Here is a 144,179-nt window from a genome sequence, read left to right on the forward strand (position 1 = left end):
ATAACAGCAAAGGAAAATAAAATACAAATATGTGTCTTAGCATTTGCATGTCAAAGACGTCTGGTGTGCTAAGAACAGAATGCATTTTCATTAAAGAGGAATAATATCAGTGATTGACTTAATTGAACTTGTCACAGATTATGTTTGAGCATATTACCTATATGTAAAACCATGTTTTCCAAACTGCTTTTCCAGCTCAGTAAGTCTGCATTCCCTGCATGCACGATTGTTGTTAGAAGTATAAAAGAATTATGAGAATTAATTTGTTTGGCGGTCCGGCACCCACGCTGGCTAAATTCATGCAATGGATATTTTTCCATCACAATAACACACTATATTTCTTTTAAACAGCTCCAGTTAGCAAATGCTCTCTAATGTAGACCTCAGGCGCCCTGTAGTGAAGATATCTCCAGTGGAACTAGCTGGCTGCTGCCATTCCTGTGACTTGGGGGGGGTTACAAAGGGGAAAAACTAGCAGCTGTGGAGTCGAATCGATTTTTCATCCATTCCCGCAGCCTCCCGTGAAGCGCAAAGAGATGCAGGATCAATGTCCCATCAAAGAACGTTTTTCTGTTATCTATATCCTGAATGCGGAGAGGATACAGATTCGCCCTAATGCGCAGAACTTCATTTGGAATAATAACTTCAAATTAAGGCTGTGAGGCATTTAGGGCTAAAAAAATTCCTACAGTAGAGCGAGAAGGCAGAGTGGTGTTCTGGAGGGAGGAACTGCCGGGGGCGTCTGTTAAACAAGGTACACGGAAACCAGCTATGGCAGGGGGGGACTTTAATTACGCTTATTTCCAGCTATGATTCTCATTATAATTTGCAGTGACATTGTTGCATTCCTAGATGTGTTGAAATGAAATACGTTAATTAAGAAATGTTTCTTTTTGACTGATTTGGGAATTGCTTGTCATCAGTGAGCCACTAACCTGAATAGAAAAACGTTTTTAGCAATATGTTAGCAATTACCGTAGCAAATAAATCGTGACAAAATACCAGACTGCTGCTGCACCCGCCAGGTGATGCTGCGGTGTGGGGCAGGTGTCTTAGGGGGCCCAGGGTCATTAGGTGGGTCCCCCCACACAGAAGGATCTGAGGCAGCATCCTGCCTCAACCTTCCAGGCACGTTAGTATGCTGGGGCAAAGGGAATCAACTGCTGCAACTCCCTACCATCCGGGAAGGGTCTGTGGCGAGCCTCGTAAGGAAGCCATGCCACTTAAGGAGAGGGAATGTTTTTTCAGTGGCTTCACAGGGATGCCCCAGTGGCCTAATGGATAAAGCATTGCCTTCCTAAGCCAGGGATTGTGGCTTTGAGTCCCATCTGGGGTTACTTGTATTTTCTGTCTTGGGTATGACGGTCTTCCAACTTGCAGAGAAACTAATTTTTGGGGGGTTGGTGGTGGGATTGGCACAATTTACAACTTCTCTGTACAAACAAGCAAGATACTCTTCTGCTCTCTGCGGGAGTAGCTATGCTGCAGCCGCCTGCAGGAAGGCTGCACGCACCATCAAGGGGATGGGGGAAAGCCCTCGGCAGCCCCATCCCTGCAGACGAGTTGAATCCGTCGGAGAGCTAATAGGGTCAGGCCTGTTGGGGATCAGGGCTGGTGTGGTGCTGAGGTGTCGCCTGTTGTATGACGGCACTTGGGTCCCAGTCTGAGGCGACCCATCCGGGTAGGTGCGTGGAATGTCTTGTCTCTCCGGCAAGATGACCATCTTCCTCTGCTGTCGGGGAGTTTTGTAAACTCTGCATTTTGGTGGCAGCCCTCTCTGAGGTATGCAGACCAGGGAGTGGTCAGATCTCTGTACCTATACCTACTTTTCGTCTGGTTGGTCTGATGGCTGCCATACTCAGGGAGTAGCTGTTGCTGTAGCGGATCGGCTCCTTGCGATGTTTGGTGTCACTCCTTTCAACAAGCGTATCATGAGACTCAGGCTAAGGCACTCCTTGGGTGTCTTGTCTGTTGTCTCAGTGAGTGATCTGCTAGGATTGGGGCTGGGAAATCTGATCTTGGATCAGCATATGAACTTGTTGGTTTGAAAATGCTTACATTTCCAATCAGCCTCGCGGCCCTTTCAGAACTTGCCGGTTGCAACCCACGGGTTGAGAATCGCTGGTCTATTTGCATCTTCAGCACATCCTGGAAGGCAGACTGAAGTGTCCGGTCAGGTCTACACAGGGCTGAAGGCTCATTAGTTGCCAAACTAACGGCCCCTCGTAGCTGGCAAACAGCTTGATGGCGGTTGAAAAATATTGCGCACAGTGAGTGGTCCATCATGCTTTAGCTGGGAGCTGCGGAAATCTATTTGACTGTGATGTTTGGACAGATATTAAGAGATAGATTTAAACCCAAGGGGTTTGCACAGAGTATGAACCCACTGCTGGGTGGGCACAGTGCCTCCGGGTTTGACCGATTGTGCTGGGATGTGTGATGAAGCCAAACAGCCAAATAACCGAAGCGTGAGATCTGCTCAGTCGTAAACCTCCTCCCCGCCCTCCCCGGTCCCATGTCCAGACTCTGGCAGAGCTGAAAACTGGCCCTTTTCAGGGAGAACTGACAATGCCACATGGGCCTCCTGGTGGGCCTGACTTACCTATTTCAGAGGGCTGTCGCCACAACAACTACAGCCCCTCCGTCACCCTGTGGCCAATGGGACTGTGTCCTGTGCTTTGCCGGCCAACCAATTGGAGCTACCTTATCTTTTTGTCTCCGCCCAGCTGTGTTCCGGCCCTCCTCCATGCTGCCACATGGCAGTGTATCCCAAAAAGAAAGAGGGAGAGTGGAATGAGAAAAGAAAGAAATAAAAGAAAGAGAGAGAGAAAGATGGAAACAGGGAAAATGAAATGTATTTCTTATTTTAATTTGTAGGAATGAGGTTGTTGTCCTTCTGTTGGCTCAAAGGCCACTGTTATCTCATGTCTGTAAATGATAGGCTACAGATGATGTGTCCACTTTATGCTGTATTCTTTCTTAAGTGACAGCAGGTATAGGAAACTGCCTGCTCTGAAACTATGGGGGGAAAATGGAGCCCTTTCATCCATGTGATGAAACTGCAAACCCACTCAGTTGGGTTTGTTTGGAGGGACAGACTTTCTGCACTGATATACTGTCATGATGGCCATTCATATTCATATTTGGTATAACTCTGCATAAGCAGATGTCATGTTTGCAGTACTAAGGAAACTGCAGAAGCCGAACTTGCTCCCAGTGCTGCTTTATTGATCCACATTGTCACGGAATCCATCTCGCGTGTAAGAAGCACTAGTTGCTTTAATTATCCGTTTCAATCCCAAGTGCTTCCCTAAGTGATTGTGTATCTATTTATATCTATCCTTAAGCAAGACTCAGAGAGAGGCACGGCAAAAAGGATTATTATCATCTGCAGGACTTCAGAGGGTCTGTTTGCTGTTGTTTTTCCAATTACAATTTTGCATTTACAAGCTGATTTTGTGAGTTTGTCTTGTTTAAACGGAAATGGGAATTTAATTAACGCTGCTTCATTAAGAAGTGGGGGGGGGGGGGGGGGGGGGCAGCCAACAATGCTTTGGAATGTAGCTGCCGAGACCTGGTTGGTTCCAACAGGCAACCAATTCTCTGTTCACTTCACTTCACTTCACTTCACTTCACTTCGCGGTGGTTCAGTCTACAGTATGCTCACTATCCAAGTTCAAAGTGTGCCGGATGAATGTTTGCTGTGTTTCAGGTTAAGCAGTGACAGATCACTCCAGCAGCTCCAGCTGTCTACTCCAGTCATGGTCCTGGACAAACGAGAAACAATTTGTTGGCTCGTGGAAGGTGGAGTGGTGAAGGCTGTGCTGCCCACTCATCCTCAGCAAATTCGGTTCAAGGGCAATTTTACATGATGTGCATACAGTGTACTGCTGTCCATGTCTTAAATGTCTTTTAAAAACATTCTGATGCTTTAGTGGTGTGACAGTGGCTCAGTGGTCCAAACGGTCGCCTCCCACCTGCAGGGATGTGGTTTTCTGTGGGGGGTTTCCTCTTGCAATCCAAAAACAGATGCAGTTTATGTGAATTTGTGTCTCTAAATTAACCATTGTGTGCATTTTCCCTGCACTGGACAGGCACACTGTAACCCTGTGCTGGAAATCAGCTTATGGAAGTTGGATAGATGATACTTCAGCAAATGAAATAAAGCTTTATTTAACACCAGTGGAGTATAGGTACATCTCAATGTTTCTTCTCATAGATCCCATCTGCCTCTTCTTTGCGACATACACACAGGTCAGAGGAAAGCTGCGGGTCTGAGTGCCAGACCAGTCATTTATTTGACACCACGGGGATTACAGTCCTTTCCTGTGCACCCAAAGGCAGCATATCCGTCTGCCAGCCCTGGGACTTGAACCAGTAACCCTCTCACAGGCACAGATACCTAACCTACTGAGCCACACACCACTCCCAGGAAGAAATAGTTGTGCTGACAGCCAGCTCCAATATTAACCACCGATAACAGTGAAACAGGAAGAGGTTTATCTGATGACTCGGTCCCATTTGTCTCATTTGGTCCACACTTATGCACTCCCACACTTGCTGTGCACGTTCATGCACTCAGTGTTTTTTTTTCAAGGGTGTCCCGTTCCTCAAATAAGCCAAGTGCAGTGCACTTGACGTGCACTTTATCCACACTTTGGCAAATACTGCACAGAAGTGGTCCTTGGCTAAGTATATAGACCACCATGCACCATATCAGTGGCGACTCATTTTTACATGGTACACGAGGAAGTCTGCTGGCATATTTGGAGCCCAACATGCCTTCAAAGAAGTTTCAGAGTAAGTGTGCAAAGTCATATAATGAGTGTTTACATAGACTAGGCTACAGTGAAGAACAACCCCAAACACAACCACCACAAACGACAGCATAGCTGCACCATGTCTGTTGGTTACCTCTTCAGATACCAAGTGTGTCTCATTGCTTTAAAAAAAATCCCTGCACACTTGTGCTCCTTACACATATATGCGCACTTGCGCCATAAGACAAAATTCGTCACCACAGTGTGCAGTGTCAGCGCGCTTGGCCCTCAGTGTGCTGAACAGGACAAGCCTCAGTATCCCTTTTCTCTGCCCTGATTTTGAGAGACTCCACCGTATCGCATCAAGCAGTGGATCCACTGCAGGACAGTGAGCCGTGTGCAGGACCCATATGCATAAATAGAACACAATGACTACAGCTCACAAATCGGCTTGCATTCCCATCTGACACACAAAAGCCGCTGTGCGTGTGTAGTACTTTACCAGCCTGTAAAAGCAGCACTCTCTCCAAAGTCTGCAGACCCTCCTCTCCAGGTTCAAGCCGGCTTTAGTGGCACGTACTGTTTGACTTAAACATGACTAAATTGAATGCAGTGTCTCACGGTAGTAATGAAGCGATAGTTTATTTGTCATTTATACAAATACGGGGACTGAGAAGAATTCCTCTCCACCAATCGGCATCAAAGTGAGAACGTTCATGTGGCCGGCAACCAGCGAGGCCTCGCCCCTCCCATGTCTTTTTGGCAGCCACACCTGACTGTAGTTTGGTTAATGAGGCCTGTGGGGGGAAGTAAGGACTCATTAAGGTGCGCTAATGAGTGGAGGATGGCAGTACCCACACTGAAAGCATGGGCCAAACGTCGCAGGTTTTGCCAGGAATAAATATTTAATTTAAACTTACTTATTGTGAAAGTAAAGATTTAACTTTAAAACAGCTGTGTTCAGATTGCACTTCGCTACTTAGCCATAAATGCATCCAAAGCAACTTGCAGAGTTTTACTGTATATTATCAGAGGCTTTACAGGAGAAATTCAGGGTAAGTATCTTTCTGCAGGGGCTTCCCCAGGGACATGGACCAACAAGCTCCAGATTAAGAGCCCAAATCCTTAACCACTACTCCCCTGTTCTGCCAGACGGCTTAGCCAACACATTAATAACAAATGGAAAGCCATAAAATTACTGTCACAGGCAGAGATGGAGATGGGTCTGGGGAACGATTCAAAGCCCTGAGGGACTGCTTTATTCAGAGTTATGGAAAGGGAAGTCTAGTGAGCAGGGAGAAGGCAGAACAGGCATTAAAATGGAACGAAGAGAGATGAGGAGAGCACTCCTGGGAAGGGCATCACGTCTGGTCTGTATGAAGAGCAGAGATGGTTTCCAGAGAACGGTGTCCTCTTTGTCGGCTGTATATCGTTAATATTCCTTCCGTGGTTCCTCATTGGCGATTAATTAGTGGCTCTGTCCGGCAGCACAGCTCTGAAGTTTCCGGGGTGGTACCACCGTTGAGGCGAGAGTCACGTTACTCATATACATACCGATGTGAAACATACCGCGATTATTTTGTGCTTCAGCCAGATCTGAGGGAGGGCTGTATTGCTCAGAGACCACCCACATAGGGATCCGTCTCAGGTAAAAGCAAAACTGGCAAAGCGAGAGTCACTTACGTGGTTTTGGGCAGTCAAAGTGACACATCAGAGACTTAGGGATGGTGGATAAGAAAGTGTGAAAGTTAAAGCCATGTATTTTACGGATTTTGCGGTCCATTGATTACATATCTATGTATTAATTTATTTATTTTTGCTGCTTGGCTCTCAACATTGTTTTTTTTTTCAAATAAGTGAATCAGAGTGTCGTAATCTCCCGTGTGTGATGACACTTACTGAGTATTTGGAGCTGGCCGGCGGCATTAAGTGACGTTATTCACGCCGAAGGCGCGCAGCGGGGGGCGGGGCAATTACGGCGTGAAAGCTGCTGTCAAGGCGACAAGGTGGCGGCGGCGGGCGGTGTTTTTATTTGTTGTTCGCGATGGGGCGACGATGAAAACCGCGCAAGTATAATGGGGTTTTGGTTCCTGCGCTCGTTTTGGCTCCTAAACGCGCCCCGGGCTCCACAGACTTTGCGCCTGGGAGCCATAGCGGCGGTCGGTGTATCGCTCCACTCGTTGTTTTCTTACCAGCCCCATGCATGATTAGGAAATCACACTCTTTTAGCCACCCGCCTTACGTCGGAAAGTAGATGTGGATGTTCCCTTTGCGATTTCTCCAACTTTAATTAATGCTTTAAATATGACCTTTAAATAAAGTTCAATGAAATGACTGTAGAAATAGAAGATAAATATGGAAACGTTAATAAAGATTACAGAGCAAACTATCATTGCCTTTATTAAACAAAGCAAACGTACTACTTATAGTGGTGCTATATTACTACTCTAAAATAATAATCACGCAATAGAATTATTTATATTAGTATAGAAAGTGTGGATTGTGCCCTGTGCTTCCTGGAATAGGCTGCAGAATCAGTATGAGCCCATAGTGGATATACGTCACTAAAATAGATGATGGGATTGTAGTACTGAAGCGGACTTTTTCAGAATATGCACTTCACCGTAGAATAAGATTTGTCCTTGTAAATTGTTAAATTAATAGATGTCATATTATTAGCTTCTCGGGTCATTTTTATGTAAATAAAAACACTATTATGCATTTTGACCAGAATGTTAGAAGCGGTGAATATACAGAATGTCATCTATAAAAACGGGTCTAAATAGCAGTGCTTTTCGGAGGGTATGAGAAAGCATGTTCAGCTGGCGTTGCTCGCCCGTGAATCATCTTTCAAATGCAGATTTGTAGCGCAAGCCCTTTGACGAGGAACCTCTTAGAGCCCCGTTAGCGATTCATAAGCAGTGATGTCAGTAAGGAAAATAAAGCTTTCTTGGCTGAGGAAACAATTAGTAACATCTGTTAGAAGCATCTCGGACTGCATTGGCTATCAAAGGAGGCCAGCTTTATTTCACAGCTTCGCTGGAATCTGGGCGTATATAGACACCCGCCAGGTCAGCGCAGATATTTAGCAAAATGCTGTAATGTGTTCAAATATGATAAACACTGTATTATATTCTGACCGGGAAAAAAATCCGAATGAAAATGTTGGCTTATATAAAATAGTAGGCCTACTAAGATGGTGTAAATTCAACATGCCAAAACAAATACTCTTAATGCATTTCGTTTCACCCATAATTAGATGTCAATTAAGTCACAAAGTAAAGTTTAATTTATTTCATTCGCCGTCATAGAAGAAGAGGTTTGATATTACGGACCTAATTTAGACACAGTGAGCGCAGACTGAATCACTGAATTACGTCAAATCAATCCGCTGCTCGTACGGCAATCAGCTCCCTGACCCAAAACTTTACATGCTGGTTTCACAGTCCAAAATCTTGTACATTTTTAAAGGTATCATCAAACCACGCTCTTGACCTAGTTGAATTTTTAATACACAGGTGTCCGTTTCATATTTTTCAGCAGCATGTTGTCAATGTACTGTAGTGTACTGTTAACATTTATACGGTACTGTTAATTAGGCCTACATGTTTTCTAAATACCATATATTTACAATCGATGTCGATATATTATCTAATACCTGTCAAAAATAAAATCACACGATGTTTTAAAGGACCGCATTCGTTTTACCAGCAGTCCTAGCTCGGATTTCGGCGATGCAGAATGTTATTTCTGTGATCGCTAGGTGGCGCTCTTTCTTTCACTGTCGACCGGCCTTTCTGCATAGGCGCTAGCCTTGGTGCTGAATTGTCTTTGCATTTTCCTGATATGTTTCACTAGCTTCGTTTACATTATTTTAGGGACATTCTGTGCTTCTTTTATGTGCCAGTGTTCAGTCAATAATTTCGTCCACACAGCTAGTTTCAATCCTTTCATATACTTTGCGAATATATCACTTTTTCTTTACTTCCAGGCTGCCGATTGCCGTTCGGATTAGATATTGACTTTGTTCTGGTCTATCAAACAACAAATGGTTTGAGATAGAAGTCCCAGCAGAAGTTCAACACTATTTTGCTATTACAAACGCTGTCTTCTGCGGGCTCAGTGCTTCGGGCTCCCAGGGTCACCTTTTCAAAATGAGCCTTTGGCCACTTAAAGTTGGGAACGACCTTCCTGTAATTCAAAGTGTGCACATAAAAACCTTTTTCCCGACTGCATTACTCCGTTCTCAGGAACCTGTGGCTTTTCAAAAATGTTTGACATCAATTTTTAATTAATGTACTGATATAAACGCAGTTGTATATTCTATCTTTGCCCCCTAGCCTCAGCTTTTATCCTAATTTGTTTTAAGAGAGTGCCAACGCCGTTATTTTGTTTTATTTAACGATAATGTCCAAGTAAAGTAGTTTAAATTGGAGCTTCAGTGAAAAACGCTGAAATGTAAAATGGGGGGGGGGGGGGGGGGGGATTTTCATACACCCAAATGTATGGGGATCCAGGCGGTAGATGGCGCTGCGCAGATGATTAAAAGACAGTGAAGAAACTGGACAGTAGTCGCAATTTGTACAGCCTCCCGTAAGAGAATAAGCCACATATATTTCAGATAGAGGCTCGAACCCTGTTCAATGAACATCGTCAGGACTGGCGTCTGATGCACGACAATCCGTCAAGGGGAGCGCAAACACACACACCCGCACACACACCCACACATGCAGTCACACACCTCCGCATGCAGTCTGCCGGTGAAGTAAGACAGCGAAAACTAAAGGTTTCGCCTGACAAAGGAAACATGGGTGGCCGTGCATGTGCGACTCTCTTACCTGAATCTGTTGATTTTATGTCGTAGGCAAGACGTTTTTTATCTTGTGCAGTTTACCATCGGAGGAAATGTAGGCTATTTTCACCTGGATATTGTGAAGTTCTGTGATACGCGGGGATCAGTCGGGCTAATGTCTCCGGACCGAGAATAAAGTCAAGTGACTGCTGACCTTCGGGAAGTCTTTAAAGCTGGCAGACAGACAAATATCTACATACGGAGTGACAACGGATGGATATATTTGACTCTGTGTTTTATTATAGGTCATTCAGACGTTGCAAATGCGCAGCCGACTATTAAAATCACTAATTCCGAGCCTAAAATGCCGCTTGGGCTCCAAACCGTGTATAAGGTTCACCGTGTCGGGGGTCCATGGTCTGCCTGATTCTTTTGGAAAATGATTGATCTGAACACCGACGGTAAAATAATGGTGAGAAGATGCCTTGTGACGTTCAAACCGTTCAGGTGAGTGCAACGTATCATTTTATAAATGTTTTCCCAACGTTTCATAGATGCTGTCGTTTGGACTAAGTAACTTTGGCAAGTGCAAATAGCAAAGGAACATTAACATGAGGTCGGGTTGCATTATAGTCCATGTGCACTGTGCCAGTTTGCTTATTAGACGGAGAATGCATCGTACTGATTTTAATACCTCGATTGTTCATTTTCTGCTACCTTCCTCTCTGCACAATGCGATTGCTTTTCGTTATTAGCGAATGTTAAACTAGACTATTTTCATTAGTTATGTCTTGCATCCATTCCATAACTACGCATTGCAAGGAAAATATTGATGTCAATATTGAAAGCGATATACACTTTATAATCATAAATCATAATCATAGTTTGGTGATAAACTCCTGCAATAACTCCGACGGCTTAATGTGTCCAGGGTGGCTGTGCGGTGACAGGCAGGTTCCCGGCTTGTGGACCTCACTGAGATACGTAGCCTTCATGTACATATATATATAGTACAACACAACAGGGAACATCCACAACTTTAGGGATTAAAGAAAGTACCAGCATTTGGTAATTGCCGAAAAGTGAACGAATTATTTCATATAAATGCGCCTGTGATTAAGCGATCAGATTCTTGGGAAGGAAATCTCACAACAGAAGCACTTAGCTGGAAATAGGTCATTCAAATCCTTTTAAAATTTGCCTCACATGTTGTATGATTATGAGTGATCGGGAATGTGTACTAAAGGACTGTGGGCCAATTCGGTTTGAATTAATTCGGAAAATAAAGCAAACCCTTAGTGTATGAGGTAGCCTACAGTACATAAAAAGCACAAAACCCAGCTACAAGTATCGATTGTATTGCAATTAATAACGCGGAAGTATCAACGGGGACATTCTTCTTGCAAACGTAAATGTTCAATTTTTATGTAGGCTTTTGTCTATCGAATATTGACATCTGTCGCATTTAATGCTAAATTAATAACGATTGTTTCTACACAAAACAAAACAAGCGTAATTATAGTCGCGTTTGACGTAAAAGGATTATCGACCTTAGTAAGTGTCAAGTTTAATTCATGTTTATATCTTTCTCTGGAGAAGTGTATTGATGCATTTACATGTTTATAGTAATCTGCAGCTCATTAGTATGCATTGAACAATAATCTAGATTTAATTGGGCTTCTTTATTTCTCGTTTTAACCCAAAATGAAAGGTTTAAATGAATGGTCTGCGATATCCATCAGTTCAAACTTACTTTTCCTACGCCGCTCAACCGACTGCGGTGTAGAATGTAGTTTCACTTTCTAAACTTCTGCACGATCACCGGATTGAATCTGTGTAAAGACGGCTGCTCGCTTTCTGCCACACGTGCTCACACTCCGATCAGTGCAAAGATTCTTGAGCTGTGAAAAGAGCTGATTCCTCCGACGCCGGCTCACAGCTGGATTTACAGCAATGCCTCCGTGACGGATCACTCCTCTGCCATCAAACACAAGCACAGCATCCATCATTCAAATCTTTTTCCATGTAAAAACGTGCCACAAGAGCCTGGCAGGACAAACGCGATGGGGCGGATCAGTCAAACAACCGCTTCAGTACCAGTGAGTCCTCGAGATAAGACCTAATACCCTCTTGATGTAAATGATTCCGCTTGTATCAAATGCCTTTCAGAAGTGTCAAGGCTTCACAGAAACCAGTCACTGAGGTGGAAGAAACCAATGGCTGTTGGGTTACGTGCCTGACACCTGCTGTAAATAGACACAGGCTGTTGAAGAATTCACTGTCAAGGAACTCTGGCGCTTCTGCAGTCAGCCTGGAGCGAAATCTGATAACTGTGCATATTTTATAAACCAATTAGAATGCACCAGTTCTCTCACTCTGATCCAATTACAGAACCGAAGCATCTCCTTCAAGCCTTTTAATTAGAGATGGGATGGGTAGCCGTCTCGATGCAGGCAGTTTCCAGAGTTTTGGAAAACGCCAGGAGGCTGAAAACAGACCATGGGCCTCGTTTGGGCAATCAGGTGTCTCTGTTGCCCGAATGGCCCACGACAGTGACACTCTCTAGGCTTATTTCTATGTATTTCTAAGTATTTCTAGGCTTATGTCCTTGGGCAAATGCTCCACACCAGGATTAATAAAGGGAAGGATCCAGCTCCACAAATCAGTCCCAAAGCATCCTGGTGGAGCTGTGATCACAGACTCGGAGGAGGATGGGATGCCCTGTGTATAATTTTTCTTTTTTCGCAGGAAAACCTACTGCAAAATCATTCGTCCCCATGGTAGGTATAGATAATGGACAAAACACAAAAAAGAGAAATGCATAGTAAAAAGTGCCACACGGAAGCAGAGCAGAATGAACTGGGCTTGGCAGAGAATCAGCGAGAATTAATTAGATGAGTATAGGCAGTGGGGTTCACTGAGTCGTTAAATATCCGAATGAGCATGGGCCCAATGGATTCCTCTTGTTTGTGATCATTCTAATGGCATGATACTCCTAGCTGCCATGCAAGAACTCCAGCTGCCAGCCGTCTGGCAGATTAGCAAACTTCCACGCAGTCCTGGAAGTGCTTACAGCGCTTCTGCTGTACAGCGGGACTCGGGAAGACCTTCCTATACCTCCCTGCCTCGCTGCACCCTGGATTCTGCAGGTTTTCGCGCTGTCAGGGCCAGGCCGGGCAGGACAACGCAGCCGCTTGGCCCATCGTCGGGTTCCATCTGTGGGGGAGGGCGAGGAAGGATGTGCGGTCTGCGAGTGGTGTATCCGCACTGGCTGGCGGTTCGCTGCTGCCGATGCGATGCGATGGCTCCACCTTTGAAGTCCTCTTTAATGGGTCCTGGCAGCACGGGGGGGGGAGGGTTGGATGCATGGATCTGTGGAAACATCTGGTCTCGCCTCGCTGTCCTGTCTAGACCGGAGCCAGTGCCTCTCTCTCGCTTTCCCTCTCTCCCTCTCCGTTCTTCACGTGTCATTGCCCTCCCACGCAGGCATCACTCGCCCCTCGTCCCATCGAGGTGGCTGCTGTTGACACGTTGGCCGTTTTCACAGGTTATGTCTGCGAAACGCCTGCCAAGAGAGCCTCGTAAATTACACCCTTGTTTGAAGACACCGAGGTCTCCCCTCACGGCCTGGATATTTTATTCGAAACGCCGACACGTGTTACAGATGCGTGTCCCGTGAGCCTGACAGCTCCCACTTTGCGGCTCTTAATGCCGATGATGATATTTTTTCATCCTGCTATTTATCAAGGTGACTGTAAAAAAAAAAAACTAGAATTAATTTACAAGTTGGCCTGCTCTTTTTTTATAGAGTACAGATGCTTCTAGTGTGTCTGCTTAGAATCATAGAGAGTCTTCGAGATTCAGCTGATATTTCTTTTTTAAATGATGCCATTTTATGCTCGGTCATTCTTACCGCTGCTGATCTTTAGTTTTGTTGCACTGTAATGTGATCAGAAGCCTGTAATTAGGCCTCCTCTGAAGATCTGCTTCGCACCCTTGGGAAGGCGTTGGAGCTGCTGGGGATCGTCAGATCTGCATGGAGTATAATGGCGCGGGAAGCAGCGGCGGCACACATCGGAGGCCAGAGACGCATGAATTATTCAGTCTATTTTCTGCCTCATTGTGGGCTCCGCTGCTTCGCTTTGGATCGCGAGCACGGAAGCGCGGACGCCGGCTCGCGGCGCAATAAACAAACCGGTACCGCGTGATGAGACGTGCGAGGGATGCCTTTTGGCGTTCTTGCAGCGAAACGCGTGACATGCATGAAGCAGAGTGCCAGGCACACGCTCACTGTCCCACAGCATTCATTGTGTTGATGTACTTGCCTGTGTAGAATCATCATAGATGATGCACTAGGGAATGGTGAAATATCCAGAGTTTGCCGTACTTGCTAACAGGTCAATTGCTAGTTTTAGCTTTACACAAATAGAAAACACACATGCTGAGCCCATGAGATAGAACTGAAGTTTGCTATCAGTAAAAACAAACTTGGGTGTGGAACAGAGATAAAGTGTTTGTTGTGCAGAACTCAAGGGAGTTTCTAAGCCCAGTGCAGCATAAGAAATCGGATCAGTCTCAGCCAATCAGCTCCAAGCCTAGTTCATTAGAAATAACTGCCCCCTACAATTTAATGTGCAGGTTATCATCAGAGGAACCAGGACTGTTTGAAATAATTAAAATAAAGAGAAAATCTGTTTCTTTTTCCTGATGAGGATTTCTGCAAGTAAGGGCTGGCTTTATCTTTCTTGTGGTTTCTGCCTTTTCTGAGATTCTGCCTTTTCTTTCTTTCCCCTCCTCTTGTCCCTCCCCCCCCCCTTTTTTTCTCCTACCAATCGCACACCGCTTCCTTCTTCCAGGATTTTCGTGGTGGGAATCGGCTTCTTCAGCCTGTGTTTTCTAATGACGTCCCTGGGAGGTCAGTTCTCAGCCAAGAGGCCGGGCGACTCCCCCTTCACCATCAGGACCGAAGGTAGCGACAGAGTCACTGTGTCGGGCAGCGGGAGTGTGTCTGTGTGTGTGTGGGAGGGGGGTGGTTGTGTCATCCAGGCACATCTGATGAGAGATGCGATGTGATTCTGACCGGCAGTGAGTTCAGGAGCCAGGATTCCGGGCAGCTGAAGGGCTGCGTGATCATTGACATCATGACACACGGCAGCGGTTCGTGTTTCTGCATCATTGACATCGTGCCTTTTTAGTGGGACATGCAGGGGCTTCTTAATGCACAGGGCGTGTCCTTTATTTACATTTTAGTAATGGTGTAATACTCCAAAGATCCTTTCCCTCATCTTACATATAAAACCCAGTGCAGGACCACGGTGAGCCTAGAGCAGGTTTCCTGCCTGATTTACAGCGAAAGCTGCTTCCACAAAGAAATGCATTTGATGCAAGATTATATCGACCGTGGTGACAGTAAAAGTTGTAAATCCGATGGGGTGGGGGGGTGACGACAGTAAAATTAATCTGATGTCTAAGCTCCTCATCTTTTCAATAGCTAATAACTCCCCAGGCCTTGAGAGAGGGGACTGCCAGACAGAGTCCAAAGGGGGACTCGTGTAAACCTGGGGAGAATAGGGAAATTATAGAAATGTAGAGCTGTGGACGGGAGTCGAACCCACAACTTTGGAGGTGGGAGGCTACAGCAGAACCCACTGAGGTGCCCCTGCTTACGTGGTGCGTGAGGGACACATTAACCCCGGCTACATATTTGACTGACTGGACTCGTTAGGGCGACACGTTTGTGTGTGAGTGTTAGTGTCACGTACCTGGTGTTGGGCATTAGCTGTTATTAGACACACGTATGCATCAGCACCCTGCATCCAGGGTGCAAGGGCTGCGTGTCTGTTCAGCTTCTCGCAGAAAGAAATCTCATTATCGCATCAGTCTCATGGCCATGCCTGCCACAGGGAAGGAGCAGCCTGTCTCATTTCATTCTCTGTGTGGCGCAGACCACAAAAAGCAGCAGTTTGCATTGTTGTCTGTTCCAAAATGGCATGTTCAGCCCTCTAACTGCAGACTAAACTTAACCAAACCGTGTGTAGCCCTCTGAAAGCGCCGCCTACCCTGTGGTTGTGGGGTGTGTGTGTGTGTGTGTGTGTGAGGAGGGGGTGGGGCTTTTGTGGGGAGGGTCTGGAGATGCGTGATTAATTAACCACTCATGCACTGTTTTTTGGGAAGCCATCTAGGCCGAGCTCATTAAGCAGAACTCGGTGCCCGTTCCAGAACTGTCCTGCAGGGGTAAACACTTTGCGTGTGTTTCTGTGTGTGTGTGTGTGTGTGTGTGTGATGCATTGGCAAGGAGCGAGGATTTAATGGAGCGACAGCAAGAAGTGGAACAAGATGGGGACTTCCAGTCCCATCTGCCGACTCCGGCGTCCAATTTCTCGTTTAACGAGGAGGTCTCATTAGCGGCCCTTTGCCTGTACAGCCCCTGCAGCGCTTAACCACACGCGCGTCATGGACACGGCGGTAAAAAGGGTGCGCGGTTTGTACCCCGTAGCTCATGCTTGCTTTTCTGCAGCTCTCTCACTTAGGCTTTAAAACATGGCCGCACTTAAATTGCACTGAATATTGAATCCACTTGGCGCCACATCCTGGGTCGCCCCCTGCCTTGCACCCGTAGCTTTCAGGATAGGCTCCGGACCCCCTCAACCTTGCGTATTATAAACGGGTATGGAAAACGAATGAGTGATTGAATGAATGAATGGTTTCCACTTTGTTTAGTATAAGAATATATATAACATAACTAGATTGCAACAGCGAACATCTTTCTGCCTATTTTTTATGCTGTTGTAAAGTAAAGGACTTTAGGACCAGGCTTAGCTTGGAAAGGGTAATAAACTTTCGTTAAAGTGTTTGCCATCTTCTCGCCAATTGCGAAGGGGGGGAGGGTATAGGCACTAAAGACAATTGCAGGTTTGAAAGGCGGCATCTGCCCCCTGCTGGCTGTTATTGCGGTGATGCCATTTGTTCAAGTTCATTTCCATTGCAGGAAAAGGCAGATTATTGCCTAGAGGATACATTAAGAAACGTCGTGTAACTGAGAGTGTATCGCGCGCATTGTTATCGCACTGCAGATTGGAGGATTCTGGGCCATTCTCAGAGAGGAGTGTGTTTGCGCTGAGCAGAGAAATGGCCGTCTCTCTCACGCTGGGAAGAAAGAAATCAGAGTGCCGATACTAAGTAAGGAAACATGGGGATATTAGTTTTAATCGCATGACTCTGTCTTGTATCTTATTTAGTCTCTATGGATCATTAACTCACTCTTTGCGCTTCGTCTTTCTTGTTAAATGCCTTGGGAGCCCCGGTGTTAAAGGTTAATACATTAAGGGTTTTCCTTAAAGTGAGCCTAACCACACCCTCACAAGGGGGTGAGCGGAGGACATCTTGCAGGACCTCCATGATCAGAGGCACTCCCCGGAGAGCTGTTCTCTCCTGGCAGTTTGTTTTGATAACATGTCTCGCTTTCCCACGAGTGAGGCAGGCCTCTGCATCAGCTGAGGCATATCTGCGGCGTTTAATATCCAGCCAGATGTTGGCTGGATCCCATGTGGTCTGGGTTTAGCCCCCCGAAAGCTGTCTCTGCGCTCTAAGGGTCTCCCGCCTGAAGATTAGAGGAAAGGGCACCATGGATTTCAGGTTTGAAATAACATCTCAACTCATTTGATTGTGCTCGAACGCTCCTGTAAAGGGTAGCGTGTGTCGTGGCTCTTGAGGGGCTCCTTTTTGCCATTGGGCTGTCGATACCCAGGTGTAAAGTGGGAAATAGAGTTTGAGGTGGGGTCTCTGTGAGGTCGCCATAAACAGCTGGTGTATTAATGAAGTGCTCTTTGCTCTCTTGTACTTGATCGATAGGGTAGATCACTCTAAAAGCTTCTGCCGTAAACGGACATGAAGTACACACACTTTTATGAGTGGTCTCCTAGCATAGGGCCTACGTGTAGCATGCCTTTGTGCTGATCTCTTTTTGTGAATTTACAGTTACCATGGTTATTTTAGGCATCCATACCCTTATAATTGTGTTACAAAATTATAAATTACATTTGGACATTAAATATTTGCCACTTTTCAAAGAAGGACCACAAAATATTTCAGAAAACCCAGTGGTTTATAGAGGAACGAAGCTTAATAATCAACGCAGGCAGCAATGCTATGAAATGAGTAATATACACAAATTAGTATTTATGTTAAGTGGGTAATGATACCGGTGTAAGTTTAATGATTGTGTACTTGGACGCCACCCAGCCCTTGATCGCTGGGCACAGACCCCAGAGCCTGAAGGTTGCCCCCCCCGGCCCCCACCTTTGATTTGTCTCCTTGGTGCTGTAACAGCTTTCCTCGAAGAGCATGAATAAATCTTCAGTAATGTTCATTTCATGCTGCTATAGAGGAAATAATACTCCCTTTGGTCACTTAGATCGGAAAACAGTCCTCCTGGCTTTGCTGTTATTCATGAATAAATTACAATAGCAATCTTTCCCCATTTTAAATCGCTCATTGTGGTTAACTTGCTCACTTTTTAAAAATGTTTCCTCTGTAGCACAATATCAAAGTTTTGCATCTGAATGCCTTGGACCATCTTCTGCCTGGGATAGACTCCAGGCCTCCATGATGTTGGACTGGTTAAGTGTTTGGAAGACAGATTGAGAGATATTCCGTTTTATTAACAATGTTGAGAGGAATCATTTTGGCCATAAGCGTTCATCTGGTCGAGGAAAACGCTACAACAATAAAGAGGAACAATGAGAGGAAGCAAGCTTTCTCACAGGCTTCCTTTAATGCCTAAGCAGTCGGTGGTCATTGTGTGGGCTTCTTTATAATGGGCTTGCGATATCAGTGCTGACCAGTGGGGGCTGTGACACGCTAGTTGCCAGGAAACAGGCGTGTTTTTACAGGTTACTGCCAGTGGTTGCAGCTGGGATCTGCCAGAACACAACTTTGCGTGGTCTACTTCACATTCAATGCCAAATTTCATTGATTATCCTGAGATAATACAAAATGTAGTGCAAAAATAGCAGCCATGCAATACTATCAGTAGATAGTAAAATATTTTATGTGTAAAAACGTGGTTCCACAAATGATTTATGGGTCAACAACATTGAGTTTTTGTATATAAATTTATTGGCAGTTAATTGATTTATTACTGAGAAAAATGTGCTCATTGATAATGTAAAAACCGATCATTGTAGATGCCTAAAAACCTACCCATACATTTTCCATAACTGCTTACCAGTACACGGTGAAGGTGAGCCTGGGAAGTCCCAGGAAACACAGGCTGGCACCATGGATGGGATGCCAGTCCATCACGGGGCACACGCTCACACGCTTTGGGCACTTTACAGTACATAAACCCAGACAGACATAGGAAGACGCAAACAGCACTCTTACAGACCCGGGGGCTGGAATCAAGCTCAGAGGCATGGAGGATAAGACCTTCGCATTACCAAGAGAGCCTCCTGTTTGAAGAAAAATGCAATTTGTTGTGAGTTTGCTTTGGCACTAAATTTATTTATGAAATGCATGAATGATGCATTAGTTTCCAACCTAGCTATACTTTACAGTTAATGTTCTGTCTTGAAAAATTAAATGATTTAATTTAGTTGTAAGGTGCCATTGTCTTTCCTGAAAGATGGTACCTGGTCTCAGGGAGGCAGACATATGTGTTCGATCTCAGGACTGGCTCATGGTCAGGATCTAGTGGGAGACACACCACGAGGCTCAGAGTCAGAGCTAGAGGGGACTCCATAGATGTGATCATATTGTGGGCTCTCTCTATGACCCCGACCTGAGGCCCCTCCCCCAGATGTGTAGGCAGAGATGTAGCCTGGCGGTGTGGGGCTGCACCATCAGTTTGCAGTCATTTCCATCCCTTGCGATGAAACTCACAGGCACGGACAGTTAGGGGTAACAATCCTCCTGCTTGCCTTCCAGTTCTTCTTTTCTCTGGTCCCACCAGCCAGCAAACGATGGATGCCAGTTAGAGAACTAAACAGCTTCAAAACCGCAAAACCATCCAGCTCTGAGTAGAGTAAAGCAGGGTGGGTCCGAACCTGCTGGAGACCAAATTGGTGGCGCGGTTGGTGCACATGCTTGATGAGGGGAAGGATAACAAATATTTCAGCTTGACTTTCAGATTTGCTCACATCTCCTGCTCCTGGAGTCTTTGAACTTGGGTGCCGGGGCTCCGTCTCTCAGTCATGCTGCAATGTAATTTCTATGAACTGCACCAGACATTTGATATGTGCAATCTTACAAAGCCAATAGAATACCAAGCCCAATGCCCCCATTTATTATTTGCAGAAACATCGCTTTTTGGGCTAAGCATTTGATTCTTCTTTTTTTTTTAATTAACTAAAAAGCAGTCACTCACATGAAGGTGCTTCAAGGGCAGTGACTGTAGAGATCAGATTATAATCAGAGTAAATAAATGAGCTCTTTTTGGTCATTATGCTGCAACTCAGTCCCAAGTGCCATTTTGACAGAATAATCCATGGTCTGAAGGGCTCCCTGTCAGGCGATGAAATGAGCTTTCGCTTGACGTTTCCTGGTCCCTCAGCGACATGATGCCCTCGAGGAGAAACCTCCGGGAGCTTTCAGATCGCAGGGCCTCTCACAGTCAGGAAGGGGGTGCAGACAGTATTCTTGCTAGGCTGTTTCCAGCTCTTGTGTGGTGTTTGTGTTGCGGACCAAGGCACCTCAGTATCAAGATGTTTCTCTAAGAGCACAGAAGGTGGGGATTTAATTGGATATTTATACCCATAAAATGGTTATGAGGTGTTGAAAATCACGTTGATCAATAATTTTGATTAAGTGCATGTAATTCATTCTTCATCCCTCGCTTTTTGTACTGGCTAGTACCAGCAAGACTTTTTTTTTTTTTTTTTGGAGGTGATTTTACAATCTACAGGAAAAATTGCACAAAGTTCAGCAGCTTTAAAGTTATGGATCCTGATGACATATGTGTCACTTAATGACATATGTGTCATTTAATTCAAATCAAATTCAATTCAGTCAATTTTACAGTAAAACCCTTCATAACACAACTACCCCAAAAGAGCAGCATCCTAGTAATACTTAATATTTAATTAGCACTGTTGCCTCACACCTCTGGGTCCCGGGTTCGAGTCTCTGCCTGGGTCACATGTGTGTGGAGTTTGCATGTTCTCCCCATGTCGTCGTGGGGTTTCCTCCGGGTACTCCGGTTTCCCCCCATGGTCCAAAAACATGCTGAGGCTAATTGGACATGCTAAATTGCCCATAGGTGTGCATGTGTGAGTGAATGGTGTGTGAGTGTGCCCTGCGATGGGCTGGCCCCCTGTCCTGGGTTGTTCCCTGCCTCGTGTCCATTGCTTCCGGGATAGGCTCCAGACCCCCCACGACCCAGTAGGATAAGCAGTTTGGAAAATGGATCGATGGATCCAAAAGCTTAATAAATTCATTTAGAGTTATCATTTTTCAGATGATTTTAAATTCGGGGACATATTTAACAGAAGTGTATTTCAGGTGTGCAAGTACCTGTATGTAAGAGATACTTTCATGTCATTATACCATTTAATGGCTCATAGCAGTGCAGTGTTGAGGGAATTCCCAGTAGGCTTCTGCACAGCATGAGCTCTGTATGTGTCTCCTTCAAGGAGATATATCTCCATCTCTGTACATCAGTGGATTGGATGGACAATCCTCCAGGCCCAGGATGAGTCAGTCAGCAAATATCTATTCCCTGGTTCTGACAGTGGCATTTTCCTAATGCTATGGAACTGTCAGAATGCCTGTTTTAATGAAGTGTTTCCATTATTTCGGTTTCCCGAAGGTACTGTATTGGAGAGAGGACCTGAATTTACATCTTGAGTACAGGGAGCATTCTCTGCATGCTTGGGTATTAACATTAGTCTGTCCTCGGATATCATCTTCAAACTAATGGCCAGGCTGAGAGGTTGCACCTGGAGATTGGACACTTAACTAGATGGATAGGAGCCGGTATCTGTTTTGGGCCAAGTATGCACAGAACTCTCTTTTCGCTCTTCATCACATTTAATACCTTTTCAGTGTTTCCTAGGATACGAGCCCCATCTCTTTCCACGGAAGTTGGGGTTTAGTGACGTCCCAGAATTGACGTGCGGTTTACATCAGCTGGATAATGGATAATTCACCTTTCAGCATGCCATCAGAACACTACTCCTCTAACCTGCATCTGTCTCCTCATCGCCTTATTTGGTCAATGTTAGTATTCCACTTTCTGAATAGGACAAGCTATTTCAGAAAACGGATGGATGGATGAATGGATGGATGGATGAATGGATGGATGAATGGAATACTCCACACACTGCATTTCTTTATTTTTCTGCAGTGTGATCCTTTTACCATTTCATACTGCAGTCTTATTGCACATGTCCATTAGTTATTTGCTCATTCCTATATTGCACTGTTTGTTCTGTATAATCCTATACTGCATAGTCCTGTCCCGCATTGTCCTGTCCTGCAATGTCCTGACCCGCATTGTCCTGTCCTGCATTGTTATGTCCTGCAATGTCCTGTCCCGCATTGTCCTGTCCCGCATTGACCTGTCCCGCATTGTCATGTCCTGCATTGTCCTGTCCCGCATTGTCATGTCCTGCATTGTCCTGTCTCGCATTGACCTGTCCCGCATTGTCATGTCCTGCATTGTCCTGTCTCGCATTGTCTTGTCCTGCATTGCACTACAGTTAGTCCTATCCCCTGATGCCCTACCCTTGAACCCCTAACATAAGAATTTCACTGTGTTCTGCAGAATACATGTGACAGTAGATCTTGAAACCTGATACTGTAAGTATGAGAAAAGGCCCCTGTCCAGCTCCAGAGGGTTAAAGGGACACAGAAAGGACTCACTGGCCACCACTGCCTCCATATCCCCTGGTTCCACTCTGGACAATGGGTTTGACTTTCCACTTGGAGTTCCCAAGTATATACTGTAGGTTCCTGTCAATTCTTTTATCCCTCCTTTGCCTCCATACCCTGTTGGACTGTCGTACTGTGGTGGGTGGATCACGCCACCTGGTGGACAGGGAGGGCTATGGCTCTGAGTAGGAGTCATGGGTACCTGCTCATGACATCTAAACAAAGACCCTTACTGCTTTCACCCAGATCATTCTGCTTCATCCCCCTCCCCCTCACCCAGACGCCCCCCTCCCAGGTGTCCCCCTCTGCAGTCTAGGGCTGCAGCAGCCGCACATGGAGATGGGGTACGAGGGATCCGTCCAATCACGTCCAGTCTGGCCACGCTCTCCCTCACTAGGACTTTACTGCCTGTGACTCCATCAGCCATTTATCTGGCAGTGTTTTGGGACACTTCTCTGTGTGGCCTCGTGTGCTGCCACCTTCCTGGCCATTCGTTTCATGGCTGCCTGATTTTCACGCATGACTTCTGCTTGATCTTTCGGTTCCCCTGCCTTTTTGGGTCTGATCATTCTCCCCGTGTTTCTCATTGCCGAAGCAGCGATTTCGTGCCTGTGTGTTGACTCCGGTTTCCGGGATTACCATGCGGGTTTGCCTTTTTCGTGTTGACCTTCCCTGTGTTTTTGGATTATGATCTCTGCTCTAAGCCTGCTGCTTCCCCAACCCAATCTTCTCTCAACATTACATTACAAATGTAGTTTGCACAAGAAATATTGCTATTTTTCTTAAAGGCAAACATAGCGATAATTGGGGTGGTGCATGGCTTGGTGGGCTAGTATGCTGTGCTTGTGATCAGAAGGTCATCGGTTCAAATCCCTTGCTCAACAGAATGATTTGACTGTTGAGCTCTGTTGAGCAAGGCCCTTAACCCTGAATTCCTCCAGAGATTGTCGGATCTGTTTTCTCAAAAAATAAGGACAATAAACTGTAGTAGTATGTCGTGGTACTATGTAGTAATATGCAGTAGTAATATGTAATAGTATGTAGTAATAAGTAGTGTGCCTCGGCAATGTTGTGTAGGGAAATGTAGAACAGATATATAACAGTGCACTGTGGTGTGTCAAACTCCTATAGATGGCAGGGGATTGTGAATCTTGTGCATTCTAATACATTGGAAGTAGTAATTTTACAGTACATTTACCTAACCTGATGTAGTTGCTTATTTCACTGTTGGCTGGCATTTTCCGTAATCTGGCTGGCTATAGTAGATTTTTGGATTGGAATTTGTCAGGCAGCTTGATCATACTGTACACATTGAGATCTGCAGCATGGAAGCATGCTATTAAGCAAAGGTTGTGAATGAAGAAACTGAACTACTTTTGTATTAAATTGCACTCCAGATTAAGGAATTAACTCAAAATAGTGTGGATGGTTGTAATGTCGCACCTGCAGGGGTGTCGTCCCAGCGTTCACAGTAGCTGTGCGTCTCTGTCTCTTCACGTGTGTATTTTGGTTTCCCCCTGTTGTCTTACAGACATTTGTATATGTGTACCCTGACTTGTACCCTCTACTTCCCATGACAGATTCCAGCTTCACCCTATGTGGATGGGTGGATGGATTGTTTTTAGGTTTATTGTCTTACAGAAATGTGCGTGTTATTTGGGTTATGACCATTTGTGGGGCTGTAGTCAAGTGACCAGTTGCGTTGTATCGACCGAATCCACCTGATTCTTATTTGGTGATACTGTAGATGTTTCTTCTTCCGTCACCTTGTCATTTCATCCTAATGCCGGTGTTCTATCGACCAAATCTACCTATCGAGACGTGCTATCAAACCTTTCTGCACATGTGCAGTTCCACCGTTTTGGGATTAGGATTAGGTTTTAGAGGTTAGGGTTAGGGTTAAGGCTATCAATTAGCACTACGGTAGCCTAACTCGACAAAGTAGCTCAGCTCGTCAGAGCACCGGCACTCGTCCTGCCATTTGCATAGATGAATGCATGCAAAGTGTTTCGCTAATTTGTGGTATAAGTGTTTGTGTCAGGAATCCTTTAATGGCCAGAGAAACTTTAAGAGGACTCTTCAAACCTGTCATTTAGTAAACAGAGTAAAATTCCTGTAACCTTATCAGCAGGTCACTAGACTGAGAGCTGATGGATATTCGCTGGAAATTTCCCCTCGTGGCCTTTTCTGTCTGGTACAGCAAGCTAAAGCCAGACAGCAGTGGGGACACATCCTGTTGGCCTGTGTAATTACCTATTAAGAAATTAAGTGCTGTAATTAGGTGATTGAAACAGAAGCTAATATTGTGTCTGCCTCATTAGAAGGGTTCAGAGCCTTTCAGTGTGTTTTAAATATGTATGACATTCTCCTCCAGTCGTCTAGCAATGGCTTGTTGTGACAGCTGGAGGCATCGTTTGTTTCATGCAGAACACACCTTCTTAGCGAACAAAGGCTGCATTGTGATCATTATCCTCTTCCCACCAGATGCAACCTGAACAAAGCCCTTTTCGGTTCAGGTACGGCTCACATTTTGGTGCAATAAAGCGAAATATAGCAAAACTTAATAAATAAAAAGTCTTTCATCCTTTCTCCTGGCTTCAGGTCGCGAAGCTCAGTCTTTCCTGTCATGGATGTTCTGTACCTCCGGGCCTTAATGAGCGGAAAGCGGTACGAAGAAACGCAATTACACGAGCATGGCTCCTGGAATGTGACTGCATTTCCGGCGACTTAAGCATCAGATAACAACATGGGGTTGTGCCACGTAGAGGGGTTACGCTGCATTTGTTGGGGTTGCACTGCATTGGCGGGGTTGTGTTGCAGTAGTGGGGTAGCGTCACACTGGTGGGGATGCGCTGCATAGCTGGGTTGCGCCGCATTAGAGATGTTGCGTCACAATGATGGGATTGTGTTGCATTGGTAGGGTTGCGCCACATTGATGGGGTTTTGTTGCATTGGTGGGATTGCACCGCATAATGTGGCTGGGTCGCATAGCAGGGTTGTGTTGCATTCTTGGGTCTCTGTCGCATTGGTAGGGGATTGAGACGCATAGAGGGGTTGGGCTGCATAATGAGGTTGCATTGCATTGTTGGGTTTGCATTGCATTGGTGGCGTTGAGCCACATACCGGGGTTAGGCCGCATAGCGGGGTTATGTTGCATTGTTGGGTTTGCATCGCATTGGTGGGGTTGAGCTGCATAATGGGGCTGGGCTGCATAGCAAGGTCGCGCGCTGTGGTTTGTGTGTGTCAGTCACCTACTTCTCACTTCCAGGATAAGCCGTTTACTCTAAGCCTGATGCCACATTCAGCACCTACACTTCCAGCAGACTCCATTAATAACATCTGCAGACTTTAAATCCTGATGGTGCTGTGAAGCCCTGGAAGAGTGGGAGGGAAACCCCATGCCTTGGCGGCCCTGAGATAAGTTCTGAGACAGCAGCACTCTGATTAGTCTCAGAGGCTCCTTTTTGGGTTCCTCTGCCATAGAAACTCAATTTGTCAAGTGGCTGGAGAGGGAATGTGTACTTGTAGCATGCATGGCTAATTTTTTTGGGTGTCATTGTTGAATACATTAACCGCCGAAATGACTGCCAGAGAAACTGCCTGCCTTTTGTCGGAGAGCAAGAGTAATAATTAATGAGTATCCGGAGAATTCATTTCTTTGACTAGCCATGGAAACGAAACAAACCACAAGGTCTGCATCTTCAAAGCTGATGTAGGGGTTCTGGCAGAGTTTCAGCAGCTGGCGTGAGGGAGTTGGAAAGGGACAAGGTCCCCCCCACCCAGGTGGTACAGGAGAGCTTCAGTTATGGCTGCTCCTCGCGTGGGAGAGCAAGGTCTCCTCTTTAATAGTTTCGGAGCCATTTTCCATATGTGCATCTTCTAGCTGTTATAGAGCAAACGTGATAGGAATGCTGTGATAGGACAGTAGGAGTCATGAAAAGCTTGCATGCGGAAAAAGGCGGGAAGTCCTCGTTGAAGGTTCGTGGGAGTGACTCAGGAACTGTCTCTGTGAGCTTGGCTTGTTCTTTTTGGTTTTTAATTCCTGCTGAATTCTTTATATCCTGAGAAAAAGACAGAAAGCCTAAGAGCCGTGGGTGACAGCTGACACCAAAGCGAAGGGAAATTAGCGCTGTATCCCTTGAAGTGGCAGAGGGGAAGTTTTCCGAGGTGTAGACAAAGTGCTTGGAGACAAGGCAGAGAGGAGAGCTCACTTTTGTTTTTGAGGGTGTTGCTATGGTGTTTGAAAGGCCACGGTTAGAAGCTGTCAGGGAAAAAATAAAAGATCGCTGATGTGTCCGTGTGCAGTTGTTACTGCAAACTGCCGGACTTGAGCTGCGCCCATGCTGGTGGTGTGTTGGCACCCTCCCTCAATGTGCCCATCAACCTCTTTGGATCACCCTCACTGGTGCTCTGTATTCATGCACTTCATCCTTTCCCGACGAGGTACCCTTAGAAAGCGGACCGGCGCAACCTAATGCCCGCTAATCATCTCGGCTAATTTCCCCGTGACGGCCGAGGGAACTTCATGGATCATCTGACATTGCCCTCTTTTGTGAAGCAGCTTAATTAGAACAATTAGCTTGGAGGTAAAAAGTGAACAGTCAGCGGCAGGAGAAGAGCAGCTAGTTGACCTCACACCAACCCGACAGAGACACCTGTGTACCTCTGTCCGCCGTGCTCATCTGCCATCAAAGGTAAGGGGCTTTAAAACAGGACTGTCAAGCTGCTAACCAATGTATCAACAAAGGAGAAGATAAATTAAGTAGCAGACAGCGATGGTGTATCGTTATTCATGTCTTTTGTTTAATGGTGCCCGCGGTTGGCATCCCTGAATGCCCACCTTCTCTTTTGGAGAGCTGCCTTACAGTACATGTTCAAAGTCTCAGGCCATCCTGCCTTGCTAGTATCTACGGAAACAGCAGCCCAAAGCTCGAGTTAAGATCAACCTGGCTTATGGTCCTGTTGCAGTCTGTTCTTTTATGAACGAAAGAATGAGACAAACGAAAGACTAACATCATTTCAGTTTGTTTCTTAATGGTCTTTGCACAGGCTATAGTAACGCAGTGTGGGTGAGGAGTCAGATGATGGTGGGAGCTGCAGGGTCACCATGCTGGTACGTGAAGATAAATAAACCCGGTTGACAGAAAGACACCTTCAGAAAAACACTGAGGCTGACTGGCAGATATTTGTTAGCTTCATGTAACTCCTGGGCCATCCTCCCAGCATGTGTGCACATTGGAGGGAACGTTACAGGGACCATCAGAGCATCTGAAGTAGTTTGATGTTGTGAAGTCTTTTGCTTTACATTATAAGGTATAAAGCACAACTCTGTTTTTCCAAAGACACAGTTTACCAATCCCAAGGCTTTCTGGTTAGGTACTGTAGCGGTGTCTCTCACATTCAGTCCAGGGCAGGGGCTTTACTGCAGAGAACGCAGGTACTTCAGTGTTGGGGGTATTTCGTTACCCTCTCTCACTGATTATCAGTGTACAATACTCAAAACATTTCAGAAAATGTCTCCACAAATTGTATATTGATTCATGTCCTTGTATATTTTCCCTGGGCAAAATGGCTACTGATATAGACCTTTTTTTAAAACTTAAAAAGTTTGTTACACTTTAGGGACCAGGGAAAATTTTGAATGCAAGATCAGTGGAAAGCACAGAAGGACAAAAATCATAACGGCAAGAGAAAATAAATTTCAGAATAATTGGTCGTAACTTGGGGAAGAATGAAACCATACAGTTGAATCGACTAAAGCGGTGATGCGTTGGCTTACAGTACTCTGTACACCCGTCCCAGTCCCTGATCCCCCGCCCCCCCCCCCCCCCCGCTACCATGCCAGAAGCTGCAGGCCAAGATTAGTTTTATTTCACTTTCCATCCATAAGTCCTCCAGATGGGAACAGTTTGAAGCAGGCGTCTGGCGGAATGAGGGTTGTATCATTGGGCAGCTTTGGGAGGGGATTAGCATGTCGACTCTGACCCTCAGAAAGTGGAGAGAGAGTGAGTGAGAGGGAGAGAGAGAGAGAGCCATGATAGAGGGCTGTCAGCAGGAGAAGCCACACCCCTCGCTTCTCCTTCCCCCTGGTGGCCAGTCAGTGCTTAGTGATGCTGGCTGTGGGTGGGGTCTCCCGCGTCTTGTCAGGAAACTGGCCACGGCCTCCTTATAAATAGGTTCCGTACTGTGGAAGCAAAGCTATTAATAATTCGAAGTGAAAATAAACTCAGCGGGAAAGATAAATAAATAAGTCGTCGGTTCCATCCCACCGAGGCTAATGTTGTGTCCCTGTTCCTTTATTAGAGCCGCGGAAAGCTCAGGTGCTGAGCGGAGGCGACGAAAAGAGGCAGTCGTGTGGGGGGGGGGGGGGGCGCCTGCTTGTGAGTGTGCTGTTGAGTTCTCTGTGTATGGAAAAACGGGCTGCGGTCGATCTTGTGCCGAGGCCAGCGTCCCCAGACACAGCGTGCCAGTTCAAAGGTTTCCAAAAACATAGAATCGAAGCACTCAAAGGAAATGCTTCAGCCAGAAGGATCTCCCATGATTCAGTGCGAGACTGCCATTTCCTCTTTTAAAATGCTATATCTGCAATCGAGATGAAGATCGCACATAGCCAGCAGTGATTCCATCTCAAAATCATTCACCTCCTGGAACAAATATATTAAGGAAACACAAATAATGTTTGCATCTATCCATTTTCTGAACCCCCCCCCTTAAAGGCTACAGGCAACTGAGAGGCCTCAAAATATCCAGGGCGTCTCAGCCTCAGAAGGGAATACAGGTGGGCAAGGAGATGAAAGTTGAGGTCAACAAGATGGCTACGTCTGGACACGGGATTAAAAGCTCTGCTTTGCATCATCCTCGACGGTCATTTATCCTCCTGAAAAACAACCTGCAGCTCCTTGTCTGAGGTGGCGCTATTTGAGTACCTCTTTCTAGGTCCAGGCGGTTTGCTGGGTTAGTCACACATCTTGCAGCGATAGTTACCGAGGGCACATTCCCTTCACTTCTGGATCTTATCATTTGTAAATTGTTGCAGGCTGCGTCAAAGTGACTTCAGAATTGTAATTCAGTGCTGATTTTGAGGAGGATTGTGAGAGCTTTCAGGTTCCACTAGATAAGCCCACCAGCCTCTTGAAATGATAAGCATAGAAAACTGGCACTGATGGCAGTTAGTATCGTAGGGCCCTTTTTTAACGATCTACAGCACACAGCGCAAGTTCATCTGTTACACATTGCACAATGAAAAATATTGTATCATGAACCTGCCATTACCTGTAATGAGAAAAATTTGTTTAAAAATATCTTAGCCTATTGTGGGTGCTCGCTGGCTTACAGCCTGTGCTGACTTGTCGTGCGGTTTGAAACTTATGAATCATTTTTGGAATTCTTAAAACTTACTGGACCGCAGTAAACCATGGATAGCTGAAACTACAGTTACTGAACCCGCAGATACGAGAGTTCCAATTTGTCATTACTACAATTAGCTAATTCGGATTAATATTATGACTAACCATTATGAGATATATTTCTTAAAATATCTCGATGGACCCATTAATGATCTGTCACATTGTAATCTTTTGCATGGTTGTGCACTGCTGCGAGTCCCTGCATGTGTAACGAGCAGTCTGCACGTACTGTACGCACGCCTATGTACACACATGTTGCTATCTTGATAATGCAGCCTTTAAAATCACAGTGAAACACTGCACCATTGACTTTAGACCAGGTGTTTGTTGCTCAAAAGCACAATCACTTCCTGCCTCCTTAAAATAGCACTGTGCTTACAGTGCACCTTAGACTGTGTCACTGTAAGACAGACACACCCACGGGCTCAGATGGGCACAAATACATTTGCTATACAAATTATGTGTGCACTGGATGGGAGAATGACCACTGCACAAGGCTCAAGGTAGGAAAAACATTTGTGTCACACCTGGGGCTGCTTTGTGGCAGGTGTAAGATAGGCCCCATTGTGTTTACAGGAACTTAAAAGAGGGCAGTCACAGAGGGAGTGCCCTTTTATCATTGGAAGGCATCAGAAGAAGTCAATGTCTACAGCCAATCGGGGGTCGGTGAGCACTTCGACTTCCTGCTTTCTTGGCTTTGGGTCCAGTGAGTCACGTGGACTCTGCAGCCAGCTGGCCTCCTCCGTTAATTTTTTTATTAGCCGTCTTCTACTGGCACATCAGTTGTTACAGAGCAGAGGTTGAATCAGATTGGCAAAGAAATTAGCCTATAGTGTAACAGAGAAGTCTGGATTTTTGGGAGAGATGCTCCCTGACATACGATAGTGCACCTGCTGGAGGGTGAATTACTGAGACTGGCACAGACAGCAGGAAGACGAGGACAGACAACAGTAAATATACGGGAGATGGGGGAGAGTAATATTTGACATGACTGAGGAGCAGACGTGGTAACCTCCTGACCTGGGGTCAGTCGTTTATCTCTGTCTTTCTGTCAGTGTACATATGTGCTCGGTGACCTGAGTTGAGAGATGAAAAGGTCTCCGTCACATCTGATCTCCCACTCTCCTGCCAATTATGGGAGAAAGGCGCCCAGCGGTGACTTGGGGAGACATCTTGTTTCATTTTCTTCTCCAGGGATTGTGGGTAACTCCCTGCTTTCTTGGGACACTGAGTAAAATGCATAGTATTTCACTTCATAACCGGATGATGATGATGATGGTGACAGGGTTGCCAGCTCTCCTACATATGGTGTGACACTCACGCTTTCAGACTCTCACGCTCATGCAAGAAATGTTACGGCAAATCTGTTATTCTATTATAAACCTAAAATTAGTTACATCAAACGCACTGGAGTAGTTTGTAAACCCTACAGACTATTTGCAAGGTAATGAACTCTTACGTACATGTAAATATGTGTGCAGACTTGTCTTATATTGAAAATCTCACCCGAGCTAGCTGACCAAAGTTGGCAACCCTCTGACGATAGAATTATGGGGATGAAGAGAACCTTTCTTTGCTCCAGTAGATCATGCTGGGTCATAAATCACAGCCTCATTTGGATACAGCCATCTGTCCAGGTTGTTCTTTCTTTTTGCATTAGCAGGTATCTTAAGTTGCAGGTTCTTTCTCTCTGATTAGCATGTAGCTTAAGCTGCAGGTTCTTTCTCTCTGATTAGCATGTAGCTTTAGCTGCAGATTCTTCTTTCTCTCTGATTAGCATGTAGCTTAAGCTGCAGGTTCTTTCTCTCTGATTAGCATGTAGCTTAAGATGCAGATTCCTCTTTCTCTCTGATTAGCATGTAGCTTAAGCTGCAGGTTCTTTCTCCCTCATTAGCATGTAGCTTAAGCTGCAAATTCTTCTTTCTCTCTGATTAGCATGTAGCTTAAACTGCAGATTCTTCTTTCTCTCTGCATTAGCATGTAGCTTAAGCTATCCAAATCTGGAAGCCATTTTCAACTGTGCCCTCTGTTTGTGTGTGTTTCTGGTCTCTGTGGTCACGCTCGGCATGGCAGTGCATCTGGGGGTGTGGTGACAGAGTGGAAGTGGACAGAATGGTTCTGCTGGACAGCTCGACAGTTTCTCTATGCTGCTGCCTCACTCTGCCCAGGGGCTCACTGTCCCTGTGAGGGCGCTACCACTAATTACCCTATTTTAACATCTAATTACAATGGGGATTGTGAGGGTCAACACCCTGTGCTCGCTGCCGATTAGGCTGCCTTTGCTAAATTGTGGCTATATAAACACATTGAGAATATCTTGTTTTTGTAATAATACATTCTTTCATGATGTACTACGACACATATTAGTGCATGTGTGCACAGTATATGTGGGTGTGTACAATTATCCAAGTATTCATAATAAAAGGAATTATCCCCCCAACAGAGAGATTTACACATGCATTCTTATTTGCGCTCATAAGAAGGAATTAATTTCCCTCAGTCACTTTAGTATCGACTGTTGTAAATGAGATTTTTCATGACCTAAGATGAAGTGATTTTTCATGACCTAATAAAAAGCGATTTTTCGCGACATGAAAGTGGAACGCTTTCTCATCCTTTGAAGGTACAACACAAAGGGTGGGGGGTGGCTCTGATCCATCCAGAGAATAACGTCACGAGTTAGAAACCATCAGCCTTATTAGGAACGATGGGCCTTGTGGTGCACTGGGTGTAAAAAAAAAAAAAAAAGCTAAAGTTTAAAGTGAAGTGGGAGAAAGTCAGAGGGAGATGGATCACCGAAGATACACTCTTCTTTTTTTTCCATCCTGTCAGGCACTTTGAGAGCAAAATTATGCACAAAGGATAAGTGACAGAAGTTGTCGGTCCTAATAGATTCGACTTTGTCGAATCCCACTGGATTTGTGATGAAATGCGGGAACACAGTTATTCTCCCCATGAATGAGTACTCCGAGATGAAAATGGCCAGGGAGGGTGGTAGTGGGGGGGGGGGGGGTGTCATTTTCTGGTGGATGACAACAGCAGAAAGGGTATCGTGACTAGTGAGGCTGCTCAGTGTGACCATGGATGAGATGTACCTTCACAGGTCCAGGCACACAGTCACACACTACTGGAAATTTCCTAACCCGAAGTACCTGGACAAAGGAATGTATCCCCTCTACTCCCCAACCGGGGTTCTGAGCGGCTACAGTGCCGCCCCCCTGAGCCAGCTGCTTGCAACAAAAATCAATATATGTTTGAATGGCATTTTTACTTAAACAGAGCACTACTTCAAAGCCGCACTTTCTGTCTCCATTCTTTCCATGTTTCCTGAAAGTGGGGTCGCTTTAAAAATTTGAAAAGTGCACACATGCATTCACCACCACACACACACAAACTATAGTCTTACGGTGTGTCGCTGTAGGTTTTTTTAACGCTTTCCTATCTCCTGGCTGTTCGTCTTAATTAGCAGATGCCCTCTGGTGTAATGTGGCGTAATTCCTTTACCCAGCTAATGGCTGCCGCATAGGAACACCTATATGTGCTACGGAAAGCAGGCCTTCGTGACTCGTTATTCCGTAATCAAGCCTGACTGGTGTTGAAGATAGCACACTCACTGTACATACTGAAATTAATTGCCAATACGGATAATTCTATATTTGACAGATACAGATTTGATTACACTCATTACTTTTAATTACAAACTGACAGAGAGGAAAACAGTCTGAGCCAGTGCATGAATACCCTAGTGGATTCTGGGGGCATAGCACTTTGCAGGGAGCCCGAAATATGTAAAATTATACAGCCAATTGGGCAGGGGGACCCAGGTGCCATTTTGTCAAGGAGCCCAGAATTTTTAGCTACAACCCTGCCTCTGAAACAAACTCCAGCGTGTAATTTCGTAAATGGTACCGTGATATGGGATATCGATAACAAACATCAGTTATAGCCTCAGGCATGTAAGTAGATTCACGTCGACTTGGTGAATACGGATTAATGGACGGTTTGCTGTGTAAATGTGTGCCGTGAGGTAGGCTAATCGGGGCCTGACGACGGCCTGTTTGTTCCCCATTGGTGTTGGAGGTGTCCCTGTGATTTGTTAATAATTGCAGACATAAGCCCCTGTGCTGTTTGTTTGTCAAATGACTGCATTAGATTTACACACTGATTCGGCATTAAATTGGGCAGAGGAGGCAGACTGGCCCAGGGATCCAGAAGGCTTGGCTGTAGCACGCATTGCGTAGTTAATGGTGAGCCTGGCACGTTTGTGAGGAACCTCGTGAGCTCAGGGGCGTGACACATATAGACGGCAGTTTGCGAGAACTTCCACCCCACACTGGGGGCACCTCACTTTTAGTTTCCTGCTCCCGTTCCTGGCTTTTGACAGGTGCCTTGTGAAATGACCCCAGACTGTCATCTTATGTCACTCAAGTTAAAAATAAAATCAGAGGAGTATCGCCAGGATGAGCTGTGACCGGGGCAGAGAGTCCTCTGTGAGCGAGCGTGCGCATCTGGAGTGACATCACTGTGCCCCGGAGCTCGTCGCCAGCAGGGCGGCGGTCAAGGACACTCTGCACCCAGACATCCCGGCCCCATCTTCCACTGTCATGAGGAAACTGTTCGCACAGGCATGAATATACAAATGGCTCCCAGCCGATCGTGGCAGGACTGTTCGCCCCGCCCTGCGCCTCCCTCCCAGCAGGCATAAGATGGGAATTCATTTAAAAAAGTGTATGTCCTTCAGTCTCTGGCTACATCACAGACCCACACACACACACACACACAGGCGCGTACCTAATCTAAATGTGGACTGTCCATTCATTTCTATGGGAAAAATCTTAATCCCAGTCACGACACCCTTAACCCCCACCCAGCCCTAACCTTAACCATTAGAAACCAAACAAAATACAAGCCTTTTCACATTTTTAGTTTCTTGTTTAGTCACAGATTTTTATAAAATTGACTTTCCCCTTGTGGGGATTGAAAAAAATGGTCCCCACAACATCAAACTGACAAGGTTTTATCACATTGTGGGGACATTCGGCCCCCACAATGTAATGTATATCTGACCCACACGCACACTATGAAAACTCTTTAGTAAGAAAGCAGCATATATAACACTCTGCCGATTGATGGGTTAATCCTCCACGTAGCCTCTTAGTGGCACTCCAGGCCTAATGGAGGTGCCGGGTGAGGGGGTAACCTCCAGGCTCCTCTCCATCTCCCCAGATCTGAGGCCTCCAACAGGAACTGAGCTAATGATCCATCACCAGGTAACCGAGGTTTTCAGTGCCGTCTGTGTCTTTCTGCCAGGCTGGTTTTATATATCTGTACTGTACATGTATATGAGCAAAGATATCATTCATTCATTATTTGTTTACTTTATTATTCATTTATTACCTACCAAGCAATGGCGTGTTACACACAAGCATAGAGACGACTGTGTCATTTCCACTGGTCAAACTTTTATTGTTTTTTTAAAATGAAACAGGAATCCCATAATGCCTTGCAAGTGTTCCATTGTAATAAGCCCAGATACCAAAATACTCAAAACAGCCAATGAATTACAACATGCCGACTGTGACAAATAATAATCTGTCATTCATGCAGTACGAACCTCATTGTCAGTCTTTATTACCCCTATGTCCCCCCCACCCCCCGCGCATATTTATCCATTCTTATACGTGTCTCTCTGATGGCTCTAGGCAGTAATGAATGTACTTTAAACATGCACCTGCAGCTCAGTAAATGTGCGATTTCCAGCTCCCTAGAGAACAGGACAATGGCCCCAGATGACCGTCACGCGTCTTTCAACTCTTTAACCATGGCAACGGGAGTCCTGTCGGCACGGAGACGCATAAACATCATAAACGTTCCAGAAAAAAACGTGCTTTATGAGTCACTCTTGACCTGCGTTCATGGAATAACAAGGCCAGACGTGGTGAGGGTGGCAGAAAGGAGGTCAGCTGCCAGTGAGATCATCCTGGACTGGAAGCCAGAGCTGCTCGCATACGGCCGGGGGGTCAGTCTGACCGCGTGAGTCTCGGCCTTCTGCACCTGCACCAAATGCCCTCAGTGTGCCTCAGATAATGAGCGACGAGGCGACAGACCACAGCCGTCACCTGAGGCTTCATGGAAATTAGCAGCATCGTCAGCACTGAGCCCTGTGGGCTGGATGCACCCTGTCTGTCTCCTGTCATCGCCATATCCAAAGCCCGCTTTTAAAGCATCGTACTCCGATTAGTGTACTCCATGCACTGCCTGCGGTTTCACTCCCCCCATCCTCTCCAGGAGCCCTCCCCGTCTCGCGCCTGTCTTAAACGCGCCTGCATTTCGCCGCAGCTGATTAAAACCGCGTGACTTCCACGCTGCTCGGGATGCAGAGACGTTCCTTGGCTGCTGCCCGGGCCGCCTCCTTAATCGTTATTATCTGGCATGCGGGACTGATGCTGCCATTCGTTGGCGAAACTTCCTGTGCATTTAGGCCACCGCTGTGCCCTGTTATCTCTGAGGTGTCTCTCTTTATACAAATGTGAACTTTCGGCCTGAATATTTCATCTCTTGTTCTGCGGGTGGCTGGTTCGAGTGCCACTACAGACCCGGGCCGTGAGCAAAGTAACTAGGTGGGGGTTTATAAATGGGTTAAAAGTTCTAAGGTTCCTATAGAAACGGAAGGCTGGGGAAAATGTGAGTGACACAATCACAGGACTGACTGCAGTGCTTTCCTTAGGAACGGCAGGCCGGGGCTGCTCCCTCCCAGCCTGTCTCGGGAGGCGAGGTCGTGCCGGAGAATGCAGCGCTGGCCTCTGTAACAGATTGCCTTTTAATTGGAATTTGTTAATGTCATCTATTTTCCACTGGCGCCCCTGAAATGAAGTCGTTAAAGACATAAGCTTTTCCTAAATGGCCCGTTTATAAAACAACCAATGTGGACTCAATAAGGCATCCATTTAAATACGAAATCGGGAAAAATGTGCCATTAAACTTCTGCCTCTGACTCTTCCCATGGCCAAATAAATGCCTTTCTTGTCATTGAACAGGTTGCAAGCACAACATAATCTAATCTGCGCATATCCTATATGGCTCTCCTACCATATAACACGCACACATATATAGGGATGCAGGCGAGAGCAGAGCTTGGGATAAGAGCACAGGCCTGTCCATTTTTTCTGCATCCTGGGGCAGTTTGGAGATTAAGGCCCTTGCTCAAGGGCCCAGCAGTAATACGATTATTCTGCCAGTTAAAGGATTCCAATGGACAGCCTTCCAGATACAGAGACACACCCCTTACCCTCAGAGTCACGAAGAAAGTAGTGTGGACAATTTGAGGCAGAAAAGCAAACCACTGCACCACTGCCCCAAAGTCACATGGTCTTCAAATAATAATAATCTTTTTATGTATAGCACTTTCCACACATGTAATGTAGCTCACATGTGGAATCAAATTAAGACACAAAGATGGAGAAGCTGGATAAACTGTTTGCACTGTATGCAATGTTCAGGTTGTAAAAAGGTTTCAAGGGGGGTGGTGGGGGTCAAATCTTTGCTCGGGGGGGGGGGAGTGAAGCCGGTCATGATAATGATATGTTTAGAACTGTGGTCTGCCAGTTCAGCACCAATATTAAAGTTGGTAGATGTATCTTTATGGTATGGGGGTGAATTTATGCAGAACATTTTAGTTGGATGGTGAGGGAGGGTGGAATATTTTCAACGGGCATGGTATTTGTCATTTTGTCCCTTGGGGGTGGGGGGGGGGAGTGGCATCCAGGTGCATCCCATGACAGCTGGAGCCCAGACATATGCTGCCTGGGATTGGCTCCAGGCTGCTGATGACCCTGACTGGGAGAAGAGGCTGGAAGATGGATGGATATACGTATATTCAAAAGGGTTCTACAGCAGCACTAATATTACTGCGATGGTATCATCCATCTTTCATCCTGACTATCCATTACAGGATCACAATGTGCAATAATATCCATAATTCTATAAAGTCTTTTTTTATATCCTAAGTTGTAGGTCTGTACGAATCTTATATGGCATAATGTCAGTGACATCTTGCATTACTTTTCTCATCAGGAAGCTCATTTGTCAGGATTTCAGGGTGAAACAGGCCCCAGGTCTATTAATCAGGGTTTGTGTTTAGCCTGTGATGTTTGTGTAAATGTTTTTTATTTTTTTATCTATACGAGTACAAGCTGTTTGACCTTTGTCGCTGTGTCATCACCGTAAAAGTTGGAGGGTGGGGGGCGGTTGAACTTGAGGGGTCTTACGGGCGGCAGCACAGCTGTGATCCGTAGTTGAGTGTGTGTGCTGCCCCCGGCTGCAGGGAGGAGGTAATACATGCTAATATATGGAAATGTATTTTTTTCCTGAAACAGGGTAGATAAGCGATTACCATTTCCCCATCTGATCCCGGCGCTGCTCCCTCATGCAGTACCTGCCAAAGCGGATCCAGGAGCTGCCTGCATCTCCAGCCCCACTCAGCTTCCTGCTCGCTGGCTCTCTTACCGTGTACCCACCCCCTCCCCCCAGGCTGTACGCCCAGACCCCAGAACATCCTGGTACCAGGAGCTTGATCGAAACTTTAAAGTTTTATTTCCCAGAGGTCCAGTTACTGACAGCTGGGCATTCCTTCGTCCGGGATCGCCTGCGGTGTAGCCGCCGGTCGTCAGCAGGGATAACAAAAGAGGTGACACGTGTTCCCTGCCCGCCCCTCCCGTGCGAAGCCGATAAGGGATGTGGAGGAACCCCGGGAGAGATTGCAGAGCTGCTCCCGGTAATCGACTCAGTCTCGGTGGAGAGGTTAATGACAGGAATTTGCAGATGCATTGAGCCGAGCCGGAAACCTGGCTGGCCGACCTCAGTAAATAACAGTGCAGTGAGGAGTTTACTACCACACGTCTCCTTTTAATTTCATTTGGAATCAGCATGGTAATGGATCAATATGGCTGCCCCGGCCAGTGGAGTCGTAAGGAACCATCTCAAAATGACCTTAGCCACAGAAGGCCTGTAGTAGATAATAGTTTCCGGGGGGCCTGGGGATAAGGTTGTACCCCGGGCAGCGACTCAGGGGCTTCATTTAGATCCATTCTGCAAGGGGGCTTGGGGTCAGTCAATCTTTGCATCGCCGGGGAGGGGGGGCTGTCAACTCCCCCTCCCCCTTTTCATAATCTTAGCCTGCCTCATTCTGTTCCCCCTGAAAGGTTAAGAAAGGTCCAGAGATACAAATCTGTGCCGGAGTTTAAAGACACACAAGCAATTCGTGGTCAGCACCCTTCAGGCGGGAGGTTGGGCCTCAGAGAGTGACCTGGTCCGGCTGATACCGCGTGAGGTCTGGGTCAGCTCAGGGGTCAGTGGCCCATAAACAGCTGACAGAAGCTTTTTGTTCCTGCTGGCTGCAGCCCCTCCACAACAATAAATCGCACCCACCACTGCGTGTGATGCCTTCTTCCCTCCGGCTGTTTTTCACCGTCTCCCTGTTCCTCTGTCTTCCCATGCAGTGCTGGGGAACCTGGAGTCCCGTGGGGTTCTGCGCAAGATCAGCGACATGCTGGAGGTCATCATGAAAAGGGTCGACGCCCTATCCAAGCTGGACAACTCCACTGACTCCCGTCGGTTGGACGAGCTCAGCTCCGCGATCAACAGGTTGGGACAGGCACTGGGCCCTTGTTCCTGTAGCTGAACAACTATAGCACTGTGCTAACACAAGAGGTCATGGGTTCGAATCCCAGGGAGCGTACATAAATTATAACACTTGGCAATGGATAGGGGACAGCGGGGGGACATTGCATCCTTACTCCTGTAGCTCAACAAGAAGACGATGTGCTAACACAAGAGGTCATGGGTTCGAATCCCAGGGAGCGTACATAAATTATAACACTTGGCAATGGATAGGGGGCAGCGGGGGGACATTGTGTCCTTGCTCCTGTAGCTCAACAAGGAGACATTGTGCTAACGCAAGAGGTCATGGGTTTGAATCTCAGGGAGAGTACATAAATTGTGACTCTCCTCGTTGCTGTAATTCACCTCAGATAAAGGCATAGGTGAATGTTTATGGAAACCGTATTTCACTTGCTGATGATGTCCAGGCCATTCGAGCTCTTCCCCTTCAGAGTGGGTCTGCAGTTGATGATGATCGATGGCTGGGGTCGGCTTCAGATAACCCTGCGATGCAGCCTGACGGTGGCACGGATCCCCTCCCCTCTAATCATACAACAAGAGTTGGCGATATCATCTCTGAGGACTTCAAGCGGCCCCTTCCTGGGGTGTCCCTCCAAGCCCCTTTCCCTGTCTTTGATGCCGGCCCAGACAGTCCTCGCACCGCGGCCTTGGAGAGCCGTGTCAACACCCGGCTCTGCTTTCCCAGCGTGACTGTAGCCTGCCAACCGGAGATGAACGCTCGTTTTAGGACCTCCGCCACGGTGGGGAGGGTGAACAAGAAATGGGGAAAAAGAAACGATAAAGAAAACGGGAGCAAGGTGCAGACGGATTTGTGGGCTGTTACCGAGCAACGCTCATTTGCAGTCGCTTGGATAATACCCCCCCACCTCCACATCCTGCCCCATGCTGCGGTCTTCGTTGTCCTCCCCGAGATGTGGAGAGAGAGTGAGGTTGGCATGATGCCGGTCAGACCTGTCTGCGTCCTTTTCATACAGCTCAGTGCGGCTCCATCTTTCAGTACAGGCATCTTCTCTGCCCCCCCATGGCTGCCCCCTTCCCTTACAGCTTTGGTGCAACAGCTGAAGATCCCCAAAACCCCCCACTACTGCAGTCTTTTCTCCACCCACTTTGGGATGCGGCTCTTAAATATGCCCCCCGCTGCCAGTCCAGATAGCCTTTTTTGTGTATTCACACACGATAAAATTCATTGAGAGTCTTCTCAGAGTATCTATTGGGTGCATATTACGATATTCCACAACCACAAAGCTGTACTGGTCTGCATCATGCCACCCGTCATTTACATATAATAACTGCCTGTTACACAGAATTGTTCATGCAGTTTCTTTTGTAGCATGAAAATACATCAGCGACCACTGCATGGAAGTAAGTTGATGCTCCTTCTACTCCACAATTGAAGGCCTTTAGGACAACCTCACTCCTGTTACGTGGAGACCGAGAGATGTTCCTCAGAAAACCAGCCACCATTTCCACAGGACCTGTGCTCACTCTTTAGCTGTGTGATGTCCGCAAACTGGAAGGTGATGGAGGAGACGAATGCTTCATCCATCTTCCTGAATTCACACTTTTACAATGGCAAGATCTCCAGCTAACGGTGTCTCACAGACATATGCTGGGGTGGGTACGATGTGATTAATGAGGTTAGTTTCAGGCACGTAGAGAAGAAGAAAATGCAGCGCAGCATGTGATGTTCCTCCATCCTAATACAGTGGAGAAAAGAATGCCTCAGAAATACCGCAGGGGTCAGTGATATTACCGTGGGCGCCCTGGGTGGAGGGGATTATAGCTTTTTAGCTGTAATCGACAAACCGGAGGGTGGGGTCTGTGTGAGAAGTCTGACCCCGGGAATCTGCCGATAGAGACACTTGTTTCATTTTCTCAGGGTCTGGAAGGTGGGCATGGGGCTGTGGGCTTGGGGATTTGGGCCTGGGTTTGGGGCTTGTGTTTGAGGCTTGGCCTTGGGGATTTGGGCCTCGGTTTGGGGCTTGGGTTTCAGCGTGGGGGCCAGACTGTTGCACATCTGGAAGCTTATCCAAGGTGAACTTCAGTAAATCTGGGTGGAGAACCTGTCTGGCATGGCCAGTCCCTACCCTCACCATCAATGACCTCATTCTCTTGATTCAGTTTCTCTCGTTGTGGTCTGTCACTCCTGTTTTCTGGATGAGGAAGTGCATGTGTGATCAGGAGGGCAGAGAGACCTTTGTGTGTTGGATGATTGGTATGGGGGGGGTAGGGGGTTTTGTGCTGACAGAGCCAGGACTCCGCCCGGCGGCAATCATTGTGGCTCGTGGGAGGGAATATGATTTGATGTCTGTAGTCCCCGTCTGTGGGGCCGCCCTGGCACGAGCAGGGTGGGGGTGGGGGGCTGCCACTTACACATTACTGCTTTGTGTAAAATGTCCTCTTAGTAGCACACCCTGGTAAGGGAAGAAATTACAGGCCATAAAATCCCTCCAAAACTTTGTTTATTTTACTGCGAAGGAAGGGGAATGTTACCATCCCAGGCAGGAGCATCGGGTGACCCCAGTCACCTGAACTGAGCTCTTCCACCTCTCCCTCCATCTTGAGTAAGCATCTAAATTAGCATATTCAGTCATCCTCAAGCCCCAGTAATCTAACCAGACTGCCGTCTCCGTATTTTCTTCTTTCCCAGTCATTCCCGCCACGCCTGCTATTCCTTGAGCTTGACCTGAGCATAGCTGGCTTACGATATGTAAGCCTGGCCCTGCCTACCCCCACCCCCCACAGCCTGACCGGGGCCCCCGCAGGAGATTTTTACGCTGCTTAAGGTTTCAGCTCCGTTTCCAAAAAATAAAAACCCAAACCTGGGTAGTCTGTACAAGCTCGTGGTTTTAATCAGACCACTTTCACGTCTCCTAGTGTGGAAATATGTAAATGAGCCTGTAGTAATTATGTAAATATATGTAAATGTTTGTAATGGGGGTATGGAAAAGTGAAATCTAAAAGTAATTATGTATATGTAAATGTTTGAAATAGTGGGTGCAGGAAAGTGAGAAAGAAAGGGGAAATCCTTATTTTTTAAATGTAGGACACCTTATAGCGGCGGGGGCTCTGCCATTTCCTGTGATTTACAGAGAGCAGTTACCAACAGCTGTCACCCCCTTCCATCTGTCTCCATCTATTCTGTCCATTCTCCTTTTCCGTCTTTATGCACCAAACCCCCCCCCATTGATGTCTAGTGGTGACAAGCTGGGGAAGGGAGGTATAGTGAGGTGCTTCCAGGTGTCGGCCGGAGGGATGGGGGTGTCGTCCACGAGCCGAGAGATCAGAGGACACCCCCGGAGAGTGTGTGGGCTGACAGGTGGCATTTAGGAAGGTCGCCCCTGTGACTGGGGGGGGGTGGGTGGGGGGGGGCCCTTAAAGCCTGCTTTAAAAAGCATTAGGGCTGCTTTGTTGGCTGCACCGTGCCGTTACCGGGGGAGGATTTCTCGCCTTGGCAGACTGAATTATATTTCATATCTGGCATGAAAGAGGCACTCGGGGCCGGAGACGCCCCCTGTGGCTGTTTTTGGCACAGACTTGAAGATGAGTCCTCCTGGGGGGGGCGCCTCGCCATACACACACTGGGGATTAAATGTCACTAAAAGTTGGCTTCTTTCTGCCGCTCAGAGCTTAAGCTGCCAGATATCTGTGGGAGACGGGGGGGGGGGAGCTCCCCATTTCTTCTACGCAGCTGGGATACCAGCCTGTTCCAGCTCACAAATGAGGGCCACATGAAAAGCGAAGGCGGGCATCTTTAACTCCCCCATCCTGGTTGCTTGACCCATGTGGGCTGCGTGTCGTTTAACTCTGAAAAAGTGTGTCGGACGTCTGGCCCCTTGACCCCAAAGTGGAGTGTTCCGACATCCTTCTCATGCAAGCAGCCCCTCCTTACTGGCTTGGAGCAGGAACCGGTTTGCGCAGCATCCTGTGGGATCCAGCGATCGGTCCCGAGCTCCGTGTTTCCGCACCGCTGGCCATGTGGCTCCGGGTTTGTTTGCAGAAGACCAGCCTGTGTTTTCTTAACAACCTCCACTGCCCCCCTCTGGCACTTGACACACTGTCGATGATCCAAACCTGCTACCTTCATAACCTGCTGCCTCTGGGGGTGTTTCTGGGCTATATTCTGTCCCTGTGTTTCACGCTCACCCTGTCATCATCACTTCCGAATTAAGCAATTACAAGCCACGGCAGTCTGCTTCTTCACCAGTGCATTGTACCTCTCAGACCCCAGTCCTAGCGCCGCAAGGAACTCTCTGATCCCAGCAAGTGATCCCATTGGTCTGTCAGAAGTTCTGTTTCGAGTTTCAAGTGACTCTCCATTCGAATCTCTCCTGCTTGTTAATGTCATTCCAGTCCCTGAGAACAGAAAGGGGCTTGTTTTCACACGGCAGTCTCATTATTACAGTCGGAGCAGTTTGTTTTCTAAGCGCCAGAAAGTGCCATTTCTAGCTTGGTTTATTTCCCAGACCTCTTTCTTTCAGCAGGTAAGATGGCATAAATGGCTTAGTTTGCATGTGGAGCACGTGGTGCTCTTGTAGAGTGGAGGGGGGGGGCTTGGAGTGGGAATTAACGCCCGGGAGGTAAGCATCTTAGTGCCTCCCTCTGTCTCCCTCTGTTGGCAGGTTTCAGCTAGCGGGCCTGGTGGAGCGGATCCAGGCCATCGCCCAGAACGTGTCCAACGCAGCTGTGCGGATGGAACAGATCCTGCAGCACACTGTGGCCATGGGCAGAGGTACAGCTGGGAGGGTCCAGGAAGGTTGGGGGCGGGGTTATCCAGGGGGGCGGGGTTATCCGGGGGCGGGGTTATCCAGGGGCGGAACCGGCGGGAATCAGGTGGCAGGGCCAGGTAAGGAGCTTCCTCTTAGCTCAGCTTGGGGCTACCGGCAACCATTCAGATAGCTGTCAAATTAGGCTGTACTTAAGTAACTATACACAACTCATTTAGCATCTGATGTAAAGTGTCTCTGTGCCATGTGCTGCCTAGGATAGGCTCCAGGCTGTCCTGAAACACTGAACAGGGCAAGCAGTTAGGAGATGGATGGATGGATGGATGTTGATTCAACCATGTGAATTTGGAACCAAAATATTTTTAGTTTCTGTTTGGTTGTTGGCAGAAGATTTAGCTCTCCTTATGTATTGTAGCAAAACAGGGTCTGTAAATAAATATAAAAATATTAATCCCGTGTTTTCAAAAATGCTAATCTGGAGGGGATCGGCTAGTAAGTTGTGCGAACCGTGAGCCGCGCGGAGATGCGCCGCCCCCCCGGACTCCTAATCTCCCAGGAAAGACGTAATCGATATCAGAGGAGCGCAGTAGGTGCTGAATATAAATGCCCCCGTTTCTGCTCGTGTAACTGCTCTTCCACATCCGCGTCTCCATTAATCCCGGGCGGAGGATCGTTTGATCCTCCCCCAAGCCCATTCACGTTACATTACTCCGACTGCGTTCGTGTGGATGTGGCCAAAGTATCGCTGATGGGGGGAAAACCACTCATCTTTTTGTGAAAAACAGTCTTTTTATGCAGATGATGAGAAGATGTTATGTAAGATCTCCTAATGGCTTATCCTGGCAGGTCAGTCATACGTTCAATAACAGCGCAGAGGCAGCCTCACCACACTGCAACCATCAGCAACCAGCTACAGACTCTGTCAATTAAGCACAACCCACCATGATTAACCAGCTAAATAACCCCTTTAATCGTTCATCGGTCCATCTTCCATAACCGTTTATTTAATGCAGGGTTGCTTTGTAGTTTGGAGCCAATCCAGTAAGCAGAGGGCTCAAGGGACCCTTTGGATGGGATGCCAGTCTATTGCAGGGCACACACACACACACACCCACACATGTAGGGTATACCTATCCTTATGGGGCCCGCTCATTCACTTATATGGGGAAAATGCTAACGCTAACTATGACAACCCTAACCCCCACCCTGCCCTAACCATAACCATAAGTAACCAAGCAAAATAAAAGAGTTTTTGCAGTTTTACTTTTTTCATAGCAGTCACTGATTTTTATAAAACAGAGTTTTCCCTTATGGGGACCATAGTGGATATTTATCACGTTATGGGGACATTGTGTCCCCATAAGAATAGGTATACCCGCTCTCTCACACACACACCCACACACACACACACACACACACACACTCACCCGCGTACCTATCTAATCTAATCATTCATTTCTATGGAGAAAGCTCTAATCCAAACATGATGACCTTAACCTCCACCCAGCCCTAACCAAACTAAATATGAGACTTTTGGCACTTTTAGGTTTTCGATTGCAGTCAGATTTTTATAAAATTGATTTGCCCATGATTCCTGCAGGGGAGATCTGCAGTACCTACGTCACCCCTGCATGAGACCTTCTCTAGGTTCACTGGTTTTCACCTACAGTCCAAAAACTTTAAGTGGTCTGTTGTGACCAAATGTCCCCACAATGTGATAAAACCTTGTTATTTTGACTTTGTGGGGACATTTGGTCAGAACAGTTCACCTTATAGCATGACTGGTGAATCTAGAGGAAACTCATGCAGACGCAGGGGGGGCATGGAAACTGCAGAGCCCCCCAGCAGGAATTGAACCCGCAGCTTTAGAAGCGTGAGGCTACAGTGGCACACTGAGCCATCATGTCACCCACTGATCTTCTATCAGAAATTTCAATCACGCACGACCTCGTCTGGTTATACTTTTACAGTGGAGAATGTTTGGAAACTTGGTACAAAGTCCACAATCCGTTCAAAATAAATCCTTACAAAGCAGACAAGCAGACAGTAGAGTTAATGCTCCTGTTGTGCTGTGCAGTTTCATTCTGCTCTCAGTCATCATGACGGTGCATAGACTGAGAGTAATATATACGGTGTTAGCGAGGAGATTACAGGAACATGGCTGGAGTGAAATGCGGCATCCAGCCTTTTATAGGCAGATCCAGTGACTGTAGGATGGAGGGGTGCGGGGGGTGCGAGGTGTCCTGGACATTATTCCTGGACAGGGAAAATCCATGGGTTTCCTTCATCACACCCATCCCAAGACCCGGCGACTGTGCCCCTGTTTGGCCGCCTTACCTTTTCATACAGCCCGTGTGCCATGTGGCTCTCCATCTTTACATCTGACAGTGAGGGTTCAGCTCAGACTTTATGGCAAAATGTGGAGGAATCACATACACGTGACCTGCGTGTAGGACGATACCCTGGGGCGTCACGTCGGCGCTGCAGAAAGGCGGCAGCCCTGGGTGCCTGTCATGCTGGCCCCCCTCACACGGCCACCGCCATGCAAGAAGTGATTGATTTCCCTGGTGTGCATCCTCTGTTTTCAACAAGTAATAAATATTACATGTGTGCGGGGGGGGGGGGGGGAGACTGGACCCAGCTGACGCCTAGTCATTCACTCTCTGACGTGGAAAAGAATCCAGGGAAACACATTGCAACATACTGCAGTCCCCCCCCCCCCTCGCCACACCACCATCTCTCCAGCCAAGAAATAATAAACGTTGACATGGTAGGGAAATAACGATGATTTGCGGTACAAAAATAATGCATATAAAGTGACAGTCTGTAATGAAACATTCATTGCGGTGGTGTGGATAGACTTCTGAACATGCATCGCTCTCCATGGTGCTGCGTGAAGGTCCAGACAGACGTCCCAAGTGCCCCCCCACCCCCACCCCACTACCAATCCCTACTGCTTATTAATGTAATCAAACTGAATGTGCCGTAATCTGCCAGTGATGTCTCTCCTTTGGGCCGAGCTGCCCCGCTGATATGAACGCCTCCCCGTCCCTTAATTAGGCAAATTTAAGTGGCCAGAAATGACTTCATCAGTGCGTTGTCCTGTCCCCTTAAACGAATACGGCGGGAAGCTGCAGCCCGGCGATGAAGCATTTAGATTCCGCACTGAAGCAATTAATGCGATGATTCACACCTCGAAGAGTTGCCACCTTCCTGGGAAACCCAGGGTCTGAATGCGTCCAAGGATGTAGCGGGAAGCTCTTCCTCTGTGGATTCGGGGGGTATTGGACCAGGAGGCCCCCGATTCTGTTCCAGTGACCCGAAAGAGATTGGATCCGGCACCACTAAGTGAGCCAGCCTCACGTTGGACGGCGATGACTCTTTGGCACCAACGCGGCATTGCACTGCTGCCATGGCTGCTGATGGGGCCAGGATCAGCCCCAGAACAGGAGAGCTGCTGCTTCAACCTTAAACAAGTAACTTATAACATTGCTATACTACTACTATTAGACTTACTTCAGAGAACAAAAATTCAGAACAACGTGCTGTAAGCATGATATGCCGTCGCAGATTGGTGGAGGCACAGTGGCGCACTGATTAGCGCTGTTGCTTCACCAGGGTTTGCGTCTTTGCCTTGGCTCCATGTGTGTGGAGTTTGCACGCTCCCCCCTTGTCATCATGCGGATTCCTCCGGGTACTCCGGTTTCCCCCCACAGTACAAAAACATGCTGAGGTTAATTGGAGTTACTAATTTGCCTGTAGGTGTGCGTGTATGAGTGAAAGATGGGTTGGCACCCCCATCTTGGGTTGTTTCCTGCTTTGTGCCCATAGGCTCTGGATTCCCTGAGTAGGACAGTGGGTACAGTCTGTGGATGGATCCGTGTTGCACATTGTAAAAGTCATGTAGACGCAGCTGACATTTACTGCACCAAACTTTAATGCAATATGTTTATTATTCCGTCTGCGCGCGTGTGTCCCCCCCAGTGGTCAGAGAGGGATCCAGCAGCCAGTGCGAGGTTCCCAAGGACCCCCGATACCCAGACTGCTCCAGTAAAATGGACGTGAGTCCCGCCTCTCCAACTATAATTTGTTTTGCCATTTTCATGTCCTTCCCCTTCAGCCAGAGTAATTGTATAATGTGAAAAAGATGTTTTTGTGTTCAAGCCATTTTCTGTAAAACTGTGTTTTACTGCCACACAGCAAACTGCAGTCAAACTGAAAGAGAAAGATTTTTTTTTTTACAGTGGATGCGGGCCCGCTGGACTTCAGACCCCTGCTATGCCTTCTATGGTGTGGACGGCTCAGACTGCTCCTTCCTTGTCTACCTGAGTGAGGTTGAATGGTTCTGCCCCCCGCTGGCCTGGAGGAATCACAGCAGACCCGAGACTGTGGGCAAGACGCCAGAGAGGAGACAAGTGAGTGCCCAGTTACGGAGACAGGAGACACATGCGCCTAATCAATGAGAGTCATTCTGCTGTCCCTGCACGGGGCTGTGTCCCCTCTCCTAGCAGGCAGGTCACCAGTCACCAGTTACTTCCCGGTTGATCTTGTGAATGGTAGTTAATAGTTTTGTTGTACATGGCTTTGTTAGCTGAAAGAGCAGCACATTCCTTTGAATCAAACCAGAAAGTAACAATATGTGATTTCTGTGGGTAGTGCTGTTGTCTCACACCTCCAGGGTCAAGGGTTCGAACATGATCTCCCAGTGTTGTGTGGGTTTCCTGCAAGTGCTCAGCTTTTCTCTGACAGTCTAATATAATATCAGTCGGGCAGAGTGGCGTCTCTAAACTGCTCATTGGCTCATATATGACCAGCACAAATAAAGCACCGTGTTTTACTCTCTTAATTCCCCGACGAACGTGACAGACCCGCAGCTGACGGCTCCTTTTGCTAGCACTGTACCTGCAATCATTAAACCTGGGCTCTCATTTGCATATTCATTTACAAAAGCTTTCACCATGCATTAGTTTCGCAGGTTGCCGTAGACTGTGAGATATGAAAATTCTGGAGCGTTCGCCTCCATATGCATTTCCGTTGAAAGGTGCGTTTTATTTTGGCCGTCGCACAGCGTCTCACCATCGCGTCACAGCCCATTATTGTTTAATGTCGTCTCCCGCGGCGACTCCGCTAGCCGCTGCTAACGATTTTCCTCACGTGTGGCTTAATTGCTGCAGCTTGCTGCATCCGTCTCTGTATCACTTCTGCTTGACTTCTGCTTCACTTAATCCGATGTATCTTTGCAATGCAACGGGAAGCATCATTAGCTTGTCGTCAGCTCTGTTATCTTTACATTTGGGTTTTGTGGTTGGCCCACAAATGGGGGTTCAATTCGATGGAGGCTCTTTGTCTGTGGAGATTGCATTTTCTCCTCGTGCTGTTGGATGTCCCCCCATAGTCCAAAGTCATACGATTTGGTGAACTGGTGATTCTAGATTGCCCATAGTGTGTGATCTAGATGACCACAAGCATAATTCTAAAAAGGAGGACATCCATGTCCACAATGGAGTACACTTCTGTCCAAAGAGGAGGACCAATGCTCAAAAAGCTGTTCGGGGTGGGGAAGGGGGGCATTCTTGGCTTCTGTAGTATGTGTGTGTAATGTTTCTTGTGTGATCAGAATGAGAGACAGTGGCACTAGATTTTCATGGGGAGACCGGCAGGGGGGAGGGAAAAGGACGAAATCCGGATGGTGGTCATCCTATTTGTGATTTTGTCTAGTCCAGACAGAATGTCCCCTGCCTTGTCCCCTGTGATGGACCGGCATCCTGTCCAGAATGTCCCCTGCTTTGTGTCCTGCGATGGACCGGCATCCTGTCCAGAATGTCCCCTGCCTTGTGACCTGTGATGGACCGGCATCCTGTCCAGAATGTCCCCTGCCTTGTGACCTGTGATGGACCAGCATCCTGTCCAGAATGTCCCCTGCCTTGTGACCTGTGATGGACCAGCATCCTGTCCAGAATGTCCCCTGCCTTGTGCCCTGTGATGGGTGGGCATCCAATCCAGAATGTCCCCTGCCTTGTGCCCTGTGATGGGCGGGCATCCTGTCCAGAATGTCCCCTGCCTTGTGCCCTGTGATGGGCGGGCATCCTGTCCAGAATGTCCCCTGCCTTGTGCCCTGTGATGGGTGGGCATCCAATCCGGAATGTCCCCTGCCTTGTGCCCTGTGATGGGCGGGCATCCTGTCCAGAATGTCCCCTGCTTTGTGCCCTGCGATGGACCGGCATCCTGTCTAGAATGTCTCCTGCCTTGTCCCCTGTGATGGACGGCATCCTGTCCAGAATGTCCCCTGCTTTGTGCCCTGCGATGGACCGGCATCCTGTCCAGAATGTCCCCTGCTTTGTGCCCTGCGATGGACCGGCATCCTGTCCAGAATGTCCCCTGCCTTGTGATGGATCGGCATCCAGTCCAGAATGTCCCCTGCTTTGTGCCCTGCGATGGACCGGCATCCTGTCCAGAATGTCCCCTGCCTTGTCCCCTGTGATGGACCGGCATCCTGTCCAGAATGTCCCCTGCTTTGTGCCCTGCGATGGACCGGCATCCTGTCTAGAATGTCTCCTGCCTTGTCCCCTGTGATGGACCGGCATCCTGTCCAGAATGTCCCCTGCTTTGTGCCCTGCGATGGACCGGCATCCTGTCCAGAATGTCCCCTGCCTTGTCCCCTGTGATGGACCGGCATCCAGTCCAGAATGTCCTCTGCCTTGTGCCCTGTGCTTCCTGGAATAGGCTCCAGGCTAGTCTAATTAATATTTCCTATCCCTTTTGTTATGTATGTTCATTCTCTGGTACCACCTGTAAATGTAAGTTAAAGTCACACTACAGTACATATCAAAGTTTTCTGACTGTATCATAACCTAGTAAATCATGAAGTATGCTTCATCTTTATTGGCTGTTAAAATTTTCTATTAAAGCCAGCGTGCTGTGTATTGGTCCACTACCCCTTCTGACCCCACCCCTGCAGGCGGCCTTCCGCACTGATGTCAGCGCCCTCCTGGAGCAGGTGGGCACGGGCAAGGAGTCTCTGAGCTTCATGAAGAGGAGGATCCGCAGGCTGGCTACACAGTGGGGCATCGCTGCCCATCGGCTGGACAACAAGCTGCACAGACGCTGGAGGGAGCAAAAGAGGGTGAGCGGGGTGGGGGGTGGGGGATCAGCACACACAACGACCGGCATCTATGTGTCATTTTGCAGCGGCAACATTCATTCCTGGGCCACCCCAGATGTTCACGAGTGCCGTCACACATCTGTGCAAAGATGTTCATCATACCTAATTAGGGAAAGGCGCGAGTTGGGGAAACATTTCAAACATCTGCAGAGAGTGTTGACTGTGAGGGGGCGGAGCTGGCAGGGGCCCCGGCAGATTAAGTGACATCTCCCCAGGCGACCTGGATTTAAATGGCAGGAGCTGGGAAGCTCACACACGTGTGATTGGGGGAGGGGGTGGGGTGTCTAGGGGGGGAAATGATCCATGGGCAGATTTATGGCTTATTGTGTTGCTTTTCTTTATCTGGCTGACATTTTACTGCCCGTAGATGGCCGTATTTGTGCAACGGGCTCCATCTTTGTTCATAAATGAGGAACCTATTTTATATGGCGTCGGCCAGCGGAACGTTAAGTACGGACTGGGTGGAGGATCACGATAAATCAGGCAGGAGTAAAATATTGGCCCCAGCGGCCGCACTCAAGAGAATTAATATTCCCTCCGACGAACACGGGAGCTGGAGCAAGGGCCTCGTTCATGCAGCGAGGGGAGGAAACGAATTAATGTGGATTCTCCCGGCTATCTATCCTCATTTGGGACATCACAGCCCCGGAGCATCTCCACCTGTGACACCGCCCTCACATCACCTCCACCACCCACTAGCGGCCTCACGCCGCACGAGTCATTAGCCTCCATCACTGGCTATGCACACATCCTGCATTATTAACAGGCACTGGCTGTAGGGGAGACGGAGCGGCACTGCGGAAACACACGCGAGGGCCTCCGTGGCGATGGTCGCCGCGGTGACAATGCGACCTTATGAATGCGAGGTGCTCCTGACTGCTTTAATTCCACAAACCCTCCGATTTGTCCGGGCATAATGGTTTGGAAAGTTTCCAAATCCCAGCAAATGCACCATAACCTTCATTCCTTATCTGGGTGCTAGTCAACACGCCGTCTCCTCAAAAGTTGAGAGAAAGAGAGAGAGAGCCCTTGTCTAGCAGGCATGCATACGCAAACTGATATTTATCTGTGATTGGAAGCTGCATTGCTCCTGTGGTACGAATTAGGGAATCATTTTCTCATTTGTATATTTGTTTGTGTGTGTCATGCGCCTGGGATTAGAATAATTAAGCAGCGCGTTCCACAGCAGACGGAGAGTCTCAGCTGCCCCCCAGCACTGTTCTTAATCTGTCAGTGGGCAACCCCTGCATCTGGACCGGACTCCCTGGAGAAGGTAGAAAGAGGGGTGTCTGTGTTCCCCTAATAGAGAAATAAATTATTCCGGTTCTCCTTCCTGCAAGTTCCACTCTCACTTCTCAGAGGACGACCCAGAAACCGCACATTATTTTGTTCTGCCTGTGTATTGTTTTTTTGTTTTTTTTTTGATTCACGGAGTGTACAGTGATGGTAGTGAATCATCCGTTCAGTTTCAGGGCCCCTCCTCACCCACTCTACCCTACCCTGGTCACCAGCCACTCTGACCTTGAGAAGGGGATGTTCTGGTTGTTCTCAGGAGCGCCGATCCGATGAAAGCCACTCGTGGCCCTAAATCGGGAAGCGTTACGGTTCAAAGAGCGGCAACAAACGCGAAGTTTGCTGGGTACTGAGGCGGATGCAAAGCGCAGCGGATTGATGGCAAAAAATATTCGGGTGGTAGTTCGGGCTCCAGCATGAATCGCAGGAAAGTACCAGTTTTTAAAATTTTATTATTGTTTTTTCGGAGGTGCGCGGAAACAAACCAAACGCAGCGTGCAATCGCCGGGCCCCACCCTCCTCGGTTCTAACGGAAATGATGGCACCGGCGTGGTGTGAAGCAGATAATCCCCCCCACCGGGTATGCGGTCTGCCAGGCTTATTGCTGATTAGAGCCGCCCGTCATTAATTTTCACCTGCACTCATTTCCCCGCCGATCGCGTCACGCCACGGCGCGCCGAGTCCCTTTGTTACCACTCCTCTGTGTTTCCCGTGCAAAGCCAGCCGCTAAGCCACTTGTAAACAGGTGCAGTCTGACACTTTTCATACTGATGTCTGCTTTGTGAATACGGGGTTACTTTTTGCTGCCGGTTTCTCCATGCTGCATATGTTAGCTGATTACGGAGGCTGTGCGTACGCCCGGGGATTTCTGGGGTAACTGATTATAGAGCAGCGTTGCCAACTCTCACGCATCTGGCGTGACACTCGCGCTATCAAACTCTCATGCTCGCCCAAGTAATCTTACAACAAATCTATATTATTCCATTATGAAGCTAAATTAGCTGCATCAAAGTCTTTACGGTACTTTACAAGCCTACAGACTATTTTCAAGGCAATAAAACTGTTACATACGTGTAAATTCGTGTGCAGACCAAAGCTGGCAAGACTGTAGAGGCTTTGTGTATACTGTACCAGCTTTTTTTGGGGGGGGGGGGGGGGGGACTGATTGTGGAGGCACGTGTTCTGAGGTATTTCTGGCTGGTTGTTTTTCCAAGCTAATTGCTGATGCTAACAATTTACACTGGCTTTACTTAACAACATAAGTAAGCTCCCTCTAGTGGTCATTTTAAAGCGTGAGGCTGGTTTCACCTTGTGACGAGCTGGTGGTACTTTTTGGCTGGGGGAAGGTAGGGTGCTGCTTTCTCTCTGTCTCCTGGACATCTGCGCCCATGAACTCAGAGGGCACATGTGTCATTCAGGAATGACGGATGCCAGCACCTGCTGCCAAACCCCCCCTCGACCGGTGCCCCGTGTGGCAGATAACAAGGCCCCCTCCCATTCGAGGAGCGGCGGGGGTGACAGTAGCCCAGCCTGTCACCGCGACGCTCCCTTCACAGCAGGGTGACCTACCAGCTGTCTTGTGTAACCGCGGCTCACGGTGATAGCGGCCCATTGCTGAAACTGCTATCGATCTATGCCGCTGTGCCAATTCGCAATACAAGTTGGCGTAATCATAATTGCATATGCAAATGCAAATTTAACTGTAAGTGCGATTAATTCAGAGACAGTATCATTTTACTGTACACGTTGCTGCAGCAACATTGAGACAAAAGCCGAGACAATAGAAGCCTTGATCTCATTACAAAGGCTGCAGGTGCCCAGTCAGCCATGGACGAGGCTCATTTTTTAATTTAGGTTTTTTTTCCCTTCATGAGGGACGCAGTGCGCGACGTGCCAGCACGTCCCGTGTTCTCTTACTCCTCCTGCCGTTATCCTGCTTTCTGTTACCGCCTGCAGTAACAGGACCGCCTCAATCAGCTTGTGGTTTCCCCAGGGAGACCCCAGCTCCTGGTGGTCTGACAGCTGTGGGTCTCCTCCGCCCTAGACTCCACCGTCCAGGGGCTGGGGCTCCCGGCCGCAGCTGAGCGCTGATGGTGGTCCACCTCCAGGGCGCGCTCCTTCCTTCCTGTCCGCCCTTTGGCATGCCGAGGAGGGGGGGGCGTGCGAGAAATAGGATCGTCCCGCTCCTTCGGCAGACATCAGCACACCGCCGCTGCCTCACACGGGCAGGAGAGCTGGCTTTCTCTTTAGAGTCCCTTATTTCTGGGTCAGCTTTGTGCTGAGTGGCTCGTGCTGCCGTCACCCTCTTACAGGAGCCTTGTGGGAGAGGAGGAGGCGGAGGAGTATGGGCAGCCTTCATTCCACTTTATCGCGGTATGCGCTGCAGCCCTGCTGCCCTTCCACACAGAAGGGAGATTACCCACAATTCATCTGATCTGAACTTTTAGAGGCAGTGGAGAAAGATTAGAATAATCCATCAGATGCAGGTGTGGTCCATCCTGTATCCTCAGGCCGCTTTGGATCTCCCTCCGAATGCCTTTCGTATGTCATTTCCTGTAAGTGGGACGCTTCTTCACCCAGACAGCCATGCTTCGAGGGTGTCGACTGGGCGGACCTGCCCGCCTGTGTACACTGCAGACGTCATTCTGGTCTGTCTCTCGCCGGCGGGCCACTTTTCTCTCTGACCCCAGATTCCCCACCCACCCCACCACCACACCATCTGCCGGCCATATTTTAACAGCAGTTAAAAATTTGTCCTGTTTATTGACAGAAAGTGGCCAGACTAGGCCTGTTAATTCAGAGCAGTGTTTGCTCCGGATTGGCTACACCATCCCGGCGGGCGGCCACACGCTGTCTCGCGTGGGCTGACTCCCACATGCTCGAGGCGGGCATGTCTGCGCTGGCGAACGGCGGCACTTCGAAAGCAGACAGAATCCGCGGCTGGCCACGTGAGGAGGCAGCGACAGGCTCGCCAACAGAAGAAATAACGTCAACAACAATAAAATGATTCTAATTTCCTCCACAAATATGTCCCTGTCTCTGTCAGTGATTTCTGTTGATGCCCCTTTTCTTTTGAAACGTTTGCAGTGTGCGTTTTCCGCTTGTGCTTTTGCATGTAACTTTTTTCCCCCCATCTGCTCTGAAAGGCAGGTGACAATCCTAAGAATCACGAATGGGAGTGACAGGTGTTTTTTGAGTGTTATTTTTTTCCGGTGGCTGAGGGAGTGAGCTTGTATCGGGTTAGGCGCTGGCTGCACCAGAGGACAGTGAATGGATGCCTTTTTCGCAGTACGAAGAGAGTGTTTGATCATAGTGTGTGTGTGTGTGTGTGTGTGTGGGGGGGGGGGTTCAGCCTTTTGGCAAGCACTTGCAACCGCAGTGGACGTGCAAGGCACACACAGGCACCACAGAGAGAGAGAGAGAGTAATTACATAAGCGGCCAGTCGTGTGCAAAGGCATTTATGTAACGTGCTGAATGACTGCTGCCCACGTGCTGAAGGTCAAACTCGCCAATAAACTCTGTACCGCCATGTTGCAGGCCCACCGGAACCAGGCCAACTGTAAGCCGAGGGGATCGAGTGTTCGGTGCGCACCTGAGGTCTACCCCCACCCTTTTCTCCAGATCCTGGTCCACGTGGGCTTCCTGACAGAGGAGTCTGGTGACGTGTTCAGCCCCAAGGTGCTGAAGGGGGGGCCCCTGGGGGAGATGGTGCAGTGGGCCGACATCCTGACCGCCCTCTACGTCCTAGGGCACAACCTCAAGATCTCCGTTTCTGTGAAGGACCTGCAGGGGTGAGTCCCCTTGCACCTGAGTTGCATGTATTGTACGTCTGCCCTGACAATCAATGACAAGTCCTGTTATAACCAAGGGAACGGCCAGACTTTTTACAGGGTTGGTGGTGTTATGATATCCAGTGTAAACTGTTATATTTCACCCAAATGTTCACCTGATTGGATTCTGCACTCTGTTTTATATATATATAAAACAGATATATATATATATGTGTGTTTTATATATATCTGTTTTAGCAGGCGATCTCTGAAGTAGCATTCTATTGTGAAAATGGTCAGGCAGTCTCTGGAACAATCAGTGTTAAGGATCTTGCTCGATTACCCAGTGGTGAAATTACTCTACCAAATGGGATTTGACCCAGCAACCTTCCAGTCATGAGCACAGAGCCCTAATCCACAGAGTTGTACATCACCCCCGTTTATCAGAAACTGCAGAGGAACAGTTGATTTGTATTTTCCTGTCTTTTCTTGGGGGCGACAGGCCCCCAGTGTCGTCTGACAGCACCGGCAGCAGAGAATCCCGTGCATGCTGTGACTGGGTGTCTCTGCAGCTATAAATGCTATTGCTGGTCTGAAAACTGCCATAGTCTTTGCAAGATGTTCATGCCTTAAATATTCTGGGAAATAACACCCTTTCACTATGAATACGCTCACATGTCGTCAGTGGAGATTGTGGCTCCAGGTTAGTTTCTCAGGACAAAATCAACCGCTAAACAGCACTAAGAATCTTTCATGACGGTTACCTCATGCACACAAAAGAGTATTTCTGGTAAAGACTGTAACTTTATATATCTCAATCAGGGGCTGCCACTCTACAGAGGCTGGGGTTTCACTCCTGCCCCCTGTTTGCGTTGCATGGGGTTTATCGGGGGTGGGGGGGGGGGGGGGGGAGCAAGGTGTTCTAAATTGCTTGTTTGGTGTAAGTGAATATCACTTGCAATGGACTTTCATACCATGCAAGTACCACAGTCTTATCTCCTATAAGTTGCCCCTCCCCCCATGATCCAGACCAGGATAAGCCTAAGAAGACTGGTGAATGGATGGATTATATGTCATTCATGGAGTAGAGTAGTTGTCGCACTGTTACCTTTATCCATTTATTTTGGGGTTAAGGGTCTCGCTGAAGGGCTGAGCGGTGGTACGATTCCCCTGCCAGCCACAGGACTTAGAAAGGACGGCCTTCCTGAACACAGACACCGCCCGGTAATATAGGCACGTCTGTATATAGGTGGAAAACAGGGCTTGTGTTTTTAAATAAACATAACCAGTTTGTTGTGGAAGGGTGTTAGGTGCCAAAATGGCCGTTTTCAGTTATCATAAAGGTAATTACTATGAAGGAATCCCTTTGGGTCCCTGCGATGGGTTGGCACCCCACCCTTGTAGAATAAGCTCCAGACCCCCCTGACTCTGCATAGGAAAAGCAGGTTTGGAAAATGGATGTATGGATGGATGGATTGGAGTCTATTTGAGTTCCCATTATGTATCATAATTGTATTTTTATGCAATAAACCAGTACAAAGGTTTAAACATTTATTGCTGTCAAGTTTTATTTCAGTGGTTATTTGAAAGAATTGAGCGACATATTGATTCGATCTTCTCTTTTTTGTCTTTCTTTGGTGACTCGGCAGGTCGCACTGTGGTATTACTGTGTCTCTCATTCCACCCTTGGGTTCCTGTGGGCTAGGGCAGGGTGGGGGTTAAGGTCGTCATAGTTAGCGTTAGCATTTTTTCCCATAGACGTGAATGAGCATAAGGATAGGTATACCCTACACGTGTGTGTGTGTTGGGGGGGGGTGCGAGTGAATGCTGTCTGAGGTGTGCCCTGTGCTTCCCAGGGTAGGCATGTCAGTAGGAGATGCACAGGTACCTTTCAGAGCATGGAGAGCTTTTGCGAGACGAGCAAAGCCGCTGTTTCCACGGCTACTTCAAAAGCAGGCGACTCCCAGACCGCTAGTTAGTGTGTGAGCCTCTGCCGTGCACGGCTTCGGGACTCTGACCATGACCAACCATGGCCATGCAGATCGCTTTGATTACCTGTGCTTTATTAAAATTGCTGGCACCTGCTGGATTCTCTGCCTCACCACACAACATTAAATTTGACTAATTTTACCTTAAAAATAGCAGCCCCCCATTTAACCACAAAAAACAGCAAAGAAACAGGAAGATGTGAACTTTGAACAGGCATGAAAAATTTCCCATAATTTTCAGGAGGACTGGAATGTGATTTCATGTTCCCAATGTAATACAGAGTATCCATCCAGCCTCCAGCTACTTATACTGGTATGGCTCACTAGGCCAACCGGCCAAACAATGCTGGAGGAGCCTAACTTAATTGTTCATCAACACACTGAAATGTTAGAAGAATTTTATATTAATCCCCCAGACCAGTCAGACTGTGGTAAGAAAATCTGACTTTGTTTCTCACATTTTCTGAAGAATGACACTTTTCTTGAATGCAAGATGAAAACCTGACTGAAGAATGTAAGCAAATAGAAAACATTTTTTTAAATCCTCTTAGCGTTTTTCCTTCAAGACTCTTTAAGGCTCTCGATATGACAATTGCTGAATATAGTATTTTCCTGGGTATTTGACTATAGGGTATAACGGGGTTTTTAACACGACTGTAATACTTATACTTAAAGTGGACTCTGCAAGTAAACCTTTAATCTCCATGCTGGTGATTTGATGAAATGTTACAATTTGAACCAGGCAGCTGTGTGGATGATGTAGGGGCCTTGTGAGCAGAAAAGGATGGTATAGGAAGCTTGGAGGTTAATTGAGGCAGTGAGCGTCCCAAGCTGAGGGGGGGGGGGGTGCATGTGGTCCCTGCAAGTTCTGGGCTCTAGATATCAGCAGAGACATGCTTCCTTCACCAGGCTCACCACCTAAATTGGATACAGTCGCATTTTTCCCTGCAATTCCTGCGCCTTGACCTCTAGCGTGGTATCGCTCTCCATGGTGCTGATTGGCCAGGTCCCTGGAGTACGTCACTTTTCTGTGGGCCTGGCTGTTTAGGTAAAGACTTTGGGGGCCGGGGGAAATGACAAGCACCTTCATATAGCCCAGTACCAGTTTGGGGGGTTGAACCCCACCCTCGCTGCCCTGTGTGTGGAGTTTGCATGTTCTACACGTGTAATGTGTGACTCTGCTTGCAGACCATATACCTACAGTTAAGCTAACTGGTGTCAATAAGGTGCCCGTAGGACATGATTGTGTGCGAGGGTGAGTGTGAATATGTGCCCTCTGATGGACTGCCATGCCGTCCAGGGTGGACCCTGGCCTCGTGTCCTGTGCAGCAAACTCCAGCCCCCCGCCACCCTCCATGACCCCGATAAGCACTTGAAAGGCGGGTGAATGATCGCAGTCACACCAGTGTAAAATGCACATGCCACAGGAGCTGACAGCAAAGAGGATCTCGACCCAGAGGCTTGGTTTAATAAGACAGAACGAAAGGGTAACGACGGATGTACTGCCGGCGAGGCTGATTTACCAAATGTGATTATGCAAATGAGACTGTACGCAAATGGATTAATTAGCATAAGTGTCGATCCGTTATTAGACTCTCTTCGCACTTTGGGATTGCTCCTCTACAGTCTATTAGCCTACTCCAGACAGCAGCACTACGCAGTGTCTCCTCTTCGTCCATTTCGAATTTGCATCCTGCAATGGCGTGTTTCATCTCCCTGCTGTCCGACCTGTGCAGGAATACGGGTTAAATTTTAACAGCAAGCAACACCATCTCCACTCCTTGCAACAGCCATTTCCTGCGGCTGTGTCAGGTTACGGTAGCTAGGCTGCGGTTCCCACCTGCCGTCGTGAGATCTTACGCATTCTGTGCTCTTCCCTGATGAGCCACTCTGGTAAATTTCATGCGGAGAGTCAAGTCGTCGTCCTTAATTACACACTCCGGCACCCACTTACTCTCACACTCCTTCTCACACTTTGCACTTTCCGTCCTGGCAGTATGATATAATGATGAGTTTATTGCCGCTCCCCGTTTTATATATGCTGCCCGAGGTTCTGTCCTTTAGTAAATCAGCTCTGTGTCATTTCACTTTTATTTAAGGAAAGCCGTGACGGAAGGTCTTTTATTGAGGGTTTTGGATCAGATTAACTCAGAGCAGGTATGGACTGGTTGAGCTGTGTTACTCCGAATCTACCGCAGGCTCTTTCTAGTGCTGCGTCGTACCCTTTGGACCTTAGCTGTCAACGACTCGTTTAATTAATTGGCTAGCCTCTGATTTGGTTCGTAACGACAGGATGCTCTGTGGTATGAATAGGCCCGGATGAACTCTTAAGCTGCTTTGTATTTAATGCCAGAAAATGCTGCTTTGTGAGACACAACGGAGTGAAGTTTCTGTCGGTGTTATCTGAAGTAACTTTATAGTAACGGGGCGGGCTGCGGAGGTGAAGTCAGGTGGCTGTTGATTGACACCGCCCGTCCCTCCTTAATGTCTGACAGTCTGTGTAATTTTCGAATCTCTCCTTCTTGTTTTTCACTTGTGAGTAGGAAACGTGCTGGCAATAAAACTACGGTAAATTTTAGAAATGGTAATTAATCCAACTGCCCACCCGCATTTAGACTGTGAGATGAAACCGCATGAACAGGCGAGAGGGAGGTGGTAAGAGTGAACAGTGTCACGCTGATTGTAATTGGTGGGTTTTCTAAGGGGTGGAGACGCCGACTGCTGCGTTTCGGATGGATGAAAAGGTGACCATCGTCCATCATTAGCGTGTGTCTCTGAATTCTATAGATCAGGCATACCAGTCATGCAGACTGACCGAGGATGTTTCTCCTTGTTAAAAATCTGCCCTTATAAGATTGTTTTGTTGATGTTCCGTGTGCCGCTTACCACGAGAGGTAAAATAAAAATGTCTTCCTTTAAAATGCTGTCTGTCCCCTTTAGGACCTTCTCTGGTTTGTAGTGGAGGTTATATTCTCCCTGCACTTTCATCTTGCTTTGAAGCTCTCTTGAGAGGGTAGAGATGACCCTGAGAGGATCCACCCCAGAGATTAACAGAATCCATGTTAAATTGCCCAGGTAACAGCACCCCTACGGGTATCTTAGAGGCAGGCTGGGGCCTTGCTTTCTTTGGGGGGGGGGGGGTGTAGATGTGGTGACATTTTAATTCGTATGAGAGACTGGAGGGAAATGGCCTTTGGTGTGAGAAAGCTGAGGTACGGGATGAAAGGTGCATTTTAAGACATGCGGTGGCAAGGACATAAGCTGACAGGGAGGGCGCCGTGTGTTTTAAAAGATGCAGAATTAAGCAGCTTGACTGACTGCTGACAAACACGGGCCAACCAGCAGATCTTTGGTCTGCTTTCAGGTGATAATTCTTTATTTAATTCTTTATTTCGCACCAGCTAGAGCCAGGAAATTGAAAATTAATTGGGACTTGAACATATTTTAAAAGAAATATGAGCAATATGAGTATTTGGGTAATTATACTGATTAAGCCACCATGCGAAGGTGTTTGTAAAGTGAATGATGATAACTGGCCACATGCTGTGTCTGTGACTTAAACAGGGATCTCACCATTATATAGGTAATATGCATTGACAATGGTGTTAATGTGAAGGAATTGACTCCAAGTTTCTAAAAAAAAAAAGTTTGGAAATGTAAAAAGTGATTTGGAATTCCATATGGACTGGCAACCATTCTGTAATTACTGAGAACTGCCAATAATTACCATAATTAATCTGAATAATCTGCTGGTTCATATTTTAAATGACATGCAGCTGTTGTTTTACATTAAAATGAGCGTCACAACAGTATACACTCCTCTATATTCTGATTACTGACCTGAAAAGGGTAGATTATTCAGCGTTTATACCAATATCAACAGTGTAATTATCCTTAGCAAAGAAATTATTTACAACATATTTACGAGCTAATCCATTGCAAATACTGCATCATGAATTATTCATGCTATAATCTCTTTTGCTTACTTTTTTGTAAAAGATTATTGGTAATTTGAAATATACATTTGAAATATAGGAATATTTACAGATGTTTCCCTGCAGTGGGTGTGATGCAGTCATGACTTGTTGAATGGTCATTTTCTTTTTAATAACTGCTCTATTCAAGGTTGCAGTTGACCTAGTTCTGGGTCAGGAAGGATAAGTCATAAGCCCACACACACTGCAGGGATTCTGCCATATTGGGTCTTAAGGCAAGAGAGCAAATGGGTTTGACTTTGCAGTACAGAGTAGCCCGTGTGTCTGTTCCCTTCACCCTCATTAAGCTTTGAGCTGACTTCTAAGACTACTTTTGTACTTCTGGAGATGCTTACCATGGGCACATACTGCATAAAGTAGTTTCATTTCAATTTGGAGTCAAAATTAGAAAATAATTTCTCCCACTCTGCCTGAATTAGTTCCATCACCATGTCTCCGTTTTTAATCACGGTATCAGTATGTTGCAGTTGAAGGAGAATGACAGGCTTTCAGGCGCAGGAAGATTTCTAAACTGCAGACTGATTCCAGTTTTTCAAAGTGTGCATATCTGCTTGAAGACAAAGGTGTGTCTTTTCGCTGTCTGACATCTCTGGGCTGGGAAGCTCACGGTCCGGTTGTAGACAAAAACCGCGCAGGCTTCGGGAAGACAGAGGGGGACTTAATGTTATGGTGGTATTTATGCTGCCCAGTCCCTGTGCTGATCTTTAACTACACCAAATACCAAATGGCCGACATTTTCCCAGCAGCTAATTGCTGAAAAATACATGACTTTTACCTTGCTTTCCAGGAATCTGGTGAGCAGGAATTACCAGCTTTGGATATTGGTCTCCCTTTACTTTGGGAGGAATGTGAGGATCCTGTGTTGTCATGCTGCAGCTCGGGTGACATACTGTGTCGATCCCACCGGCAGAAGAGACGCTAGGGATGCAGTAGGTTTCCTGTGAGTTATGGATTGTCACTGAAATGCAGTTCACCAAAGTGAACTCCGTCTGCTGGCTGAAGACGAGGCAATTCTTAAAATATATGTTCTCCCTGACAGTGTACTGTGCATGTACCTTCAGGGCACTTCTGCTGCTCCCTACACTGGAAACGCTGGATGCTGGCCTGGATTAACCATGGGCATTTGGGGGTCATGTCCTTTGGGGGCACCAAGTAGGGGAACCTCCCATAAATCCCCCCCCCAACCCTGGTCCCGTTCACGAATGTCACTTTATAAGTGAATGCAATTATAATATATTTTATATTTAATGGGATTGTATATTGTGCAGTCACTGACACACTCATGTAATGGTTTCCCTGCATTTGTGATGCATTTCTGGATTTCTGAGCCACCAATCAGCTTTTTCTTTCTGAACATGACGTCATGTGTGATGTTGCCCAAGGGCATGTAATACTCTTCACCTCTCCCTGGTTGGATAGATGGAGAAACACAAAGGTATACTTTAACTATACTAAAGAGGATTAAGGTAGTATGAAAGCAAGATATCTAAAATGTAGCAGAATCGTCTACTTTTTCACAAGTCTGTATATTTGCACTGAATTAAGCTGACAGCTCCCATTTTCCCCCTTCTGGTGTAATGTAGTGTTTCCTAACCCAGTCCTCGGGGAGCCCCAAGACAGTCCACACTTTTGGTCTCTCCTATCGGACAACACACGGCCAGGAATTTGGTGTTCTTGATTGGCTGGGATCTCGGAGGGAGTGAAAATGTGGACTGTCTGGTGGTCTCTGAGGACTGGGTCGGGGAACGCTGGTGTAATCCGATGTCGGAGGATCCAAATGCGGGGTCACGAGGCCCGTTTCAAAATCCGCAAAACGTAGGCAGTAAATGGCAGGGCAGTAAATGCCAGAAAAATACCAAATGCAGCATCAAGGATCAGAAACCGATAAATCAAGCAAAAGTCGAGCACGAGAACAGAATAGTCAAGTAACGACAAGCTCAGTATGATGTAAATATGCGATACCTTACTAAGGCGACCACACCAATGCAAAGTCAAACCACGCCAGTACAGAGGCGCCTCTGTACTTAACCAGCTAAACCAAGTAAAGTCTATCAGCAGCAGGTGAGCTAACAGACAGGTGGCCAGACTGATTAGTTTAGTTTAGATGCAAACGCAATGCGTAAACGTCAAAGGAACTTTCCCTTTGGGTACAGGACAGTGATTGCCATCTGTGTGACAACGCATGGGTTCCTTCCCAAAGATTGATTTGCTTCAAACACAGTCTGTGTCAGCTCTGACAAGGCACTGAAACATCGGCAAAGGACACCAGCAATTTTAGGAGTAAGATACAATAAAAGGTCTTTTGTGTGAAATATAGTGTGAGAGGTGCCATAATTTTAAAAATGCTTCACATATCTGACTCGTAGTTTTCAAGTCAGTAAGAAGAAAAAAGCGAAATCAATGAATTTATGACGGCCGGCTGTTTGACGAACAAATCTTTTTATTCATTTTTATTTATTTCAAATACAACAGTTTGTTCATTTTGCCAGTGTTTTCCATTTTGTCAGCTTGTGATGCTGAATAAAAAGAGATTTTTCTTCATCTACTTGTCTTGTTAAACTACATGTTAATAGGGCAGCACAGCTCCTCTACCGCTGTGTGTTTCGTATTAATGTTCGATACCAGCTTCATTCCAGTATAATCAAAACAATACCTTCACACTGATGGAGAAATTCCTCCCGTGCAAATCTCTTAATTGGCCTGTCTAGACTTCTTCCTGCTCTCTGGGTCTCAACAGCTGGAACATCACGGATTTGGAGGCGGCTTCGGAGGTTTTATCACTCACTGTGTATATTCCGGAACCTTCCGCGGCTCCCTGTTCACACTTGCTCAGCACGTTCCGGCAGTGTCTCAGAGGTCTCCCCGTCTTGTATCTGTTTATTCTTCCTCAAGCGTAGCGCTGAATTTGAAATGGACGCGGGAAACGCACTTTTATTCAGGAATACTAATGAACCTTGCCTGTACTTTACTGTTTGCTTGCAGTCTGTGGTGCTGTGTTCAGGGGCCATTGTCCTGAAATTATTTTGGAATAAAATTTCTCATGCCTGCCCTGTTTGTTTGTTGATTGATTTTGGCAGGATCTGCTTTTGCCTTCTGCAAGTCAACTGACGCTCTCTCTCTTTTCATCGGCCACAGAAAACATTGTAGCAGCTGCAAAAAATACAATCTTCTCAATTGGCTGTTGTTATAGTCTGTTATAGTTAATCTAAATTCTAGCTCTTTCCACCTGCCCCTATATTCTCCTCAAAAGGCATTTATGTGACACGTAGCAGAGAAGCGTTTAAAATCAGAGAGCTGGAAGGTGGATCTTATTCATGGAGATGTAGCAGGTCCTGATAGGTAGGAGTTATTAATAGTGTCCTCTCGAGTTTTCCGGGAGTCTGTGTGTAGATGTGTGAGATGAATCACGGTCTGGGTGATCCTGGCGGAGCCCGCTGCATGCCCAGGAAGCTGGGGGGGGGGGGGAGTGCCCCCGTCGTTCACGGTTAAGTGGCATGGCCTTCATGTAGTGTTTCACGGATGCAGATGGAAGCCTGATTTGTATTCGTAATCTATCATGTGGCAACATCTGATTCTCCAGAGACTCCGTAGCTTGAGGGGTAATATATCAATATCTTTAAAGATATGAGGCCTGCTGAAGAGAAGCCACTTCCTGGAGTAATCAGAGAATAACAATATGAGATGATAATTTATAGCACATACTGTATATGGGTGCTTATAAATCAGCATGCAAAGGAAAAATAAATGATCGGCTCCTTTCATCACTGGAATCTAAACTGACCTGCTGGTTCTAGCAATATGTGAAATATTGATTGTAAAGATTCCCAGAAGCAGTTTTGTGCACCTGGTCTGTTTCCTTCAGGCATTTTCCGAAGAATAAAAGGCTACCAAAGAATCTGAGTACATGACTTGTCATAATAATGGCTACGGCCCGTGACTCTGGGCAGTACAGGCCGAGCAGTGTGTGAGTGTGCATTCGTGCGTGTGCATTTATTTATGAACAGATACAGTGCGCCCGGACGCCTGGCCCTCTCGCCCAGTGGGCTCTGTGTTTCGCCATCCTGTTCAGACGCCTCTGTCACTCAACACCGAACGTGCCGCTTACTGAACGTGAATCATCTCAGCGGCTGCCCCTCTTTGTCAGCGAATCTGCCAGCGACTCGCTCTCCATTTCAGATGCATTTTTTTTTTTTCTTCCTTGCGGCATGTAGCTGCAGAATCGCTGTCCCCGGGGTGAATCGCTGCACTGTGACACACACTGTAGGGATGTCACTACAGTGCAGAAATGCCACTGTGTGGGTACCAGTTATGCTTGTTGATGATGACAGGCCAGCTTCCCATCCCGGGATGTACAGTATAGATCCATGACTGCTAATGCAAGGAAGACAAACAAATATCCAGTTGGATCCCTTTTATACTTGTTTTGTCCTGAATTTCTCACCTACAGTGGCAACTTCAATCTAGGACTGTCCACCAACTTCCTATTGAGTGACGTCTGCCAGCCGTGTAATGACTCACTGTCCATGTAATACAGTGAGCCCACAGTAGTCCACACGGTATGTAATGCACAATAAGCATATGGCTACACATACAGTCCCTGTACTGTGCTGCTTCATTACATAAAAAGAACCTTACTGTGTGCTGTACAATAAAACATTTTGTTCTTTGTTGGACGTCGATATCTTTTGTTTTCATAGTGAAATTGGTGCTTTATTTTTCATGGAATTTGAGTCTCGCTTCATTATAAAATGTGATTTTATATTTACATTATTATTTGCTGTGGTATGCTGTGTGTATGTTACAGTACTGTACTTAATGTCTTGCCTCTCCGCTATAACTACTGAGATACGCCCGAATTGATTTATTTGCTGCTGGAAGTCCAGATCGCAAATGCAATCGCAAGTCAGCGAATATCTGTATGTGGGTTTTAATTGCAGTTGAATTTTATTTATGAAGAGTTCACAAAAGTGTAGCATTTATGCATTTATACATTCATTTTCAGTATAATTATCCAGACCTGGATGGTGCTGAGGCTGGAGCCCAGAGCTTGAGGTGGGGGATTATGGGATGTCAGTATGTCACCTAGCACCCAATTAAAAATATACATATGATCATGCATTACGGGCAATTTAGGGGCATGAAGTGCAATTTTAATGATTGGGGATATCACTAGGGCTGCGTCTGGGGGTCCAGGGCCCCTTAAGAGGTTCTTTAGCCCCCGAAATGTAGATTAATTGATATAGTGTGATCTCATTCATTTTCATTAAAATCAGACCCCTCTTGTAGAGAGGTTTATACCCCTATTCATAAATCTCTAGCAACATTCCCATTTATGATGAAGTATATTGTAGGAATTGCCTAATTCTGATTCAGTTCATTTGGAGTTGGAGTTGGAGTGTGTATGAATTACATTTTTCCTGCAAGAGTTGTGCCTGAGCCTCACGCTCACTCACGAAATGCGTCACGGTTCAAGGAGCAATTTTGATTGGCGGGAGCCGGCTGGAGTGTCTTCGACTGGGTGGGGTTCGGTCTTGTTGCCCCACACTGTCGCCTGAGTGGCTGTTGGTTGTTGTTGCGAGAAAACCGCCACGGGCCGGAGAGATCGTCCCTTCCGTCTGGAGCCGTGAAGCACCCGCGGATCAACGGCTTTGGTTCCTCCTCCTCCCCTTTCTGCCCTCCAGCGACCGCCGGCATGTAATAAGCCAGTGCTGAGAGCAGCGTGTGCCCTGGGAATGGACGATTTGTGCTCTGTGGAGGGATGTGTTTCTCTGACTTCCATTCTGAGCTCGACTGAATAAGGAAAGAAAAGCGAATTTCATCCCGGACAATTGGCTGATTCCTGCAAAGTACCCTACCTGTCCCTGCTTTGTGATTCCGTTAGTTTAGTCACTGGAGAAGTTTTCCCACAGCAAAAATCTATTCTTTTTTATCCACTCCCACCTGGATCAGCTGCAATTCTTCATCTGAGTATTTTTTAGTGTTCAGGGTCGTGTTAACCTTGCCGTAAGGGGGTGCAGGGAGGGGCAGTGCCTGACTGTAAACAGCAAGCCTTGTGTTATGCTCCTGTCCAGGGGTGATACATGTGGTTAGATGCCTGGTTGGATGATTAGTGAAAGTAAGCGACAGCAAAATATCAGCTGAAGTGTAAAGCAAAGGCATAAGTCTGCACCCTCGAGCTACTTGCCTAATATAGAATATTATTAAGTAAAATGTTTATAGTTGAATTACGTTCCCAGCTATATGTGCTTCAGGATTCTTTGAATAGACGCTCCGCAGGGTAGTGAGTGGCTCAGTGGGTTAAGCCACGCTGGCAGTGTGCAGGACATTAACGTCTTCTGGCCGCCTGACCGCCAGGCTGCTCTCACTTGCATTTGCGTCTGTGGGTCTCATGGAGAGCTGGACATGGTAGGCAATGAGAATTTTAGGCAAATAAAGGATTTTCTGTTATTCAAGCAAGCTTTTTTGCTAGAAGATTGGAATCAGATGCAGGTAATTCTCATCATCTCCCTTTAAGTTGCAATCTGAACTGTTGTTCTTCGCTTAGCAGTATCTATTGATCCGTTTATTGGCTTTTGTCAGTTATTGCCTAACTGGACAAACAAGCGCTACACATACCTAAAGGTAAGACATACCTCGCCCACACTGGTGCATACCGGCGAGACGTACCCATGTTAAGTAAAAACACAGATTGCTTTTGGCAGGCTGACTTCAATAAATGAAAAATACAAGAAATAAAATAATGATCGTGCGAGTTAAGCTGTGAGCGTGTGGCAGCAGGTGCGGAGCTGTTCCTTGGCTGTTTGCATTCGCACCTCACGTTTCCCTCTTCTCATCCATATTCTCTGACAGTGTCAACAAGCTAAATAGGTGGGGGGTCACTGGGGGCAGTGGGGTGGGGTGCCTTTGCACAGCGTGTGCTAGATGTCTGCCCCAGCGCGTTTTCCGGGAGAAATTTGCAGTGATTGTTTAGCTGCCGCTCACAAACCACAGAAATTACTGCCCACTGTTCTCTATCCGCCCTGCATTTTCCTTGCTGTGGTACATTTCTGAAAGGCTCTGTTTTTCTGTCCGTTTTTTGCTTTAAAGTACTCTGACGTAATCTCCAGGACATTTATATTGCCGCGCATGTGTATGCTTGTGTAAATTAATAAAAAAAAGATTGCAATAGAATCACGTCCTACAGTGGCTTAGGAATCTGCCTCTATTACCAACACAGTAATTTCCTTTCTGTATGTTTTAGGGGTGTGGAAAAGTTCTGCCGTGATCCTGTGACATTAACGCGCTGCTGTCGGTACGCTGATGTGACACACGCTTGATAAAAGCATCTTCTTGCCCGTTTGCTTTTGTAAATCCTTCTCCCGCTTATCAAAAGCTAATCTTAAGCATCAAACTTAGGATGTTATTTAATCTGTTGTAATATTCCTATACTTTCACCATGAATTTAACCGCAGTTGCTGGCATGGTGTTAAAAAGTCAACATAACTAACAGAACCCCTGCTGTGGCTGATGGGTATGAAAAAAAAATGTCAGTAAGAGATTTCGCTGGTGTTTTGTTTGGTCGTCTTTGCTCCATATGCTGCCGTTTAATGGGTGTTTTGGTGTCTTTCAGTCGGAAGCCTGTTCATCAGACTTTGTGCTTCAGGATTTGGGCCTTTCTCCATGCCTCCATTAAACTAACAAACTTGCTGGTTTTTAGGTAACTTCGATAAGTAGTGTGTGATGTGTACTTTTCCCTGATTGAGGATGCACGTGATTCTGGTGATTTTGCATATCTGATGACTTCAGGTTTGTTCAGGCATGTTGTGAGATACTTTTATTCTGTTTGCTGCCTGGAACAGGCTTCAGGCCCGTTATGACCCCAGGATAATCAGTAAGAAGATGGATGGATGGATATTTATAGTGAAAGGTTTTTTCCTGCATGCTTGAGCTCTACATAGTTTGAGGTGAATGGAAATCAAACCAAAGGAAGTAGCAAGAATGTTTTTGAAGCTATTTGACCTCAGTGCGTCTTTGTCACTTTTAAGGCCTTGAAGTTCTTGCAAATCAGTTCTTATAGACCAAAGATGTGAAGGCAAAAAAATGTTCCCGTGAAATCACCGTGTATGAAAATGCAGATTTTTTTTATCCATATAGTTGAAAAAGGCTAAATTTCTCCTACTGTGACGCTGGCCAGAGTCAGTGATAATTGGTAATTGACCATCTTCTTGTCCCAGGTTTCACGGATAAGGTTACGGTCGTCACCCTCAGGGCCACGTCTGCTTTCTTTGTAATCCTCTCCGTTGCCATGTCCGTGCACATCGGAGCACGTTCATTTCTGCCCTGATTCTCACTGCTCGACGGACCAAAGTAGGCCTTCCTGTACAATTTATCTGCACTTTGCTTCATCACTTTCCCACTTGGCCATGACTGGCTTCCCAGGCTGTGGTAATGAGAGGCAAGAACACACTGATGGTAACACACTGACAGCAAGGCCGGTGCTGATTGGCCGATTTTGTGCCTGTCTTGCCTCTTCAGTTCAGCTTGCGTGTCCCGTGATTGGAGCTTGGTTTAAATGCCATCTTGTGAATCTGTTGGGCTCAGTGCTGCTTCCTCTCTTGCTACGGCTTTGTGAGGCAGTTAGGGTTTGACCATTTCATGCTTGATTGACGGCAAATGCTAGCTGGTCAGTTGCGTTTCTTTGCCAGCTGCTTACTATTCACACCGTGTCTGTAATGTGTTATACGCATTCCACTTCCTAATGATTAGGAGAAACATTTTAGCTTTTTTTTTAAATAAAATAACCTTTTCCATGTTCTTCGCTGTTCTATAGCTCTACAGTTATTTTGACAGCTCCTTGGTCTTTGTGTGTGAAACTTTCCTTTGAATTTTCTCCCTTAAAAACTGTGTTGCCTGTCAAGGTAAATTTATGGTGTAACTACCAAAAGAGCCTGAATTATTATGCCATTAAGCCATGGCTTGTTTTCCTTAGTTTTGATATTTGGTTTGTTTATGCAAAATATAAATCGATGAGGCTTCCAATGCTAGAGCGCAGACTTTTGTCGATTTAGGGCTTTTTTCTGATTGGCCGAGAAAGTTTGGTTCAATTTAAGTTTCCCTTTTTCTGTCTATGTATATAAATGCACATTATCCAAGGGAATCGTAATGTAACAGTCTCATAAGTACTATCTATGCTGTGTAGCAATAAAGCCGAATGACTTAAACCATTTCACGTCCAAAAGTAAAAAGCACAAAGCACTTGCAGCCCAGTCTTGTTGGATGCAGGCAGTGTTTGGCCCCTATAACTGCTGCCCTGTGCTGTAATTGGCCACCAAGGGCCTGATTAGTGGAGACTTTTGCAAAAGAGGATCACCTCGGCGCTCAGACAGCCGGCCGCAGACCTCTTCGGTGGTCGGATCGTACTTACCGAGCCGACCACTTGTCATCACGCTGAGCCGCATTGCATCCTGGGCCATAAAGCCCCCAAGGGCATTAAAACTATTTATCTCGGTAAATTGCCATGTGATTCAGGCACCGCGGCTGCAGTGTCCCTGAGTACCATGTAGCATCTTCTTGACAACTGAATGCCTGCTTCTCCCCAGAGAGACTTTCAGAATGTCATTGTTACTGGGCCTCTCTGTTTATCGGCAAGCCACTACTTAACCTGTCCTGCCCTATGCCTAACGCGGAGAGGTTAGCATGAATGTCGTTCGCAGGCTAACAAGTTTAACGTGAGTGTCAGACGCAGACCATCCGTTGATGCTTTGCTGTGGTTTGCAGGCTTTCGGGGGCAGAGCCGTTGAAAGTCAGCCGGTGCCAGGCAGTCCCGTGCTAAAGGTGCATTATGAAGCTGCCGTCGACACGTTAATGCTGACCTTTGGCTCTCTTTGCTTCAGTGCTTCGGCGCAGAGAAACACCCTCTGCGCCTTTTAGGAGCGCTGGCTGACGGTCGGGCGTCCCGATCAGTCTCACTGTCCTCTCCCCTCTGTAAAGGTGTGCAGCACATTTCGGACAGTCAGCAGCTACTTGGCTAATTTTACACTTTTCAGCCCCTATTTTCTGACTTTGACCGTGTCCTTGTTACTCAGACTGCCTGTGGCAGTGACAACAACAACAGCAACAGCAGCAGCAGCAAACTGGGGTGATTCTAGGATTTGTTTTTGCAAAAGGGGCCGTAATTCATACAGAGGGGCCGACCTTATCATTAGCCAGTGAGATGCACTCTGAACCAATCAACTTTCACCACCTGGGGCCCGTGCTCCTTCGGTCCCACCCATATACAGTACACACTCCTTTCGATGATGATGTCGACAACAACAGGGTGGTATGGTCCACAGCCGAAAAGCATGCTAAGGTGAATTGGACTTGCCAGATTGTCTATAGCTGTGAATTGTATTTGCCCATTGACAGGCTGGTGCTCTTCCTGGTTATTCCCTGCCTTGCACGCGTGGTTTCCCAGCAGAGGAGGCACTGTCTATAGGGTATAGACAGTGAATGAGATCATAGTACAGTAGTAATACTCTTGATTGTTGCGTCTCTTTGTGCATAGACACCTACTGTTGTCGATGTATGTGATGGATTTACAGAAGTTCGGGGATGTTTTCCCATTGTTCTTTTATTATTTCTTTTTTCATTACGTACCTTTTTCTGTGGCATTCGTGACGCTGGCGATGTGCCACACGAAACCTGGCTAATTATATATAATTTGGCCATCGCTCTTGCCAAGGCGGGTGCTTTCTGGGTGCAAGAGGGTGAACAGACACACAACGCGCGGAGTCAGAAATCGGGGTAAGGTGCCCGTCTGGGTGCTGCGTGGAGACTGCAGATGATGCCTGCTGCCCCATGCGCCGTCAGGGGGAAATGCGACAGGCACGTAGCTGACTGCTGAATAGGCAGAATGCTGTTTGGGGGATAATAGAATAGCATACTGAAAATGAGATGCAATTTAGGGCGAATTATATTTATCGCGCCAGAGAGATACATGAGCAGCTCGGGAAGAAATGAAGAGGCACTCTGTCTGTGATATTTATGACCCCGTCTTTTGAATAGGCCAAAGATAGAGAGGTTTCCGACGCTCGTAAATTCATCGACAGGAGCCATAATGAGCAGAAAGAAAGTCTTTCCCTCACACCCCCTCGGTTCCCATCGTTCTCTGTCTCCTGTCTTCATTCCAAACGGACAGATCGGCATACAGGCGGCTTCTTTATTTTGCAGGGTCCCCCTGGGTGCTGCCTCTCTGAGTCCCATTTCCATGTAAAAGGGGTAGAAATTATTCCAAGAAATAGGGTAGTTTGAGGCCTCTTGCCGATGTCGGCTTTTAGCGTCCCGCTGTAAACCAGCTCCGGGAGCCTGGGGCGCTGGTAGAGTTACTGTTACTGCTGTGTGGGGGTGCGGTAGGGAAAGTCATCTGGAATGTTCTCTCTTCTGATCACTTTCTGAAGTTTAGGATTAGCTAACCCACGTCACTGATTGAATTTTATGGGAGGTTTCATATTGCTACCAGACCCAGTTTAGCAATTTTCCTCCAGTTACCTTTAATCTAAAACCCATGAAGAGTCTCTTGCTCATCACTGATGTGCTACCATAAAAATCCCTTGTGAAATTTGTTGTATTTGGTTACTGTGCACAATGAACAATTGGTAGTCCAGGGTCATTTGTAATCTGAGAAATATTCTGCCTTTGTGTACATGAAGGCTGCTCCAGATGGGGGAACCAATCAGTCTGCTGGCTTCAATCCCAGGATGTGATGTCATAATTGCATCATAATCACTGGTGCTCGGCAATCTGCTATACCTAAATTATGGTTCATCATGAGTGTGAGAATGGCCGGTTCACAGATAGCATCAGCATCCCACTCCCTGGATAAATAAACTCACTGCTGAATGTAGTTTGGGTGCCTGATGGACGTCATCAGAATTCATCGTGTCAGGTCCAGTTCAATGCATGGCAGCTTAATTTTTATAAGATCAGACACCTACGGCACTTTAATGGCTGGTGCATAATAGGTTGTGCTTCTCAGTGTATTGAAATTAGACTGAAGCAGCGTTCGGATATTAAACTGCTATTCAAGTTTATTCAAATTTTTGATTATGTTGAACTTGCTCTGAGCATGATGGGAAACAGAGCTGTGTGGCATGAGGATGGGGAGGAAGGAACCTTGTGACAGGAGATTCAACTTCAACATCGCAAGAAGTCACAAGAAAACAAAACAGGCAACAAGGGCTACAACAGGCTGCGAACTCGGCCATCGAAGTCTGTCCAAACGGAACCCAATCGAATACAATCTATAATTCAGTAATGAGGCCCCGGAGAAGTGCATCAATTTGTGCTCGCAAAGGGGGACAAAATTTTTTTTTTTCGTAGATGAGCCTGGATTGATGTAATGGTTTGGCTCAAGGGGCTTTTTGGTCAGTGAATAATATTCATACCCAACATCAGCTTCAGATGCTTGGTGACGGCCATCGATCAGCGTGCCGGTACCAGCCGCGGGACCACAGGTGACTGCATGCGCTGTCTTGGGCTTTATTTGAGGCCAAATTAAACCCTCCTCTCTTTGAGTGGCTGAGATGGTGGCCATGAAGGGCTGCAAATGGCTCAACTTGGGGGGCGGGGGTGGGTGCTGACTGAAAGGGAGATTTAGTATCCCTGACGTGATATTTGTCAGGAGAGCCACACGTCTTGCGGTAGCAGGGCGCTGGGCCGAGCTCGAGTCAGGCGGCATGGAGACGCTGTCACTTCAGCAAGGTGATATTCTCATTTCCCCGCCAGAGACGGCTAATTAGCAGGCGCCTGCCGACGGCAAAATCGCGATTCGCTGGCCAGGAGATGGGAGAGGAGGCGGGGAGGTTGCTAGGCAATGCCTGCTAGCCTCGGACTGCATGGGACGGTGACTCAGAGGCGCCGTTCGTCCCCATCCAGTCTATGGCTGGAAAAGCGCCCCCTGCAGCTTGCCAAGGCACAGGCAGGAGACGTGTAATTCCTCGAGAGCCTGACACGACTCAGGCCTCCCTCTGTCGTGTGACCTGTGTAGCACGTTGTCTGTCACGCCTCTGCTTCACTGACAGGGACTGATCAGCGCTCACTCAATAATCTCGTTTCATGCTCTGAATGTAAATTACCCCCCTCCCCACCACCACCAGCTTTTCAGTGTGTTTAAATAGCACAAACCAAAGTGGCAAAAACAACCAGCAAACCTCATACTAAAATTAGCAACATATTGGAAGGAGTTTCAAACGAATGCTTTCATCTTAATTCCCACTCAGAGGAGAACTTTGGAAGGTATGCAGTGCACTTCGGACCCCTACTGCCTGTATTGTCAGCAGGGCCAGATCCACCTTTTCAGGAGCCCCAGGCAAAACCTTACTTGGGAGGCCCCCCACCAGGAAAATTAATGATCATTTCACTTCCTCCATTTTAATTTGGGGGCCAATTCCGCCTGTAGCTGCAGTCGGCCCTGACTGTCAGATTCTTTGCCATGTGGATTGGACAGAATCACCTCCCCTCAGGGGTTAAGGTGGTTTTAAACTGCCGCCATGTTCTTTGTTTATTGCACCACTGCTACTTAAGTTACATTGTAGTTAGTAGCTACCAGTTACATCTGGGCCATTTTTTACTAATTTTACACTTATTTTTATGATTGACTTTACACATACTGATGAGGAAGTGTAAAATTTATAACTTAGTGTTACGTCGAAACTATTCCCGTGGTACAAAAAAATCTTTTTTCAGTAGCTCACAAACTTGAACGTAGAGACACTTCACGTTCATCATAGGTTGGGTGCAACCCACTGCAGATTCAAATGTGCAGCAATGTGCGGCGTGTGACATAAAATGCAGCCCTCTTCCCCCACTACTGTCTTCTGTGTCCAGCCAGGTTTTCAGTCCCGGAAGCCTCACATGCCAGGGTTGGCCACATTGTTGGGGGGGGGGGGGGGGGAGCTGATGACTTTTTCCCATCACTTATCATTTTTTATTTTGATTCATTCGTTTTTTGATTTTTATTTGGTCTAATGGAGTGGACACATTTTGTTGTTGGTTACTGGTTACTTGTTACTGGTTAGGTGAGTGAGCCTCAAGGAGGCCCATATTGGCAGAAGGGGGTCCGGGGGAAACATAATAAACTCCCCCCAAACAGGTAAATCTTCCAAAGGAATCTCCCAGCAAAGATTCGGCCCTGAACAGACTCTTCCCCGAACTCTTTGGGGGTTTGGCTGCTGCTGAACTTGGGCCTCTGTGTTTCCCTGGACTTTCCCTCTGTGCTGAGTCCAGGTGCTTCTCTCTTTAGCATGTTTGTCAAGCAGAATTGCTTGGACAAATATAATTAAGCCAGATCGGGACTCAAATATTTATTTTATCTGCTGTTGTTAATGGTGTGGAGAGACCTTCTCGCTTTAGCTCGTTCGTTAAAGCGCCCCGCTTGCTGGATGTGATGCTTTACAGAACGTCGTTTTTGTAGAGTAAATCTGCGCCAGCTGTTCGGATCCTTTTCCTGATCCTGAATAATGATGCTGTTCATTTTCCTTATGGCTGCTGCTGGGGGCCAGGGCTGAGGGTCCCACTCCGCTGGCTGCGGTACCCGGCGTGTTCCATGTGCAGTGGGTGATAGATAGTCCAGGCCGTCCGCTCAGCATGTCCTTAGGAGCCAGGAAAGCGTTCCAGAGTGTGGCTGTCTGTTAAAGTGACAGGATTGGCTTTGAGCCGAACCAGGCAAAGAGAGACTAAGGGTTACCCCTCTGCCAGCAGCATCAGAGTGACCTGGAGGGGGCGCTTTCAACATACTGGGTCTTACCTGCTGCAGGTAATGATGTTCTGCATCCGATAATGCGACATCCCTGCCGGCAGCCCATCGCCTTCCGTAACCTCCACCGCCACCCCTGCGTGGTCTGTCGCCGTGACTCCCGACATGCATATACGTGATCTGCAGCCGAGTGCTGATTTCCCTGAGCCTCAGCCAGCTGGCCCTGTGTCTGTCTCGACATCACAGGAAGGTCGTGGTTATTTTCAGAGATAGCGGAGCGGGTAATTGGAGTGGACTGGGTGGCAGTGTGTGACATGGACACAGATCTGCCAAGGAGAGCGTGCCCGTAGTGCGTGAGCTCCTCCCTGTCCCATAGATCTACATTTATGCATTAATCAGTGAGCTGATTGAGCGTGACGTTTTTCCAGGCAAACAGGCAAGGGCTATGCTTTGATGTGCTAATAGGTACAAATCGCATTTCTCACCCAGTTTTCAGTGTTCGACAAAGTTGCAAAGTCGGAATGAAACTGGATTCTTCTGGCTCAATATGAAGCAAGTGTGAAACAGATTATGCAGTATTCCAAAAGTATATTGATTTTTTTTTTGTTCTTGGTATATTGGTTTGTATATCATGAAGGTGAATCCCAGTGAAGACTTGGGTTGTCTTCTTTATCTCTTGATGATCTTCACCAAAGGAAGATACGTAATCAAAGGACGTAGTAAGCGGACTGGTCTTTGAAGTCTGAGCGTGTCTATCCGTGCTTCTCAGTCTTCATCCCTTCTGCTTGTTTCCTGTCGATCGACGTGTTCCAACATTGTTCGCACACCTCGCCATCACCACCCTCTCCAGGTACTAATGGGAAACACAGGATGAAATTTAAAGCCGGTCCATCTGCTGGCTTTACCCCGAGCAGGACGCCGTCCATCTTCCAAGCTTTCATCCTGGATTGGATTGCGAGGGGAGCTGGAGCCTCTCCCAGAGCGGTGGACACCCTGGACAGGATGCCAGTACCTCACAGGACACAATCACACACGCCATATGCTGGGGGCACGTTACAGACACTAATCAGCCGAGCCGCATGTCCTTGGACTGCAGACGGAAACCTGGGCGACATGCACACTCCACACTAAGAGGGAATGCAAGAAGGATTCAAACCCCCCAAAGCTGGAGGTGTGGGCTGCCCATTGGGCCACCATAGCACCCAAACCGCTATTTATCGACCTAAAAACTACCTTAACACTGTGGAGTGTAAACTGGAGCTTCCAGAACAATGGAAATTTAACCCTACGTATCAGTTCATTAAGCATTTATTTTTCACATTAGTCTGTATTTTCCAACAGAGCATAATACTGTACAATGTATTAATTTATGTAATGCTTATATCCAAAGCAAATTTCTATATATATTCTGGGATTCGAACCCCCAACCTTCTGTAGGGTAATGTTTTACTTGCTGAGCTACAGATCTTTAATTTGTCTGTATATTCCCATCCATAACCTTATCTTCCAAATGGAGGTACCCCACCTCGAGCCTGGCTTACGACTGCGCTGTAGTCTTCTCTAAATTCATCGATGTTAACTACAAAACTTCCAGCAACACTGCATTTGGAATTGAGTATATATATATTTTTTTTTATTTTATTTTTTTGTTTTTTTCGGGTCAGTCACTGAAACCATACAGCAGCCAGGCCAGGACAGTGAGCAAGGCTGATTGGAAGAAGGCGATTAATCACCAGAATTACAGTGCTTACTTTGATGAAGTCGCTCTGAGGAACCAAGAATTAAAAGCTGAGAAATACAAGGTTGATATATCACTGAGTGTCTCCACTTTCTCTCAGCTAAAACGTTTTAATGAGGTAAGTAGAGCTGGAAAAAAGACACAGGAGATATTTCCCTTTGCTCTAAAGCTAAAATACACAGTTTGGACCACTTGGTCTGGCTTCAGAACCTTCAGCTGTTAATGGACTGAAGTGAGAAGTGGCCTGTTTGCAGCGGGACCGTTTGGAGTTTTATGAGAGCTGCTACCTACCAGTGGTAACCATGTTTATTGTTTTTGGATGTTAAGCAGATGTTGTCCCACCTAGGATAACTTCAGACCTTTCGCACTCCATCTGTACACTGTACAGCCACTTTCGTCAGAGATTAAAGGCACCAGTTAGCTGGACATCTGTCTCCTGGTTCAGAATTGGACCCATGACATTCTTATTACGAATGCAAATCCCATCCCCAGTGTCTCAGCACTGTTGACAGACAGGAGACCCTTAAGTGGTAATACAGGGAACAAATTAGCCCTAGGATTCTTATCAGACACAGGTGAATAGATTTCTCCCCCAGCCAATACATATAAGTAGACTGGGCAGATTAAGCAGGACTCTTCTGTTGTGCTGTGGCATCCCGCCAAGTGTCCCCAGATGCCGGATGATCCGAGCTGCTTCCTGACGCATGTCGGGGTCAACCGACCCGCTTTCTGGAGAGCACAGAGCATGAATGAGACCGTTTGGGGCGTACCGCTGCCTGCTCCCGTTGGCCCAAAGCAGGAGAGAACCCGCATTTCCCCCCTGCTGAAGTTTGGGGTGCGGCTGCCTGTGTTTCTTCTCTCTCAGGATCACGGCGGAGCCCGTGAGCTTATCCTGACTTGCTCTCCCCAGAGTTCCCGGACGCGCACGGCTTTTACTGCCGCTCGATTGCCCGTAAACTCGGCCCATTACTGCACTCCCCCGTGCCTTCAGCCTGTCCGTTCCAGGTTACCGAGCGAAACCGACTGTTCCAGCTCGATTTTCGAAGATTTAGAAGGAGCTGGGAAAAGCGCAGCCATGTGCAACGGCGAGGACCTGTCAGCCGCTGCAGCGTCTTTATGGATTTGTCATTTCCCAGGACGTGGCAGCTGTATCTGAAGATGTGGAAGATATGGAGCTGGAGAAGAGAGGCAGAAAACAAGCTTGAAACCCCTGAGCTCCTGCTTTTAGGCAAATCAACTAAACCTGGAAGTCATGAACCAAATAACAAGACCTATAATTGCAGTTTCACTGAGGCTGAGTTTCATAGTCGTCCAGTTGCATTTTGCATATTATCAATTTGCATCTCTAAAATTGCCTGTCACGCTCACGCAGGCGTCGGCCATCGACGAATTCCCCGTGCGATCTTTAAAGAGTATCTGTTGTTAATGCAGTCAAACCAATGTCACTGTGACCTCATAAGGCCAAATTGTACCATTTTGGGGCAGCCAGGCCTGAAATGAAGCCGAGTGGGAGATTCGTTGAATCGTCTCACGGCGTGGACGTTAACTCAGGTGCCGTTACGTGATGATGAATGTATGTGCTCCTGTGTTAAACTTTAATTGTGGCGCGGGCCGGACTTCAGCGTGTTAAGTGCGTTAAGCGCGTTGTATTCATCGAACCGTGACGTGTGAACATGGGTGACCCGTGTGAGTCCCGCAGGTACTGCTGCCCTCATGGCTGAATGAGTGCTGTGCTTATTTAAGTCGAAGTGCTAAAAAACAAGTTCTCTCTGCTCTTAATTTGCATTTAATAGACAAGGGCCTCTGCATGCGGTGCTGCTTAGAAGTTTAAACTCCCCCCCCCACATCTTGACTTGGTTTCATCCGCTTTATGATGTTAGAAAAAAAAAGATGTTAGCGGACTAGTTTAAACCATTACAAAGGTTCTGCAGGGTCCACCCCCCCTCATTTTAATATCCCTGCTTCACTGTGGGGACTTGCAGAATGTACTTTAGGGGGTAGGGGGTCACCTCAAGATATGCAGACATATGCTGATAAACCAATTAAAAAGCTGCTGCCTGGATCTGTAAAGGGAGCACTTGTCCCCCCCCCCCCCCCCCCCCTGCCCAGAGGCACACAGCCACAGCAAAGCGGTTATGATTCGGGTTGTCTGTCCGGGCCGGTCAAGCGACCATCGCCGGCGGTGGGTTTCTGCGTCGCATTGCCGGCGGTGGGTTTCTGCGTCGCATCGCCGGCGGTGGGTTTCTGCGTCGCATCGCCGGCGGTGGGTTTCTGCGTCGCATCGCCGGCGGTGGGTTTCTGCGTCGCATCGCCGGCGGTGGGTTTCTGCGTCGCATCGCCGGCGGTGGGTTTCTGCGTCGCATCGCCGGCGGTGGGTTTCTGCGTCGCATCGCCGGCGGTGGGTTTCTGCGTCGCATCGCCGGCGGACGTTTCTGACTCTGTTCACAAGCGGCGCGTACAAAGCTGAGCTGGTAAATCAATCCTTAGCGGCAGACAGCCCTTTCCAAACAGAACCAAAGAGAAACTGAGAAACTTATTTCAGTCTGGCCGAATCCGAGTGCAGTTTCAGTCGATGTTTGCTGACAGAGGGAGATCGCCATCACCACAGGGAAACAAAGCAGGCCAGATCATTACGAGCACATCTGCAGAGTGGCGGAAGGAGGAGGGAGGGAGAGAGGGATGGAGAGCGGGGCCGGTTCTCTTTAACCATGAGTCAGTGCTCCTGTTAATGGACTGCGCTGAAGAGAAGGAGCAGGAGGAAGACGCCTCTTTGATATGGTGCTGCGTCGGCAGAGATCTGAGACTGGGGGGGGAGACGCCAGCGTTTGCATTCCCATAATTCCCCTGGGACAGACTGTGGCCCTGCAGCTATAACCCCTCTGCCGAATTTCTGTCAAGCGAGGCACTGAAATCCTCTGTGTCCCTCCCTCCTTCTCTCTCTCTCTGTCCCTACGTCAATAACTCAGCCTTTTGCTCCAAAATAATACACCCCATCTTGAGCATAGGTGCCATTCCACAGAGGAGTGGGACAGCTATAGTGAAGGGGGCATTTATTGCAAGCTAGGCCTCTGCAATCAGAAACTACCCCCCCCCACCACTGTCCTGCATGCATTAGCATAACCTGTGTCATTCCCAGCGGGTCTCCTCAGCTCGCCGGCTGGGGGAGTGGCGGCAGAAAGGCTGAGCTTTATCTAGTGCCCGTCCTAGCCGCCACGTCCCTCTAAACGCCGACGCTGGCGGAGACACGTGTGGCCCGTTTTAGCTGCGCGCACACAGACGGACGGTGGCGGGTGACAGCTGACTCCCCACACGCACTCACGGAATCTTCTAGAAGCAGTGACCCCCACCATCCCGCTCCCCCACTACAGCCCTTCCACCAAGGAGCCGCATTTGCATGCGATCAGCAGGGACCCGGCTGGGAGGAGGCTTTAAAAGCAGATTAGGCCAAGGCCGTGGGGAACCTTTCAAAGGTTCCGTTCCCTGAACCCACTGTGCAGATTGAAAAATCTGCTCTGAGAGGGTAATGGCTTTGGACACGCTCTCCTGGCCGGCGGCGAGTGGCGGGCTTTTCCATAAAAGGCAGCAGCCGCTTATTAAATGCCAGGCGGGCGGCATGAAAGGGGGCCGAGCCGCTCCTGCCACTCGCCGCCGATGGTTGTCATGGTTGCCGTATTAACCGTTCCGCTGAGTCGCGGGTTCGAGAGGCGGGCAGTGGCATGAGCAGGCGGTGATGATGTGGAGTAACGCCAGAGTGTTGTGGGTTCTGGCCGAGTCACTTCCCCGTACCCCACTGTGCCATGGGCCCAAGCTACCTGCCAGACAATTATCTGGTCATAACTGTCACCAATCGGCAGATATTAAAAAAAAGCCATAACATTATCTCAGCCCGTTATACAGTAAAGGCATCTCTAAATTGCCCATAATGTGTGATTGTGTGTGTGTGTGCGTGTGCCCATGTGATGGACTTCCATGCCTCCCAGGGTGTTCCCCAGCCTTGTGCCCTATGTTGACCTGACTAGGATAAGCAGTGGGCAGTTAGATTATGCAGTCAACAAATGGTGTGCTTTGATTTTATATAGATGGATAAAATGCTGTGAAAATGGTGTTGAATGAAAGTGGCAGAGATTGTTAGACAGAGCACACCCACGGTTCCATGTCAGCGAGGGGAGTCAGTTAGATTGCAAATAACGCGAGTTCAGAATAGGACAAAAACAATTATCCCGGTAATGACTGGAGTTTTCAAACCTCGGAAATCAAACGGCGGCCTGCAAGCCGCAGGCCTCCGAGAGTTAAGTATTGTAGAAAAGTATGAACTTCTGAGAAGGTCAGAAAGTTTGCTGCCGGTTGCGTGCGCCAAAGGTATGCCAGCCTCCCATCAACATGCAGGCAGAGGGGAAACGAAAAGAAAGGGCTCTATGAACGGGATCTCAGAGGCAGCCGATTCCAAGAGGTGCACAGAGGCTGGGACTCTGAGGGCGGCTAAAGCCAATAATGGAACTGAAACTGTCCCGAGGCTTAAAGGGCCGGGGCATGGCAGTGCGTCAGCCCACCGTAAATGCAGCCTGCAAGCTCATGTCAGGGGATATTATGGGAAATAGCTGAACGGGGCACGAGGACCATGGGGACTCGCCCTTTGCTCAGAGCCCGACTGGGGTGTGCACACAGCAGGAGAGAGGCATACAATACTATATTATGTCGCTTTTCGATGTTCCCTGATATCCTCCTCCAGGGATAGAGCAGAATGAGACCATTACCACTGTCATTCTCTGTTGTACCCGCTTGAAGTGAAGTATGCTACGTGTGTGTATGAGATTATGCAGAGATGCTCAGAAAACTACGCAGAGTTCGATATGGCAACATAAGTAACGGGAGGCAGTTCTTTAAGAAGCGTGTAAGAAATTACCATTGCAAAATATAGGAATATTTCTTTTTTCTTTCATATGATCGGAACGTGTGATGATGTGAAAAGCCGGTGATCACGTCTTCTTTCTCAGAACGAAACAGAAGAGTTACGTAGACTAAAGTGACAGTAAAGTAAAGATTCATATGCATTCTATTTTTAGGTTTATTTTGATCTGTCTCGCCTTTTGAGTTTTCCTCAGGTTGCTGAATTGAAAACTACGTTTTCAGAGTATAACTCGTTGCACCCTGTCTCCGCCTGTATCCCCGTCTCTGTGTGAGTTTAATACTTATTCTCGCTCGCTGTTTTACCGCTGTCCTTTTAAGAGTAGCGCAATAAACAAGTCCGCTCAAAAATGAACTTTTCCCCATGACATCTTCGCCACTGGAGCGCCACTATATTTTATCTATTCAATCTGCGACTTGTTTATGATTTATTATTCATTATGGCCTGCTGATCAATCTTTCGTTTTCTACAGAATAAAAAAAACAGGTAACGTTATTCCACTAATAAGCTGGCAAGTTGTTTCACTGCCAGCACTGGCGATATTAAACTGAACTATATTGGTGACGGATTGAATTTTCCATGTATGTGGAAGGTTTGGACGCGATAGCCAATCCTACTTTCGCTGACGTTAAGGCGCCAAATAGGACCCCGGTCTGTGAAATGTGCAGAACAAGCTCCGATTGGGCAAACAGTCTGGCACTGCATTGGTGGAAATCAGGCATCCGCTGTCTGCTACCAGCTGAACAGTGAGGGGGTGGGGCCAGTGAAGGGCAGCGAGGGGGGGGCGTTGTGGCATTTTAAATGCTAATGACATTAAGGCACCTGCAACTGGGGCTGTCATGCTCTCTGCAAGGGTGAGCTTTGCCCCGTCCCCCTCACTGCCGAGTTACTGAATCTTATCCACAGTTACTCAAGGTAATAAACACACCTTTTAATAAGCAGTGTAATGTAGGGACTAGTTTCTTTCTACCGAACACCACACACCAACCGTATTCCTGAGCAGAAGTTAGCACTGGGGCGTTCATTAGAAAGAAAATAGTTCCTACTTAAAACTGTTCATTACAAGGTCTGTGGATTATCCTGAGCAACCAGATCATGATTTCTGGTGAGAGGCATTACTGTGGAAATTCTCAAATGTATTTTTGCTGCTTTAATCACCACAGAAAGAATGTAATTTAGTCCCATTATCTTTGAGAGAAGTCTGACATTTCTACATCCGATATCTCCAAAACTAGGCAACTCTCATCACAACAATCTAGATGAGCAAATAGTCCTACAGCTTATCTAAGGCATAAGGTTTTTTTTTTTTTATTTTATTTTGAGGTGAACTGCCCCTTCAGATCACAAGATGAACCTGTCCCATCTACCTCCACACCCCCGTCACATGACTATCAGATACACCTGTAGCGCATCTCTGAATTTGAACCCCTGTAGAGTTTATTGCTGTTTGCTGATCTGTGCTGATTATCATGCTTGTGTTTGGTTACCACTGCTTTCTGGGAGCTTCTCTGTCCTCCAGCCCTGCTTGATGTTTGGAATTCGGATCTGACGCACACGTTTCACCGGATTGTTATTGAACTTTCTCCGTTTCTGATCTACAGTTTCCAGATTATGACTTTGTGCCCACAGTTCTGCACTCAGACCCTTTTCATTAAGAAACTTAATAGTCTATTCAGTCTTCTATATATTTCATTCAGTCTTGATAGAGAAAGAGAAAATGGGACATTTTCAAATCTGAAATAGTAGCTTGATTATGATTTTTCTGCCATGAAAACTGCAGTCTAGACACTGTAATTGCTTGAATTCAACTTGAAGTTTTCTGTGCGTCATCTGTCCTCATCACCTAGTGCCGTTTCCAGAGTCTTCAGCATGGACCGAGGAAGTATTGCTATTGTGTGTTAGTCCCAGGGTGAAACTGGGGGAGTGACAGGGTGTGTGTGAAGGGCAGAGCCAGTTCGGGTCGCACTGGGCGCTTGGAGACTGATCGTCTGAACAAGAGGGAGTATATTGACTCGAGAGTGAATTATTTGATGGTGGCGGCCAGCAGGGGCGCCAACGTGCGTTATAGCGCTAACATGAGGACTGGGAGCCAAAACAAGCCGCAAACATTTAATAAAGCTCTGGTCTCAGGGCTGGAAATGGAAATTCTGGCCTTTAAATCGAAAAGGATGGGCAGGAAGTTTTAACTTCTCGCTCCGCTAAGAATGTAAGCAGAGCCAGCTGGAGCCGCACTGGTCCGAGCCGGTCCACTGTGTCCGCCGCCCCTTCAGTGTGAGAAGATAATCTATTAAGTATAACTAGATGACAGAAAGCTGAAGTGATAAGAAAAATCCTTTGACCGAGGAAGAATCAATTCTCTGCTGCAGCTTCCTTCCATTTCTCCCAAAAACCCGGTCAGCTTGGTGTCAGGAAGGCTAAAGCTAATATCTAAATTATTTTATTGGAGAACTTGTCGCAGTGGCAGCCAGTGCGTTGAGGAGGCGGAGCCTGGGAGGAATTTGTCCTCCAATTGGACGATTTGTGCTTCCTCATTAAACATTTTAGTCAGTCAAACTTTGCTGTTCAGACCACAGAGGCATCTAAAGGCTGCACCAAGAGGTAACAAGGAGATCTGTGAGGTAGAGAGGGGGCAGATTAGAGTGCAGAGGGAGACACATTCAGTACTGTGGTTAAAGCTCGACTACGTTATTTAATCAGACTAATGTCCTCGTCCCAGTATACATGCATGGGAGGAGAATTAATTTGACTAAAGTATGTCTAATTTGCTACTATAGGTGACGATATGGCTCCTTTCAGCTTGAGAGTACTGGGCTTTTTCTTGTCGACCCATTACGTTGACCCAGACGTAAAATAATATATAAAATGAATAATGGATGTATAGACAAATGAAGTGGCCCAAGCTTTTATTGCGATCTGATCAATAGGACAGATACAACAACAACATCAGGATAACATAAGAAGAAATAAAGTATTTTGTATAATATAGTATGACAGCACAGTATTGGAAAATTTTCAAGTACTGCAATCTGATTTTGTTGTAATAAAGCACTTATGAAACAATGTAAATTTCTCACAACCCCATCTAGGAGTGACTTAAACAGCATGGATGAAAAAGAAAGATTGTTTCGGAGAATGCATGCAGCTCTCATGCAAAAGCAGAAATTTTAAACTGATTTTTAAAAACATATATTAAATAATCTTGAAAATGAATAATCATTAAAATTGCAAAACTTAAGTTTTTTTATTCCTATGAAATAGTAAAAATGTTTTGGTGAGACTTAAACTCCCTGCACTATGACATTTGTACCAAATTGAAAGTAAGAAAAAGCCTGATCCTAATCTAGCTGACAAGCGATGTAACAATTGCACATGCATAACACACGGTGTTGGCATTAATATCGCATATCATCCAGCCCTATAATATATTACAGCCATATTTCAAATTCAGTACAAAATACCCCACCTCATGCTGTGTCATTCGGCGCTCTCGCCAGTTTTTACGGCAGTAGAAAATCAACACCTTGAAGTACCAAAAGTACGGTACCTAGTGTGGTGGAAAAGTGCCCTTTAGTTGAGCGGTGAATTGGACAGCTTTATAACGCTGTACATTTCATACAGTACCTGCTGTACTGTGCTATGGAGCATCTAGACCAGTTTGAGTCTGATTGAACGTATACGTGAAGGAGTAAATCGACTCCCAATCCCATTATCTGGGTGTCTTAGTCCGAATATTAGATTTAGTATGATTTCAGTTGGACTAGCATCTTTACATGTGTTTTAAAAGTCCAGTTTTCATCAGACTAACACAATAATTAGATTTTTCGAATGTCTTGTAAACGTACTGATTGAGTCACATCTCTGTTGCCTGTTCATAACAGAGCGCAGTTGGGCAATGAGGTCTAATTACTGGCTTCTGGAGTTTATGGCAGAGAGCAGCAGAACTTTGATGCAAGTCTCAAATGAGTCTAAAGTACCCTCAAAAGGCTTATCAACAGTGTGCAAACTTGCCGTTGCTGAAGAGCTGGGGCTGCCATGCTTCCGAGTGGCGCGTTGGCCAATGTGCCGGCCGGCCACTGCCCCGGATGCGACATTCCCCTCCGCCGGCAGGCCAGACAAATGGGTACTTAGCGGCTTGATGTGTAATTAGCCTGAGTGGGAGAGGATGCCGTTGGATGGACTTCTAAGGCTTAGTCTGCCTCTAATGGAGACAGCGCCCTCACCTGGACGATCGTGTCTTAGCGGCTGCTGCCAATACCGGGAGGTCCTGCAGTGACCCTTTACTGATGCCAGTTCCCAAGAATAAGACCACGGTCTGTGAAAATGCATTCTGTTCAGGATGTTGTTATTTCACGTGTGGGAAGAACCGTCTCTTCATGACTGCCGCTCGGAGGTAACTCTCTGTTACATATTCCGGTTGCAGTTTTTTTTAAATCTATATTGCTCCTTCATGTACCATCCGGCTCCTGCATGCTGATGTCATAAACAGGTTAATTGCCAGAGAGAGCTCATAATTAAATGAAACTTCATACATAAGTCACGCTCACAATGATGATGGCTGCCGCTCTCTGCCCCGGCAGGTTCCTCGGGGTGCCGCCTGGAAGGGGAAGCTGTCCGCTGACCGGCCCACTGCCCTTTGACCTCATCTACACGGACTACCACGGCCTGCAGCAGATGAAGCAACACATGGGCCTCTCGCTCAAGAAATACAAGTAGGTGAACCATGAGCTAATGGGAGTTTTGCTTACACAAAAAATGTTCTGAGGGCAGAAGGAAAAAATGATTGGTTCAGGGAGATAACCAATCAGATTGTAGAGGAGACGGGTCCAAGCACCAGCCAATCATCTTGGTCCTACCTCCTATAGTTGCTTGGCTCACCTTCTCTACAATCTGGTTATCTATCTGAACTAATCATTTTTCCTCAGAACATTTTTGTGTAAGTAAAACACCCACAAGCAAACTGTGACACCCCTGCCCCCCACCCCCGATCTTACCCATAATGCCCTTGTAAGCGTACCCTGTATTTACCGCCTGGGTTTACTGGACCATTATGAGCTGGTCGCTAAGTGCATGAACATTGTCAGCCACTGATCAGGCCGTTAATCACTCACTGGAGGGTGGTGCATCCCCATAATGGCTGGCTTGTCTAATGACCGATGGAGTTTGTTTTGAAGGGCCGCTGTACAGGCAAGGGCAGCGGACCGCATCTGCGGGTGCGAGTCCGCGGGTGCGAGTCCGTGTGCTGTGTGGCATCCCTGTCAGCTGATTAATATTGCAGTGGAGTGTCGGGGCTGCAGTGCTGCCAGGGGCATCAATCGGGGAGACTCTTTCGCCGGGGGGGGCAGCATTCCGTCCTCTGGGGGTGGGGTTTAATAAGAAGGAAAAAGCTCATCCGAGAGTGCAGGTTCGGGGTCGGCCACCTTGCAGAGCTGCTAAGTCATGTGGCAGATTAATAACCCAAACCCCAGCTGCCCCGCCCCTCGCCTCCGCCCCACTGGTGGGGCTGCGTCATTAATCAAGATCCCCGTGCTGGAAAACACCGGGTTGTTTAATTACTGCTGCTCCATGCTTTGCCTCGTTAATAATGCCCCCCCCCTCCCTCTAGCTGGCCTGTTTCCGCACCGCCCTGTTAAAAACGTGAACAGCGATAGACGCCGACCCTAAGTCAGATCCACCCAGCGGGTGGCTTCGATTCCTCCCCCATCGCTGAATTATGGCCCCCTTATCTTCCCGCCTGCAAGAATGCTCTGTTTCCAGGCAGGAAGACCGTGCAGGACATGCTGTTCTCCAGCTGCTTCCCAGTAATACATTTATAGCACATCCTTACGCCAAAGAACTACTGTAGAATCATATGCAGGTGGACGGGGAATTCGGCAAGGATGCCTTAGTCGGGGTAACACTCATAGTGCCTGAATCTTACTGGAAGTGATGGAAACGAATGTGCCATCTAAACCTGATCCTTCTAAACGCTCTGGGGATTTCGGATCTCCTTATTAAGAGTCAAAGACAACCAAGGAGAGGAACTCCCCGAAGGAGACTCCTGCCATGAATGTCTTATATTGCCGACCCCTTTGATTAACCGGTTTTTCATGAAAGTGAAGGTCTTCGCTCGGATCTTACCGTCAGCCCGAATATCCCGATCCATCCATGCGGATTTACATCTGCAAGCGCAGTCAGCGTCACCTGCACACACTCTTGTCACCCTGACTTACCGGCCCATACGCATGAGGGAAACCGTATCTGATTTTTTTTTTTTTTTTAGTCAGTCGCTGGTGGTTAAGGGGATTAAAGTAAATTTCACTGTCACTTGAGATTTAAATAGACTCAGCACCAGTGGCTGTGGTGGAAGCGCCGACGTCTCCCAAGTCTCCGAGATCATTGATTTCACTTCACTTTGGCAAGGAACTTCAGCAGTGATGTCAGCAAACTATTAAGCGATCATAGTAAATTAAGTTCCTTGGCAGCGGACCAGGGACGGCGTGGTGATGGCGCGACGAGGCCGGGGAGCGGGACCCGATCGGAGCACATCTGGAGCATTGAGATGAGGAGCCAGTCCCATTAGATTTGAGATTTGACTTAGAACATAAAAAAATAAAATAAAACCATCACAGAGAACCATTCTCTCACTCCGCATGGAGTCAGGGGGGCAGTGTGATGTTTGGCAGAGGGAAAGGTGCCCTTCCAGAGAATTTTGCTCTCAGCATCCGCTGACACCCTCCCTGCATCAAAGAGGATTATGCCAGAAACACTTTGAAGGTCGCTTTCCTCTCCTTCGTGTTTTAATACCTCTTATCTGGGAGAGGCGGCTGCTGCATTCACTTTGGCCCGAGCGACTCGCTGGCGGCCGTGCCATGCCTTGGACTTGCACGTTTCTGGGCACACTGGAGCTTGTACGTGTATCCGTATGTGTGTGTGTGAGAGGTCACATGATCTCTATCTGGGTGCCTGATTATGCGATCACACCGCCGGGCTCCGCTGTGCTGTCATCCTGTTATCATTTGCTTTTAAATAATTTTCTTTGTTGTTCTGTGTTACTTATCACCCACGAGTGTGGTTGAAATACTGTAACTGGAGTTGCCTTGGAAATAAAGACCAGAGCCCAGAACATGGCAGCAGCGAGCCTGCATGAGCATTAAGGGGCATTAGAGGCATGGAACACAGAAGAACACAAAGGGGCACAGAGGAACACAGAGGAACACAGAGGAGCACAGAGGAACACAAAGGGGCACAGAGGAGCACAGAGGGACACAGAGGAGCACAGAGGAACACAGAGGAGCACAGAGGCACACAGAGGAGCACAGAGGAACACAGAGGAACACGGAGGAGCACAGAGGAACACAGAGGAACACAGAGGAACACAGACTTGCCTTGATTCTGGCTGCATTACACTACTGTGACTCTGGTGTTTCTGTCATGATGAGCTGAAAGCTGGCCGCTATCCTCGAGCCCCTGTCGCATTAACCTGGCTCCCTCCCCAGGTGTCACATCCGCGTCATCGACACATTCGGCACGGAGCCAGCCTACAACCACGAGGAGTACGCCACACTGCACGGCTACCGGACCAACTGGGGCTACTGGAACCTCAACACCAGGCAGTTCATGACCATGTTCCGTGAGTGTGATGCCCCGCGCCACCTGCTATTCTGATCACTATGGCTGTGTTTGAAAGGTCCACTCTCCCACTATCTAATTCAGCGGCCATTTTGTAGTGTTGTTGGAATTTGCAACTGTGAATTTCACGCACTATATAGTGCACTATAAAATTGGCGTGAGGCTCAATATAATGTAGTGCACAGAAGCTTTATCCTGCATTGGCCTACTTAGACCAGCATGCATTGCAAACTGTCATGTGAGTGTTCAAATCATATTTACGAAACCTTGCTCAGTCTATACTGTAACCATTAACCACTTACGAAGTACTTGCACTTGAGCTATTACAACAGTAGCAGGGTTACTCTTGCTTTAAAGTTTATCCTAATGTATTTTACTGCTTTACATTGATAATGTTAATTCACAATTAATCCTGGATAATGAAGAGTAATATAAAATACCCAGTTACAGTTGCAGTCCTCCTCATGCATGCAAAGGTGGATACAGTAAAGTATGTTGTAGATAATGTTACGTGCGCTAAAAATCGCAACGCTGGTGTCCAAGTTCTGGCATATTTTTATATGTGTTATAGTTTAGTGCCAGAGGGGATGTTCTGGCGTTTGTTTATATGACAGATAAAACAATTACGAATTTCCGGTGCATAATTATGTAGCAGTGTAACATCCGCCTAGTCTGTATCAACCACCGCCTGCCCTTATCCCTTAGTGACTGTTCTATGTAGTGAACACTATATAGTGAATGAGTGAACAAGGGAACATTTCAAAAACAGCCAATGTCATTTTTATATGTGGGGGTCCTGGACTGTCTTGTGCTCAATTAAAATAACTCCATTCCCGCGGTTACTGTTAATCGCGGCAGCAAGTCCTGCGGCGTCTGATCGCCGTGGCAGGAGAGTCTCTGTAGTGCAGCCGTCTGCCCTGATTTGTCGAAACGGAAAGAAAAACTGAAATCAGAGCAAGAAGGAAAACAAATGGGCCTGTTGGTGTGGCCCTGGGGGGTGGGGGCTGGGGGGGGCAGCATATGACATCCATCAGAGCACAGATGGCAAGGGACCCAGAGTGAGACAGACTCATAACCTGTCAGCAGTGACAGCCGGCCCCCGGCGTGGTGAGGGGGGGCACACCGAGAGAAGACTGGCAGTGGTGGCACGGGGCCTGGCCCCCGGGATGGCTCAGCTGTGTCCAGGGGGGTGGGGGGAGAGGGGAGCGCAGGTTCACCATGTCCTGCGATGACATCAGCGTGTTGCCGGGGCTGCTGGGTGATAGCAAGGAGTCCGCCGCTAAGAATGACCCCCCCCCCCTTTTGTTTCTGGGTGGGCCCCCGTCAGCTCACACGCCAGACAACTCCTTCATGGGCTTCGTGTCGGAGGAGCTGAACGAGACAGAGAAGCTGAACATCCAGAGGGACAAGGTGGACGACATGGCTGTGGTTTACGGCAAGGAGGCCAGTATGTGGAAGGTGAGGCCCCTCACAGAGCAGCGTCCCAGAACACAGCTAAAGAAACCTGAAATACACACTTGCAGGGGGATGAATTAATTATTAAAATAATGACATTTGGAGTGGAAAGGTAACTAGGGAGAATTTTCCCTACATCGCCCCCTACAGCCGTGGAGGAGCAGCGCTCCCCTAACACTGCAAACGTTCATGTACAGTATGAGCAGCAATTCACTGAGTTGCCTAGAAACTATTTCTTAGTGTTTATCAGTAACGTCATTGTAGTGATTATGGGCACGGCACTAATTTGAGCTAAGAAAACATGGCGCTTGGCATGAAGAGAGCACAGGTCACCTCCGCCGTCATTTTTAACACCCGCCAAAAGCTGCCAGCTAGCAGAAGAGAGCCGATTCCTGTATCGCTCACGCCGGAAGGCTTGTAGGCAGGGCACTGCGAGGTCAGTCTTGGCCTAATTCAATTCCCGCTGTGTTTTCTCTCCCACTTTTCTCCCCCGGCTCCACGGACCCCCTTCAGCTCCAGGTATGCACCTCCTTCCCAAACAGACGTGAACACGCCTCACCCCTTGTCTGCCTGCAGGCTCTCATATTTCCTAGTGAGGGGTCAGGATGTACAAGGATGGGGGGTCTTAAATATTTTAAAGGCACTGTGGGTTGTGAGATTTAACGAGGGCAGTGCTGGATGACGGATATAGCATGAAGCTGGCTGTGGGGAGAAGGTCTTAACCGCATGCTCTGCATGTGTGAAACTTTTTTTTTTTTTTGGACCCTGACATAAATACGAATGTTTCTTGGAGAAGAAGACGTGGAATTAACAGGGGCAGCTCCAAGGATTCGCATTAACAGATCGGAGGGGCGTGAAACTTCACGCTTTGAGATAACGCGGGGAGCATCACGTGATCTTTTTCACGAGTGCCCCGGGTCGGGTTTTGCCGCAGGCATCACTGATGATGTGATGGACACACCCCTCCCTCCACCCCCTCCACCAGGGGCATTGCAGTCGCTGTGGCAACCAAGAGAGTGTTTCTAAAGGCCACCTGGGCGAGTTAACGGCAGGGCTGCGGAGACAGGCCGATACGGCACCTGCGTCTGCCAGGAAATGGGGCGGCAGTGAATCCTCTCATAATTCATGTGGAAGATCTCATTCGCTCGGCAAGTCTCTGCTCTCTTTCTCTGTCTCTCGCTCTCTGACTGTCTCCCTCTCCAGTTTGCTCTTTACACTCCGGAGCCAGCTCTTCCACCCAGGGACCCCATACCACATCCAAGAGGGATCTTGCTGCATCTGCCCCCCTTAAGGGGATGCGAAAATGCCCAATGGGAGCACTGTTCCTCTGTGCTAATCACAGCATGTTTTTATTATTGTTATTGTTTTTTTTTGCTGTGCTGCATCTGTGTTTCTACACGGCAGGTGACAGTCTTCACCCTGCGGGAGGTGATGTTTCTCGGTGGGGGGGGGGGGGGGCATTTCCAGCAATGCCACAGGATCCTGCGGTTTGAGTCCCAGGCAGTGAGGAGGCTTCTCTCCTCATTAATCTGCCGCAAGCCGTCGTGGCAGATATGGCAGCGGAGTGACCTCCTGCATCGTCGCGCGTTACAATCCCCCGTGGTCTGCCCGTCACATCCCTAACAGCCTGGCTTTATTTTTAATTAGCTTTTTTTTATTACCATCTTAATTGTCTGACTTCTTTCGCATGGAACGAAGGAACCCTGGGAGTTTAGAGATGAAGACGCAGGAGGTCGCGCCCAATTCCATCACGCAATCGGCTTGATTCAGGCACGTGCCCCACAAGGGCGCCTGACGCAATTCCATCATGATTTGCTGGTGCAGAGGGGGCACTCTTTGCTGTGTGTGTTTTTTTAATGCATACAGTCGCTACGACGCAAAGCCAAGCGCCCACCGCAGGTGAACCTTGGGCCTGGCCTATCTCTTCCTAGCACCGTCTCTCTGCCTTAATTCCCTCTGTCTCCTGCACTTAACGCAGGAGATAGTCTCCTAATTGGGTCTGAAAATCCTCGCAGCGGAAGTTATCGATCCTATAGCTTCGAATTACAGCCGCCGGCCGCACAATGGAGTGAGGATAAGCTGCTTAAAGGGGCCACCGCAGTCGATACCACCCGTATCCACACACCGGGCCTCATTCTCCCCACGTAGGCCACCCATCCCCCCGCGACCTCACAGGCAGCAGTGCATGCACCACCCACACCACTCCCATGCGCCATGTACGGACAGCGCAGCAGTCCGGCTCTCGCGACTTGGCCTAAGATTTCATTTGTTTTCTATGGTCATCATCTGCCTGGTGTCGCCGTGCTGTCCGCATTTTTTGCACATATGCATTCTTGTGCATTTAGCGTTGCATTCTCCTCCACATTTCCATTTCTCCCCTCACAGCTCTCTGGCGGATACAGGCGTTTTTTCAGCAGAACTTGTGTTTAAAATTCAGAAAAGAGGAGTTAAAGGGGACTTCTCAACTGGCAGATCTCAGCTGCATTCCACCAGGGTGGGGGTGTGGGTGGGGGGGGGGGGGTGAGGAGGGTCTAGCATTTCTTCTGCTCTGGGGTCACCCCGTTCTCCGGAGGCACTGAGACATCCCTGGGGCCAGACGTGACTCTGGCCTTGAACTCTAACGATCTCCGAGAAGTTGAAAAGCAGAGCTGCTCACGACTGAATTCAGGAGCTCCAGCAGCTGCAGCCTCCCGCCTGATCTGTTCGTGGGTTCGAGGCGCCGGAGGGCGTCCCGGCCCCCTGACTGTGCCGTGCTCGTGATGATGCCGCTGCCACCAGGTGGTACCAAGCAGCCCCGCCCGCCACAAATCCCCCCAACCCCCATCCTCCTCCTTCTCCTTCTCTGCTCCTCACAGGGCAAAGAGAAGTTCCTGCAGATCCTGCACCGCTACATGGAGATCCACGGTACAGTTTACTACGAGACACAGCGCCCCCCGGAGGTGCCTGCCTTCGTGAAGAATCACGGCCTGCTGCCTCAGCACGAGCTGCAGCAGCTGCTGCGTAAGGCCAAGGTGAGGCGGCTGGGCCCCGTCGGCGGCCACAGTCCCTCGTCCCAAATGCTTCATTTCCTCTATTTTTTATCTGGCCCTTCTTAGCTCTTCATCGGATTTGGTTTCCCCTACGAAGGCCCCGCCCCCTTGGAAGCTATAGCCAATGGGTGCATTTTCCTGCAGCCAAAGTTCAACCCCCCACACAGCTCCCTGAACCATGAGTTCTTCAGAGGGAAACCCACCTCGCGAGAGGTGAGCCAGTCAGCCTGGCCCCATCTGTAAATGGCACCATGTAGCAGGATCTCTGTTTGGGGGGGAGCGTGCTTATGGGCCCCATGTGCTGTGTCCCCCCCCCCCAGGTGTCCTCCCAGCACCCTTACGCGGAGCAGTACATCGGCCGACCCCACGTCCTGACCGTGGACTTCAACGACTCCCAGGAGTTTGACACCGCTGTGCGTGAGATCATGAGGACTAAGGTAGCCCGCGCTGTTATATTTTCCCCTCCCCCAAATATATCTCCCATTTGCACGTTTAATAAGAATCGCCTCATGGCATGTAGCTGCCAGCCAGCCATATTTCAAATATTATGGGAGGGGCCCCGATTGGTCCCCAGGGCCCCAGGATTCTCCAGGAAAACTAAAGGACGGTGAGGGGCCTCACAGCTCCAGCATATGCCTCTGGGAGAGAGACCCGTATCACGCATGGCACTCCACTCCCCCCTGCCCTGGGGAAGAGGGGAGTCGTTAATTAAGCATGCTGGGTTCAATCTGCTGGCCTGATCCCCGGGGCCCAGGGCCCCATGCTGGAGCCTTGCTCACCTGCCAGGTACAAACAGAGCAGTTTCCATCAGCCACGGCTCCACACATGAGCTGGGGCCCGGGGACCAGACCGGAAATCTCCGGAATGTTCCGGTCTGGGGAGTCCGCGGATCCTGGATTGGAGAGAGAGTATAATCATAGCCGGTTTTCCCTGAAAGGCAATAGCAGCGGAGGCAGCCGCCAGTCGAGGTGGGGGGGGGGGGGGGCACAGAGCTAATAAAGGGAGCTTAACCCGCCGGGCGCGGCCACAGAGATTAAATGCCTTTTTCCGCTGTCTTCCTTCCGTTTCAATTATTCCAAGTCCTCTGCTAGTGCAAGCCAGCTGGGGGCCATTCGGGGGGGGATCGTTACATAATTAAAGGTGCATAAGTAGGACAGGGAGCCACTGAATTCCCAGGATGGGGGGGCTGGGAGGTGTTGTTACATGGACCCACTGGGATGTGTTGGTGATGGCTCCATGTCCCAGCAAGTCACAGCTTTCAGAAGTACATGTGTTTCTGCTTCTGTTCTGGTCCAGTTCTGGCTGGTGGGCCAAGTGCGTGTGTGGCTCCAAACTCAGGCAGTCAGCCTGCGCTGTCACACTCCAGCAAAGGCCAGTCATGGCGGTACCTCATCCTGCACACACACACACACACATACACACACACACACACATACACACTCCTGTCCCATCTACAGGGCACTCAGCTGCACCGGTTCCTCATTTCTGGGGTGAGTTTTTACTTGGTAACTTTTTTAACAACTTGCTTTGCGGCGACTTTCGCAGAAAGAATATCAGAGCTACTGAAGTTACTGCCAAGCATATAGTTATACGTGTCTGGGCTCATGAAAGGCTGCATGGACGCAACCCTGCAGCTCTGAGCACAGCAGGAACAAAAGGAGAGCCAGGTTTTACGTGGACAATGAGAATCGCAGCCAGAGCAACGATCCCTTTAAAGATGCTGCCAGCCTCTTATATAAAGTTTTTTGTTTAAGTTATTTATTATTTATAATTCTCTGGCTCAAGGGCAGGCAGCCCTGATCCTGGAGTGTCGGTACCCAGCAGGTTTTCCATCCTACCTGGTCTCTGATGAATCACACCTCATCTCAATCAGATACTCAGGCAGACAGAAACTCATCAGGTAGGATGGAAAACCTGCTGGATACCCGCACTGCAGGATCAGGGTTGCCTGCCCATGCTATAGACATTTTATTGGCTTTTTTCCAGGGCGTAAACAGTCTTCAGATTCCTTCGTACCTGAACCTGTAATAAGAAGGTGGCCAGCAGTTTACACGGCCGGCCAGCACACGTCCCTTTGAAGGAGCCCTTTCGAGCCCGTCCTGAAACTGAGAGGGTGCGCTCAGTATACTGTACATACACACTATCCCCCTATGTTTGCCTTAGAAATTGGAGGGAATTAAGCCCGTGTACCTGGAGAAAGCACACCCAGCAAAAAAGTGTTAAATTAACATTTCCAGAGCTTATTGAGCTCTTAGTGTTCATTTGAATGCAGTTGCATTCATAGAAACACTATACAATTTTACTGTACAATTTTGTGTCTAATATGATAGTGACTGCACCATCCAGAAGTCATCCATATGGAGGCAAAGGGAATTTTACAGACCAAACATGTCTGTTTTTCATGTTCCATGTGTGCCATATATGTGGGTGAAAAATTGGATGGATGGATGAATGAATGCATGGATGGACGAATGGATAGATGTGTGCCGCAGTGTCGTCCTGCCTGTGCCATGTGACGCCTTCAGATCAGCATGCAGGACGTGACCTTTCAGAGAAGCATCGGTCTCCAGAAACCGAATGTACGGCTCACTGCAGCATGACGAGAGCATGGACCCTCCATTCTGCTTCTGTGGCTGATCAGCTTATATGCTGCTGGTGTCCCCTGTTCTGTTCGCCCACGGGTCAGCGCCCTCACAGCACTGTGGCCCAATAAGCGCGAGCGGCGCCTCCTACTGTCCGGCTCAGCACACCAACTCTGCTCCCCTTATAATGTATCACATTAAAAACAAAGGGAACGGGATTAAGACCTGCGGCTGAATCAGGAAGCTGCTCACCGAATAACCAGTTTTTCTCTGGGCCGAATAATGATGCTTCCATTCCTGATAACCGCTCGTCCGGTTTGGGTTACGTGAATGTAGAGACTATCCAAGGAAACGCAGGGAACAAGGCAGGGTTAAGCCTGAACAGGATGCAAGGCCGTCACAGAGCACACGCTCTCAGGCTAAATGCAGGAGTAAACATTGGGAGAATGCAAACTCCACACACACACACACACACACACACTACTTGAAGGTATGAGACCACACTAATGCTATTATTATTAATAGTATCATGATTATTATCATTACCTTTAAACAGTTATTTAGTTTTGTAATAGTACAATGTCCTGTTTTCGAGACACCCCATCTTTGTGAACTGCGTACTATTTAAAATTTTCTTGCACCATGTTCACTTTGTTTGCATCACATGTGTCTTTGCACTTATTCTCTTTGGCACTATATGTGTGCTTATCTCTGCCCTACTTTCTTGGTGCAGTATGCAGCAGAATTTTCCCCAAGGATCAATTAATTCCATGGTGTTCTTAATCTTAAAACAGTTTGCAGCAGTTGGTCCCATGATCCCCTCAACAGTGACCAAGATAAGTGATTAGAAGATAGATAGATAGATAGATAGATAGATAGATAGATAGATAGATAGATAGATGAATGGACCCTTGCTTTGTACATCATAAAATGTAGCAGCAGACATACCATCCTTCCATTTTGCGTAACTGCTCATCCCAGTCAGGGTTGCCGGGATCCACAGCCTATCCCGGAGCCTATGGGTGCAAGGCAATGAACAACCCAGGATGGGGCGCCAGCCCATCGCAGGGCACAGTCACACACCATTCACTCACACATGCACACCCATCAGCAATTTGGTAACTCCAGTCAGCATGTGTTTGGACTGTGGAGGCAAAACCCCCAGAAGAAACCCCATGACGACAGAGCATGCAAACTCCACACCTGGTGCCATGGCAGAGACGCGAACCCCTATCCCCAGAAGTGTGAGACAACAGTGCTAACCACTGCGCCAACCAGCAGACATCCACACAATATATATGATGTAATAAAGTCAATATACAGTATATCTAGCACTGCAGCACAAGCACATTCTTTCCAGCATACTTTGTACAATCCTTCATCCTCAGCTTTATTTATTCTTATACTGTAAACCCAACAGTTTGCTCGCAGTACTTGTTCTCACTTGAGGTTATTCTCTATTGTGTATATTTATAACAGCATTCGCCTAAACATCGCTGTTCGCTGTCGGCAGTGTCATGGGCATTCAGTCGTGAAGAGAAAAGATTCCTCAGCTCTTAATGGGCCTCCAAATGTGGCACGTTAAGATGCTGATTTCAATTTGTCGCAAAAGCAGAAGCAATTATGGCTGTACACGTTGGCAATTATCAAGGGTGTCTGCTCTGATTAAATGAACAGATATCGTTTGATTGCAAGCAAGGTGAGTAGTGAAAATGACCATGGGGGAGACGACCCAGCAAACTGAGAGAGAAAGCGTGGTGATTGGTACCCACTCTAGTGATTTTATTGGCAGATGGTTATATTGGTGTTTGTCACACTGAGCATCTCTTATAAACAAAAAACTGATACTGTGTGGGATTTAGTTAATCCAGGAATACCCTCTTTAAAACAATGGAATTTGGGTCTGTATACCTGTGCTCAAAACTCTAATGCAGAGCTATCATACACAGAAACACACAGAGAATAGCTGCATTTTTCACATTTTTCAAGTCCTATTGACACAGCTCAGGCAGCCTTGTCAAGGATTTGACAGCCGACCTTTTCAGCAATTTAAATCTGAGATGTTTGTGGTTTTTTTTATTTATTGTTGTACTAATGACTGGTTGGAGGGTCGTGTAGAAGCAGCAACGAGACGCAGAACGGTTTCATGTTTCTCATCGCTGCAGGTCGAGCCTTACCTGCCGTATGAGTACACCTGTGAGGGCATGTTGGAGAGGGTCCATGCCTACATCCAGCACCAGGTGGGGACTGGTAACTCGCGAGGACCAGACACACATGCACCATGCAAACGCACAACAGCCCCAGTGGATGGCCTGAGGCTCGTAGGGACGTTTGGGTTCCCCTCGTCTGCTGAACGTCCACAGTGTGACGCCATAAACTGTCACATACACGCACAAGCAAAAGTAAACCTTGTGCCCTTCCCTGAGCTTTGATTTTTGTTGCCAGAAATGCTCTAAATACTACAAGAAAGAAACAGAAACATGCATTGATTTTACATACCAAGGTGACGTCAGATGGACGTGTACCCCTCCCTGGCCATGAAGGCCGTGAAGAGCAGGCGGTGTCTGTGTGTGTGTGTGTGGCCCTGCCCCCTGGATGGGCCTGCACGATCCCCTCGGATCTGTTCATCTCCCCCTTTGCCAGATTACGGATTGGTTATCCTGCCATTCGGCCTTTTTGCCGTCCCGGGCTCCGTTCCTGCCCTTTCTTGTTTGGGACGGGACTGGATGGGATGGGGGGGCAGAGGGTATTGTGGGATGTGTGGAGGGGGGAGATAAAACCTTAAGCTTTTGTAATAAGCGGGACTGAAGGGGGGGCAGTCGCTGGTGCATCAGAAAACGATGTTATTGTGGGGACACGAAGCGACCTGCTGGGGATTTGCCTAATCGCCGGCTCCATGTGTTAAAAACAGATCAGCTCAGTGGGTCAGAACCTGGTGCGATGCACATGTGCCTGCCTTTGGGGCTGGGGGAGGGACTGGGACAGCTTACACGCTTTAATTGTTGTTTTGTGTGTTATCCCTTGTAGGACTTCTGTATCCCTGACTATCCGTACCCCCCGGCCAACTCGTCCAGAAGTAGGTCAGGGAGTGCGCTGTGGCCCTTTGTCGCCCTGCCCAACTCCACCGGCCTTGGCTGGGCCCCCAACATCAGCGCACCGCCCTCCTGGCCTCCCCTGAGCGCCCTCCGGCTGCTGGTTTCCTCGGAGGGCCAGTCGTGCGTAGAGGCGTGCCGCCACGCCAGACTGGTCTGCGAGCCGGCCTTCTTCCGCTTCATCAACAACAAAGAGGCCCTCAGCCGGTGAGCCCCTGGCTCTGCTGCCGCCATGCCCTGCTCCATCAGTCTCGGGCCTTCAGCTTTAAGAGAATTGGGTGGTTAGTCACTGCAGGAAGCCGTTGACGGTCTTCCTTGGCTGAGTGTAATGTCGGCCATACGTCTCCTTTCTTTCTCCAGGCTGGAGGTGCAGTGCGAAGGACTGGAGGCCGAGATGAACCACATCTTCCCTGCCTTCTCAGTGATGCGCAGGGAATGCGGCCTTCAAAAGGATCCGCTGCTCTTCAGCTGTGCCGGTCTCAGCACCAAGTACCGGCGCCTTTGTCCGTGCCGGGATTTCCGCAAGGGCCAGGTGGCGCTCTGCAAGGACTGTTTGTGAGCTGGCTATGCCCCCACGTGTCGGCCTCACCCCCTCCCCACCCCACCCTACCTCCCCATTCAGGCTCCCTTCATCTAGTGAGCTGCATAGTTTGTTCATGGCAGGATGGAAATTGGGAGGTTCTGCTCCATGGGTGGCTTGAATAGCACCCCCTACTGGTTTTGGATGCAATTTCTTTTGATAAAGAAGAGAGTGCTGGTGGAAAAAATAACGCCTATCAAACAGGGGATTTTAAAGATGGCAACATCTTCCCCAGAAGCCCCTGGCAAAGTGCAGCCCAGGTTCTCAGCAATGGAAGATTCCGGGCAGTACCACACAGCTGGCATTGACTGGGTCAGCACTGTAGAGTGGACATCTACAGTGCATCCTTCAAAACAGTGGACATCCAGGACAATAGTAACATCATGCTTGCGTTTGCTGTCACTGATTCAGCCAAACCCCTCACGTCCACAGAGTGAGTAACCTTTGAATCAATGCAGGACAGCTCATGTCGGACTAATGCATGATGATGACTCTGATGAAGAGCCCTTAAACTGCAGGGTTAGACGTGCAGCTGGAGTCCTTCCATCTCCGAGGGCTGCAGGTGACATTTGCCAGGATGACATGGGTGTCAGGTGCCACACGTAACCCTACTGAACTGTGAAAGAGATTATTTTTCAATAAGTCAACATCTGAGGGCTCGGGCTCCAACTTCACCCCCAAGTCTTTGTAAAGTGAACCACTTTGTAAAGTAAATCGAAATAAAACGCGGAAGAGCCAAAGAAAAGACTCACTTAATTAATGGTTTCGACTTAAAAGCAAATATAGCTTTTTGATTGTAGGAAAAAGACCACTGTCCACCCCTAGAGTCCTACACAGATTTAAAAAACAGTATCTTGACTAAAGGTTTCAACACAAAGTGACCTTTGTAACTCGTTTACCTCCATTTAAAGGACAAAAATATCCATGATGATTATTGCTGGGGTGGCTCAGCGAGTAGCACTCATATCTTTGAGGGTGGAGGTATCATCCCACCCGTGCTCCATGAATGTTCTCGCTGTGATGAGGGGGTTTCCTCCCACAGTCCAAGAAGATGCAACTGGGTGAATACGCATGTCTAATTTGTGGGTGATGCTGTGAGTGTGCCCTGTGACGGATTGGCATCCTGTTCAAGGCGACTGTGACCTTGTACCGGTTGAAAGGGAATGCAATATGAATGGGTGGATGATTATTGATATTGGGGATTTAAAAAGCCTGATGGAGTCTGCCACAACGCAGCAGTAGTTTGCTGTACATGAGCTCCAGTAACATGTTTGACAATACCCACACATATTGTCAAAGGAAATGATGTAATAACGGGGATGAAGTTTTATCTCTGGGTTGAGATTTCCATTACCGAGGATTTTGAAAGCAAATTTATAGGAATATCTGCAATGCCATGGGGAAAATGGGCGAGCAGAACCTGATGCGGGGACTTCAAGAACGGTCCGAGTTTGGCGAGTAGTTTATGGTGAAAATTCTGATGTTATTTAAACGTTTGATAAACGTAATTATTTTAAATGGGCATCAAGGCACTTAATCAGCATTGGAGCTCACTGCACAGAATGGTCATGTTTTATGGGTTTGCTAAGATTCACTGCGCTGTGTTTCACCTGGAGCCATCGTACGGGTTAAAGTAAAAGATTTAAAGATTCAACCGTCACACATGGACATCAGAGAGGATCACTGCTTCTTTGCAATAGCGAGGGGAGTTACATAAGACAGTGGGAGCACATCCAACTGCAGTCAGTGTTAAACGCTGCATCCTTGTGGCTCCCAGTAGGAACGGTAAGCCAGTAGGGAGCTAATGACACCACCAGTTAAATTTTTCACTGCCACTGCCAACAGGTCTGCCATCTGTGATCCCCGGGATACTAATACAGGTAAGGTGAAGACCCAGAACGACTTAGCAGTAAACAGCGGAGCAACCAAAGGGCTCTTGTGAAAGCGATTTGCCGCCATTTTGTGCCGTTTTCTCCGCCAAGCCCTCAAACCAGGCACCCGGATTGGTGCGCAGTGGCTGTCAGATCCTCCAATCGCCAGGCCTGCTCTGCTCCCCACCTGTACATGCTTTTAATTTTTTTAAACCTCTCACTGGTGAGGTCCGGTTCGAGCAGGTCCCCTGGGTGCTCTTTAATTTTGCCGTAGGTCGCTGTGGAAATCCCTCCCAGGTCGCTTAGGTTAATAGGAATGAATGTGTGCTAATGGAGTGCGAGCCACCACTAGACTGAAGAGAGAGCTCTCCACGCGGATGGAAAAAAGCAGCCATTACGCGCCGCTCCAACGTGCAGCTGGTGCTCCGAGGTCCCAGGAATATAGAAGTTATTACCCAAATCTGTCACCCATCAGGCTGCAAAAAACTGCTGATTCTGTGACCTTACTATAAATATGCTAATTCAAAATGTGTGGCCATTTATGTTGTACCAGTCCCCTTGTGACTGATTACTGTGAACTCTGGAGAAACAGCATAAGCATACTATTAGGAACGGTTAAAAAAATAGATGGATGTACCCCGCGATGACATAACACTGATACGATGAAGATTTCTAGATGAGTCTGCTAGCCATTGCGCGTGGTTTGATTTGCATTGTGATGTGGATCACAAGTGAATAACTGTAGCAGCTTTATTTATAATGATTTTCACGGGAGCTCTGCCAAAAGTGAAACACAGCTAACCGCCTTCTCCATCTCCATGACCAGAAAACAGCAGTGTACTCAGCAGAGAGACACCCACATGCTTTTTTTTTTCTCGGAGAAACTCTACATGCATCCGTTGTCATGTAGTGGCACTGTGATGCGTGTGTGAATTTACCCGCCGACTGTCACCTATGTTCAGTACCTTGGTAACAACACCCGTCACCTGTAATTATTTTTCTCCTGTATCAATCGAAGTTTATTGCTCGCAAATTCTATTTGCCGTACCACCTGTTTCATTTTATTTATTTATTTATTTTTTGCGAGCGAAATAAGACATCTGGCATTTGGTGAATTAAATGTCGACGGGGGGATCTAGGCCGTTTCTATTTCACTTTGAGTGATTTATGAGTTCAGCACGTTCCGGGGACTCTGACTCGAAATGCTGACAGCTGTCAGCCGCCACACAGCGAGGACGACGCCGCGCCGTTCCGCACAGTTTCGACTGTACCCACCTTCACACGATGTTGGCTACTCGTGCGAGCGTAGCGTCATGCTGCCGTGTGCTTGGGAGTTGGAGGGGGATCAGTGTCCAAATCGCATTCTTTTTTGAGGGTAAAAAAAAAGCCTTTTTTTTCTCAGCATAGAAGAGCATTGAGGTCACAAGCATCTCGAAGAATCCGCTCGGTCTACCCATACTCAGGCACTTCTCGTCACCCCGAGAACCATAGGCGTAGCTGACAGGCACCTTTTCATTTATTCACAGGAGCAACGAGAACGAGAGAAATCCAGTCTTCTCACACTCTTGCACGGGCAGAATTTCTGTCTCCCTTGGGCCTCCTCCTCAAAAATGACTCACTTGGCTCAGGAGGGACGAGACCCACTTTGACCAAAGCCGATTCTAAGAATTTTTAAGGTGGAGGGCATAAGAGAGGTCATGAATCATACAGAGGCACCCATCTTATCGTTAACCAATAATATGTTTAGAATCGATGAGTGACGGGGGAGGGGACACTCTAGGGGCCAATCAGCTTTCAGCTGAGGCCAGTGCTACGATGGGCCCGCCACTGTATTTGCCCCTGGCTTTGACTGTGACGGAAGCTTCCTCAGAGTAATGAAGCCCGTGTTCCACTTCAGTAAAGGATTCCCATTCATTCAGATTTTCATTTCAGACTGGCTGCCTTTAAACTATTCTATGCCATAGTCTTAGTATAAATCTGCCTTGAAGTACCATATTAATTTGATACCACGCTGTCTGCAGTGTTGATCGGGGGGAATTTAATTAAATGGTTCTTGAAACTGGGCAAGCAGGAGCCAGGATCATCAACCACCTTAATCAGCTGCCTGTAAACAATGTCGGCTGGTACAGCTGCACATTTTGCAGTTTCATCCATCGGGAATTAATTGGGTTTCACATCAGGCTTGAGTCACCTGGTTTTATGCAGACTATGTTAAGACGGGAGGGATTACTCTGAGTGTGCTGTTTGTGTAAATGCTGCAGGTAAATACTCACTTGTTTGAGTCTTATCACAAAGCAGAACAACGACAAAGCTTAAATTATACAGTAAATCTAACTTTAACTCTATCTCTCTCTTTATTTATTTATATATATAAATAAATAAAGACATCACGGCGGCGATGAACGATAGACGAAGACAAACGGGTTTACAAGAAGCCGCTCTTTATATCCGGGTCTTATAAATGACGAACAATAATAAACATTAACACGCCGACGAAATGACGGCCAAATGCGGGGAGGTTACTCATTATACGGGAAGGCTCATCCACGGTAGGTCATTATACAACACTAGAGCAACATCAGGATTACACATCCAACACAGGTAAGGGTGCACGCGATACTCGGGAGCACAAGTATTTACGCTAACAAATACATACAGCCAGTTACAACAAGACATACACAAGAGCTGCCTACACGGCCCGCGAGCATGACGGGATAGGCTTTCAGCCCAGCGCGTTGTTGCATTATTCCAAGAACCAGAGCTGGTCATATTTTTGGTCAGTAGTGAGAAACTCTTTGCAGTGAGGGAGACGCTAATCCTAACCAATGCCTTCAGTAAAGTTCTTCAAAGGCTCGTGTTTCATAGACTTTGATCTTTAATGTTTTTTTTGTGTATATTTTTTAATTTCCCCAGAGGCTAATTCTGAATCATGCCAACCTCGCTTGTTCATATAAGAACCAAAATTTTGCCTCATCAGTTATGGCAGTTATTTTTGCCCCATACCTGTTTCTCTGAGGGAATGTTAATCAGATTTCATTTCAACTTTAATGTGAATTATTGTGACATTTGCATAGTTAAAGTGAGAACCAGGCCCGCCAAAAAATGTCCTGTCCAGCGATGCCCTGATTTCTCGTGTAAGAAACATATTTTACTTTGTACAATGTGTTCATACTTTGTTAATCGCAAGAATGAATAGTATCCATTTTGTCTAGTAATAAAATCTAAAAAATGTAAATTATACATCCATCCATTTTTCAAACCGCTTATCCTACTGGGTCGCGGGGGGTCCGGAGCCTATCCCGGAAGCAATGGGCACAAGGTGGGGAACAACCCAGGATGGGGGGCCAGCCCATCGCAGGGCACACTCACACACCATTCACTCACACACGCACTCCTACGGGCAATTTAGCAACTCCAATTAGCCTCAGCATGTTTTTGGACTGTGGGGGAAACCGGAGTACCCGGAGGAAACCCTACGACAATATGGGGAGAACATGCAAACGCCACACACATGTGACCCAGGCGGAGACTCGAACCCGAGTCCCAGAGGTGTGAGGCAAGAGTGCTAACCACTGCACCACCATGTAAATTATACATTTTCATACATTTTTACTGCAGATTTTATAGCATTAGAGTAACATTCTGCTGCAGATTATCTAGAATAATTATGTAACGTACTGGACATTTTCAGAAATCTTTAACATTTCAAGAATATTGTCCAATAATCATAAGATACTTCTACATAGATTTATAGCAGTAAGAAATGTTTTTATACCCTTAGGAATAACATTTTAAAATTGTAGGTTTTGTGCTAACCTCAGGAAAAGTGCTGTCTATAACTCGAAAGAAAAGGTTGCAGATTGTAATACCCAAATCTGCACTCACTGGACCCAAATCAAAGGCATCTTTGGTAAGTAAAGCTGACATATTTTTTCATTCCTTAATTAGCTGGTATGCATCCGTCGGGTCGTTATTGCTTTATAAGATGACATTCATTGGGGATGGGATTCAAACCCACATGTGCAGAGCACAATAGATTAGCTGTCCACCACCTTAATCACCAAACCATCTCATCTGATTTTTCTTACTGGTGTATCTAGCGGCATGAAATTATATTCCCCCAGGACCACAGTGTGACATACAGACCAAAGATAGTATATGAAACCAATTCAGCTTCTTACAAGCGAACAAGCTAGTTAGAAATAGTAAACTGCGAACTATGTGTCAAACCACTTAGCCCAGTGAATTTAGCCAATGTGAATTTAGTGAATTTAGCCAATGAGAAAATATTAATATTAAATAGACTGCGGTTAATGCTCGTCACTTTGTGACTGATGACATGTATGTTGAAGACCCGACCCGATGCAGGTATTCAGGCTCGGCAAATTCATTTTTATAAATGAAGTCAGACTCTGAAATTAAGCTGCAGCACTGCTCTTCATAATGGAGCCATTCGTCTTGTTCTGCCATTTCAAACAGCAAGTTACCGCACCACCGAGCAAACCTACTCTTTCACTTGGGCAGATCATTAGGCTTTTTGTGCCCGTATACCTTGCACGATGGCTGAATTACTTGTATTATAAATAAATTATGTTTGTTGCTTTATCCATCGGTCAAAAATGTAAAAACCTACTCCGCCCATGGACTAACCTTTTATTACATGGCAGGGTAAATAGTGCTATTTTTATGATTAAAACCATATACTGTATAGTGTCTCTCTCTCTCCCTCATATATATATATATATATATATATATATATATATATATATATATATAACCAAATAATATACATAGTCCTCCTGGTTTACTGAACTCAGGCTCTGTTGAATTACCTTATTTAGGGTTATTTATGTAAGTGCTTGTCGCCCTTGAAAGCCCCTTGCAAATTTATCACATAAATATATGGCAATATTATAGTATTCATCAAGCAGCCATAAACTGTGTAAAGAAGCATTATGGGGGGAGGGGCTGCCTCAGTGGGGGGGCACAGTGTTTAGCCCCTTCGTCTTCCACCCCTGGGACCAGGGTTTGAATATCTGTTTTACTTGTATGTTCTCCCCATGTTGTTATGGGGCTTTCTCACCCAGACCAAAAATGTGCAGGGGTTTATTGTAGGTACCAAATTTGTGAGTCTGTCCTATAGTGGCTTGGCACCCCATCCTGGGTTTTTTTGCAGCCCCACCATCATGGGCATCAGCAAAGCATGGTGAGGTGTCCAAGAATAATTTGAATTCTATGACATGCATATTTTATTGGGAGCCCAAACGCTTAAAGAATAAGCTCATTTGCAAATGCAGCCTGCGATTCCTTCTCTTTCGGCTGCCTCCCCCCCCCCCCCCCCCCCGGGCCCGTGCCGCTCTCCTCAGCAGGTAATGCAGAGGCCCGCCTTCACGTCAGAAAGCTTCTCAGGGTCTAAGACGAAGCGGATGTCTGCGGGCGAGTGGGGCAGCCTCATGCTCCCTCTTCAAAGCGGCCTTCCTCCAGGCGCCGCTGAAATTAAAAGTTATTCTAATGCCACGGTGTGTTTATCAAAGGAGGGTTGCCAGGTTTTCATCTGCTGCCTCCCCCAAAGCGCCAGACGGTGAGAGATACTGGCGTGCAGCATTGGCTTACGTCGGTAAAAGGTTTTTATTGAAAACGCCGGGCGGTGTATTTCATAAGCTCAGCGTCTCGCCTGGAGAGAGCGGGAGGGTTTGATGGTTTTCGGGACTTAGACTTTATTTGATGATTAGCTCCGTTCACACTAGCCTTTCCTATCCCTTCTGATGGATGAGCAGCTGAACTGGGGGCAAATAGATAGAGAAAGGTCATGGGGGACACAACAGCATTGTCTAAGGTAACTGAGGCAGAAGTTCAGCCAATCAAAAGAGCAACGAGCAGAGGCCGACGTTCAGCCAATCAAAAGGGAGCAATGAGCAGAGGCAGAGGTTCAGCCAATCAAAAGAGAGCAAGGAACAGCGGCAGAGGTTCAGCCAATCAAAAGAGAGCAACGAGCAGAGACCCCACTGGCATGACCCACAGAGGACGGAGAAGCAGTTCGATGACATTGATAAAGTTTCCTTTATTCATACTTCTGAACTGTTGATGATTGTATCAGACTTTAATTAATCCTCAAACCTGCAGCAAAAACAGAGGTGACTCTGTGTTAGAGATAAAATATTACTGTACCTGTAATGAAAAAGTGACGCTCATTTACCACTGCCCTGCTACCAACGCTTGGCATGCCAGAAGCCGGAGGAGATATTTAATTCCCCATTTGAACGGCTGCCTTGGGGCAGCGGCCAAGCGCCAAGGAGATTATTAAAATTCAGTCGGGGGTAATTTCAGCAAGGGTCACGTAGGGGAGACCCCTGAGAGGCATTGTGCCGACACCGTATGTGCAGGATAACCTCCATCTTCCGAAGGTCAGCCTCCTCTTCGAGGGCTCAACGGGTCTGGAGATGGACACTGAGATTCGGTACAAACATGCAGCCCATGAACAAGATCGGGAACTCCCCCCCCCCCCCCCTGGTCACAGAAAAGCAGGTCTTTGACATTTGCACCTGCTTTTACGCGGCTCTTCCGGCGGGTCCAGCTATGAGACGACGCAGTGAAGTGTCGCCCTGCTTTTGTTACCCGTGAAAGAACTCTGTACCTGCCAGGTGATGTGGGCTTAACAGGAATGAAAAACTTTCAGCTGCGCCGACTTCTACGCTATTGAATAATTTAATTTATCCTTCTTCCAACCGCTTACACAGCATAAGGTCAAATGGACTATGGATCCTTCCTCAAGATTCACAGGGTGAAAGGCTAAGCAACAACTTGGGCAGGACACCCTCCCATGGCTGATTTTCAATAAGTCTTTCTTTTTCATAAAAAGAAATGCAAGATTCAAAGATATGAAATCCCTTCTATAATAATGTTATACAGTAGAACTACTTTAGATAAAGGTGATGCTGATTAGCCCCAACAATCGAAGCATTATTCTTTCATTAATTTTGTAAAAGGGCATTTTAATTCTTATGACAAACAATTATGTGTCCTGCATATTTATCGTATTTAACCACTGAATACCAACATTGTGCATCTCTGACATCTAAAATTATTTTAATTTGTACAGCACTAAAGTTATCAGTTCTTTTCATTAATTTAATCCATTCAAAACTTTTATTAAAGGACAAAGGTTGATGTTTCAAGAAGCTGGAAAATAACGTGAAAAACGACATTTTGAAATGATGTTAGTACTTTCTGAAGGAATGTTATCAAGCAGGCCAACGATTCGTTCCTCTGTGTTATTCTGATTAAGATAAACTTTATTGATCCCAGGGGAAATTTGGGTGCATACAGCAGCAGGAACACGAGGAGAGGAATGTACATTCAGTGCCAAACAGACAAGGTACAAAGACAGAAAACATAGTGCATACAGATTTAAAAAATACACAGAATGCAGAAATAAACATTTTGAAAAGCAAAAACTGATATAAAAAATAAATCAATAAAACTAATCTAATTTACTGTTGTTGACTTTAGAAGCTGATTTTTGTACAGCTGAAAGCTCTTTGTTCCCTACATCTGGTCGTCTCGCCTTTATTTATGTCCACATTATTTTTTACATATCTTTCTTTATAACCTTATTTAATTTTTATTCTATTTATTGTTTTTTGTACTTTTATCTTGATAGTTAATTGTACACTTCCTGGTGAATAAAATTCTGGTTCTACTTGCCAAATCGATTGCACGTAATATCTATGTAAATGCATTTGCGAAAAAGACTGGGCTATTCAAACTATCTTATCTTACTTTCTCAAAAAAAAAACTTTGTGGAACTTTGCCTGAAGCTTCTCTCGTACACCGAATAACACTGAGATATTTCTTGGTCCAAAATTAGTCTATACAGACAGCATGCAACATGCAAGGAGTTACAACTGAGCAGTATCACAGCTCAGTGTGAGAGCAGTCAGCAGGCTGCTGAGCGTGAGAGGAGCCTGCAAGAGGCCCAGTGGGTGAGTAGAAGTGATTGAGTCTTTTTGTGTCCTCACTTGTTTACCTCGAGATCACTTATTGCACCAGACCAGGCTACAAGCTACGTTTTCTTCTGTTTCCAAGCAAAAGATTGAGCTGCCACTTCATATGAACAAATAAACATGCCCTCTCTTGTATTTATGTATATAATTTTTTTTTTATTCTTTAATGGAAAGTTCTGGAGTGGTTGAAAAATGCCATTTACTTTTTTTTTCAAGGATATATTTCCAGAAGAGATGCTGTCACTGTAATAAGATGAGCGTAATTATCAATCACACGCTACTATGCGTAAATGATATCGAACCATGGAAAACGATTTTGTTCCACTCTGGAATAAAACTGAAAAGGCAATTACCTTGAAGTATCTACCTACACGGAGAGGAGTAGCTATATATTCATTCACACACACACACACACACACACACACACATATATATATATATATATATATATATAGAGAGAGAGAGAGAGAGAGAGAGAGAGAGAGAGAGAGAGAGAGAGAGAGAGAGAGAGAGGGAGAGACACACATACACACACAAACGCACATATTTCTGTCACTCATTTCTCCCAGCTGAGGGTTGTCATGTGAGGAATGACAGCATTTATATGTTGTGGTTGGGGGTAACACTGTGCAGAAGAGCTTTTATCTGGAGATTCTGTGGGAACGTACTCCAACGTCCTTCTGTCTGCCTGGAAGATGTGAGACACGTATAGGCAGGAGTCTTTGAAGAACAGATCGAGGTGCAGTGCACCAGTTACAGCGTGTTTCCTGACAAATATCCCACAAGAGGTCTCTTGAACATGCATAAAAAAAATACTGAACCGTCAAAAAGCCAGTTATTTATCAACAAAAAGAAATTGTCCTAGATTTACTCCCCTGCAAGACAGGTAAACCCTGTATGTCTCAGTATGATACATTTTTTAGAAGATTTTCTCAAGATGCTTTGTGTGGGTTTAAATACTTTTTTCTTCTGGTAACCACTTGCGTTGATCATAACGAAGCATGTGACCTTCTGTATTGAACAGCAACAATAAAACTTGGAATGGAATGATGAAACAAGTCTATGGGTCACCTAGCATAGTAGGATGGCTTCCACACGCAGGCTTTCCAGGATGCTGGGGAGAGCTCGAGGGATGTCATCCAAGCAGTGTGCCTGCCCGATAACAACATCAACACCCAAGGCAGGCGGCTTCCTGCAGAGAACAGCTGCAGCACTTCAGGTGGCACGGCAAAGCCAGTGGGTTCTCCGTGTTTGTTTTATTATTCTGTTTGACTTGGATTTTCATAACTGGGTACCATACATGACTTAAAGCAACTGTCACGTTTAATGTCAGGTAAAGTATGGTGTTTGCATGACATCAACACGATCTTGAAATACTGAAATACATATTAAAATGCTAATTATTTGCAAATACATTACAATGATTGAATTTTGTTTTTACTTAAAATCAGGTTTCATTGTAATTCTGTACTGGGTATGTGGTGATGGATGGATGGATGGATGGATGGAAGGATGGATGGATGGATTGATGGATGGATGGTTGTTCCCTACCTTGCACATGTAGTCTCTGGACTCCCCGCAATCATGAACAGGACAAGTGGTTTGGATGCATGAATGGATGGATGGATAGATGGATGGATGGATGGATAAGTTATGAACATTTAACATTTATATAAATGAGAAATTTGAGAACATGAACTGGTTATTTTAATATTTATTCCTAATATTCCAGGAACATCAATAATTATGCCATCTATAAGTATAATAATGTACCTGTTCCTGCAAATTATGATAATTAAATTGACACCCTGGTAAATATATCCAGTGCTTTGGACCAGATATAAAATACGGGGTGCATACTGCAGAGATCACTGCAGAACATATATCATTAACGGGTCTGAGCTGCAGATGCAAAATCAGATTTATGGTTTCGGCCTGAGAAAGAGAGGATCTATTCAACTGCAGGCAATCTACTGCTGAATGATTTAATAATGCCCCAGCTTTGCTACTGCTGTTCTGAGCCACATATTTTTTAACTGGTAGTCGACCATATTTCTCAGAGTCAGCAGCGGCCCATGTTATACACATCTTTGATCATTGTCACAGCCTGCTTTCCCATTTTCCTTTCCTGTTTGGGGGTATATTGGCATGCTATAGGCTATGGAAGATGAAATATTCACGGAAAAACACACATGCATTGACAACCTTCCGACTTGCATTTAGAACCCTGTCATAAAGATTCTGTACCAACATTTCAACATTCTTTATGTTAACATTGCGCTAATAGGATAAAATGTTCCGTTTTGGCAAAAGAAAGATTCTGCAGCCCGTTCATTTAAAAAAATTATGTAAATAATCCTTTGCAATAGCATAATGAATTACCATTAAGATATTCATTTTACACAAGACAACACTTTTACACCAGTACAATTTTATGGTCTTTATGTTCCATAATGTAAACAAATATTTTTGGTTTCCATATTTGGTCAATAATATGGTTTAACACTGGAACAGTACTATATTATAATATACTTTATACACTAATCAATACATGCTATAATTCAATATTTTGGATTGCGGTAAGGAAAGGTATTTGGGTCAAAATACACATCAACTTTATTTTGCAATCAGGAGTCTCGATAGCTAAGTCCATACATCCATGTTCTATCTGCTTATCCAGCTCAGGGTTACTGCAGTTTCTACAGCCTATATATGAGTCAACAAATGTAATTAGAATATATACTCATAATAGAACAATTGAGCTGTTAGAAGGCTCTAGATACAGTGAGCAGTGTTGCTATGGAGATGCTCCTGCAAACCATTACATTCTCCTTGGCTTGTCCCGGGTGGAGCTGGACGGCAGGTTGGGTCCTCATTACAGAGGGAAAGGTGAGGGGGTGGGCGAGAGTCTTTGAGAGTAAGCGGCACATGCCTGGTTATTAATCTGCAATGTGGGGAATGTCAAAAAGACTCCCTCCAGGGTCTCTGTTGTAAACTTCATTAAGCATGTTGTAATATGTAGTCTGATAGCATAATATATTATTACAGCTGTTCATTAGAAATCCCATTATGAGGAGTTTGAGAGGGAGGAGGGAGTCGTGTGCCATCTGTACCCAGGATCCCATCACGGTTCTTTTCTGCGCCAGTGAATGGAGCTGCTCTTTGCTGGGTGGATTGCACTGCTTTCTGCACCCATCCAGACTTGCCAAATGTCTCCATGGAAAGGTGACATGGCCAAATTGAAGGAGGTCTCCATGGAAAGGTGACATGGCCAAAACGAAGGAGGTTCCCATGGAAAGGTGACATGGCCAAATTGAAGGAGGTCTCCATGGAAAGGTGACATGGCCAAATTGAAGGAGGTCTCCATGGAAAGGTGACATGGCCAAAATGAAGGAGGTCTCCATGGAAAGGTGACATGGCCAAATTGAAGGAGGTCTCCATGGAAAGGTGACAAGGCCAAATTGAAGGAGGTCTCCATGGAAAGGTGACATGGCCAAATTGAAGGAGGTCTCCATGGAAAGGTGACATGGCCAAATTGAAGGAGGTCTCCATGGAAAAGTGACATGGCCAAATTGAAGGAGGTCTCCATGGAAAGGTGACATGGCCAAATTGAAGGAGGTCTCCATGGAAAGGTGACATGGCCAAATTGAAGGAGGTCTCCATGGAAAGGTGACAAGGCCAAATTGAAGGAGGTCTCCATGGAAAGGTGACATGGCCAAATTGAAGGAGGTCTCCATGGAAAGGTGACATGGCCAAATTGAAGGAGGTCTCCATGGAAAAGTGACATGGCCAAATTGAAGGAGGTCTCCATGGAAAGGTGACATGGCCAAATTGAAGGAGGTCTCCATGGAAAGGTGACATGGCCAAATTGAAGGAGGTCTCCATGGAAAGGTGACAAGGCCAAATTGAAGGAGGTCTCCATGGAAAGGTGACATGGCCAAATTGAAGGAGGTCTCCATGGAAAGGTGACATGGCCAAATTGAAGGAGGTCTCCATGGAAAGGTGACATGGCCAAATTGAAGGAGGTCTCCATGGAAAGGTGACAAGGCCAAATTGAAGGAGGTCTCCATGGAAAGGTGACATGGCCAAATTGAAGGAGGTCTCCATGGAAAGGTGACATGGCCAAATTGAAGGAGGTCTCCATGGAAAGGTGACAAGGCCAAATTGAAGGAGGTCTCCATGGAAAGGTGACATGGCCAAATTGAAGGAGGTCTCCATGGAAAGGTGACATGGCCAAATTGAAGGAGGTCTCCATGGAAAGGTGACATGGCCAAATTGAAGGAGGTCTCCATGGAAAGGTGACAAGGCCAAATTGAAGGAGGTCTCCATGGAAAGGTGACATGGCCAAATTGAAGGAGGTCTCCATGGAAAGGTGACATGGCCAAATTGAAGGAGGTCTCCATGGAAAGGTGACATGGCATTCCAGCCATTATAGACACCAGACCGTGTGTTACATTTGATCCCCAGTGTCTTGGAGGTCTAAGGGATAATTCAGTGACATTGTCCCCCTCCCTTCATTTATCTTATAACTTCATATGACATTAATATGACAATAGTATTCCAAACCTGGATGGATGGATGGATGGTTCCCCATCTGGGTTGTTCCCTACCTTGCACAGGTAGTCTCTGGACTCCCCACAATCATTAATAGGACAAGTGGTTTGGATGCATGGATAAAACTTGTGTTTTATCTTTGGTTTGCAATTTATTTTAATATACAGTCAACACTGAGCTGATTTACCTATTGATTTTTTTCTGTGCTATTGGGGTCCAAGCTGTACTAAACAAAAACCAAGTCTGAATCAGCAGAATGAGCCCCTTCTTTGCCCAGGACGTCAGTGACCCCCCCCCCCCCCCTCCCCCCCCCCCCCAATCTCAATCAGCATTTTTAATTGAACTCCAGTCGTGTAATCCTCATGTGTAATTGCTAATTAGATCATAATCAATGATGGCCCCAGTTTTCAAACTTTCATTTTCTAATAATGCGAAAGCCTCACACGAGATTTACTTTGCTAGTAGACTAGTGGGGGGGGGGGGGGGGGGTTGCATAAATTACAGTTTTATAGTTGAGCACTTCTTACAGACAGATATTTTGACTGATCCAGATCAGTGAGTCGCTCATGAACCAGCAAGCATTCGCTGCCTTTTCCACTTTGCATTCCGCTACACTGCATTTGGTATTATAATTCTGCTCGGCTGCCCCACGCTTCCCGAATGCGGCTCTGAAATCACTCTTCGGTGCCTCATGCCCAGGCTTGTTGAGCAGAGAGTGCTTGTATTATGATGCACTTTCACTGGTAATGTAATCACGAAACACTAACCCTGCACACGTGCACAAAGAAGCACACAATTAGATTAAATTCAACTTTATTGTTAAAGTACAAGTACTCAGACAACGGAATGCAGTTTGGCATCTAGTCCAACATTGCAAAATAGTGCTAGAAACTGTTGTACCATACATCCATGTGTGATAAGTGAATAGAGGTATACAGGGGTATACCTGGTCTACGTGTAGTGGTAGATATGAGTATGTACAGCAACAGAAGAATGCGGTACAGCAGGCCTCGTTATGGGGAGTGGGTGAATATTATTGACGACGCTGAGAGTCCAGCAGATACTGATCTGCCTAAGAAAATGACTGTGGATATATGAACAGGAAAGTAAAACAAGGAATTTTGCTGAATAGTTTTGTTACTTCAGTCCTTCTGTTACTGCTTTACACAGACATTCTCTTATGCGTGTTCTCATTTTCGTTGCATGCAATGGGCTCCGCTCCCATAAAGATATATATTTGTCAAAGGCTTTGAAATGGGGGTGGGGGGTATTACATGTGGGTTGATATTAGGCCGGAAATCTTATTTAATGCATTCATTTTCCAGAGTAGCGGCCATGGTGTGTGTCTGTTGTGTGATCCTTTTATGGTATCTGGTGGTGGCTTTTTCTGTTGTCTTGGGATAGTCTTTTGTATTGTGTGATGATAGCGTTTTTTTCATACTATGACGGTATTTTTGTGTTATGTTATGATAGCCTTGTGTTTTGTATTGTGATACGTCCAGGTTACGTCCAGGTTTCCCTGGATACGTCCTCTTTTTGTACGCCTGTCCAGGTGGTGTTTCAAAAATCGGCGGGTCGTCAGTGTTGCAAGTTCCAGTGGAGAACCAAGTGAAGGAAAAGGCACCAACTTTCAATATACGGCAGCCGCTCAGTATCATCACACAGCGTTTGCAAGACTTGTGCACGTTTACTGTAAAAATTAAACAATATGCACATCCTATGTGTCACGCTGCTCAGGAGTAACATCACCTTCTGGAAACCATTGTTACTTTGACACTTTATTCTTGTTTTCGTTTGCTTGAAGTTTAGCAAACGTTAGCATAGTGTTTTTCAAGTTTTGTTGTTGTGTGTAGATTGTAAAACAAGAGTTAAGTGTAAGGTTACTATACATCCGGGTTTCCCCAGATGCAAAATTATGTTTTACAGGGTGGTTATGAAATACTCATTAATATTCATAAGAGAAGCACTACCTGATTGGTCAGTCAACATGAAAACTTATTAATATTCTGATCCCTGGACACACCCTCTTTTTCATTTCAGTAAGTATGGTAACCCTAGTTGTTGCCTTTTTGTTATGCTGTGATAGCCTTTTGTGTTATGCTGTGATAGCCTTTTGTGTTATGTTGTGATAGCCTTTTGTGTTATGTTGTGATAGCCTTTTGTGTTATGTTGTGATAGCCTTTTTGTTATGCTGTGATAGCCTTTTGTGTTATGCTGTGATAGCCTTTTGTGTTATGTTGTGATAGCCTTTTGTGTTATGTTGTGATAGCCTTTTTGTTATGCTGTGATAGCCTTTTGTGTTATGTTGTGATAGCCTTTTTGTTATGCTGTGATAGCCTTTTGTGTTATGTTGTGATAGCCTTTTGTGTTATGTTGTGATAGCCTTTTGTGTTATGCTGTGATAGACTTTTTGTTATGCTGTGATAGCCTTTTGTGTTATGCTGTGATAGCCTTTTTGTTATGCTGTGATAGCCTTTTGTGTTATGTTGTGATAGCCTTTTGTGTTATGTTGTGATAGCCTTTTTGTTATGCTGTGATAGCCTTTTTGGGGACCAGACAGTGATGTTTCCCAAAGTGCTAGTATGATGCTAATTTGTTATTTATGCATTAGAGATAATGTCTGAAATGAAAGGGTACAAGTTGGGGTTGTAATTGGGTGTCATGCTGCTTCACCAGTAATCCTCATACAGCGATAAGAATGCAAAACAGACAAGGAAATGTCCAATGCAACACACTTTGTTCTGATTGCTGATAATTGGTTATATTGCTTTAAATAGCATCCTATTTATAAAGCTGTACATGCAATAATGTTCCACAACAGCCTTTTGCTGTGATCTGATTATCATGAATTTGCTTGAATCTTCATTATGGGAATTGTTACGCATTAATGCATTTAGCCACATTCACAATACAATGGATGCAGGATGTAGGGGCAGGTCGGGGTTTATTGAAATGAAACTAAACAAAGAGAGACTGGAAAGATACAGGACCGCGAGGGATCAAAACAAGAGGAAAGACATGGACTGACAAGAGGAGCGACATGAAATGACGAGACTAGCGAGGGCGTGGCAAATAGGGACTTATATACAGAGGCTAATGGGGGGCAACAAGCATCATGTACGGCTCATCAGGACCACGTGAGGGAGGAGACCAGATGGTCAGGCAGATGTGGCAGGCAGGACATGATAGTAAGTTGTAATAATTTAATCTGAGGATTCCATACTTCCACATTTTTTGAGGCTCCAAACATATCCCTGAATTCAAACTCTCCTGAATAGGCAAGACCTGCTATTCATCCAAGACAGCAAAGGGCACAAGGCTGCACTACATCCTGAACTGGGTGACAGTTCCAGAAGTACATTTCATCATTCATTAAGCCCTTTGCTCCTCTTGGGTGCATAGATTGTTGATGAATATCCTCCACTTCACTCTATCTATGGCTCTTTGCTCAAGATCTCCCCAGTTGAGCCCACTCTCGGACATTTCTGCCTCCACTCTTCTTCTCCAACTGTTCCTGGGACGGCCTCGTTTCCTTTTCCCTTGGGGGGTCCATTTCAGGGCTTGACGAGTAATATTTGTGGCAGGGTTTCTGAGGGTGTAACCGATCCATCTCCATTTTCTCATCCGGATTTGTAAATCTATGGGGTCTTGACTTGTTCTTCTCCACAGCTCCACATTGTTCACCTTGTCTTTCCACCAAATGTTTAGTATCCTTCTTAGGCAGGTGTTGATGAATGTTTGCAGCCTGTGTGTTGTGTGTTTTGTCGTTCTCCGTGTTTCAGATCCATACAGCATCACCTGTTTCACGTTGGAGTTAAAGATGCGTATCTTGTTGGTGTTGGTGGAGATGTTTTTTTGAGCTCCAGATCTTTCTCAGCATGTTAAACACCAGTCTAGCCTTGTTAATACTGCTTCTGATGTCTGCATCCGTCCCTCCGGTGATATCCACAACACTGCCTGGGTAGGTAAGAGCTCCTACCTCCTCTAGGCCAGTGTTGTTCATGAACATGAGGTTGCTGGTTTTGGAGTGGATCTCGATCGCTTGTGTTTTTGTTTGTATTGGGAGTGAGACCAAGTTTTATTGCATTTTGTGTAAGTCTGTCTGTCTTCTCCTGCATTTGTGTCTGTGTGTGTGAAAGGAGAACTGTATCATCTGCAAATTCCAGATCAATCAGCTGCTCCCACATTCTCCACTGAATTCCATTTCTCTTCCCCTCCGTTGTTTCCCTCATGACCCAGTCAATTGCGAGGAGGAAGAGGAATGGTGAGAGAAGACATCCCTGTTTAACACCCGTATTGACTTCAAAGCTCCGGGAAAGTTGGCCTGCATGCATGACTTTACATAAGGCGCCATAATACCGTTTCTTGATTAGGTTTATGATCTTGGTGGGGATTTCATAGTGTTCCATTAGTTGCCATAGTGCTGTCCAGTCTAAGCTGTCAAAAGCCTTTTCAAAGTCAATGAAGTTCATGTACAGGGACGTTTTCCATTCAATAGACTGTTCAATGATGATGCGTAGCGTTGCTAAGTGATCTGTGCATGAGCGATTTTTCCTGAATCCTGCTTGCTGATCCCGGAGCCTCTTGTCTACAGCTTCCCGAAGACGGTTAAGGATGACCCGATTGAAGACTTTACTGGGCACTGAAAGTAGGGCAATCCCCCAGTAGTTGTTGCATTTTAAGTCCCCTTTCTTTGGTAGTTTCCCTATGTGCCCCTCTGCCCATTTGGTGGGTGACTTTTCATCCTCCCAAATTCTCCCAAAGAGGCTGTAGAGCATGTCTGTATTTGTATTTATATAAAAAGTCCAGAACTCCATAAGTACTGGTGCAACAAAGTTAGTTATGAAACCTAAACCTTTTTCTCGGTGTTGCAAAACGCAAGGCTGTGGGTACATGAAATTCCCTTTAGTTACTCATTGCTGAATTAACGTTCCTGAAGGTAGCCCTGGAGTGGAGGAGATCTGGGAATTTACGGCATTCCCCAACCGGCTGCAGTCCTACTGCTTCTCGGCCTATAAAATAAAACATCAGTATTATGGCGTACGCTTTTCGTTGGCATTGAGGACCACGACAAGCTGAAGAAAAAGCTAATAAAAAAAACTCACCTTTAAAGAAATCCTCTTGATTCACATTCCTTGCTGACTGCCTTTTCCTCACCAGTGGCTTAGTTTTCCGTCTGACCTAATTTTCCCGTTGTTCCTGTTCATAAATCCTTGATCCATCCAACTGCCTGCACCTGTACCCACAGCTTTGCACCTGATATTGCACCTTTGATATCAAAGTGTATAAGACAGGTGCAAAATCCTATCAGTTTTCATCTAAGTTACATAAGATGGCCATAACATCATGACCCAGCAAAGACCACTACGACTGTCTCTCTCCGCCAGTGTCTCCAGCTGCCCATCCGACACCGCGGCCATCCCAACGCACCTTTATGAACAAATATGTCCGTTTCCTGGGTGGCCACATGGTGTGCTAAACGACAGCCACCTGAGTAAGCAGCCACTGTATGACCCCGTGTCTAGCCCCATGATTAAGCTAAGTGTCCATACACACATAGAGTAGCAGTAGCAGCAGGAGCATATACAGGGGTGGGGCCACAGAGACACTGACTAAGCTGAAAGCTGATTGGCCCCTGGATTGCCCCTCTCCTGTCACTCACTAACTGAAAACATATTATTGGCTAATGATAAGGTTGCCCTCTTTATATGAATATTGCCCCCTTTTATGCTCCACACCTTAAAAAATTGTATAATTGTCCCTGGATAGCAGCAACACAGATCCGAAGTGCTGCAACAAAATGAGAGAATTCAACCAGCCAGCGGGTCGTGACCCCACCCGTTCTTCTCTCCTCCACACTGGGGTCTTCTTATTGGCAGCCGTGTCGGGCTTAGCTGCCTCTCAGCGGCCCGAGCTGCAGCCTGCCCCGGCGATTAATCCAGTTCCTGCCTCACCGTTACTCGCCCCTCATTACTCTCCAGAACCCACTCCTTACCCACAGTAAGTGGTTGGCTGTCAGAACCTGAATCCGCCCGTCAGATGACTGCTCTCCGTCCAATGTGACTGACAGAAGATGTCTGTAAACAGGGTTTATGTTTATATACGCTGGCCCAGGAATGCTTCTGCTTTTGTCATTATCAATTTTTTTTTATCACATTTAATGGTTTGCTTAGCAAGTGCGTGAAGCTTGCAGTACCTATACAGTACGTACGGCGTGCACATTTACTGCATTTAGAGTTGTTATTAAGCTGAATTTGTTTCCGTGCCCACTGCATTTCCCACTGCATTTCCCACTGCACTGCCCAGTGCCACGAGATACTTCACCGAAACACAGGACACAAAAAATGCAGTGGCTCCATTTTACATATTCGCACAGACACGGAACACGCTACAGTTAGTCTGAAGGCATAATGGCCATTAAACTTACTGAACATGGAGAAATTTCACAGCGAAGGGTGATGATGTCATTGCTCAGATTACTTTTGCATTCTTGATACACAACAGTGCTGGATAAGTTTTGATGGGTTCATTACCTGACCTAAGTAACTTGAGCTCAGTCATTTTATGGCACTGGGAGCCGAGCACAGATCGAAACGTGCAGCGGGCACTTTGAAGCATTTTTCAGGCACTGGCACGTCAGTCCTACCTGCGGGGGTCTGAAATGATTTTGACGGAGGTGCAGGATGGATGGCTGGGATGGAAGGCAAGGCTCAGCAGGGTATTTTTGCGGCTTTGGGCAAACTTCTATCTGGTTTTGCTTTTGTGGAGTTGTCAGAAATCCTGCTAGTAACTATGAATGCTAATTCAAGCTGGGCAATAAACCGTCGTAGGTGAGGCTGAGTCACTCTGCGAGTTGCCTGAGAAAGTACATTATATCCCATGCTGGCCCCAGTTGATCATGTGATCCATATGAGGTCATTAATAATGCATATTTCCTGTGGGGTGTGATGGCCAGTCAGTGGTCAGCATTGATAATGGGGAGTTAGTGGTTTCAAAGATGTCTGAGGTCAGAGGTGACTGCATCCTTCCCTACATTTAATTTAGCATTCTGTAGTTGAAATCCCACAATTTTTAGGACATTATGTGATACCTCATCAACTCATGAGACAAGGTGCAGACTGAGGTCACTAGAGGGGGTGTGGTTTATTGGGAGAACAAGGGAACACTTTACAAAAAAAATATTAAGGGAGATTCAGGGAGATCATCTTCCAGTATTCTCTTGCTGGTAAGAGGCCCGCATGGTGCTGATTGCCCCCTGCTGGTGCACAGAGGATTCCCAACAGGCTGTCACGTTTCTCATGGGTCTCATCTAGTCTTCTTTTGCTGATCTATGTACAGTCTAGGCCACAAGATCTGTGCTGTGCTTGAATGCGGTCATCTTCTACTTGGAGTATTGTGTGTCTCTGCTATTTATCCTGGCAAAATTGGCCCAGTTTAGTTGACACATGGACAGAGGAATATAAATGATGCTGCTGCAATTTTTATAGAGGTTGTAAAAGCAGAAGATGATATGATAGCATTGTGAGGCTTTGCCGCAAAAAGATTTAAGCTGCTTCCATTATCCAAGCTGTAATAAGACCCCTTGGGCATTCGCCCCGTAACTTATGTGGTTATTGGTGGCTGTGAAGCAGACTCTGCTCTGGATAGGGTTAGGGTTAGCAAGGGTGTGGCAGCAAAACTTGCCATATTCTCATTTTAATTGGTGAATATAATAATCACCCACCCCTGAAAATAACCAATGAGATTCCATTGTTCATTAAACCATTTATGTAATTAAAAAACAGCTCAGATTAGGCTGACTATGTAAATTATCATTATGTTTTATTTCTTGTGTATGTTTTTCTTAAAAAGTGGATGGCACATTGTGAAAAATCGTTGTCACCATTTATTCAATTCATTTACGTATGTAGGCGCTAATATAGTTTCAGCAGGAGGCTGGAAGATTGCGCTGTTACTTGAGCAGCACACGTTTTGCAACTTTTTGGTCCCAAAATTAGTCCTGGCACAGATTGGTTTAAATTCAGCTCCAGTGTTGACCAGAGAATACGAGTATAATGCTACGCAGTTACATTTTTTTCATGTTTCCTTAGTACAGCCAGGCAGTGTGGGTGGTGCAGTGCTTTTTTTGTTGTCATCATTTGGATTCATATATATACACGCATATATACACACACACACATACATGTGTGCGTGTGTTTGTATATATATATATATATATAAAAAATAAGGCAACGAAATACTATGTGGCCGGGATGTAAATAAATACGCTGGGGTTGGAGAGGCAAGCGGAGCGACTCGCCTGCTCAGTTCGGGATTCTGCGCTTTAACGAGGACGCGGCCAGGCGAGCGCCTCTTCGGAGATGCTGCGCTGTCGTCGGCGCACACGCGTGGCTCCCAGCATCCCCACGCGTGGCTCCTTCCAGCAGAGAAGCTTCTATTATTAACAGCGTCGCTGGCGCTCCGTCCGGACTTCTGAGCACTGGACTCGGACCGGCGCGCGCATCCTGTCAGAGATGTTCTGCAGCTGCTTCTTCTTCTCTTCCTTTCCACTATTGGACATTGGTCCCCTCACATTATGGATCAGATTTCAGCACGAACGCTGAGATGCCAGGAAATACCAACTGTTGCATTCAGGCGAAAAATAATAACAATAAATAAGAATATGCCATGCTACATGTCATGTGTGACGAGTAATGTGATTTAGCCTGGCGGTTCCTTGCAGCATGGTCTGCGCGTCTCTTTCCTTAGGGTTATTAAAGGCAAAGCCTTTAAAATAAAATGCAGGCATGTTTCTATATTGGTGCATGATGTTTATCTCTTTTAATTAGCGATATTCACCGTACGTCTGCATTACTGTCTGAAGCCCGGCGAGTACTTAGAAATTCTGCCCCACCTGCTAAAATGTCACCTTTCCCCCTACTCAGTTTTACGCATGATTTTACTGTTCAGCCCCCGACTCTGCCAGGGTATCCATGCCAACGCCCTTTTCTGTAGCAGTATTGAAATTATTCTAACTGGGAAAGTGATGGGGATTCCTGAAGTTTGCCCGACGTTTTCCATGCAATTCCAGCTTTCCGGGTGACGACACAAACCACAGCAGACAGGACATGCTGCCATTGGGGGAACAGGGAAACAGAGCCCATTAACACGGCCGTCTAGAAAGAGGGAGAAATGAGGCACGCTTCAGGAATATTAAGGCGAAACTCTGTTGGGCTTAGAGAATAAATTCACACGATTAGATTTCCTGCTGGGAAATTAAACTGAACGTAGTGCTTCATAAGCGACTAATTGTGGGATCCTTCTTCTTTTTCTTCCCCAGATTTGGGCATTTTTTATAAACCCAGCAGGAAAGCTCGGTGAGACCATGAAAGCCAGTCCCACGTCTATCTCTCTTTTTTTTCTCTTCGTGTTTGACACATGCTGGGGAGACCGCCTCAGAGGGCAAGATCCCGAGTGCCATCCTCATAATTGCAATCTAATAATAGCAATTACTGTAAGGCTGACCCTCATTTTTATATTATAATCACCTTAATATAATGTCCACTGTCCTCAGTGATAATAAAGTTTGTGCTGAATTGTAGAAAAAAATGCAAAATACTTAAGATATTTCAGCCTATATTAAGGCCACTAGGAAATCTTTAGAAAATGAGTACATGGTCAAACCATGCATACAGAATGCACACGAAAGCAAAAGAATGTGTAGAAATAATGCACCGTGCAGCGCATTCCGTATGATGCAGCGATGCATTTCATTGCGATTGAACGCCTTGCATTTCTTTGGCTCCCGTCTCTGTGCTTACCATTGATCAGCAAGTCAATGAACGCGAGTAGCTGAACCTGAAGACATTTGGGAACAATTAAGAAAAATTAATTTACGGCATTTTCGTTGCTTGTGGATAGAGTCAATAAATTATTGATATGAAACTAATTAAAAAATAGCCAACCTGTCAAGTCATGCCCACACATTGCTCATTTTTTGACTGATTGTGTGTAATTACTGAATTCAGGAGAGGAGGTGATGGCGTGAAATATGGGGAAGCATAGAAAATAAGCGCAACGTGTAAACAATAGGTGACGGACACAGCAGCTGCGCAGCAAACTGGTTGAGGCGGCGAGCTGCAGAATGTATCCTTGTGGGTGGAGATGCTGCAGAACATATCCTCATGGGTGGTGGAGCTGCAGGACGCATCCTCGTGGGTGGAGAAGTTGCAGGACATGTCCTCCTGGATGGAGGAGCTCCAGGATGCATCCTCGTGGGTGGGGAAGCTACAGGACATATCCTCCTGGGTGGAGGAGCTGCAGGACGTATCCTTTTGGGTGCAGAAGCTGCAGGACGTATTCTCCTGGGTGGAGGAGCTCCAGGATGTATCCTCGTGGGTGGAGAAGTTGCAGGACATATTCTCCTGGGTGGAGGAGCTCCAGGATGCATCCTCGTGGGTGGAGAAGCTACAGGACATATCCTCCTGGGTGGAGGAGCTCCAGGATGCATTCTCGTGGGTGGAGAAGTTGCAGGACATATCCTCTTGGGTGGAGGAGCTCCAGGATGCATCCTCCTGGGTGGAGAAGCTACAGGACATATCCTCCTGGGTGGAGGAGCTCCAGGATGCATCCTCGTGGGTGGAGAAGTTGCAGGACATATCCTCCTGGGTGGAGGAGCTCCAGGATGCATCCTCGTGGGTGGAGAAGTTGCAGGACATATCCTCCTGGGTGGAGGAGCTCCAGAATGTATCATCTTGAGTGCGGGAGCTGCAGGTTTTTGCCTTTATCATGGTGTTTGTGTGAAGTGGAGGGAGTCAGAGTCCTTGGGCCTCATCTTAATGACAATCTTGTCTGACTGCCCAGCTGAATGCTGCCAAACACTAACGGGAACCCAATGAGACCATCCCAGATTGGCTCAGAGTTGGCTATGTAGGCCCTGGGATTCTTCCAGAAATAGGGCAGAGAGCAAGAGGTTTCGACCACAGGAAGAGATTCCTCAGTGTCTCCCCTAGTGCCCCCCTGGTCATTCCCTGTTAAAAAAAGACCTCCCACAGGCAGGATATAGTTTTAGAAGATTGCAAAATTGGCCTGCTTTGAATTAATCGCTGTGGTGTGCTCACAGTAGGGATGCCCCTAGAGATTTTAGGCCCCATGAAATCATTTCATATTGGGCCCCCAACTCAGACCAATCCAATTATGTTCCAATTTAACTCCTCCCCGCCACCCATTACAGTGACCCTGCTCAACAGGAGCACCTACAGTAAACCTTAAAATGAGGAGAAGCAGCTGGATGACAGCATATACATCCTGTTTCCTAACCCGGTCCTTGGGGAACCCCAGACAGTCCATGTTTTTGGTTCCTCCCAGAGAGTCCACATTTTTGCTGCCTCTGTCTGGCAGGGAGCAAAAACGTGGACTGCCTGGGGAGCCTGAATGACTGGATTGGGAAATACTCTTGTTTACCGTATATCAGCTTTAGGGAGCAGTGCCTTTCTGCCACCCTGAACTTGAAAGGTCATAGTTAGGATGGTTGTCTGTAGCTCAGTGCCCATATCCTGAAGATTGTGAGCCCACATCCCATGACTGACATAACAATCAAATCATTGTTGGGCCCTTAAGCACAGCCCTCAACCCCAATTGCTACAAGACTGCCTGATTGGCAGTCGTACTATATATTACTTTGGACAGAAGAGCCTGCCAAATAAAAAAAATGTAAGAATGGGGGAAAATTAGGCAGTAAAATACATCTGGAGAGTGATCAGCATTGTGAGTCATCTGTGAAACCTTCTGATTTCTATAAATTTGGCTTTTAATGGGGAGCTTATGAGTCACCGAAATCAGTGTGACCTTTGGCTTACAGACATAATGCATTTTCATACAGCGCACGTGGTTTTGCATGTATGTTGTAATTTGTACTTTTCAACAGCACCTATGACCCAGGAGGCACCAGCGTCCTCTGTGTTCACTTAGGCCTCTGCTGTGGTCCCTTATAAAAGAGCGCAGTGAGAAGATGCTGGTTTAGCACAACCCTACACTCAGACTGTAATCTGCTCTCCAGGGCCAACCCTAGTTAGCCAGCAGCCCTGGGGGCACAAACCTCCATCCCAGAGTCTGATGTGCTTTCTAGCTTCCAACCACTTACCCATATTGAGGTTGTAAGGGGCCTGGAGCCTATCCCAGGCAACATGAGGTCCAAGCTCACTGTGGACATGATGGCAGTTTATGTAATAGGAAGTTTATGTAATACTGAATAAAGATTATGAATAATTATGAATGTGGAAAATGGATTGTAAAACTAAAAATAAACACAAAAACCACAATACACATATTTAGAAATTAAGATGATTAACAGTCAAACTGTATGCATGCCTTTACCACTGTCTTTCTAGGTTTAACGGCAGCCACGGTAGAGTTGCTCTTCACCATTGACGTCCTTTTGAATTCTTTATATCTTACCATAATAATTCTCAGCTGAACTGCACTGAAATCAGTTTTACAATGCAGGTCTCGGAAGTTCTACCACAAAGGTGGAAGCAAACTCTTGAAAGTGGGCGTGGCAAAATAAGGCGATTAATGATCCTAGTAATTTCACCTTCCTAGACCGACAATTTTATGTCCGATAAACCAGTAAGTTGAAGGATAATTGGCTATGTTTAGAATCTGGATTATTTATTACTGTGTGTGTTTTTTTCATGTATTTTCTGCGTTAAAATAATCCCAGAAGCCCCTATAAATAGAACAAAAGCTACTGCAAATGTCGATGGAGCTGATGACTTCCATGTGGGAAACTGGTTTGAGTCTCACCATGGCTGATCCCAGTGGAGTCCCAACAATATGCGCCTTTTCTTTGGAAAACACCATGATCGTAATTAGCCACTGTGGGCTCGTTACCAAGAAGCACTTAGCAAAACTAACATGAGATCTGAATGATTTTCTTTTGCGCGTCTTTTCATCCTGTGGGATCCGTTCCTACAAAAAACACACTCCGGCGGCCTGTCGCCGCACGCCGACTGAATAGCCTTTACGCAGCGTGGATGGATGCTAGGACACGCTGGGGACTTCAGTTACAAGACAATTAAAGTTTCATTCAAAATGCAAAATTTAATTTAAATCTTTGCCTGGATAAGACCAACAAAAACCAAATTAAAGGGCAAGCACACACATTTCTGAAGGATATAAAAAAATATTAAAAAATATATATTCCCCTGCTAACGGCAATGATGAAATGCACAGCGCTGCAAATTTTTCATTTTAGATGCATTGCCAGAGTGTTTATCTGTGAAGACTTAATATGTATCTATTGTGACATGCAGTAAAGGACCACTGAGTTTTAAAATGTGTCACATCCACCGTTCAATACAAGAATCCAATTATTCTTACATGCAATGAATTAATTTCACAGTGTATAATTCTTTGGGATGTTCCAAAACCGGAATCTGCTTAGGTTATTTTTATTCCTCAAAAGAATTTAACAAAACAGACATAAATAGGTCACAGCAAAAAGTTCAGAAGAGGGAGGACTTTGACGCGAAGAGGACAAAATAAAATAAACATTTGGCACAAATAAATGATCATTTCCCCCTACTTAACAGGACCTCCTTGGTTGAGTTAATAAATATGTGGCAAGCATCACTGGCTGAGCAGATTAAAGTTATTTTCCACAAGTGACTTGGCATAATTTTTTTGCCTGTCAAATGTTTAAGCATGTGTTCGCTATATGCTTCATTGTAAGAATCCCACAACTCAGTCCAAGCCATCTATATGCAGGGACGGATTATGGGTTGTGTGGGCCCCTGGGCAAAACGTTCGCGAGGGCTCCCCCCCCCACCACCACCACCACCACCACCAGCACCACCACCACCACAACCACCACAATTCAAGGGCCCTTGGCAGCCAAACGCCCTCCCTGTAGGGTCAGGGGCCCTTGTAGGCAGAGGATCAAAGAATGTAGGCCCTCTAAAATAGACAAACGAAAATACATTGTTGATAAGCGTTGCAAATTGTTTTGGGCTAGGGGCCCCATGTGCCCCCTGCACTCCAAGGGCCCCTGGGCAGCGGCCCCGCTGGCCCGGTCCGTAATCCATCCCTGTCTATATGTATTTAGTTTTGGCAAGTATACTGTATATTTGGTTGTTGACAGTAATAGTTAGCTGCTCTGGTTTTGTTTAGAGAGTTGGAATACATTCATGTTATGAAAAGGAGCTACATTTGGGATAATGACTCACAGCTAACACAGCTAAAGTAACCTCTTTCATGATCTGTTTATTTGCTTAACGTGGAAGTTTATCGATTGAGGTTGAAAATGGGGTGAAGGGCAATGAGGTTCCAGACGTCCTGTTCTTAATGCTGAAGTTAACAATGTGTTCCTCCTCCACATGGCAGACGGAAAGCAGATGTAGGATCTCCATTGAACCAGAGGCAGCTGTACCACTGTTAGACTAAATTAAACTGATTAACATTGAACAATGCGTCAAAGAAATGGAGACGGATGATAAGCCTGGTGGAAATGCCGGAAGCAGGACTGCAAATGGGTTTTCTTCTTAGGCAGACCTACGCCATTGCATCATTAACTTCGATATTCTGGTGATTTTGGAGCCTCATGTGTTTTGACCCAATGAAATCTTAGTTGGACAGGAGACACTGTTGATCATCCCTACAGGGATTTCTTTCTTGTAATACTAGCTGCATTTTGAAGTTGAAGTAATGCATCAGGAATTTATATTACCTCATTTATCTGCCTCTTTTATCCAATGAGACTTACAGTAGAGGGAGGGGTTACAATTCATATGGACTCACCGGGATTCAAACCCATAGCCTTTGCAATGGCAGCCCAAAACTAGGTCAGCTTTGCCACTGGTTTAGAGCTGAGTGGGCGCAGGTTGCTTTATAGAGATGGGAATACAGACACTCCTCAACTTACGAACTTTCAACTTACGAACTTTCATACATACGAACGAAGAGGACTGTAAGTCCAAATTGTGTTCATTGGGCTCCCGGTTCCTGTCCGCAACATCAATTTTTTTCTGCGCGTCAATTCTGCCTAGTACGACTTCTGGCCGCTGCATCCTAGGTCTTTGTACTTGCGTATACCCTTAAAATGATGTTGAATAGCGAACATTTCAAGTTACGAACAACCATTCGGAACGTATCTCGTTCTTAAGTAGAGGAGCGACTGTATATTTTTTTGACGTAATGGTTTCATGATGGACATGTCTGCTCTACAACACAGCTGCACTGATGCCCGTGAACCAAATAACACTTCAGAGATATTTCGTCATGCCCAACAAAGACTGGATGGAGAAGATGAGGGGCGGAGTTTCATTATACATTTAAAGGTACAGCATGGGCATTTGTTTGAATGAGCATGCGGTTGTGTGAAATGCAGGAAACAGCAGAGGTTTAAAGGCACAGTGAGGCTGCTGTGCCCGGTTTGTGTCCTAGGCACATGGTGGGTGGACCGAGCCAGCAGTCGGCATCGCCGCTCCGCTGCTACGGTAACGCCTGTGGAGCCTGTGCAGTAGAAGGAAGGGTAAGCCTTCCGTGTACTCAGTGATCAATACCAGAGCCAACAGCAGTAAGTTACTGGTCAATATTTATCACAATACTGCTACTGTGAGGAGCACCTGCGGCCCCCAGACTCACAGTCATTTACCATTTAAAGAGGATTTCCTGCATTTAAAGGCATAAATTATAAAGTTTATAATAACTGCTTCTGAATCGTTGGGATCTGTGGGCCAGAACTGCCTCAGGAGAATAATTCTGAAGTTCGATAATACTATTTCCTTTTTGCACTGCAAACACCTTTGCCTGGGAAAGTTTATACACATCAATGAAGCAATTTTATGGGTGTTCACACGTGGTTAAGTTACCCCTTAATCTGCCTCTAAAATCTAAAGTGCTTTTCCAACTTTAATGCGCAGTAGTCAGTGGTGTCGTCGGGGAAACCTAGGTCCATGCAATGAAATCTGATTGGTGGGCCAAAGTCAGGTGACAAGCCAGTTAACCCGTTTCACTAGTTCTTTCCATGACATCAGCACAACTCTCCTACGCAACTGCCAGTTTCTCAGTTTACCACCTCTTTTAAAAGCCTACCAAACACTGAATCAGGAGGCCATTATTTTGAATTTGTCTCGCTTTTAGTGAATGCAAACTTCTCTGTGATCTGACTTAAGTGTGCTTAACCCATTGGCTGTCCTGTGCTCGATTCTGCCTAGCCCTCTTCATTTGCTTAGTGAGTAGCTTGTGTACCTTTCTAGAGAGTGACACCATTTGTTTGCCTCATTTGATTATTGGATCATTTGTTTGTAACTAGACAGGGAGTTTGTGAAACATTATATTTCACTTTTTGCTTGGTTAGTTTACAAAGCTAATCTCTCTGATTAGCTTTGTTTCGTTATTTTCATGTTGTCATTTTCTTTCGTTTTACATTCGTGTTTCCCCTGAAGTAAAACCAGGACATAACACATCGTGAGGTCTGCATTCTCAGGTGCTAGAACATGAGCCCAGATCCCAATGCCGAGTGTGCATCCCATTTAGGTCCTTTCCTAGATCCAAACTCATTCTGTTTTCCCACGATCCCATTCTGCTGAAGCCAAAATGGCTCGATTTTCATTCATGTGCCACCTCTGCCACCTTTTGTTAAACCCATCTTACATTCCCATGCCCAAAACAGCGTCCATTCTTAGCTCTCGTCCATCCTGCCCAAAGTCTTAAAGGGCCGATGGAAAATAAAGTTTTGGGCTGTTGAGGAAGTCCATGAAAGTTATTTTTCAGTCCTGTTCCTTTGCAATAGGATATAACATGCGGAGCAGGACCAGTTAACTTTTTCATGAGGTGTTCATGGAAGGAGGGGAGGAATCGCATTATCCGTACCTTGGAGATGTGGAGGCTTGTTGATCTCAAGAATCTTCGAATCTGTTATTATTCCCTCACTGCGGTACCCATGCTGTGTTTCTTAACTCAAGGAAACTTTTACCTTCTGCAGGCCCAGCAGCCGACAAGCGGCCTGCTGTTTGTGAATGAGGAAGCAGTAGGTTGTAAGAAGAAATGACAAATCAGGGCAAAGGAGCCAGAGGAAACCCATTTAAAGTCATCAATAAGTGTAATTCGCAGTGAACGAAAACTATACCAGTGTGCAATGTGGCCTTTCAGAACTCCAGATCAGGGCCAGCCAGCCTTGTGCGTAACATAGGCGGTCGCCTAGGCACCATTTGATAAGGGGGCACAAGAGAGTGAGTGAAAAAAATTGGAAGAAAATCCTCTGGCTGCATTCCATGACATTACAGTTGTTTACGTTGGTTTTCTTGTGCAACAGCTGGTAACTACAGCTAGTTAGCAGCTACTTCTCTACTACGGCCAAATAAGGTCATTAATAAACAATAGAGGCACTTATTGTATGGTGGATGCAGACCTATGGGTTTACGTGTTTGGAAGGAACTCCTTCACTGACTTGTTAGTAACAGTTGATGGTGTAGTAACTCATTTAAAACTGAAGTACAAATTATGAACAAATCATGAACTAATCCTGAGCAAATACAGTAACTTCTTGAGATAAAATACGTCAATTAATTAATGATGAACAAATATGAGATCTGTATTTAACTTGTGTCATTCGTGACTTATTCTTTTCAGTGGATCCTTCCGTAGTTCAGGGATTTGCAGAATTACATTTACTGCATTTGGCAGACGCTCTTAGCCAAAGTGACTTACATAAGTCTTTAGAATCAGCGAATACATTCTGATACTGGTTCACCAGAACCTGCCTAAGAATACTATCACTCTAAAAACTCTGTTGGCAAGTAATACAATTTTTGAAAGGTATGTTTTTAGGTGCAATCAGTTCTTCAAGCCAGAAGTTTTGTAAATGTCTTTGAGCTTGAAAACTATTTCAGACAATTATGAACACAAAGCTTACCACAATGATGTTAGTCTATTTTGCCATTTCTGCTTCTATTAAACATTATCGAATTTTTATTTAATTGTTAAACATTGGAAGTATGGAAACCAGAGTAGCCATTACGTTAAACTCTCAAACAGATGGAGCCGCGGATGAATTCCAAATCAATGTAAGTTCCTGTTAACTGTAGTTATTTCTCGTCAGTTTAAACCGAGGCAGGTACTTGGGATTGAAGGACTCAAGCAATGAAGAACAATGGATACCTTCATAGGTGATGAGAAAGACCATGGAGATGAAGTTCCATAAGGGCAGTCTGTCCTACAGCATGACGGTAATGAGTCGCTGAATGAGACTAGATGTGAGGAGTGCGGAGAGGGGTGTGAGATGCCCACACAGTGACATAATACTGCAGGCCAGCCAAGACCATATCAAAGTGAATCTGACCTTGGTGGCAGCCAATGAAAGTAGGGATCCTGCCCAGGCACTTACAAATAAAAACAAGCCCAAGCATATTTTTATCAAGCCTCACATTACGGCGTCTAATTCACACATGATGCAGTTCCTCTCACAGAGGGAGAGGAGTCGACTTTGATTTCCTCAGGGTGACACTCAGAAAGTCCCGTTTGCAAGCTTTCTCACCTGGGTACCTCTTCTGCATCCAAAGACTTCAAACAACCACCTAGTTAATGCACATTTTTTATCTGTAACAAATCTGTATTTCCTTAAAGCCTTGTGTAGATATGCTGATCTCTGTAATCTTAAAAGAACACTTTTGGCCAAATTAACGGCAAAAACATGCATCACGGTGTGTTCTGACCACACAGGGAACCTCATCTGCTTTGAGGATGGTCACGTTCAGGCTTTCTGAGCACGGAGGTGGCACACCTGCCCCTGATTTATTAATCAGGCAATGGAGCTGGGCTGGTACAGATTGGGGCCTAGCCTTATTTAAGCAGAGCAGTGAGTGGTCGTCACTTCTTGGTCGTTGTCATCACTCTAACAGCATAGGGCTGAAATGGCTCTGTCAGAGGTCTGTTTTCCTTTCCCTGTCAGTGTCAGTAGGTCCTGGCTTGGTGGTTTGGGGGTCATAGTTCCTCTTGAGGGTTTTTAATCCCTAGTAGCCAATGTTCCATAGCTGGTGTGCAGTGCCGCTGGTGTGCAGTGCCGCTGGTGTGCAGTGCCGCTGGTGTGCAGTGCCGCTGGTGTGCAGTGCCGTTGGTGTGCTGGTGTACTCTCTCTGTTTTTTTTGTGTTTTTTCCCCTTTACAGTATATGTTCCCTGGCTTCTCGTCTGGGTTCTTCAGCCCTCTGCACTTGAATCTGCCTTATGGTTCACCTGATCCTGGAGTCCATCCAGTCAGCAGCCAAGTCCCCCTGGTTTCCCTGATTACAGCAGTGTTTAGAATGTTGGTCTCAGGAACCAGTGGGCAGAAGACCTGGTGTGATGTATGGATGGGTGGCCTAGGCTGAGTTTGGTCACAAACCTCGTCTTGTGAAGGCTAATATGTATTTTAGCTTGTAAGCGCTGAGTCCGAGCTGCGACGGTAGGAAGTGTGTGTACAGCAGAATAGGAACAATTAAAGAACACGATAAAGATAATGTGAATGATGTTCTACAGACAATAGAAATGTATGTGTGTGTGTGTGTGTGTGTGTGGACTGGCGTCCGGTCCCGGCTGTGCTCTAGGCTCCCTGGGAGAGACTCCAGCCATTTCCTCCATCTCACTTTACTAAATAAGTGGATGGAGGGAAGGAGACATACAGTCATTATGAGGAGCGGAAAGGGGCTGTGCTGCATGTCATAAATGGCTCTAACATCAGAAGTAAACCTTAAAGAGTTGAATTAAAAGAATCATAATCAGACTTTATTTTTAATGCTTCCATTGAATTAAAGAAATAAAAATGCTTGAGCTGGAAAAAAATGGGCAGAAATTAAGCTATAATCTTTTAATTTGATGTACTGAAAATCTAGCCCAATCTATCATTTAGAGCACTTTTCTAGTTAAGTTTGACAAATTGCTTTGAAGTGCTTTAGGGGCCGGGAATTAATTTCTTCAGTCAAAGCAGCTATATTTCCCTGCTTTCAGATGGAAGAGGACAGGCCGTGGTCGACTGGGTGAACCTTGATGTACTCCTCACGGATCGGGATTCAGACGTGACCACTTAAGTGCTACCAGGGGTTCTGTAGCAGGGGTAAAAGCAGACTGTTTGTTCCCACACAGACAGGAGACCCCAAATCTCCTCATCCAACCATCTGTCCAGCTGCTGGATACCAGTTCCTCCCAGTGTAGTTTTCCTGTATGCCTCTCTGGCTTGGTGAGGTCATCAGTCAGAAGAGCATTGCATTAATTCATCTACCTGCTACTGTTGCGCAAAGTCATTGCCAGTAGAGGAAAGGATTATACTTCAAATGTGTTCTCTGGGATTTGAACACACAACCTTCGTATGATTACCGCAGTAGGTTGCTTGTGGAGCTACAGGAGAACAAGCCGCATTCCTCTGGTTTCTTGCGTGGCATTAACAAAATTTTCTGAATGACGCGAATGTCACTAACAGTAAATATAATGCATTCTGACATCATATTCATTGGATAAGCAGTTTAATATTATTTAAATGGATTTCCTTTTGTTACACAACAAATAAGTGAACCAGCGCTGGCTGCTGTTTTGTCATAAACCAGCATCAGATTATATTGGCGTCGGAACACTATGGGGGCGGTGATTTGTATGTGTTACAGTGTCTGCAGCACTGCTCTGGTGTAAAGCTGCTACACCCAGAGGCAATACACTCAATCAAGCAAGCATCCAGCAGGGCCCCGTCTGCATAAACCAGCATCGTACAAGTTCTACTCATGAGTTTCACTCTGGGATTCAGCCCATTCATTCACCTTCTTAGATTCTCAGTCCCTTCACTCAGTTTTATATTGTTTACAAGCCAGTGGTTTAATATACAATATATGTGTTATATCCACAACATACTACTACTGTACGTCCTGACCTTTTAGTCCGCCTGACTGTAGCCGTTAAACTCCTCCAGTCTTTTACTTTCTGTGTGTTTTTTTTTTATAGCTAACATAAAAAAACACTTAAACTAGAAATACAGCAGACAGGTACAAGCGTTCTCATGGTATCTTGTTGGAGGACACTGGAGTAAATGCGGTAACACGGGGTGAACGTGCAAGCTCCACGCACGTGAATCAAGCCGCAGTCCTGGAGCCTGTAGCACCTACCTCCCTGCTACAGTACTAGTTTAAATGTATTTAATATATATACTGGTAGTATATATACTCTTTGTCTATGAGGCCTCAGAAAAATAGAAGCTGTAAGAAAATCATCACTGTAGGAAAAGTCACAAACAGCTCAGCTTTAGTTATAGCCGTGTGTATAATACTTTATGAATGAATTATAATGCTCCATGAAGGTATCTATAATGCATTATGATGGCTGTTACTGAGCTTTTAATGTAATCATGTGTCAGGTTGAGATTTTTGCCTCTTCCAGAGACGTGTCATATGGGAATATTAAAGTAGGACCGGGCTGGTGCACTGGCCTGTCTCCCTGCAATACTCTGTGAGACATCTGCATTGACGTCAGTCCAATTCCTTCTACCCTTTGAGACCTTTTATTGAGTTAATAATCACTGTAGTCTTATGAACTTGTCAAGTCCTTGTCAATAGGCAAATCTTGTCGAGGGTCAGAAAGTTGCCCATCTTACAAACAGCACTCACTTTTATGCAGGAGCAGTTCTGGGAGGGGGCAGGGGCACTGCCCCCATGACAACAGGCGTAGGCCCCCCTGTGGGCCCTCCTAAATACATATGGTACTTGGATCTAAAATAAATATTATTATCATTATTATCATTATTATTGTTCACATTTATATACTGGATGGGCTAGCCCCCCATCCTAGGTTGTTCCCTGCCTCGTGCCAATTGCTTAGGCTCCGGACCCCCCGCAACCCAGTAGGATAAGCGGTTTGGAAAATGGATGGATGGATGGACATTTATATACTGTATGTGGGCCAAAATTTAGTGCGCTGGGTAGAGGCGAAACAAGCTTAAGCACATTTTCTTGACAGACTCTTAACGTGGACGCGTCGGGTGGTCGACTTGCTTTGGATGGTGAAAAGTGAAGTTAATGACAGAAAGAAGCAATCAAGCTCGTGGAAGCAAGACAATCTAAACAAGAAATCAGAATGAGTTGTGAAAACTAAACTGTGACTGCAAAGCATTGCATGAATAACACTGGTTTTCAAAATAGTCTTTTGCTTCTCAATGCTGGCAATCTAGTGTAAGTAATACCTGGAGGACATTAAGGTCAAATGCATCTGCCCCCCAACAGAACAAATGGCCGCAGTGTGCCCCCCCCGCAGTTTAAATGATCTCGAACCACCACTGGTTTTGCTGTCAAACTGCCAGCTGATTTCTGCTTCAGAAGGACCCACCTTTGGTCCCAAAAACTCCACTTAATTGAATCTGATTAAATGTAATTAAATTAAAAGTTTACTTCACTACCTGCATCTACATGTTTGAATATGTTGGTTTATGCACGTCTGTTCTCATGCCACAAAGGAGTCCCCTGGAAAACAGAGCTTTGTGTTGAGCAGTCATTGCTATTTTCGGTTTTTTAATATAAAAACAAATTTAAATCCATCCGCCATTTCCAGAATGTGGCAACCACATGGATCAGAACAGCAGGAGTTTGCCTCTATAGTTAATTAAAAGTTTCTGCCCGTTTTCACAGTCGTTTCCGGGGGGTGTCCAAAACATGGAGCCCCCTAATCTAGTCATTCAACATTTAATTGCATAACTGATGCTTTTACGCAATGCAACTCACAGTTTTTACCCAATTAAACAGCGGGAGGATTTATTGGGGTAATTCAGATTAAGTATTTGGCTTGAGGGTATATGAATTATATCACCCCAGAGACCTGAGTGCTCAGAAGTCTTAACCGCTACACCAAGTGCTGCTCGATTTACGGTTCAGAATATTGAAACTCAGACAGTCCAGCACATTCTGCCTTAATCATAATATTCATGAAACATCCCTCCAACGCTTCGCAAGTACAGCTTCTTCTGGGAGCCTGGTGACTGTGCCACTGTTGCACTGGGATTGTGGCAGGGGTACATCCATACTGGGGTGCCAGTCTATCTCAGGGCGCAGATACAATCACACAATGCCAGCTAATGGCGTTTCTTTGGATGGTAGGAGGAAAAACCACAGAAGTCGGGTAGAGCATGGGTGTGGAGGGGGTAGGATTTAACCCCCAAACTCTGGAGCTGTGACCCTACAGATTGGGGTACATTACCTTATCTGGAGGCCCTAGCCCAGAGGTCTCCAACTCCGGTCCTGGAGACCTACTATCCAGTAGGTTTTCTACCCTACCTGGCTTCTGATGAGCCACACCTGTTCCTGGTATTTACCTGAGCACAGGTGTGGCTCATCAGAAGCCAGGTAGGATAGAAAACCTACTGGATGGTGGCTCTCCAGGAGTTGGAGAGCCCTGCCCTAGCCTGACATTAGCATAGACCTCAATTTAACTAACCGTTCCATTTTTCCTGAGGTGGGGCAGGCTTCAGATTTTGCTGGGGCCCCAGACTACAGCTTAGGACAGTCTATGCTTTATTCCTCCCCAGACTACAATTTAGGACAGTCTATGCTTTATTCTGCCCCAGACTATAATTTAGGACAGTCTATGCTTTATTACACCCCAGCCTACACCTTAGGACAGTCTATGCTTTATTCCACCCCAGACTTACAGCTTAGGACAGTCTATGCTTTATTCTGCCCCAGACTATAATTTAGGACAGTCTATGCTTTATTACACCCCAGCCTACACCTTAGGACAGTCTATGCTTTATTCCACCCCAGACTTACAGCTTAGGACAGTCTATGCTTTATTCCTCCCCAGACTACAATTTACGACAGTCTATGCTTTATTCTGCCCCAGACTACACCTTAGGACAGTCTATGCTTTATTCTGCCCCAGACTACAGCTTAGGACAGTCTATGCTTCATTCTGCCCCAGACTACGCCTTAGGACAGTCTATGCTTCATTCTGCCCCTGACTACAGCTTAGGACAGTCTATGCTTCATTCTGCCCCAGACTACACCTTAGGACAGTCTATGCTTTATTCTGCCCCAGACTACAGTGCTAGCCACTGGCCTACTGTGCCACCCTGCTGTAAACATGAAACGGTAACACTTTACTTGACGGGGCACAAAAATCTTTGTCTCAGTTACCAAATCATGAACAAATCAGGAGCAAATATAGTCACTACTCGAGATAAGATGCATCATAATTCATTCATGATGAACAAATATAAGATCCATATTTTACACGTGTTTTTCATTAACTAAGACTAAGACTTAGTTTATGGTTAATTAATGCATAAGTAATAGTTTAATACTATATTAATTGTGCTTTGTCAAGTAAAGTATTACGCTGCATATGTGTGGCGTTGTGTATGCATTGCCTTGTGAATTATATCACGGCCCTTAACTCCCCACATAGGTGCACCTACGACGTGTGGAATGAACGCAGAAAAGGCACGGTGACCATGACACGTATATCAGCCCTTACACATAAATATAAAACACAATAGTTTGTGACAAATTCAGAGTTGTGGGCATATTAATCCTGGGGAGCCTGAAATGCAGTGCAGTGAAATTAACTCCACCAGTACTAAACACTGGCTATGAGATGAAATAGTTACACTAGCAGCAAACTGCAGTTTTAATAGTTAGATTAGTTGGTGAGAAGCAGGTGTAATAAATGGAAACAATGATCAATAATGCTAATAAAAAGAATGAATGGATACCTAAAGCGCACGTCCAGTGATTTTAGAAAGTACAATATTACATAGTGACATAGATAATTATGACAGATAATTGGGATTCTAATCGCAGATAATTGGGATCTCCACTTTATTCCCTATGGGGTGTTTCATCTTTAGTTATCTAGTATTACTAGCTCTTGGTCTGGCACCATTGACAATAGCTGTGTGTGGGACCAAATACGTTTCTTGTCTCTATTCATTTCTGGGGCCAAGCCTGTGCAGACTGACAATGATGGATCAGTCATCTGCAGAGAGCAGAGCAGGAAGGTGATGCTTCATTTTTCGGAGCCCAGAGCAGAAATTAGACTGAAGGCCCTGAACGCAGCCCAGTGGCTGATTGTGGGTGATTCTGGCTGATTGTGACTGATTGTCAGCCACAGTGTTTTCGATGCATCATAAGTCTGCGAAAGTCTCACACAAGATCCTGGTTAAATGGTCGATGTTTATACACATTTCTGTGGTGACTGCAAAGCGTGTGTTTTTTTTCTCCTGGAAATTGAACAGAAGCGGTTCAATATTTAGCATGATCAGGTGGTGGGGGTGGGGGGTGGGGGTCTTTGGCTTTTAGCTTTGTGGGACTCATAAAGCAGCTTCTCGACCTCGTCCTGCGTTTTCATCCGTGACGGAGCCTCTGATATATTCATGCATCCCGGAAACTGCTTCGCTTGCCCCTAATTGACTCTTGAGATGCTCTGACAGCTCCCCGCGTACAATTTGCTCATCAAAGCAGCTTCAAAGGTCCTTACTTCCCCATTCTGTTGGGGTTGTGGGGGCAGACGCAGGTTCGAGCAGCATTCACACACTTGGTAGGGGAGCCCCGCCCTTCCCCCGCCCTCCCTGTGTCATGATGATCTCCTTAATCTTGTAAGCATAGCCAAGAGGAGACCCTGGGGGTCTCTCTGCATTTGCAGGTTAGAATGAGCTGTACATTATATTTTTTTAGGGCCAGTGCTTCTTCATCCATATATGTAATTTTCAGTTCTTTGGGAGCCAGTGATGCAAATTGAAAATAGGAAGCAAACTCACACTCTCCACACGTCGACACGGTGACCTTCTGCTCGCCGCACGTTGTTAATACAGCACTTTTCTACTCTGCTCATATTTTAAAGTATAATTTTTCTCCCGCCCCACACTCCCCCCACCCCCCCCCCCGTTCCACCAAGATATATACATGAACGGAGGTGTACAAGCCATCCAGAGTGCGGAGAGATAAAAACAGGAAGTCAGTCATTGTCATTTATGATTTTTCGGAACATTCTTTTGCAAATTCGCTCCCAGTTTCTCAGCTGCAGAGACTTACAGTATAATAGACAGGAGGCACATTCCACAGAAGACCCCCTCGCCCCCCCCCCCCCCCCCCCCCCCCCACACGGGAAACATACCCACCGCCTGCTGATAGCTTTTTACCTAACAGTGTGTCTGTGTTTGATTGCTTATGCTATGTTTCCCTCATTTTAATAATTCATAAAAGTGAAATTAATATCACCCAGCCCTCCGCACTTGCTCCCCCGAGGCCGTCTTCCGATTAGCTGTCATTTCTACATGCGCCTTTGATGGTTTGAGTCGAACTGAACCTGAAATAATTCAATCGCATCCTTCTTCTCTTTTCTCTCGCCCTCCTTCGGATCCACAGATATTTACGATTCATTCTTCCCTACAAACTGTAAATAAGAAACATTCATTACTCACACCATAAACATTTCGCCAGTGATTAGTTCTTGAACCTAGATACTTAGTACTGAAACTGCCAAGCTGGAAAACATGTGACAATACCTTCCTCAGAAGATGCCGGAAAACATCATCAGTATCCTGAACCGTGTTAAGATGGCCGCACACTTCAAACGACGGCTGGACAAAATGAAATCGAACATGTCGGTGAGGACGGTTTGTCGCATATGTAAATGAGGCTGCCATGTCCCTAAAGTGCGTAGAATGTTATTGCTGCAGCAGACCCACATACAGAGCACAAATAAACTATCGTGGAGAGTCTGTGAGTCATTTTATAAAGGCAATGGCAGGTATTCTAAAATGGAAGTTTCTTTATTAAAAGCCAGTATTGGTTTAATACTAACAGCAGCACAGACAGGAAGCCAATAATTTACACAACATTCGGGGTTACACGCTAAGGAAACACGCATTACATGGATATATTTTCCATAATAAATACACGGTTACACATATTAATTTACACTATTTAATGACACATGTGGGGCGTCACAAAGCATGCAGGTAAATGCATTAATTAATCCCGCTGGCTAGGATTCTAGGAGGGTGGTGTTAGCATTGCATGGATGCCGGGGAAGGGCTGCATTTACACCACCACACAGATGGAGACCAACCCCCCCCCTCCCTAAGCTGGTCCAACTGCAGCTGGGGCCAAATGTCAAAGAACAAAAACATGTAATGATCATTTACACCCCCACCATCAGAGTGCAGATGTCCTTTAATTCCCTCCTACAGCACTTACTTTGCCTTCGGTTTGCTTCTATATCTAGCCAACAGTATGCATGAGGCCGCTAAGTGATGTCATGTCAGGAATAGCCCGATAGTGCTTTAGCCATGTGCTGTGGGAACACCTGTGGCACTGATTACTGAACTTAGTGTCGTGGTGTCCGCATCGCTGCCCCTCCTGGCTGGTTTTATGACTACACCTTGCAGGGGCACTCTGGCTGGGGAAGGGGGTTAGTCTACCTGCTCACAGGAATGACCTATGAAATGCAGTCAAGTTCAGCGGCAGACGTGATTGAATACCAAGGCAGAAAAGACTCATCTGCCCTCATTACCTCTCCCCGTTCAGCTTCCTTTGTGCTCAAGAGATCCCCCCCCCAGCCTGCCCATGTGATTAACAGAACCTCTCTTCTCCACCTATCGGAGTGGGACAGTGGCTGGGAGGCCC

General features: G+C 46.5%; 1 protein-coding gene across 1 annotated transcript; it reads left to right on the top strand.

Moving 5' to 3' along the window:
• The first annotated feature begins 9,324 nt into the window (after positions 1-9,324).
• LOC125742032 (alpha-1,6-mannosylglycoprotein 6-beta-N-acetylglucosaminyltransferase B) lies at positions 9,325-102,874 on the top strand. The gene is made up of 17 exons (XM_049013618.1): positions 9,325-10,059; positions 14,409-14,521; positions 39,326-39,470; positions 44,129-44,238; positions 48,218-48,294; positions 48,478-48,648; positions 51,192-51,356; positions 56,311-56,480; positions 88,377-88,508; positions 91,275-91,408; positions 92,735-92,865; positions 95,718-95,873; positions 95,958-96,104; positions 96,212-96,328; positions 100,639-100,713; positions 101,501-101,772; positions 101,926-102,874. Exons 1-17 carry the CDS (start codon positions 9,992-9,994, stop codon positions 102,122-102,124), a joined length of 2,382 nt encoding a protein of 793 aa, XP_048869575.1. The 5' UTR covers positions 9,325-9,991; the 3' UTR covers positions 102,125-102,874.
• The last annotated feature ends 41,305 nt before the right edge of the window (positions 102,875-144,179 follow it).

This window comes from Brienomyrus brachyistius, chromosome 5 (genome assembly GCF_023856365.1).
Source record: "Brienomyrus brachyistius isolate T26 chromosome 5, BBRACH_0.4, whole genome shotgun sequence".
NCBI classification, from domain to species: Eukaryota; Metazoa; Chordata; class Actinopteri; order Osteoglossiformes; family Mormyridae; genus Brienomyrus; species Brienomyrus brachyistius.

Coding starts and splice junctions, on each gene's coding strand:
- LOC125742032 (XM_049013618.1), top strand. CDS start 9,992: ATGATTGATCTGAACACCGACGGTAAAATAATGGTGAGAAGATGCCTT. Junction 48,649..51,191: donor AGACGCCAGAGAGGAGACAA/GTGAGTGCCCAG, acceptor CCACCCCTGCAG/GCGGCCTTCCGCACTGATGT. Junction 88,509..91,274: donor CTCTCGCTCAAGAAATACAA/GTAGGTGAACCA, acceptor CTCCCTCCCCAG/GTGTCACATCCGCGTCATCG.